Here is a 144,179-nt window from a genome sequence, read left to right as displayed (position 1 = left end):
CCCCTCCCACCCTTGTTTAAAACATTAGGATCAAAATCAATGCTTACATAAATCCATTAACTTAATCAAAGTCATGAAAGTGGAGAAATGGAAAAAGTTAAAAATTACTTTTAGTAACTCCTTATGGGTTTTAGAGCGCAAGACTTTCAGCACCATTTAAGGCTATGCTTGCAAAATTCAGATGTGTGTGTTTGCCTGTATGTATGTGTGCATTATAGAAAATGCTAGCAGATCCAGGGAAAGAAGTAACAGAACTGTGTTTACGTGGGCAGCCTTTCATATTGAAATCAAGTTTGATGTGAAAAATCTTTAACAAAACTGGATTTTTAACAGGGTTGTTGGCTAGGTGGCTTTATTCACAGAAAATGGATTGGGAGAGCAAATGAAAACTGCAGAGTCCTTACAGTGCCTTCTAGCATGGTTCATCGAAAGGAAAAACAGTGTATTTTTTTTATCATTTGCATATGTCACCACTGAGAAAAAAAAATTAAACTGAAACCACAATAACAATGGCAATTTTTTAAGAAACAAAACTGTCCTGATTATTTTTTTAAAAATTTAGATATGCAGGAACATATCCTATATTATAACATTGTAGCACCGGGAGTGGAAGCATTTCTTGTTCTAATAACAATAACAGATGTTGCTGTAAACAAAATTTTGCTCAAAGACTCCACCAAGAACATTTTGTTGTGACAGAATGGAAATATACAGTAGGAGCTGTAAACATTTCTTAACAGCTCATTGCATTCAGATTTCTTCAGAAAAGATGCAGACATGATGAGAAACAAACTGGAAATCTGTGCCCTTCATCATTCTTGACAGAATGACCAATAAAACCAGGAAAATGTGATTCTTAAGGGAAGAACTGGTGCAAACTGGAGCACCATTTCTAGAAACACTTGGAATTTTTTCACTCAACTTCTGAAAGATGTTTCATAGCTCCTAGTCTTCCAAAATATTGGGAATTTCTATGTCCTTTTATCTTGTCAGAGACACCCTCTCTGTGTCTTTTTGACAGAAAGTTACTCATTGGAAGGTACTTCTTTAATTTTCTTTAATTTTTTGATGAGCTGTGGCTCAAATTTTTACATTATATATCTGTGTTTGCTGAGATGGGAATAGGGTCAGTACCTGGTGATTATTCTGCACTGGATGGACAAAATAGCATGTAGATTTAGTTAGAGCTATACAACAGCACAGAAAGCATTTCTATCATGCTGCAGAAATACAGATTTGTTTAAAAGTTGTCCCTATTCAATGCATGCAGGAACCCTTGAGTAGCAACAATAGCAACAAATCAAGTAAAGCTACCAAGGGAATTTTTTCATATGGAAAGAGTCATCTATGATTTTTTTTAATCTTCTAGACACCGCTGAATTGCTGTTTCCCAGTACAGAGAGCAAGGGTATGTTTTAAGCCACAACACTTTTTCTCTGCTAATCCATATAAGAATGCACTTACATTTTCTTCACCTGATAACTAGCTACAAAGAAACAAGGTGGCACATTGGGACAATGGATAGAAATGTGGAACAAAGAAAACTAGCCCACCATGAAAGTGGAAATAAGAAAACTGCACATTCCTATGCCTGGGGCTTCTTCGCACCTCAGTATCCTTAATTATGTTCCAGGGTATTTTGGCGTCCCTTCTATTTGCATTTAGATCTTTCATCAGGAAGTTAATGTTCTCAGAGCAAGTAAGATCTCAAACCCCATAAATCCTAATGTTTAATACGTTAACGATATAGAGATAAGTATTTAATTTTACTTTATGCATGACAGAGAAGCCAATGACAAATAGCACTGAGTAATATTTATGAGTTCCACGCCTGGAGGAATAATAAGCACCTTAAATTATTGTAAATTCTGACAAGGCACATACATTGAAGACTTTATAAAACTTTATACTTCATGCATGTAACTACAACACTGTTGTTCTCCCTGCCACAGTTCAGCTCCTGATACTTCCAGCTGCTGTGATCACAAAGCAGTATCTTCCCAAGCTGAAACAATCTGTGGGAATGTCTCTAACTGTCCTGCTTCATATTGCTCTGGCCTGCAGATTCCAGCTGTATTTTGAAATGTGCCATGAGAAGGGCAATAAGGAAATCTGTCAGAGTGCTTTGGAAATAGCATAAGGTGGTTATATGTCCATCATGGCTAGAAACAAAATAGCGTTCTTTCCTTCTTTTCTTTCATTATTTGCATATTGTTACATGTTCTGCATCTCCCCCTCTGGAATAGAGTTTGCAATCCCTTCCCATCTACAACATCAAGACAGGTTCCTTTATGTGAGCCGAGTGTGTCTTCTAGGAGTGTCCAGGAAGCATCTAGCACCTAGTTCTAGGAAACTCCAAATTCCTACATATTTCCTATAAAGATAATAAAACAAAGACCTGGTAGAGCATTTGTACGCGTTGCTAACTATTCAACTTCACAAGCTTCTCAAGGTTTAGCTGCAGTCGACGGTGGTACTTGAAATGGGACAACTGTGCTGGTGAACGTCTCATAGGCATAGTGTTTGCTTGCTGAATGACAGCTGGAGGAAGAAACCTTACACATCCATGAGCACAGCAGCAATTTCTGTGAGCACCTTAAAACAGTTCAGCAACAAAGAATGAAGAGCTACAGGAACAGAAGACAGACTATAGCAAAGGAAATCTATAGGAAGCCACTTAATTTCTTAGATTTTTCAAGTGCATCTTAGAACTGGATTCGAAAGAACAGTCACAAATGTACATGAAGGTACCAATTCCTCTGGCTGTATTTGGCTCTGATAGTGGTGGCAAACTGAAGCTGCCTTGGTAGGCAAGGAAATATTTACAGATACTAATGAGAGAGGATGACAACCTTGTGCAAAGTGACACAGTTGCCAATTGTTATCATTAACACTAGCTATACACTGCAAGACTTAAAAGATGTTTTCCAATGTACTATTTTAAGAGCATTGTAGTAAGGAGTAGCTGCCAGAATGAATGGAAAGTAACCTGCTGCATGAATAAAAATGTTTTTCTTCCTCTGGTCTAAAAAAAAAGGGAACAACAGAGAATTGGCTACTTCAACTCAAATAGTTTTTCTTTGAAATACATGTGTAGAGCAGAGGCAGAGGTTGGCACATAAATGGGCACAATTGTGTAACTGCGTTTCATGACATCATTTAACCATGCATAATGAAATGAAAGGGGGTAGGAGGTGGGAATTTTCCTGTCTGGAATCATGTTTAGACTGGTAAAGAGGTAGTTCCCCCATCTCTAAATACCACATCTTACCACCCATCCTTTGTACCACTGCGCCACATCAGTGCGAACCCTGTGCAGTCCATGGACTCTGCACAGAAGGATGTACAAGACATATGCACTAGGATATTCACTTCTGCTTGCAGAATAGTTGTGCTGGCAGGAAATGTAGTAGCAGAACCAGTGTCCCAGTCCTGCTTGGCAGGACTCCCTCCTCTCCTCCCTCATAGTAAAATCAAACTGTTTGTTGAAAAAAAAAAACAAACCGAACCTTGAAAAACCCCCACAACAATTCTCCAAAGCAAGCGTCCTTTTTCCTCTTTTCCTTAAGGGCAATTTACACAACCTATACCTTGGATGGGACCTCTTCCAACAGAAGCTGAGTTTTGTTTTTACTCCGTTAATCAGGCGTGGCAGGAAACTGTTACCAGTTGTGCACAATGCATCTAGTTTCTTCTCTTTTCTGTTCCAAATGTGCTTGGATTTATTAAGGTACAGAAGACTTTGAGAAATGTGATGTTGTGGGCTTGCCAAAATAAACCACAAGCGATGATGAAGCAATAATGTATTTAACAAAGTGTCATGGAAAAGACAAGCTGCAAAATCTATTTGCTGGGCTGCTATCTACACTTTACTGTCTGCAGCTGCATAAAACAGAATCCTGTGTATTTACTGAGTACTCTACACACACAGGACTGCCGCATGAATTTACCCAAGTTCATGTGCTTCACCCAGATCATGATCTTGGTTACAGTTCTTTAAATTCTGATACCAACTGTTAAAAATATGTTGGGTAGAGAAATCTTTCGGCATGTCCATCCTTTGATAACAGCAACAAATTATTCTTGCCAATACCTTTAGAAGAGACCTTGTGAGCAAGACGTAGCCACAGAAGGAAGAAAACCCCTTGAATTCTTCAAATGCCAATTCAGACACTAGGACATGACTGGACTGTCAGAAGCAGCATCTCTAGGAGATGACTCCTTGTAATAGCTATGTTCACTTACTACGGGTATAACATTCAGGCCTGTCACAGTGACAGACGCTCTAACGTTTACATTTGAATGGGCAATGGAATCCACAACTGTTATTTTTAGAGCGTTCTTCTGGACTCGGTCAAAATTCTAGTTTTGTCTTATCACAGCACAAGGCTTAGAGAGAAGCAAGCATTAGTGCTGAAAGTAGAAAGATACAAAATGTTTGACTCCTGCAGGAGAACAGACAGCAACCATTTTCTACTCCTCTTGTCGTGTAACAGCTGTCTGTGTGTGTTGGTTTGCCCCTGCCTTGCTTCGGAGAAAATGAATAAAACATCTATGATACTTGGTTAAAAACGTGATTTCACTTATGCCAGGCCTCAAGGCTGTAAACTGCACTTGCAATAGAATCCTAGGTTATGTCATTTAATTCTCCTTTTGATTTCCTATATGATTTTTTTGGCTATCTATTCCAAAGGAATATACTGAACTTTGCTGAGGGGAGACCTCATCGCTCTCTGCAGCTTCCTGAAGGAGGGGACATGGAGAGGGAGGTGCTGGTCTCTTCTCCCTGGGATCCAGTGACAGGATGCCTGGGAATGGCTCAAAGCTGCAACAGGGGACATTTAGACTGGATATTAGGAAGCATTTTACTCAGAGGGTGGTCAAACACTGGAACATGTTTCCTAGAGAGGTGGTCGATGCCCCAAGCCTGCCAGTGTTTAAGAGGCATTTGGACAATGCCCTTAATAACATGCTTTAACTTTTGGTCATCCCTGAATTGGTCAGGCAGTTGGACTAGATGATCGGTGTAGGTCCTTTCCAACTGAAACATTCTATTCTATTCCATTCCATTCCATTCCATTCCATTCTATTCTATTCTATTCTATTCTATTCTATTCTATTCTATTCTATTCTATTCCATTCCATTCCATTCCATTCCATTCTCTTCTAAGAAGAGGACCTCCCCTCTGCTCGCAGTGCACTGGACTATGCTGCTGTGTGTAACGTGGGCTGCACGTGGTGCCAGGGCTTTTGTGGGGGCTGTGGCCTCCAGACTCTGTTATGCACAATGTTGTTGGTGATGTCTAGAAATTATCACCATGCCTAATCAGCAAAAGGCAACTGTGCCTCCTATCTGATTCCTGGGGGAAATCCTTCATCTCCCGCAGTCATGTCACTGCATCCACATACCTGAGTGCCCTGCTGCTAGTGCTGGTAATGCCATGCCACTGCTGGAACCCAGGAACCAAGTTACCAGGGGAAGGTGAGGATATCCAGGTCATGGTGGCACAGGTCTTCGTAGTGCTGATGCACAGAGGCACAATGAGACATGATTCACCACTCCCTTTGGACATCTCTCCGAGATGCATGGTGCAGCAGGGATTTGAGGGGTTGGGCTAAGGAAAGCAAGAAGCATACGTTACTGAGACAGACTGTTTAATGTTGCAGTGTGTGCTGGCTGCTCAGCTGGCAGCAAACCCAGCCTCTCCTCTCTGCTTGTTGATTTGTTTCTGTAGTTGGCATCTTCCCTTTCAAGACTGGTTTTCTAAAAATCAGATATAAATACATGTATCTAATTCTATTAATGTATTTTTAATTCTATTTTTTAATTGAGCAGTGGAGACTGGCTGTCTCTTGCCAGCTCTTGCTATGTTTTGCATTTTGAGTGAGAGACATACATAAAGGATCTTGAACAAATAGTAGCATTCTGTTGCACTCAGTGTCCATCTGTAACTCATTTTCAGCTCATTCTAAGGCTTGAACTAATGAGTGTGCTGAGGACACTCAGCAAAAATAAAACACAATTCAGAAAGTTGGTGAAACGCTGTTTTTCTTGGCAACAGGAAGGAGCATGGACTGCCACGGGGAGGTGCCTAGCGAGTGAGGGAACCATCCTCCCATCACCAGTGGATGGGCATCAGCGGGTGAGCGCCTGGGAAAAAAAAGACCCACCCCTGGGAGTGGGACCAGTACATGAGCAAAGCCCACCTCAGCTCGGTGCCAGAAGAGTGTGCTGCCAGCTACGTGTCACACGTTGCATGGGGACGTGCTGCCCCTGGGCTCCGTTTCCCTCTCTGTTCAGCTGATAACAAATGTTTTCTAATGCATTATTTCAATTAATGTGTAACTAATACAGACAGTAACATTGATTTCTTAAATTTAGTAATGCTACCTGGTGAACGAGTCTTAACGTAGATGGGAATCTGTACTGCAGAAACAATGGCAAATATGGAATGTAATAATCCAATTAACAATAACAACTCCTGTGTGAGGACAGCATAACCTCTAATCATGATGCTGATTTGAAGCGCATCTATGAGGTGAAGTAGAGGTAAATAAATTACCAAAAGTCACACAGCATCAGGAGCCCTGAATCTGAGTTACTATTCACTCAGTCACCTCTTTCAAAGCCCATTTTAATTTTTTTCTCCTTTGCTGTCACCCTCAAAAAGTGTCTTACTAAAATCAGGGGCTGTCCAGGGCATGCAGGTGTTGAAAGGAGGTCTGGCTGCCTTGAGCTTGCAAGGTCAGAATAGAGACTGTAATCAGCCGAATTGTTCTAAAAATAAACTTTGCTCCTTGCTTCCCCCCTCCCACCTCCCCGTTCCTACTTTTCTGTCTCTAGTGTCAGTGCTGCTTCCACTCTATACAAGAGAGTAAGTTCAACAGGCAATGAGGAATGGAACTAGGAATACAGAGAGAAATCCTGGAGTATCTCACAGGGAACTTTGGGCTAAGATGATGTTTCATTATCAAAAAGAAAAGCTGCCCAAGGGTAATGAGGGGAAGGGCGAGAAGCCAGGAAAGAAATTCTGAAAAATAAACTCAAATTCAGGAGCCCTGGGAATTAAACTGAGCTGCAAATAACTTTTTTTTTTCCCCCAGAATAAAAGGTGATAAGCAGGTTTTTGTAGTAGAAGCTTTCCCAGACTCATGTTGCTTGCTTTTCTGCCATGATTGTTGTGTCCTTATTTTATACTGTTCTTTGGTCAGTGCTGTTTCAAGTCATTCCTCTACTGTCAGGCTGGGCTGAGGTCCCAGGATGCCCCCACCAAGACAACAAAGACAAGGGAGCCCTTTTATAGGGACAGACTTCCAGAAGCTCTACTCCTAACTCCTTGGTTCCAACTTCTTTTTAGTGTCCTCACTGTTTTCAGTGCTCCCAACTTAATTTAACCTGACTGGAACTAGCTTGCTCTTTATCTTTTCTAGATCATTACCAGAAATAGGGAGAAGCAGCCAGAGCCTTAGTAAAGAGTGTGTGGCAGTAACAAGCTCTTTTCAGCAGGACAGGCAATAGTGGCTTCCAGACTGTGGGCTGTCTTAGTGTCAATGTGCAAAATGGGTACTTTAAGTCATAACGGCCATTTGGAGATGACACTCTTTTCTAATAAATTATTGTTTATATTATTAGGTCTTATAACTTTTGCCCTCTTCTTCTTTAGCAAAATTAATTCACAGCCCTGTGCTGTTTCTGAGTTATTGGCATCACTGAAGAGTGCAAGAGCGGTGGAAATGTCAGCATATCTTTTTTCTTTTTTAGTATCAGGGCAGTATTTTTCTTTTTTCATGATGAGTTTTGCTTCAGTACAGTATTTTCAAACTATGAGCTACTAAATAGGAGGTTATGGATCAAAGAGCTATTGAAAAATGAAAAATTTTCATGAAAAAATTCAAAGCAGAATTGTGGAGAAAATGGATGATGGAACAAACAATATTTTCAAGGATAAGCAATGGTGATTGCACTTCTCAGCAGTGGTTCAATCAAACTGATAATGATCAGACAGTCTGATCAGACGCAGGTCGTTGTGGGAGCTTGCAATGAGTTGGAGCCACTCAGATTCCCTGCCCCTGCACAGTGCCAGTCCGCATTGCTGGAACATCCCCTTCCACTCGGAACAGCTGTGGTGGAAGCTGCTGGGCTGTGCTGGTCAAGGTCAAGCACCTCAGAAATTGCCAACTCCTATGTTGCTGTCTGAGGCTGAGCATGGGGACTCACTGGTGGGTGGTGGTAGCTGAGGGGTTGATATCAGGGCAATAAATCCACATTTGGGGCTGTTGTCTACTGCTATGGAAGGTCAGGTCCAGGCCATGGGTCAGACAGTTTTTACTAGCCTCCACTTAATTTAAGAAAAATGAATAAAAAAACCATAAAACATTTGGTTTGTTGGAAGTGTTGCAAAAAGATTTTTAAAAGCATATTTCAAAGCTTTGCTTAATAAGGATGCGTGGCGCTCTTGCCTTTCTTCACTGGTTTAACAGGATGAAATGAGGATGCTGTCCCTCTCCAGCCTCTGTTAGAATGATTGAGTTACCTGAATGTGGAGGAGTGTTTTTTAAGTGTTCAGAGTAAGGGCAGGCTGGTAACCAAGCAAGGTTTAAATCTTACAAGGCTGTATTTCTCTACTCTCCAAACTAATGAAAGTATCTCTTTGGGAAGAGAATTTTCCTGCACTCCCAAACAAGTGTTGCAAGAGAATATTTAAACCATTGCTGTCGGTGCCTTCTAGCATGAAACCTAATTAAGTTTCTTTCATGTCTCGGAGGACTGCACATGCTTGCTTTCAGGATGGCAAAGCACCGGCACTGCCAGGAGATCTGTCTCAATGTGTGAGGTACCTCTGCAGTAAAAAGTAAATGACAGTCAGAAATTGGTAGCTGGTGCTTATAATATAGGCCCAAGAAGCTAAGATTGACATTTGCTGGCAGCAGGTTTGTTGTGGTTAAATATCTTTTTTCTTTAGCCAAGGAAAAATACTCACACAAAAATTACTTGATCTGCAGCAGAAGAATAGGATTAGCATCAGGAAGGGGTGTCTGGTGGCAGGCCTCCATGGTACAAGCCTCCGTCCCTGAATGGGATTCATTCTTCCCCAGCTGAGCTGGTGGGAAGTTCTTGCTCTTACAGGAAAGTGCTCAGTCCATTGCAGTGGTGTTGGTTTTGCTCTCATGTTATTGCCCTTTTGCAGGGGTCAAGAGTTCTTCCATAAAACTAACTCCAGGCTATAGGTCCTATCATAAGTAGCCTATGTTGCCTGTCCTCCCAGAAGCGATTTTATAGATGGGGTGCCGGAGCCCTTGTGAAACGCTTGTCAACCCAGCACTGTTTGTTTATTCCATGTTCACTGGAAGGAGACCTCACTTCACTCTTCAGCCTGTCGTGACAATTTTTTTCACACATTTTCTCTATCTTTTTCCATAGCCATCTCTCAGTGAGATCTCTCCACCACTGCCAACCAGCTCTTCCAGGCTGTGCAGTCTGGCACAGAAAGAGACAAAGTCAGACTGAGTCATCTACAAAAACAAGGCGCCGCCCATTATTTGAGCACGCTGGAGTGGACTACTGCTGGGAGATCTCGAGTGCCAAACAATAAATGAATCCTCTCCGGTTAATCGTCACCCCTGCCAATGAGACGGAGGTTGGTCGCTCTTGCAATAAAGGACAAAAAGTCTTTTCTTCTGCTCTTTGTTGCCTGTAACAAAGCTGGTTGGATGCAGCTGGGATCAGGCCCACAGCTGATGCTCCTCTCCCCCGCCCCTGGGCCATTCCTTTCAGCTCAGCTGGGGTAGCCCGGACAATAGGGAAGCTGTGTTTGCTGCATCTCGGGATGTTAGGTCTATAGTTTGGACAGCCCAAGAATATGTGTGTATTCTCCCTATTGATGTTCAGGGGCTTGATACCTCTTTGTTTGGTTTGCTTTATTGAAAGATAAAACGGAAGAAGGGATAATGCCCCTGCTTAGAAATATAGGTGCATGGTGACATAAAAGGGACGAGAAAGGAACATTTCAGACATGAGACCTGAATCCACACTCTTTCGGGGGGTGGGGGTGGGGGGGTGGTACGGGAGGGGAGCTGTAAAACCAGCTGTGCTGCCCCACTGCAAGATTTCCTCAGGCAGGATCCTTTCCACAAAGCAAAGCCCTGGTCCATGTTCAGATAGCAGGCTGCCCGGTGTAAGATGTCAAGATAATCTGCCAGTTCCTCCTGGCCTCTGGCAGGTAGCTCTCCATGCAAGAGTGAACAGGCAGGTCTGACTCAGCTGCAAGCAGACAAGACATCAGAAAATAGTGCTCTCCATTTTCCAGTGTTGGAACTTTGCTTCCCCAATGTTTTTGATGTAGGTGCATTAAAAGTACAGGATAATTTTTTCCACTCTCTGTTTCTGTATTTTTGTGGTTACCTTTCTCCCAGCTTGGGAGCCAGCAGGCAGATCCTAGCACATCCATTTTCTAGCCATTTGTGCCTCAGCAAGAGATAGAGCTAGCTGCGCAAGCTATGTCTGTCTCATTAGGAAGTAACCTTGTTACCTGCTTCCCCACATTTTGACCTGCTGGGCCTTATAGGAAATGACCGCACAGTAGTCTCATTTCCATAAAGCATACTGCTACCAAGAGCATCCCAGCATCTAGCTACCTCTCCCACAGTTTATCATATGTGGTGGCTAAATTTCATTTATTCTGCATACCAGTCTAAGAAGCTGTCTGTGTTCACATCTGCACTGAACACCTAAAGGACAATGCCCAGTGCTGTGGGTTAAATAAAAATATGCCCTTTTCCAGATCATACCCAAGGAGCTGGAGAAAGGTCAAAACTGCAGTGGTCTCCTTCCCCCTTCTCCCTGCTGCTGAATAACTGTTTTCATGCCTTCAGTGCAAAGAGTAGCGGAGGCTGATAAGCATCTTTAAAGAGATCATTTACGTTGTATTTACCTATGCACACAAATAAAACTTGAGACAACACAGGCAACATCACATTCTCTGGCATCTAATGTTAAAGATATGAATGGCTCTTAGTCCATTTACTATTTTGGAATAATGTATTTCCTGATTTTTCAGGTGTCATTGGATTATTGATAGTTACTGTGTTCTATCTGCATAGCAATGCTTGTACTCCCTCACCAAAAGATGCTCACCTAGAAGCCTGTGGAAATCAAATACATATTCAGGACTCAAAACAATTCTTGCCTGATGTATTCAAACACAACAGCAGAATTTCATCACCTACCTCACCACCAAATTCTTTTCAGATCGTATCTTTTCCAGTCATAAGCTAAAAAAGATGCATGATACAATATCCTACCAGTGCTGCAGGGGATGTGACTCCATAGGTAATTTGTGAGATAGATGTTGGGAGTGTCCCTAACTAAAATTGTTTGAGGATAAAATTACTGAGCACAGTGCTGAAATGGTGGATCACCCACTGGCCTGGTCTAGGATTTCCAGAGGGCTTCTAGGATCTAAGTGCCAAAATACTACTGAATATCAATTAAAATTGTGTTTCTAATTCAATTCCCTGAAACTCAACTAATCCTTCCCAAAATGTTTCTTTCAGCTTTTGGATGGTGATTACATTAAAAATCCTATAGGCTTTGATCATAACAGACAACATTGCTATAGCAACCAAAGTATGAAACACTAATAACTGGGCTGACTGGACAGACTGAAAAATTCAATGGCATCCTTGATGTACAGAGGGCAACTAGATCCAGAGGAAAGTCTTGTGCTTCTGTGCCTAACCAGCTCACACTGCATGGATGCTCAGGTTGAGAGCAGAAAAAGGAACATGTCAGGCCACAGGCAATTTTTTTCCCATAAGGGGTTTCTTTTATGGTTCTGCTCTGAGGGTTCTGAGAATGGCAAGAGAGGAGGGGGGGGGGTTGGAGATGGGGTTTGTGGCTGTAATCTCAGTTTTCATTGAAGCACTGAACATGCAATTATTTTAAGAACCAACCTCTTCTTAGTGTGCCGTCTCTCATTTTGTGAATAGTGTTAGTTCTCCCCTAGCCTTGCACTGACTTTACAAATAACTAGGACTGAAAACTGACTTAAAACCATACAAAGTTTCACCAGAATCCAGGGAAGAAAGAGTTAGTCCATGGAAGTATTAGAAGAAAGGAAAATATTTTCTGTATGGGAGAAAAAGTTTGTATTGGGTTTCACGGCGAGTTCTATCAAGTGCCACATTTAAAACATTCATTTTTTCAGGTTCAGTGGAACATTGTATTTTTTCAGATTCAAGGTGTTCCCGTGGCTCAGCTCCTTACCTATGTGTTGTCCCCTGTTTGTTTGCCAGCTACATGGCAAGTGTTTTTTGAGCTCTTTATCCTGTTTAGCTTCCAAGTGAGATCACACACAAGAGCAGGATGTAATTAATACAATGGTATCATTCTTTATTAGAATTCCATGCATGCATAAAAAATTCACTGTGATTTATTATAACATAGTACTTTATAGTTTTTTATTGCAACTTAAAACTTTATTCAAAAGACACTTTACAAAGGGAGAAAGATTACAACTACTGTCTATGGCATCATCTGGTAACACTTTATTACTAGTGGATTATATACAATTCTTCATAGAAAGTTATTAAAGAATAAATTGCTCTTTAATAGGAAGTTATTAAACTACCCAGAATAGAATCTTAATGGGAGATTTTTGCAAATTAATATTTCAAATAAATATTTTAACTATATACTCCATACATGCTACTGCACCTTTTTATTTTGGAGTCAACATTTTTGAAGTTTAGACTCTATTAAACCATTGAATTGCTTGTTTACTATCTCAGTGGCATATGAAATAACATGATCTTTCTCAAGTGCAGTAATACATCAACAGTGATCAAAGCCCACATATGCTGATACTATCTCAGCATCAATTTTTTTGTGTTCATGCTGAAATGGCAGGAGAACATCTTCACACTGCCTTCCCAGCTCATTTGTCTTACACAAAATTTCACTCTTGAATAGCAGCTGTTCACAGGTTTGGCCCTGTTAAGCTCCATGTGAAACATGTTGCAGGATAGGGACCATTGCTGTTACTTCCTCAGGGATGCTCCACTGTCTCTACCATTTCCCTTCAGCTTTGTAAGTCTTTGGAGAAGCCACCTGGCTCAACTTCATGGGCTCAGGTACTGCTGGAAGCAGAGCCACTGCTGAGTGGAATAAGGCACAGTCCAACTACCCATTTAATACCCAGCTTCATAAAGGGCATTGCAGTCCACACAGAGCCACAGGCACTGCTGACACGCATATCCACAGGTGACCTAGGCAGGCAAACAACTGATAACAAATCAGAGGCAGAATAAAAAAGTGTAGTATTTGCAGATGCAAGTGATGGGGGAGAATATCCACATGGCAGTTTAGATGCTAGCCCGATGCTTCTTGAAAAATCAGGTACTTCACATGGTACGTCATTTTTAATGCGAATTGTTCATCTAGGAGCAGTCATCATAGATTAGATCACTAATGATATAATGTGAGTCTTTCTATCGTATCCTTAGAGTGCTAAGAGACTCCTACATGCTATTACAACACACACACATGCACAAAAGTATTCTTGATGTCGCAGTACGACACTATGGTAACACGCAGAACTCGGAGTCAAAGCTCCCAGATGGCAACAGAGATATCACGTAGGGGTCGGGTATATCCCCGGAAAGGGCAATAGGTTCAAGCGAGGTATCTCCTCAGCCAGCTCCTTAGAACAACCTGTTCTTGCGTGTGACATGCCCGGTCTCCTTCTGGCCTGGAGGATGCAAGTCCTGAATGCTTTCCAAAGCACGTGGGACTCCTGAGCATCAGCACAGCCTGGTGAGTCAGCCCATGGGCACAGCTGCAGGCACTCCACAGGCACCATCCAAGAACAAAAACGATGCCATTAGCAGGTATAGCAGTTTACCTTACTGCTACACATTCTGTAATCCATAAAGACTTTGGCAAGAAACGCATTAAGAGTTATGATAGTGGAGAGAACTGGAGATTAACAAATATCTCACTTGTTTTCAAAAAGGGCTCACTGCACTAATTGCAGCTGAGGGTATTCCTGACATCCACACAAATACCCAGGCTCTTCTCAGATTTTTATATGCTCAGGCCTCAGCTGCATCATATTTTAATGATCCAAAGTTTGAAGGAAACAAAAAATAACCTACTTTGATAGTAGAGAGAGTTATCTTGTTCTTAGCACATGTGAAGAGGGTGGGCAGGTAGTGTGTGTTTAGTCTCTACGCCAGTTTCTTTCTGTATCTGTTTAGAGAGAATAAATCTAAAATTTCTAGACTTGGTTACACCAAAAAATAAACCACAAACACTGCAGCACAGCAGAAAATACAAATATTTAGGTGGGAACTTTGTACAGAGTATGGACACTTAGAAATGGGCGGGGTTTTTCCCCTCAATTTTACTCATGGAAACTGAGTACATGGAAACATGGAAATTTTATTCATGGCTCTGAGTGACACAGGATGTTTGAAGTGAGTGTGATGTGCTTGATATTGCTGAGTAACAATCTTTTTCATCAGAACTGCATTTCTAGAGACATCACAGGCAGCAGCTTCTAAGGCAAGATGCATATTGACTGACTCATAGTGAATACAACGGATCCTGGAACAGCAACAATCAACCATCTTACATGGTACATGCACTTGCATTTCTGACCCGAGATCAAAAACTAATGCAGTAGTGGATGCGTTGTGTGAAGAACATATAGCTCAAATATGGGTTGATGAGGGGTGGGATTTTGGAAGCCACCCTTTGTCAGAGGTACTCCATCCAGCAGGGCAGAGAAGCCCAAGGCTGCTTTTTTACCAACAACATTGCAATACTAATATGCGCAACTTCGTCAGATGTTGCTAAGTATGTTGAGAACTTAATGGCCAGATCATACAGCAAGTCAGAACATCCATTTTGAGGCACGAGTCTGGTGCCCCCAAGATGAGTTGTCCTGGAGACATGCTGTTTTCTGATGTTTGAACAAGAGCCAGGCTTAACCTGTATTTGCTTTGATGTATTAGAGCTTTGATACCCACATCAACATGGAATCAAATTACAAGAAAATTTAGAGATTCATATCGGCTTATTATGGCAGCTATTCATAAAAATCTCTGATAGAAAGGAGTGCATATGTGATGTTGATGTACATTCTTAGAAGCACAAGCCGGGGACAAAGGTCTGATGCAAAATCAAGGTGTTAATGACAAAAACCCAAGCACTACCATACTCGGAAGTAAGAAGGATAGAAATTATGACACTTGTGAATCCCTGTTCCAGACCAGACTGCTGGCCTGGGAGTTGCCATCTCCTTTACTTGCCTCCACAGATGACAATGTGAATCTTTTTAACAGAGGCAAGAAACGTCAGTTGGTTTCCTGACAGAGCATCACCAACATGGGTTGTGAGCCCGGGACCTGTTCAGTTATGGCTGCTGGTTCCTTAGAGAAGGACAAGATCTCTGGTACAGATTTACTTCCCAAGTGTAGGTATGCTGAGGGAGCACCCAAGTCCAAACCCTTTGATTTTTTTCATGATACTGAGAAGAGGCAAGACTTACTGTCTGAAATTACCTGCAAAAAGCATTTGTCTGAATTTGCGTTTTCCAGCATCAGTAAGGATGACAGAGCTGTTAGGCCAAGAACTGCTGAACTGCAGGCTGCAAGCAAGTAGAAGAGCAGGTCAGCAATACCCCCTTCTCCCAGGAGACACATGAAAGGAAAGCTAAAGAACAGTGTGAGAGGGAAGGGGAAGGAGCCATTGAAGAAAGGCAAAAGATGTTTGCAGGCTGAAAAGAGTGATACCAGAAGTCACCATATGAAAGTGAGCTAATTCAGTCCAGCAGTGGTGTCTCTAGTACCAGCTTGGGTCTCCAAATTTTGTTTTCCATGTTGAACAAAACCTTTCCTACAAATTCACCCATTGTTGCTCCTCCTGTGGTTACTTCGGTTAAGTGTATCTTGACTGGAGGGACCATGCTTGCTAAAGACGGAGCCTGCTTGCTGCCATGTAGAATCTGTACCACAGGGTCATTGAAGGCATTTTGCATAACTGGAAAGCAAGATTTTCCTTTTGCTGGCCACAGTGTTTGTGCAAGAAAGACCTGCATGTCTGATTGGGAAGAAAAGAATATTTGTACCTCATATATTGGAGAAATTGTTCAAGAACAGTTAATCCTTGTGAAAATCTTGCTCTGAAATGCTGCCAAGAGCAGTGGCTGTGTTGTTATCTGCCATGTCAATGCCAGTCTGTGAGCAACAGCTTCTTGTCATATAGCATGTAACTTGGGCATCTGACAAAAAGCAGTAGGAAGGTTTTCCTCCAGAGGGACACAGCGGATTCTGTTGTTAGTGCTGCCAGCCTTTCCTCTACCACAGGCATTTTCTCGTATATGCTGCATAACTGTGGAAATGCTGGTTTCGTGATGTCCTACAGGTGGAGCACATGGGGCACTTTTTTTAAGTATGCCTTACCTGGAAAATCGTTCCGCACTGTATGAACATATGCATACACTGTGCATCTATTTTATCTCACTCATCTTTTCATTGATCGCAGTGTGTATCCTAGATTCATAATCAACTGTATTCTGCGTCGTTCAAAGCCAGGTTCTTCTCAGCATGCTGCTGTCAGACGGGATGTGCTAGTAAGCTCTGCACACCTCAGTGATGATGCTCATCACTTAACATAACCTCGTGCTTTCCTTCATGTTTCATTTTTCATGCTCTTAGCAGCCATAACAAGTCTGAAAGGTAAATGATGCGAAAACGCAAGTATAGAGAGGAAGATTGTTTGATTCTCCTGCAAAATTGGAAAAGAAACACCACAAACGCCTTTTGATTTTCACATATATAAGACATTGTTCACGTCACAGCCATGCCAGGCTCAGAAAGATAAAACATGCTGCTTTCTTTTTAAACTGGTGCTTCCATTTTTTTCCCCCTAGCCACCCATACAGTCCGTACATATAAACTTCTTTTCAACAAAAGAATATTTTTAATTCATTAAACATTTCCCTGCCCTTTCTATCTGATTGGAATAACCATCTATGCTCTTTGGCAGCCTTTCTGAAAATAAATGCTATTCCTTGAATCGTAGTGCCTGTAAATGCCTTCTCTGATGGGAGCCCGTCATGCGGTGAGCAGACATGACTTCTCTGAAAGTTGCTGCAGGACTTAACTCCTTACAGAGTCTTAAGGAGAATGTACTAAAGATGTTTTTCTCTAATTCTTTCTATACCTAATATACAATTGCACTCTAAATATTTGCATGTTATTCTCAGATCGCTGTGTAGTGTATTAGATGGGTTGTTCATAGCTCCTATTTTTAGGGCCCATTTTAGGGTGCTGTCCTGTTTGCCGGGGGCTCTGTGACTCCACTCTGCTCCTCTCCTGGTCCTGAGCTGGCTTTGACTCCTGGGAGCAGAAGCCTGGGCAGGGCACAGGGAGGGCAGCCCCCACCCCGCGCTCAGCTCCTACCGCACGTGGGTGCCACTGTCTAAACCACCCGGAACCGCGCACCTGGTGCCAAAGGAAAGCCCGGGTACAAATGCCACTGGTGCATCGCGTTAGAGACCATCATTGCAGTATCAGTGTGTCACTAACAGGGCCTGAATAGCCAAATGGATAAGGAAAAGCTGCCTCTTACTATTTAGTGGGAAGCTATATACTAGCTCCAGCCTCCATTCTGCCCCAGATAAGGATCTAGATCAGACTTTGATTTGGCAAAATGAGATGGATATCTTTTATTTTGGAGGAAATAAGGTGTAAGAAATCCTCAGAGTGAAGCAAGAAGGCTGCTTTTTATATGGCTGCGAGGCAGAAAAGAGTCAGGAAAATCCGGACAGGTATCTGGAACACACCATAGTTTTGCAAGAGCAGTTTTGGGGGGAAATTGGTCTTATTCAGATATTCTTTATTTCAGAAATAATAAAATAATGATTACATAGAAATATCATGTCAGGTAAACTTTTTATTTACTTTTCAATTATATTAAAATATTAATGTTACATAATACATAAAATTGCATTTTCATTAGTAAAAGCTTTAATCATTCACATATGCATTTGGTACAAAACTAACCATGTAAGACTTTTTTCCTAACCTTGGGAAAGTTAGCTTTTCATTCCAGTCTGTCAGATTTTTCACTAGAATAAAAAATCCATTTTCCTCCAGTGTTATAAGGTAAAGTTTGGCAAAGCAAAATAATGATGATTGATAAAATATTATTCCATTGCTTTGATTAAACCTGTTCGTTTTTATCTACTTAGTCTGCGGAGGTTTGTTTTTCTTCCTGTGGTGTAATTGTTGCTTTTGGTACAGAAACACAAATATTCCAGACTTGCAGATACCAGCTCCAGCTTTCAGAAACTCCTATCTGACAGCTAATTGAGGCGTTGCTTCATTAGCAGTACTAGCAGGAGCAGCAGAGTCTTCCTTACCCTTGTGGAATAGTTCCTCTTAGAGCAGGTAAATAGAATAACGTAAGGAAAAGCAGTATCCAGTAAAAGCAAGGACTGGTGAATCTGGATGGGTTTGTCACAGGGCGTAACAGTTCTGAACTGCTAAGTTCTAGCCGTCTGGAGGTGGGTTTTGGTGGCCTGGCTCTTCAGTGTGCCCCTTCAAACGTGTGAATGCTGCTGCATGTTTTGACCAGATTAGAAAAGAAAAAGGTACAGCATTCTTTAATGGAAGCTGAAAAGTGCTGAAAGCGGTAATAGGTTTGGTGCGCAAGTTTGAATAGTAGTTTGAACATGTGAACTAAGGTCCAGAAATTTACTGTGATGCCCTCAGGGGCATGTCTTTGCAGTAGCTCTATGTAAAGATAAGCAAGGTACCATGAGAATGAATTCGTGCTTTTTGTAGGAATGGTAATTTGGGCTAATTAGGGCAGGCTCAGCACCACCCTGGTGCAGAACAGAAAGCTGTACAGAAATTCAAAGGAACTAAGCTGTCAACTTCAGTAAGTTCCTCATCCAAAAGACCTCACTTGCAATCGCCCATGGAAAAAAGCTACTTGCACAGGCAGGCCATCCTGAAAGCATCCAGATCCACGAAAAAATATTTCAGTTCTGAAGAAGGTGAGATGTTTAGAGCTTCAGGCCAAAACTCCCTAGTGATGCTTGCAGGGTACATAGACTGCTGACAAGCCCTACCGTTAGGAGAACTGCTGCCCAGTGGACAACCAAGAGCCTTGCGAACCCTGGGATGGCTGTCTTGTCGCAATGGAGGCAGAGAGAAACCGAGTTCACTTCTCATCTGTTCTGCCCAGCACCCAAGCCCAGCAGTGCTTGGCCACGCTTCCAGCAGTACCTGAAAGATGAAAGGCTAAGATCTGCCCTTGGTTACGACACTTTCCTCCAACCCAGCCCAGCATAGACATCAGTGATGCCCCCTGGGGCTGCCTGAATCATCACTGCAGTACCACTATCTGACACTTTGCTTTGCAAAGCATTCGCTGTTTAATGCCTTTCTCTGCTCCAGTTCCCACTTTGTTGAAATGACGAAACCCTGCACAACATCAGCCTGACACGGCTCCTTTCTCCTGGAGAGGATTCATTTGCTGTATTGACAAAGTTGCCAGGTATGTGGAAGGGGAAGGGCTAGGGCTGTGCTCACATGCTCTGAAAGCAGTTGAGAAACCTGAAAACACAGCACAATCTGATGTAAACAAACAAGTTCTGCATATTCTCCTTCCCCAAATATTCAGAAGTCTTAAAAGAATTGGGCGTGTAATTGAAAGTAGCCAAAGGCAGCTTTATCCTGTGCTACCAGCACTTACGCAGCCGATCACCCAAAGTTTCACTTGGCAGGTTGACAGGGTTATGCATTTTCACATGGGTGAACAGTTCTCTAACAAAGCATTGCAGCCTGAACAACACAAAAAACCACATCATCTAGTTCCACTGATTCTTATTTCAACAGGCTGGAAGAGAAATTTTCACTCTTTCTTTGCCCCAGTCTTACTGTCAAGCCCCTTGCTTGATATAACAGCTTTCCAGCACCAGAAGCCTATTTTCTTTTACCTCTTGAACCTCACACATTTTCTTCGAGAGGCAATAGGAATGATCTTTCCTCTGTAAAGTCCCTTGTGCTCTTTCTTGTGTTCTTGGTAGGCACTTTTGAAGACGTCGTTCTTGATGTCACGGGATCCCACTGTCAGGAAGGATCTTGAACCAGCAGCACCTTGGAGTTTGGAAGGCACTTTATCAGGAAATTTGGCACTTGAAGGGGATGCAATGGTTCTGAGAAACAAGGAGTATTTCCCTGTAAACCAAAGCGCTCTCAGAGCTACTGCTCCAGGGAATGGTGCTGGCGCTGGTGCCAGAATACCAGGTTGGTTTCCTTGCATGCTAAGACCTGCACTTTTTTCTCTTATGGGCCAGAGAAGACAATCATTCCATGAAAGGAAAACTCAGTAGGCAACACATTACTGAACAAACCAATGAAGAAGGGGGTAGGATGAGCCTCTTATAGTTCTGCATTTGAGGCAACAGAGAAACTTGTCCCTTCTACCATGGAAATTCAATAGCCCTCTTTTTTAAATAATAGTGAATTTCCCACCTTTTGAGAAAAATTCTCACTTCTGATGACTTTGTTCCAGGCTAAAAATAATATTTTTTTTACTGAAATATGACAAGATAAACAGAAAACCCCATGATATGGGCAGAAACTACACAATACTAAAATCTGACACTTTTTTCCATCAGTATCACCATTTTAATTCATGTAGCTGCTATTTCCTTCCTACCCTGCATAACTTAGTGTCGTGGTTTAATCTCAGTTGGCAACTGAGCACCACGCAGCCGCTCGCTCACTCACCCCCGGTGGGATGGAGGAGAGAATCAGAAGGGTAAAAGTGAGAAAAACTCGTGGGTTGAGATAAAGACAGTTTAATAGGTAAAGCAAAAGCCGCGCACGCAAGCAAAGCAAAACAAGGAATTCGTTCACTACTTCCCATCGGCAGGCAGGTGTTCAGCCATCTCCAGGAAAGCAGGGCTCCATCACGCGTAACGGTTACTTGGGAAGACAAACGCCATCACTCCAAACGTCCCCCACTTCCTTCTTCTTCCCCCAGCTTTATATACTGAGCATGACGTCACATGGTATGGAATATCCCTTTGGCCAGTTTGGGTCAGCTGTCCTGGCTGTGCCCCCTCCCAGCTTCTTGTGCACCTCCAGCCTGTTCAGTCAGTAGAGCATGGGAAGCTGAAAAGTCCTTGACTAGTGTAAGCATTACCTAGCAACAACTAAAACATCGGTGTGTTATCAACATTGTTCTCACCCTAAATCCAAAACACAGCACTGTACCAGCTACTAGGAAGGAAATTAACTCTATCCCTGCTGAAACCAGGACACTTAGAAATACATGAAAGTAGAAGAGTGAGTGAACATCCTGAGAGCTCCATCCTAGAGAAACCATGTGAGGTGCTGAGCTCAGACAGAAAGAGTAATTCTCCTGACTAAATTCATAATGAGCAGTCATTAAAAAAAAAAAAAAGAGGGGAAAAAAAGCAAAAAGAAAAAAGGCGCTTCACACAGTTGATTTCTGTAATTTAGGCACATGGTTGATTTCTGTTATTTAGGGAAAAAAAAAGTTTTTCTCAATCGTCGCTCTTGTGAGAGACAGAAAAGTCCACCTACAATACAAATCGTATCGTTTACCAAAACCACAAATGAGTGCATTTCTGGTTCCTTCTGCGGCAAGCTTTGACGTCGAGTGGCATTCCCAGCATGGAGACAAATTTATTTATTCATTAATTTAATATATTCAATAAGTCCACCAGCACACAGACTTATTCTTTACAAGTAATTAGAATGTATTACAAGCATACAAATGTGCCTAAGATTGAGAACTTGGGTTATAATCTAATGAAAATATTGTCGCTGAATTAATTTCCTATGTGGTGCCAGAGCCATGGAATAAAAAGTATATTGAAAGTCTTCAGAGACCTACTGTCAACAGCCTAGCACTACCTCTATTTTAAGCTGGAGAAGATTAGATTTCAAAAGCCTGTTCTTTTTCATGCGTGTTCTAGTTGTCCTACAGGAATCTTCCATGCTTGAAAGGCCTCTCAAAAGTTTCAGAGATTAAGAAAGTGAAGAAACAGGCAATTTCTGCTACAAATGTCATTAAAATGCATGTCTCACAGAAATGCAGTTCAAATGCAGATTTACCAGGAACTTGAGGCAGTTGGTCCTCTCTGTGCCAAGTTGCAGTCTTATGAGCTGCAAATTGCATCATTGCAGCAATTGAAAATTACAGTGTCTGGCTGTTCTTGACTGCAGATGCAGTCTCTTTCTGTCAGAACTGCAGCAGCAGAGTCTACCAGCAGCATACGGAAGGTCACTGCTGCTTCAGTCCTTCTAAAAACGATCAGATTTCATACTTGCCTAGCATTTTCATTTTCCAAGCATTTTGCAAACTAACTAATGATGTATCAGTGAGAAAAGGAATATTTTTAAGAATGGGACATGTAATTGCAACAACTCAACACATACAAAAACGTCTGGAGTGAACTGGGACACAGACACAGGCTATGCTTGCTGGTGTTCTCAGGAGAATAGCTGCAAACTGAAGGAAGAAGTGTTCATGAAGTACAGCTGTTGAGACTCATTCTTTGACTTGCCTTTGGAAGTTAGGCAGGCAGATGAACTACAACTGGGATATTGGTTCCAGCTTTCTGTTTCAATCAGCTGATACAGAGGGCCAAGAGAACCAAGCAGAAATGGCCCTGTTTGGGTGCACGGTTTCAGATACAGGCTGCATCATAGTGTGAAGCTGCATCCCTGGTGCATCCCTGGAGCTGCCAGCCTATTATCAACCTGCCTTCAAACACACTTTTGTTTCTTTCTAGTGTACAGATCTCAGGGCTTCTCCCTCTTTATAGTAAAGAAAAAAAAGAGATTAGGTTATCCAGATCTTCATGATTAATTTTTTTTAGTCACATATTTTGCCTGCTTCAGTAAGCAGCAGGTTTCCATTGCTGTGTCCTGCATGAAAGACTATTGCCATCGGGAGTATAATTACCTGGTTCCTCCTCTCAGTCCTAAAGCAAAAGCTTTTCACATAGCGCTAAGGTGTAAAGAAAGATCAAGGGAATGCACGCGTTTCACTGGGAGCACTTCTGTGCAATGCTTATCAGCAGCTCCTTATCAACGTTAATCTGACAACACAGGTGTGAGGGAATGCCCCAGCTGGGACAGATCACTGGTAATCTGATCAGGAGTAACTCATTGTGTTCTGCTGGACACCAGTTTACTTGTTACCAGTTGAACAAAGGAACAAATTAAGCGAGCCTGATTAAGCAGTGTTGGTAACAAGGGAGGTGTGGTGGCAAGAGCTGCATGTCTTGGCTGTCTGTGGGTGTGCAGCTAATAACCATTACACAACACCCACAGACACGCTCCCTCGGGGGGAGAGGGCATGGTAATTATAGAATGGGTGTTTGGAAGGAAAAGGCATTTCATATCCCATGTTCCTCATTTTAATAATACAGACTGCTGTGTTGTGAAACACCTTCCTTAGAAAAGCATTAAGTGCTGTGACCCATGTCCTCACTGAGCCAGTGCAGCAGCGTGCACTTTCACACTGTACTTGGGGAAAGGTCCCCATTCCACCTGGTGAGCAAGGCTTGTCCCCAGGGCTGGGTTAGGGAAGTTCATGGCTAAAAGGGTCAGTATATGACTGCAGCCAGGGTAACAAAGCAGAGGGGTGTTCTTCCCAAGGCACTCCCTGAAATGCTTCGTACAGAGGCGGACATCAATGCAATGCAGAGTCTGCTCCTCTGCAGGCCCTGTCTCCATCACCCTCCTTGTCCTCATCCCAACTCCCACAGGGGTCCTGGACGTGCCCCCGGGCCCCACCACCTGACGGGAGGAGGCAGCACACTGGGCCTGCAAGAGGTGCAAGCTCCGTCCTCCTCCTGCCCTGGTCCTGCCTTCTGCAGGCAGCTGCCCAGGCTCTCCTCCACCCCCTGCTTCTGTCCAGAGCAGCCACTGCCACTGAGTCTGGGCCCCTGCCGGGAGCCTGAAGGAATGCTGCTGCTCCACTGAGACCCGGATGGATGGAGAAAGGGGTGAATGGACTATGTGCATGGTCTCTTCAGCAATTGCACAAAGCTAATGTCCATTTCTGACTGTGGGGAGGAGGCAACACAAGATCCCTGAAGCCACTCTCTCCTCAGTCCTGTCTCAGAGGACCAGAAGGCATCCTCATGGCGTGAGGAAAATAACTTCAGCTCTCCATTGTCCTGGTCACTGTCATCTTCCTTGTGACTCCATGTCTTTCAGCCACTACCATTACCTAGCTTCCCAACTTCATTTTGTCACCTCTGTCTCTTCACAGTTCCCAAAACAATGTCTCAAACACTGAACTGAAGCAGCAGAAGAGCTAAAAGTATTTTTTGGGAAGAACTGTGTTGAGGCAGTCATAGTCCTGATGCTCCAAAAGGAGGTTGATCGTTTCTTCAGGAAATAATATCTCAGGTAGAAAGCTGTAAGAAATCCTTCAGTGACTTACCCTTTTCTACAGTGATTTGTATGGAAAAATGGCTCAACTCTGACAAAACCACTTGAATTCTGAATAAGGCTTTTTAGAAGTAAAATATCGCAGCATACGGAAAGATTTTTTTGGAAGGGGAGGGACACACAAGCACAAGACAATGAGAAAAATCTGTGTGTCGCTGACAGACGATGTGAGTAGTTTGAGCACTGGAGCCAGGCTTCTGGGCTCTGCTCACAGCTCCAGCCTGTCACTCTTGGTGTCAGCTATTAAATGCTTATCATAAAAGCATTGCTTTTATCTGCCTGTCTTCCAAAATCCTTTTTCCTTCAGACATCATCTGACTATGCCAGGGTCTAATCAAACCCTCATTATCTGCTGCTGCTAGGAATGGATCTCGTATTCACTACCAGTTAATTGGTGACTAGCTGGCACAAGTGGTGAGCAGGAAGATTTCTTGAACAAACAGATGTCGTGTTAGTCCCCTGCGTAGTTCCTTGTGGACGCACCATCCCAAAGGCATACAAAAATATCACTCCATTTCCTCTTTTTGGCTAAAGAAGAGACAATGTGATGCCCTCTTATTAACTAAAGGTCAAAAGATTATCAGTTATTGTAAATCCAGAGGGTAGAGAAGAGCAAAAGGGTAAATCCAGAGGGTAGAGAAGAGCAAATACTCCATCAAGAGCCACTAAAATGTGCATTGCTCTAATTCATGTTGGTTTACATAATTCTCCACGCAGTATGTTTTTCTTTCCTCTGCAGTTTGGGGCGCAGCTCTGGTCATGTCTAATATCATGTCTTGCTCACTGTGTGATACTCAAAGAGCCTGTGATCTGCAGAAGCAATGATGCCAAAACCCTGGGGCTCAGCGCAGTGCACTGATGAGCTGGCAATGACGAGTGAGTCCAACCCCAGCCACCATCGGTGGGAACTGTCAGACCCAAGTGAGGACCTGCGGGCCAAGGAGATGGATATGTGCAGATCATTTCTGAATTTAAGGTCGTCCACAGGTACAATGGACAGTGTGCTTTCACTGCATCCGAGTAATTCATATTTAGTTCTCAAAGTATGAGAAAAAACAGTATGAGAATGCAAACGGTGGCTGTTGCTTTGATAAATACTACAAGCCAAATTCATTAGTGGGCTTTCAAAGAGAATTGTTTTGTTTTCCCATCATAAGTAAACAAAGAAATAGCATTCTCTATCATCTCTCTCATTTCAGAATGTACCTGCTGGTTCTAGTGCTAATTACCATGTTCCTTCTGTGATGGAGAATAGCCCCACAGCATCTTAACTGCAAAATTTGGTTTTCAGGAAAGAACAGTTTTCTGAGAATGTAAAAATGTGTTTCATTCTTACTGAGTAATTGGTTTATATTTGAATTCAAATAAATGAGAAGCAAGTATGCTATTTATTTAATAGCATTTAATGTACAATCATTTTATACAGTGGGGCCATATTCGTAATGTTCCTTTTATGTTATTGAAAATATTGATAAAACACTAGATATTCATTAGTTACACCATTTCCAAACGCACAGAAGGATGAACAAATGTGTTTTCATTATAAGAGGTAATAATAATTAAGAGTGACAGCACCTTATCCTCAGGATCTGCCTCCCAGCAGCAGTTTGGCTGATAAAAAACCAGAAGTTAAGATAAGGCAGCAATTATTAAGACAAATCTTTTGAAGGGCTGTTTGAACTCCTGTGTCCAGCAGATAATCTGATTTTACAAGGTGCTCCAAGGGGGGTAGACTGCATGGGAAGCAGTACCCAGGTGCAGGCCTTTAGCCCTTTGCACCGGCATTTTTACCTCTAGCCATTTCCCTGGTCGCTTCTTCTTTTGTTTGCTACAGCTGTGGCATATAAATCAGTCTTCATTCTGTCTCACTGACACCAAAGAGAAACACAGTACAAACAATGCAGAACACCAAGCCCCAAATGTATTAATCATCTTTTTTTTTTCTTTTCTTTTTTTGCTGATCCCTTTCACCTATCTTTTTGGGGAGATTCAGAAATGGCTATGGGCAACTCAGTAATTCTTCCTTCATAAATATTAGATGCACGCAGAGCATGAATATTTGAGTAGCTAAATCTGACTTAGGTGAAACCAATTGCTAATGGCAATTCATTTTTCCTTAGTGACATTCCACCAATAACAAGCATGACGGGGGACAGGATGATGCAATTTGGAGCTGGACAGCAAAAGGGAAAGAAGGTGCCAACTGGGAACAAAGATGCTTTATTGATCAGGCCTTCAGGTTGAACTCAGGGCTATGTATCCTACTTTACCTCGGAGAGAGTTTTAGCAGAGAGATTCGTGCTCAGCAGTAATGTATATGCGCATCCTTAGGAACTAAATATTGGAAAAAAGTTTTAAATACTTACAACCGATATTTATTATGTCATTGAGCTACCACCTCTTGACATACTGTGCCCTGCGTGATGTTGCATGCATGATGTGCAAACTGCAGTGGGAAAGACCAGGCAGTTCTCTGACATCCTCCACCTGCGGTGCACCACATCCCCACCGGTAAAACTGTGGCTTGCCATGGGAAAGGGCAGTTGGGGTTCCTTCAGCCCAGCCCCAGTTCCGCAGTGCATTCCCTTTCTCTCATTGACTCTTGCAGCCCTGTGCTTATAGCACAAGTCAGATTAAGCAGCTGTTCCAGGGGAAAACGCTGTCATTTTGGTCCTTAATGGACTGTTTTTCAAGCCGGATGAACTCACCCTGCTGCACAAGGGCTACAAAGGACGTGCTGAAATGGTGTGACCTGCAGTGGGGGGTGGAAACGGGGCTGCCCTCTTTGGTCATATCAGGTTAGCTGTAAAGCTGTATGTTTTGATTTTTAATAAAAAATAGAAATTGTGACTTTATGCCTGAGGCATGAAAAGAAATGTAGTGTCTCTGGACCTGGGGAATGGCAATGAGTAATCAGATGTGACCAGATCAAACCTCAGCTGAAGTTCATGTTCATGTTTACATGGCCCGAGAGACACCGTCATGTAGCTATCATTTTATATTGGTCTCAAATTTGCCATTACTAGATAAATACTTTATAATGCATTGGTAATATTTATACACATTAGTCTATTTTAGCATGCAACTCCCCTTGCATGCATTTTGCTGCAGGAAAAGATCCTTTTAGATCTCTCTGAAATCACCACAGCTGCCACATGCCATTTTGCCAGGGCTTTTGCCACGTCAGCCTGCGCCGGGGCAGTGCTGGTGGCAGTTCAGGCACAGCGGACGCTCTGGGCTTGCACCAGGGCCTGGCAGCTGTCTGTGCTGGTTTGTGCCCTACAGACGGTGCCTGGCAAGCGCCTGGGCTGGCCTGCCTGCCTGCGGCACGTGTCTGCCGACCACAACCCTCGCCTGGCCAGACAGGCAGACCAGCCATCTCAGCTCCAGCGTAGGGCCCCACTTCTCACTCCAGACAGATGTGCTGTGGTTAGGTTGCTGGAAATACCAAGTGCAGCTTCAGCAGGAGCCTGTACAGCAGCATGTGAGGAGAGGATAATTTCTGAGGCTTGCAAACACAACATGTGCCTCTTTGGACAACGGAGCTGACTTTCTGGGGCTGCTGGCTGCACTCCTGCCATCAGTCCTGGTGAGCCCCCCTGACTGCACAGACCTGCTGACCATGCAGGGCAACCCAGGATGCTCGGGGACCCGCAGGGATGTGGTCCTTGGACAGGGCTGTAACACTAGCTTGGTCCCTGTGTGCTGCCTGTACAGAAACAACTGGCAGCAGAGAGGACTTTCTGAGCCCAAACACCGAGGATACTAGCACTCTGTTTTCCAGTATGAACCCTCTGTGGCAGGGACCAGCAGAGCAGCACAGTTCCTCTGCCAAGGCAGGCTGTTTAGGTTGGCTCCCTGTCCCCATGCACAGCCAGCCTGAGGAGCAGGCCCTGCTCAGGAGAGGCCCAGAATGCCGGGCAGAAGCGAGATGGACAGCCGGGCTTTCCTCATTCCCCTGCAGCTCTGCACCTCTCTTCTTGTGCTGCTCCTCCGAGTCAGCAATACCGCTGGCTTTTCACTTAAGGATAAATGGCATTGGTTAAGATAATAAAATAATAACCACATGGCCACTTCTTTGTCACTTAAGCAGAGAAAAAGTGGTTAAAAACCTTGGCCCAGCTTATCTGGCTGCCTAGTTCTGGAGCTGGTTCACTTTCCACACCTGCATTTGCTCTGCTTTGCTTCCCTTTAAAGAATATCTCTTTCAGAAAATGTTCTTTTCTCACAGTGTCTGTTGAAAACCTAGCAGGTTTTGGTCAGAAATTTTCCATTTGAGACATTTTATTTCTATAAAAAAATAAAAATTTTCTCTGGAAAACTAAGCATATGCTTTCTGTAGGTGAAAAACAGCTTTTAGCTGGAAATCATAATTCTCAGCTTAAAAATAGTTTTAATAGCAAACTTTCAAGGGAGCCTATTAACAGTTTCTAACTTGCCTTCCAACAAAACTGGACCGACAGGACCAGACCATGTCTCACTGGGTGAGGATCCCATCTCTGGCTGTGGCCAGCGGGGGCTGCTCAGGGCATGGGCCCAGCAGGTTCGCCGAGTCAGCCTTTCCTTGCCAGACCGCTGAGCCCTGGCAAACAGCAGGAACGTTAGAGGCTGCACCCAGAGCGCTGCTAACAGCAGCAAATAGCCCTTACCTCCGCAAGCTTATCTGGCTCTTGGACACCTCCACAGCAGATGGTAGCAATGAGTACTGAAGTCTTCCCCTGAAGCAGTTCATGCACCATCCGAAACACTGCTCATCCTCCAGACGTCTGCTACATAATGGATGAAGCAGAGGGCCAGTGAGTTGCTGTGTTCATGGTGTAAGCTGTTTGCTGTAATGAACAGGTATTTCTTTGGTTTCTCCTATAGCTGTGCCTGTGGCCAGTGGCAGAGGAGTGGTGCACCCAGGCTTGTCGTGACCCCAGGTATGCCCAAAATGCTACTGGGCTTATTGCAGTTGACTAGTCATATCCATGTGCTTCAGAGTAAGCCTTCCTGGCACTGCCAGGAACAAGAAGCGCCTGCCCCCCCCCATCTTGGGCCTGACAGAGCTCCGTCTGAGTGGCTGGTCTGGTTGCACCATTTTTAATTCCTACAGACTTCTCCTATCCTCAACTAGTTCATGCAAAAATGGCTGAGGGCCGTGATGATGTGTAAAAGACTGTCCCCATCCCTACAGAGGAACTCTCAACCTGCAGAGGCCAAAGAACAGTGTGAAAGGAGACCCTGCCATTGCCTTTGCTGTGTCTCCCCTTGGAAGAAAGAAGGGCACCCACTGAGCAGCCTGGGCTACTGTTCCACACCACTAAAAATATTAATGCAGTGCTCAGCTGTCACAGCCCTCTGGTTTTCCTGCTTGAGACAACAGTGGTGCCATCCCCGGTATACAGAGAACACGCTTTCAGTCTGCAAAAGCAAAGAAAGAACTGCACACTGAAAGAAAATCCTGCTTTGTTTACAGGTTGCTTTTATTTACAAATATACTGAAGTGTAATCTCTCTCTTTTTTTTTCTTTTTCTGTTTTTGTTTAGTGTGTGTGTGTATGTGTGTGCACATGCATGTGCACGTGGAAAGGAGCATAATGTATGAGAAACTCATGTATCTTAGCTGCCAGGCAATGGTGGCAGGAAAAAAATGCAGTGAAATGAAATTTAAAAACACTAATAAATAATTTAACAATGACAAGTAATTAAATTAAAAAAAAAAAAATCCGATCTACATACATTATGGTGGTTTGTTACCAACACAGAGGGAAAGGAGCAGAGAATCTACAGTGAGAGGCAGCTGGTTAAGTATGAGAGAGCATAGTCATATTTTTTACAAGTTAAACAAATTGTAACAGACAGCTACAAAATACTACATTTCGATAACATAAATACAGAATATATAAATATACAAGTAATACAGCCATACACAGCTAAAAAATAGGGTGTTCACTTAAAAACAGAGTTCCCAATGCAAAGTATCTGGCAGTCCCTTCACAGTCACTGCTGAGCAGAAACAGGGTGTGCAGAACCAAGGGGACCCGGGCTGCATCCTTGAGGAGGGCAAATGGTTGTCAGTTTATTCAGATAGGCCTCAAATGAGCAAGACCGCGCTTAAATCTCACCAAAGCCAAAAGACTTCAGGTACCTGTCAAGAGGTAAGCCAACACCCCAGTACCCCCCTAACCAGAGAGAACAGACGCCCGACGCCCTGGCCACGCTGCTGTGGGTGCAGCAGTCGGCTGTCCCATACCACTGGGGTGAGGAGGGCAGGCTGGAGACGGACCCGCACACACAGGGAGCATCTGCTGTTCAGAAATGCATGACATGGTTTGGGCATGGGATTGTGTAAAGCACTATCCTGAGCACTTGAGACTTTGGGTACTGTGGCTCCAGCTCCCATGGCTTTGATGTGCTTCAGTAGCCTCTCTGCCCTTTCACTGTTGTGACCAAGCTCCAGGCTTGTAAGAACCCTTCCCTTCCTCCTGGATTCTGCTGTTAATTTCTAGTGACTTTTGGGAACAACCAGAATTATTATGACACGATTCAAAGAGGTGCTCTCACAGACCCCAGCTTGCAGCATCCCTAGCAGCATCACAGAGCCGGGTTCTCTGGGGCACCTGGGGCGGTGGCTTGGGACATACTTCTGATCCTTAAGGAAACTGGAAGGGAGTCCTGAGCACAGTAGGAAGAGGTAAGTGGGTTCACATCATCCCTGGAAGGTTTGCCAGCATGAAGGACCTTCCCCATGCAATGACGGCGCAGTGAGGTGGCCAAGTTGCTGCTGACAGAGCGGCAATGACCCCTTCAAAGGACCTGATAATACTCATCCAAATTGTGCAGGGTGGGTCTGAAAAATCCACTCAGGAGCCATCGTGAGACTCACGTGAGTCACACCTCAGGCACGGTTAGCAGCAACTGAGCCAAGTGATCTGGATGTTTTTGATCACAGAGTTTAAAGAAGAAAAGGAGATCAAAATGCCTAGGATGGTGGTCTTAGTGATCGCCACCACCACACTTTACTTACAGCAATATAATTGTCTTCCATGTCGTGACCATGAAACACATTTACCACCAGCCCCTAGCTGCTTATGATACAGGGTTTAATCCATGGTGCTGTGGTAAACAGGGGGCTTGAGAACAGCAGTGCATGGTAGGAATCGTCCCCTCGACAGTCAGCCGTGCAATGGAAACGTGCTGCTGCCCAGCCAAGAGCTGGGCAGTGGGATCGAGGGCCACACTGCTCCATAACCATTTCTGAATGCTGGGAAATCTCTATGTGCCACTGTTACAGATCTGGCAACTGCACAATAAAGACCTCTGAGGAAGCTAGTACCTAGCATATTCATTCTGATCTCACAATCATCTTTTTAAACATCATTGAGCAAACACTGAAACCTAATCAATCATCTTTTACTTAATTGCATCTTGTCACCACTTTAGCTTAACATGTATTCCTTGCTTAGCCAAAACAACATGATTGAAACACCTTGAAGAGCTCACTTGATGCATTTATATTAGAGAGGGGTTAATTTCCTAGGGAAAATGATCACTGTAAGGTGCATGTAATAAACTGCTGTCATGACCTCTAGCCTTCAAGCTCCCATATGTGCAATCATTGTTTGTGGTTTCCGTGGAAGTGCCAGATGCTAAGAATTTTTGGCAAGAGTTTATCAATTTGACTCAGTGTAAGATATTACTGTGATATGGCCCATTAAACATTTTACTTCCACCTGATCGGTGACATTCCCTTGACAATAGAAGAGTAAAGCAGAAATCAGAAAGGTCAGAGGTTGCTATATAATCTTTTACTGCAGGTCCCAGGTTAAAACCACAATGATCACACTCCAGTAGGGTAATTCATTCCACAAAAAAAAGTGACATTTATTTTGCTTTAATGAACTTTGGCCTTTGCCAGATATAACGGGTCCGCTGGAAATCATTGGCTATGCATTCCTTCCCTTGACCAGCAGCAACCCACAGTGGCATGGGAAACGTTACACATGCCAGAGGGCTTGACTGTGCCGTGCACGTGGCACCAGAGATGGTAGAATATGGGGGGGGGGGGAAAGCTAAGGCATCATCATACAATACACCAAGGGAAGAGGAGATGGTATGTACAAGCAATGAAAAGAAAAAAAAAAAAGGTGGCAAACAGTCATCCAAAAAATCAGCAAAAGATTATGGTTACTTCAGCTATAAAATGGGATATCTGATTCTTTCCTTGGAAATGGATTGTTTTTTCAACATCCAGCCCAGAAGCAGAGGTAGAGTTGGGACAAGGCAGTTCTCCAAACTGTAGGTCACATTATAGTTCTCATATAAGTCCCTGTAAACACTAAAAATGCCATTTTGATCCTGCCAGTAATGAGGGATGAAGCAAGGTTGTGCCTATGTGTAGAGTCTATAAACCCGGTATGTTTGAGATGGTGAAGATGCTTTTCTATGACTCTAAAGTAGCACAGCAGAAGGGTGGGGAGGAAAACTTGATGAATCCATTGAGATCGGTGATGACAAATGTTTATAATGTGCCATATGAAATCTGCTTGCCTTCTGCCTTGCAAGCAGTGAGGATCACCTGAGTTCTTTATAGATGTTTGCTATCATGCAGAGAGAAAGGAAATTGTTATTTTGATACACAAGGAAAGGGAAAAATAATTGAAGGGGATGGGTGAGAAAAGAAAATTCTTCCAATTCCAAAACATATCCAAGGGCTCACAGCCTTTAACTGAAAATCCACATCCCTGTCAGAAAGCGAGAGAACGGTTGCTAGCAAAAGCATATGGGTGCGATGGACCCATCTCCCTGGCCATGGCAGCCAGCAGTTCGGGCTGCTGCCACAGAGGGAGGAGATGGTAACCTGCAGGGAGGGGAACATCACCCCAGCATCCTTGCAGAGACATGGGTCCCTTCGCTCGCGAAGGGCTGTGTGTGCGGCAGACGGCGGGTCTGCCACCACGCAGCAGTGGGAAGGGTTTGCGTTTGCTCTCCTGCACTGCACACACACAGTCTTCTCCCCCAGTGCCTTCCTCGCCTCCACAGAGTGAAAATACACACACTTATCTTGCAGATAAAACTTTGCTTTCTCAAGAAACCTCTAACATGCTTGGTCCACATTCCCACACTGGGGAGGAATGTGACCTTATTTTTTCCCTCAGACCTATCATCTGATCCTTGCCATCCACCCCTCCAGGACACAAGGAGGACCTTTCTCCGTCAGCGAAGGGGCGGGTAGCTGTCTGCGGGACTCCTCAGCAGGACCCCCTTCTGCTGCGGCCGTGGTGCCCCTGGCACTCGGCGGGGCTGCTCTCTCCCCGGGTGCTGAGGCTGCGGGGTCCCCGCTCTGGCCTCCCCCATGACAGGAGTCCCAGAGAGTCCCGTGATCCTGCAGAAGGTGCTGAGCCCCACGGGAGACTCTGCAGCACTGGCCTGGTACCAGTCCTCAGCCTGGAGGAGTCGGATTAACCGATGCTTTGGACTTGTTTTCGGCTATTATGGTCAATATATTAAAGGTATTTATTTAAGAAAGTGCCTATCCTGCCAATCTTTCCCCATAAGCTCTATTTTGAACACACCCTATAATTACTGATATTACTCTGGCAAATTTTCCCCATGAAGTTTTCTCCACTAAGAGCCATGACCGTACTTGTCTGCCTCTCCACATTATAATTATCACCAGGCAATATTTATAACTATACTATTATTATTTATGATATTTTATGCCCTACGAAAACCTATATGACATACGCTCAAACTTCAGCATCTGAGACATTCAGACTTCAGCTGGGACATTCCCTTCAATTTGTGCACATGTTCTTCTTACATTTGCACTAATAGGTTAGTTGGAGTATTTAATGTAAATACAGGATTCCCATCAGTGTGAAACCTGCAGGACTTGGGTTGGACTCCAGCTCAACATATCTAAACCTCCCATTGTGATCTCTTTCATACGTTTTTTTCCCCAGTTGGTGCACATTTCAGGACTTCTGATGGTTCAGGCTAGAACTGTATATCATATATTCTTGCTGAGGCGAGATAATTAACTAAAGGAGTGCTTAATTATTCCAGATGCACAATGGAGCATAGCACATTTATGCCTCATGCAAAACATAAATAAACAGAACAGAATGAACAACACGTTTGCCAATCATGGTCTAGACTTGAAATTTGGCACTGCAATACTTACAAACAATTGTAAATGTTTTATTCTCACACTTAAAAAAAAAATTTAAAAAACTCTGTCTTGTAAGCACCTTTAGTTTTCATTATTTAAGATCAATACTAACCTAAATGCCTCTGTCCCTAACATGCATCTCCTCTCCAGGGTCATAGACCTTTCTTATTATGAAATCACTGGCTTTCTCCACAAATATTACTGTTAACCAGTTTCTCAGTATCATATGCATAAGGGCTATAAACTAATGAGCAGATCTAGGTTATGTAGAAAAAGTGTAGAAAGGAAACAAATGTTGAACGTCACATTTACATTAACTTCTCACAGTTCAAATGGCAATTTATCCACAACATAGTATGAATCATGCAGTAAGAAAAGGGAGGAATCTCCAGTTTCTTTGATTTATTTGTCATATGGTCGACTGATGTCAGTATCAGTGGCTTTAAAAAAAAAAAAACTTTAAACATCCAAAAGAAAGGAAGAGAGAAAGGAGGAAAAGGTCTAGCTTTCCGCAAAATCCATTTCCTTTACAACGATGAGCTCAAACCAAACCAAACCAAAGGCTGCTGACGAGCAGGGTCTTCTGTTCCTTCCGTGCTTGTCTCGTGGTCTGGTGCAAGCTGGGAATCAAGGGTATGGGACTGGTGGATGCGTTTTGTTTATATATATATGTATGTATATAGGTAGGTATTAATATATATATACATACATACACATATATGCACACAGATATAGTCTTCCTAAAAATGCTCTTTGCAGTCCAGAGGCAGCAGGAGTCACTGTGAAGGAAGAGCTGGGCAACATATGGCTGTAGAGTCTGCACTGGAAAAAGTCACTGGCTAAATATACGCCGGCTGTTTGTTTTCTTTTATTTTCATGAGGCGAAATATGAGCTCTGCATAGAGTACAGCCTGTCAATGGGGTTTCCTACTCTAGCCTGCATGGAGTTAACTTCGGAAGAGGCAAGAAAACAGTCGCTCAAGCTAGTTAAAGAGGTATCACTGTCGATATCATGAAAAATGGAGTCGTTTCCTGCAAATGAAACGTATATGTTAAGCTGGATTCTGTGCAGCCAGGGGAGGACACAGTACACACAGATGCTCGTATGTTGCACACTGCAGCAAAAGGGAATGCTCCTGATTTTGTTTTTACACATTAACATAATTTCGCTCTAAGGGTCTGACCTACAAAGAGGAAGGCTAGCAACCAATTTGCAGAGTTCAACTGGCAGCAGTGCCACTCAAATCTGCCAGGATTTAATTTATACTTCAGTCAGCAGCACAAAAGAGAGTCTTGGCTGATGACAGGAGCAAATTGTGCCAGGGAAGAGCATGTCCCCAGCTCTCCGTGAGCTGGGATCCGGCATTCACGGGGGCACCGGGGCCACTGAGGAAGGTGGGACCAGACACTGAGTGTCCGCGACAGGGAGAAGCGGTCTGAGAGCCATAACCAGTAATGGTCTTCATTTACATACAAGGTAAAAGACAGATCTACGAATGCAATGGGACCCAGGAGGAGACCCCACTTCCCTAGCCTCAAGTGAGCTACAGTTGTAAACATGCTTTCATTTCAGAAAATTCCACTCTTTTGGGGCTGGTTTGGAACAGCACCTTTTATTTCCCTTAGCAACTAAGATTTCAGCTTACTTCAACTCTTAAGGTACCAGAAAGAGCTCTAGCTCAAGTCCTGTGAGCACTAAGAAAGTGTTAGTCAGGCTCTTTTTCCTCATGCACTCATTTGAAACGGCTTTGCGCTATCTCCTGCACTGGGTTTGGAGCACAGAACCTGCCTCTCAAGGAGTTTTGCTTAGAAAGCCAAGCAAATTGTTAGCAACAAAATCACAAGCCGTCTAATGCTCATTAGCATTTCAGATGTCTTCAGCTTCTTACAGGATTTAACAAATTGCCTGGTGTGTACCATGGACTTGTCTCAGTGGGAAAAGTAATAACACAGACCCAAAGCAGGTTTCTTGTTGGCGTGTGCATGCCGTGCTCGTGAAAGTGATATGCACGTGGACCTCTACAATGAAGTGCTCCTGGTCAGCAGAAACGAGCCTAACGTAACAGGCCCTTGTGGGCTACAGCAAGGCCAATAATCACAGTCTGAGAAATCCTCTTAAATTTTATTTAAATGCCACACTGCAATTGTCCAGAATCAATTATTAGGCATTTAATGCTTGTGATGCGTTTGGTGTACCTATCCACTTGATGGTGTGTGGTCAGGAAATCGTGAAAGCAAACCATCATCTTGATTTTGGGCAGAGAATAAAATTATGCAGGAGAAACGTCCTGTGGTGACACATCTCTTAGTAGCTCAAGAACTGTTCTTTAACAAATCCATGCATCCAGTCTGAGGGATCTTAGAGGGGTGCTTATTCATTTTGGAATGAATAGATTACTTCTCTTTATTAGACCACTTTTCAAGGCACTTTTTCCCCAAAGCTTCTAAGAAAAAGGAAAAACTTGTGAGGGAGCTAGAATTTGGTAGTTTATTTTTCAATGTCTTGGATAGTAGTTTAAAAAAGTGGAGCTGGAGCGGTGATGTTGCTTGGTTTATCATTTATCAGAATTACAGTGTGAAATAGTTCTGAAGGGTGTCCAGAGCCTCGGATGAGCTCTCTTCTACCCCCTTATGTGTACATGAAAATATACACACAAAATGGACTAGTACAAATTCCCTGGTACAAATCCCAGAAAAGATATTATAAAAGCAAGTAACTCTACTGCACCTTTGGTGTGTGAACTAGCATACAAACCCTGCTATTTCTGATGTGGCAGAATGATGCATGCCTTACCATAAGGGTTCATGTGGTCGCCTGGCATTTGTGGAGGGGTAAGACCCTGCTGAAATGGGTCTGTGCCATAACTGCTTTGATCCATTGCTACAATCTGCTGCTGTGGTGGTGCAAGTGGTGTGTAAGATGTCATCATCCCTTCCATTCGGTTGGACATTACTTCTGCAAAGCAAACAGGAGGGTACAGTCACTGCTTAGGAACAAAGAAGCAGCAGACAGTAGCATCAGTGGCAATACTGAACCCAAGCGCAGAGTGAACGCAGCTAGGTGTGTCCTGTCATTCAGACAAGCCTTCCAAATTTTGACTGAGAGTACAACCCTGAGCAGTAAGTTGAAAGACTTGTAGTTTGGACATGAGTTTGGACATGAGGAAAAATTTCTTTACTGAAAGAGTGGTTAAACATTGGAACAGGCTGCCCAGGGAAGTGGTTGAGTCACCATCCCTGGAGGTATTTAAAAGACGTGTAGATGAGGTGCTTAGGGACATGGTTTAGTGGACATGGTGGTGTTGGGTTGACGGTTAGACTTGATGGTCTTAGAGTCTTTTCCAACCTTAATGATTCTGTGATTCTATGATTCTAGTTTCTGACTATATCATTTCTGGAGCTCCTGGGTGCTGGACCATATCTTCCCAAAGTCTGTCCTGTCCGTGACATAGCCCTATTATTCTCTAACTTCTGTTGGTACCAGTTTTTCTGGCTCTGCGTAAAGAGGAGGATTTGAGGCTGCAAGGCCTTGGGAGTTGGAGAACCTCAAGAGCATCCACAGAGCAGCAGGGCAAGCCCTGGTGCCTCTGTGCACCTCCTGCCCCAGCTGCTGGGGCACAGGAGGGGCTCCCTGTGCCTTGGCTGTGGCAGCGATGCTGACGCCCTTGCAAGCAGCCTGCAGATGCCGAGCTAAGCATGGTCCCCCTTTCTTCAGGAGAAAAAAAACTGGAGGATCTACCTGGCGTGAGATTTCCTCCAGTGAAAGCACCTCTGTACTGCACACAGAAAGGAGGTAACAGCTTCTGTGTAAACACCTCCAGGGTCTGGCCCCATGGGAGAACTCTGGGATAACCTGGGGTGGGCACTCAGATACAGCACCTCTGTGTGTTTCCACTGAGGATGGCACACATTATCCACAGACTTGTGCATGCCCTGTGTGGCTGTACCTAAGACATTATGTGGGAATGGCACTTCAAGAAACCTTGCAGATTCTTTTCCCCTTGCTTTGCCTTCATCACAAATCCCCTACCTTGCCCTAGTCGTTGCGAGTTTTGTTGCTCCTGCTGCTGCTGATGCCTTCGTGCTAGTTTTTTCATCTGAATAAAAGAAGAACAGAACAATCTCAGGGCTCTGAATGAAATAATTTTATTTCCTTACAAAACTCTCTGCAAACATTGAATCAATTGGTACAGACCATTTATATTCATGCACACACCACTATGGGTTCAGTTTCACTTCTAAGCTTAAACATTTTAGTTTCCAGTTCATATTTGCATGCATATTTGCATGCAAAATTTACTCCCAACCTCATGTTGCTTTGAGTACATGAACTTAATGTCTGTGTTTGAAAGTTGCCTCTCTTGTATGGATGTAAACAGCAGTGCATGCAAAATATGTACAGTTCAGTCCCTGGGATCTCTGTGGTACGCACTACATCTAGGGGGAGGGGGGAAAATCTGTGTTGGAGGACAATTTGCGTTTTACTTTTGAGAACTTGACAAACAACCTACCTTTGCTCTTTGGTTTTGAAACCAGACCTGGACAACTCGCACGCTGAGTCCTGTTTCAGCTGCTAGTGTTTCTCTGACCTATAGGAGGAAATGTTTAATGATGTAATTTTTTGTATTTTTTTAAAAAACTAATCACTTATGTTAGGAGGAATATGCCTGTACTAAAAAAAACCTGCATGTACATAATTACTTTTAAAAATTCCTGATATTTTTGCATAGTTTGTTCAAGTTCTGCCCTTCACATCACTACCAGTTTCATAAATACTGAACAAATAGTCTGAGCTGTGTAAAATGACACTAAGTCATTTCATGATTTTTATTTTACCCATAAAATAGTTCTGTACAAAAAGATACAAATTTGGCTATGAACATTTTTTATATTGTTGAGGTAAAACTTCATACTTTAAAATGGCAAAAAGGCACATTGCACTGTCCCAAAAGACATACTTTGTACATCAGCAGGAGAATGTCACTTTTTGCAAAAATGACAGCTTTCAGGATGCAACTCCATTTTTTTCCAATCAAACTTAGGAGGAAACAGTTACCTGGGTTGCTTTTCGCAAAGATTTGATTTTCACCAGCTTCATCAGTGAAGCAATGTTATACCTTTCCCTAGCTGCTATAAACAAGATCAACAGCAGGGTTAAGTTTCCTAAAAAAGCAAGACTGGAGGGACAAGTAGTGGGGCCAAAGCTGAGCAGCCTAGTGACTCCCTCTGTGGTGGGAAGGAGAAGGGCAAAAGCCACTTGTTTACCTGGGCTCTGATAGTCAAAGACTACTTCATGGTTTATAAGAACCAAATATTGCTGTTCAGCGGGAATCAGTCATGGAGCTGCTCTACATACTGTGGGTGAATATCCAGAAATAACAATGAGCTGGTCCTAAGCTGCTGATTGCTCCAGGCTGAGACGGTATTTGGGTGAGCATCGCCATACGCTGGCCTGGTTTCTATATTCACTCCAAGGCACCTGCTGCTGTTCCAGGAAGGGGCAGGAAGGGGCAGGGGGCTATCTGGAGCTGTGGCCTGACCCTGTCACCCCCGTGGCCTGGCGTCAGAGCTGACTTCAGGTCCCTGATGAAGCACCTACCTTCCTACAGGGCTTGGAAGACACTTCAAAGGATGCTTTGAATGCTCGTCTCTGCTGCGTAGTAAGTATTGTCCTTGGTCGTTTAGGTCTTCTTGGGTCCTTCCCATCATCACTTCCTTTTCCTTGGGTTACTTGTCCTTTGGTGGGCTTAACATCTCCATCTTCATCATCACTTTTAACTGGTGAAAAATAAACAGGATATAAAATTGTACTTGTTCCACCAAGATAACAGGGTGTTTGAGAACTACTCTTCAGGTGCCAAACTATTCAACAGGTTCAACTATTATCCCATATTTATTTGAATACCTAAAGTAACTATGGGCAGGAAGAGACTATCTTAGATTTGTGTGCACTGCCTAAATCAAATGTGACAAAAGCATAAAAATGTGTTTAAATTTTAATTGAGGGCATGGGACTGATCAGGGGATCGAAATTCAGAATATGCTTCAATAGTTCCAGGACTTGGGACAGGGAGACTTTGTGCCCTTCCAGCATCGCTTGGTCCCCTGTGTGCTCACCTGCTGCAACCACACCAGCTGACACACACTTTTCCCTTCACAGCAGAGTGGCATCTTCTCCCAAAGCATTAGTTGCAGACAGGTACCACTGCCCGCACCGCTATGGCAGCAAAACAGTGTAAATGCAAATATCACAAAAATATCTCAAAGTCTGTTTAGCTAAATATAGTGCAGATTCCAGGTATTGTTCTGAATATTTTGAAGCTCTAGACATAATATTAAATATAATCTTTGCCATCTCATTTCTGCATCCCACAGAAAACATCAGTATTCTTTCTCTGTGTATTTCAATGTGTCTATATGTGCATGTACAAATTTCTCTTTCTTGCTAGATACATACAAGTATATACGTGCTTGTGTAGACCAAATAGACTACTTGCATTTTCTATAGTTAAATTCTGAATACTTGTACAGTCTGGAGATATTACATGTGTTAGTATATTGTACTGGGAAGTCTCAATCGCAGTGGCAAAGGTTGAAGAGTAAGTACAAATTTTGTTGTGAAAAACAACTTTTCAACTCAGCACGTTTTATTTCACCAGACTACTGATTTTTCTTCCAGAAAACATTAATATCCTATTATAGGGACTTCAACATGAAGAAACACACTGCAATTTTTATATACTCAAAGATTACGTTTGGGGAATTAACAAATTAGACTTTAATTCATTTTAGGGTCTGATTATTATGCACCTAGCAATCTAATCACCTTTTACTTTAATAAGCATCTTTTACCTAATGATTAAAGAGAAGTTCAGTCATTTTAATAACCATGACATTATTAACTTTCCAGCATGCCATTTCTAAGGAAAGGTTTGTGAGGATTAATATTGCTCATTGGAGAGTTACTTTTGTGTCCAGTGGATAAATATTTGATTGGAGAAGGACACACTCTCAGCCAGGGCTATGTGAAATCATTTGCTCTCACACAGGCATCTGGGAGATGCATGTTTTCAATGTATTAGACAATGGGAGAGAAAACATCCCATTTAATTTGTCAACTTGTTTTTCAGGTTTGGGTTTGGCTAACAGAGAATAGTGAGGAAAAAAAAGCATCTCCAGGAGTAAGAAAGTACCCATTGTGCCAAGGGGAAATGAAACTGAAACCAAGGTTGTTTTGTGCCGCTCTGGTAGCTTACTGCTGATCACAAAATACAAAATCTGGTCCTGAAGGAGAGCCCACCCGTGCCCAAAGCAGATCTCAAACGCAGCTGGCTGGCAAACAGCAGCCACCACACCAGTGCCCACGCTGTGAGTGAGGAAGGCAGGGGAGGAGGATCCCCATGCCCATCGTTGCAGCGCGGGGACAGCCCCGCACACGCAGCTTTTCAAAGGGGGTTTGTCTGGACACAGACAGGCGGACAGCAGGATGCTGAAGTTGGCGATGAGAGAATGACATGCTGAAGGGCAAGTAGGAAACTCACAGGCCTCAGGCAAATTCACAAAGAGCCCAAACCCTGCGACATGAGATTTACAGAGCAGAGCACTCAAGGTCCTGCAAATACAGTATGGCAATAAATAACATGTTGCTCCAAGAAAGGCCCCGGTCCCGCATGTCCTGCTGAGTCAGCAGTGACCTTTGTCTTGCAGCATTCCTGACAAGAAAATATAAATTTCAGCAATGTGGAGAATATGGCTCTCAGATTAGAGATTAAGGATAATTACTGCTCCCAGCTAAAGTGGAATAATGCATTTTCCCATAAACCAGAGACAAACATTCATGTCATTTGTACGCTTAATGGAATGGTAATTGTTGATTTTCTTAGACATTTTCTTGGGAAACAAGTGCACAATTATGATGGTTGGCAGCAGCTTGTGTACATGCTGTCTCTAGTCTTGGGATCAGCCAGGGCACACCGGCAGCAGGAGGTTTTCAGTCTCCCTGAGTGCATATGGCACAGGAAGGAGGCATCCCATCTCTCCTGGAACTGCCTGTGAGCCTGAAAGCCAGTCCTCACTGTAACCACTGCTAGATCCCCTGGGTTTTGGACTGGAGAACCCAAATCCAGTGTGTGAACTATTTGTCCTGTGCAGTACTGTGTTTCCAGCCCTGGACAGATAGCAAGTGGCTTTTGCTCACTCTCTTTTAAAACCTTCCCTAGGAAATGGGTGGAGGAAAGGAAGTATCTGTCTTTCCATCACTGTGAAGAACTCGGGGAAGACACCCATCAGCTGCTATCAGGTGTAAGGGCTCCACTGTCTTCTTCAGGAGAAGGCAAAAGCTCTGGTCACAGTATGGCGATTCTCTGCCTTAACTCCCAGGCCAAGTGGTGCAGACTCTTGCAATCACACTGTTCAAACCCCAGGTCCCTCTGAAGAGAGAGGTCACACTGCAGATTAGTAGTAGTGCATCTTAGTAAGATATCGAACCTGTCGTCCCTTGATCCCAAACAGTTTGCATTCACCAGGAACAGCGCAGGACTCTTGGAGATCTGTAACAGGCAAACTTTGCATGTCTCACTTCTGTACTATATGTAGCATACAAACCATAGTGGAGCTATCCTTGGGTCAACACATAGATGATCTCCTAGGTTGACAGCAGAATGGGGCTCAGACACAAAATAGCAGGTAGGCAACAGAGATGATCAGAAACTAGAGCCTTAGTAGCACAGAAGAGACATACTGCCAGGGAGAAGTCTGGGTGGAAGTCAGGAGAGCCAAGCACTGTACCTGGCCTGAAAGCATCCAGAGACAGACTCCACTAAACTCCTCATTCAAGTTACTGCTTTTTATTTTTCTTTTTGTGTGAGCCCACTTGCCTGCCTTAACGGGAGTGGATACGCAGGCAGCCTTGCCAAGCTGGCAGCTGCCCTGGCTTCCTGCACTGCACATGCTATTGCTGCAGCACAAACACAACCACTTCTTGGTTTCTTTCAGATTCTCCTCTACTTCTGTGTTGTACTTGTCGGTTTTTTTAAAGTTACCATTTGTGACTGGCAGAGAGAATACTCTTGAAAATCGTATTACTACTTTGTCCATTTTCCTAGCTCCGTGCTGACAGTGTGTGTGCAGAAGATCCCCTGAAAAATACGTTAAGTGGATGGAAGAATGCCTATGGAAAACAGCACACTTTGAATGAAGCCGCAGGTAACTGAAGTCAGCCTGATGCACATTTTGTGATCTTACAGAAAAATATCTTGATGAAAACAAGAAGTTTTTGTCCTTTACTAAGCAGCAAGTTAAGGAAGGGAGTCAAGTTAGGGAGAACAGACTGCAAGCAGGGATTTTTTTTTAGCTGTGCCTGCTAATTTGCACAGGTGGCATGTGCATATAAATAAAGTGGATGTGTAAATGGATACACTTTTCTACAAGAAAGCTCTACAAATGCTTGTGGCTTTTCCAGTCAGAGCAGGTGTGGGAAAAGCTCACCTGAGTCTGAGTCGTCTGGGCTGACCGAGCTCAACAAGTCTTTCTCTTTTTCATAGTCACTTTTGCAGAGCAACTGCCCTTCCTTAAGAACAAACTCGTCCCCTTTCCTCAGCTGTCGTTCGCAAACACAGCAGCAGAAGCAGCTTAAGTGGTAAACACACTCCAGGGCTCTCATCACGAATTCTGTTGGGGCGATCTTTTCCATGCAGCCACTGCACTTAGCAGCAAACAGCCTGTAAGAAAGAGAAGCAGTAAAGTCAAAGGGAATGTCAGATCATACACTGCATGAATTTAAATAGAGCAAATTCTTTAATTTAACTACAGATCAGCTTGGCTCATGCTTTTGCACACTGGGCGACTTGCATCCTTATTCTTGGAAACATCACAGGCATGCAATTTATTCAAATCTCACTCCCTTTGGTCTAGAGATTCCCAAATCACCTTTGCTGGATAGAAAACACTAAGATTTGTCCTTATCTCACTGTTTTGTTCCTCTTCAAAAAGAGAAACAAAAAGGAGCTCTCAGAGTTTGGATAACTTGTTCAAAACCAAATTTATTTTAATTCACCTTTTAGAGGAAGGGCCAATTCATGCTTTTTTTTATGCAGGCTCTCTGGTTTCAGCACTTAAACCCTATTCTGAATAGATTTCATGACTTTCCATTTTTGGTATTGTCTGTCTCTGAGGAGGCTGATAAATGAACACAGGAACAAGCATGAAAACTTAGTGCTGTTGCTGAGGACAAGATGACACACACACATGCAATCGCACACATGCAATTGATAAAGAGAGGAGTGAAATAACACGGCTTTTCTTTGGATGTTGGGTTATTCCAGAACAACCTGTCTTTGAAGGGAGTACTGTGCATTTTAAATGGTGTGAAACATCCTTTGGCAGAGATAGGCAGTGATACAATCTGCTAAATTACCACTATAATCACAGGCTCTAGAATATACACTGTATTCCAGACTAGTTCTTATTAAACTTTTATAAACCCCCTCTTTCATCCATCATTAATTTTCTAAGATAAAGTTAGAATGATTTAGATTAATTTTATTTTGCTTTTCTAATGGCAACTGGGAATGTCCCTAAGTGAGCTTTTAGGAAAAGGGATGCTTCAAATAAAGACGAATAGCTAAGTTACGTCCCTGTATCACACAATGGGCTTGGTGATTTGAAATTCAGTGTCTTTTATGGCAATACATCAAAGTGCAAGGTGCATTAATATTTACATTTTGGCAATGAAATTAACACAACTGCACCCATGTGTTCACAGGAAAAAAGGAGATTCTGCCTCTTAGGATGGGGTATGCTGATTTTTTTTTTCATCCTCAAAATTATCCCCTTTTTTATAAAAGGTGATTATCTTCGATTTTAGAAGGCACAGGCTGTGGTAGTTACTGATTCCTCCAAAGCCTCCATTTTGTCTGAGCTGAGAAGTACAGCAAAATGGCAGTCACTAGCTCCTCAGCAAAATGATGGAGTCACAGAATGGGCAGGAGGGAAAAGAAAATGTAAATACATCTGCATACGGCATCCAAAGAAAGGCTGAGTGCCCAAGAACTTGTGGGTTTTCCCCATCTGTATCTTTCGATCTAATACAAGATATCTACACTATTAACCTTGCTGGCTCGGTGCGTACCTTTGCACGACCACAGCCAGAAGGTAACAGCTGTGCATTGTACAAGCCAGGCGAGGTGGACTGAGTGGCTCTTTTTTGGGTACATAATGAATTAAATCTATTAAAAGGAAACTGATGCCATGCAGGACCCACAGCCACTGCTAGTAAATAGGCCATCTTATTTCATACAGTCTATTGGGTTTGTCTGCAAGGTTTTTCTTCTGTTAGATGCAAACTTTAACACAAAGAGAGGAATATGATTTTTATGTTCTGACCAGTAAACATCACAAAAATATGACAATGCTTTAGCTAGCAAATTCCTAGGCAGGAAGTATTTTTATCTATACACAATAACATATCTGAAAGGATTAAAACACAAAAGGAAAAAAAGAGCAAACAAACAGATTTTAAGCACTTTAAAAAGTTGTTTCTATTTAACTGCTTAAACCTATTTGACTCAGTTTAATTAAGCTTGTATCTTTTGTCTGAAGACTGTTGTGACGACGGAGCACACTTAAAGACTCCGAAGATTAGCAAATCTGGTGTGAAGGCATCCAGCTCCCCTAACTGGCACCAGTTCATTTATACCACTGTGACAGTTAACCTGTGTACGCTTCAGTAAAATTCAATCGATAGCTATCAGGAGGGATGGGACAGACCCTACGCGTGGTACCAGCTCTGACGGCTGCAGATGTAACAGCCAGACCGGGAAATGCGGCTGCCGTTGCTGTTTCTGCAGCCTCCAGGTTCCTGGCTTCGTTTGCAATTCAAATCAGTGCTGCTGGTCTGAGAAATATTAAAAAAGAAACTCCAGAAAGTGACCACGATCCTGCCACTACAGGCACTGCGATCTGTCTGAAAACCTTTGCAATGCCGCTGTGATAACGATGATAAAACCCCAGCACTGTGGTCGTCCTGTTAATAAAAATAACGCTGAGTGATCAGCGTACTTCGCATTGAGGTTTTCCTCAGAAAGAGTTAATGTAGGATGCCTGCTCCACCAGCCCCCTTTGTAGGCAGACCACAGAAGCCAGGCTCTGACAGACACCGAGAGCATAAGGACTTCTTTCTCTTTGAAAGAAGAAACCGGCGGAGATGCTGGCTCCCGCGGACCGCGCGTTAGGTCCTGCTGAGCCGAACCATCCCCGCTGCCAGCCGGCCGAACCTGCGCGCAGCTCCGCGCACGCAGCGCGGAGCGGGAACGACCAGGCAGAAGGCAGCGGCGGGCGGGCGCGCAGCTTCCCCCCTCCCCACCCCAGCGAGGAGAGAACGGGGAGCCTTCCCTGGGAGGGGGCTGGCGCCGGAGGGGGGCGGGGGGCAGCTGCAGCGGGGGGCCGATGCGCGGTCCGGGGCCCGAAACTAGCGGGACTGGGGCTGCGGCGGCCGGCGCACGGCCGGAGGTACGGCCGTGCTGCCTCCGGTTTTCTTCCAGGCAAACCGCAAAATACGCCACCGTCCAGCGAAAGCGAAAACACAAATGCAATACGGTGTACGAATAATTTTAAGTAGGAAAGCATATACCCCCCCCTTCACGTTTCTTCTAACTGGGACATAAAAATAATCCACCTTCTTCTCCTTGTGCTATGGAGTGTATTGTTTACCTGAGTAGCACCTTCGCTGTCATACTGCTTTACTGTTTGGGGTTTTTTTCCCTCAAAATAAAAGATGTCTAGCACACAAACTGAAAATGTTTTGTGTTATTTATTGGCAATTGATTATTGCCAGAAAGATGGTGCTTTCACAGCAATGTTTCCAAAGGCAGTCTTTTAGTTATAACGAATTACATTGTCATCAATGTAGTATTAAGTCATTCAAATTAACATTAAATTGGCCTGACAATACTGCATGGACTTCATATCTTTAATTTATCCATTGTCAACATAAGAAAATTCCATACTCCGTACTGGGGTACTCTGCATTATAACACACACTCACACAAATACACACACACACATACTGCACCGTGTTAGATTTAGTTCTGAGATTATAAAATCTTCATTAAATCTATCTTATAAAGTGTTTATAGGTATTTTTTCAGCTTCCAGAGAGTAACCCAAGGTTATGCACTTTTTTTTGCACAAGGCAATCTCACAACAGGAAACTAATCTTGACAAATGACCAGACTTTGATATCTGTGATCTAAAACACTGCTCATTAGACTGTTCATTTTATAAACGAATGGTAATAAACCTGTTGAGAAGTGTAGGATAGCAGGAATACTTTACAGATCACCCCTTTACAGGTTTCAATCAAAGCCATAAATTTGAAGGGGAGCATGCAGATATTCTGTGCTAAGACAAAGACTCTGTCCCACACCAACCACATTTAAAGAAATATTTCTTTTGCTTTCTATACATTTTACAAATAATTTGCATAACTCTGACTTTTTACCCCCATGGCTGATTATCTCCAGCTCTCTTAAGTTAATGTCAAACCTCAAAATCCTTGGACTTGTTAAAGTATGTGGAGAGTGGAAATCAAATGCCTTTATTAGAAGCCCCAGGAAATCTCCGACTCCTAAGCACAACGAAAACATTCCAAAGAAAATTGTTCAAAGAGGACAAAGGAGAAAAGCAGAACAAGAAAACCTTGTTTTGAATCAACGATTGCAAGAGTTTTATAAATAAATTCTGTTGCCTGGACAATTTTGAAAGACAACTCAATAGGTTTAGGAGTTTTTAAGTGTGTTTGCCTCTATGCCTGAAACACTTGGGGGATTCAGCTGAACTAAAGCTTGGAACAATGGCCTGTCTGTCCATCTGAGTATTTGTAATAATAGCTGTGAAGCAACTTTACAGTACTAGATAGTCAAAAAATCTTCACCAGCTAAAACTGTGTGAACTTAACAAATTAATTTTGCATATATATTAGGGGCAATGAAAACGCTAAGACATGTGGTCCTGTCTTTAAACAGTAGATGAAAATGTTCACCAGCGGAAGAGGCCATAAAGATTTTATTTGTTAGGATATCCCTGTGAAGCCAGGCTGAATCAGTAATCCTTAGAAACAACCACAGTTACATGATCCATTGTGCCTTCCTGCATGGGCACAACCATCTGGTGTTTAATACATACTACTGATTTATTATCTCTCGCGTAGTTATCTTGCAGTAAGTTTGACCCTGCTATGCTCCTGAGAATCATGGTTCTGCTGTTTACTCTTCTGATGTCCTGACAACCCACCCTTTACCTTTCCATTGCTCACCCAGGTCCTTCATTTCCTCCTGTCTGTGGGCAAATAGATTTTAATTGTTTTATTATAACTAATTTAATCTGTGCTGAGAGATCTCCATGTGCAGTGTGAAATTTGCTGTTCATATTAAGTGTGGTTCAAGAGGTTTGTTATACAGGACAGAGGTATAAAAATAGACTAATTCAGTCAGGTTGTTTATTTACTGGACCTCTGCCGTGAAGCAGTAAATAGGAAGTTATTAAGCCATGTTTGATATATGCAAGAGGACAGATGCTGCTGTCTACGTATCAGAAACGTTAAATCATTTTCCTTTCTGTGTTATTCTGACATTATGTGTTGCAAGAAACCACAGCAGATACCTGGCTTTTCTTTAGTTAATAAATATGCAAAGATGGTGGTCACAAGCTTTTGTAAATATTGTAGGTATAGTCTCTAGCTCTGACGCTTTTCTTTCTGATAATAGCCTGTATACGACATCCCTATCGTGCCTATATAGCCAGCTGGGAGTTCGCTTGGCACTCGTATGGTACAAAATATGTTAGAGCTGAAGTAAAATATATTATGCTTTTCACACAACTGAGTTTTATTAAGAGAAGAAATTAAATTACTAATGAATGACATCTGTTACTTGTTCTTTGGGAGAAATTTTGATACTTCTGTCTTCTTTAGATGACATAGAATGGGGAAAACACTATGCATGGGGTTTTTTTCCAGCATAGGACTTGAACATTTCTGTAGCGTCTTACAGCTCATGGGTCCTTATAAAAAAGAAGAACTGTTGCTTGGTTACACTGAATTCTGAGCATTCAAAACATCTCAAATGCACTAAAGCAAAACAGAAATATTATAATTTTATTATTTGGGGGAAAAAAAAAAGAAACCCTATAAAAAGAAACAATCCATTTTAAATATTTTCCCTGCAGAAAAAATAATTACATAGTTTATTAAAGCAAATTTCATAGTTGAAACTTCAGTAAAAGAAAGCTAATTCCCTTTCACTGAGTTGTAATAAAACATGCGCAAAAATTAAAAGTTTCTAGAAAAAAAAAGTAATATTTAGAGAGAAACTAAAACAAAAACCTTTTTCTCCTTCAGGGAGAACTGAAGAAAATATTTATTAACCCTCTATCCACAGGTGCTGTAGTAAGAACACCAACTACTGGTGAAAGCTTGCATTTAAAACTGTGTTTCACAATGTGGATTTGGATTCACAGATTAAAATGTAGCATATCTTGGTACTGAGTTCCTTTTTCTTCCCATGAACATTTTACCTGTATTTTCATGAGAAGTGCTGTACTGCCATGCAAAGGCAAGATAAAATAATGATAGAGACCACATGTTTTCCCATGCTAAGTGAAATCTTGCCCTGAAGCTGGTGGGAGTTTGACCATGGACACTGTCAGAGCCACAAGCTCACGTAACCGCTCTGTCCACCAAATACGGACCCAGCAAACAAGCTCACATAACCGCTTTGTCCGCCACACACGGGCCCCAGGCAGCATCACAGGATGCCCATACCCAGATGATGGCTTGTGTCACAACCATATCCACAAAAATATTACCCTTCGTTTGATTTCCTTCCCACTGGAATAAGAGGAAGAAGTCCCATTTGCCTTGATAGGAGCGGGATTTTGTTCATTTTTAGACTTTGCTTCCCATTAGCGGCAGGGACAGCGGTGCTGCATGTACCTCTGTGCCACGTGGCAGTCCCGGCCGGACCACCATCACTGGCCTCTACCGCAACAGAAATGACAACTGCCAAGAAGTCTCCTGCCCTGTGTTAATTTTCTCTCTTTACATACTTTCAACAATGGAAAAAAAGTCATCTGTGGACAGCGAGCAGATGCCCCCTCTTGAGCAGAGCTCAGGACCCTGCAGGATCCCCGCAGCCGCTCTACCAGCAAGGGCCGGTTCAGAGGGACCTTCGTGCAGACCAGCCATTCCCAGATCCCTCCCAACGTGCCAGGACAGGTCTTGGCTGCTGTCTGCTCTGATGGGGTGGGCATTTGGTAACGGAATGGACTGGGACAGCCGCTCCCGTCTTGTCACCTTCTCGAGAGGTCCTCAGGCCACTGGGCACAGGACTCCCCAGCCACGCGGTACCCAACCCCAGCTCCTGCAGCTGAGGCATCTCAAAATCCCTTCCACGGGCAGGCCCACCACGCCAAAGCTCTGTGCACTGGGGGTTCCACGGTCAGAACCATGATGCTGAGACAGATGGAAAAGACCCAACAAATGGATTCACTAAAATGCATGAAGACACACAGAATTCAAAGCAGCCGTCCTAATGTAACTTGCTCAAGCGGGGTCAGAATGACCTAAAAAGTTACAACTTCCTTAACTATAAAGTAAAACATAAAATGTAAAGTGCAGAGGAGTTTCTTGCTCCAAGCAGAATGTGACAGAATGGATTCTTCTCTTTGCTTAATTTTCATCTCCTAATTGACCACTTTGTTCAACTGTCTTCCATCACTGCCATGCAGTTCTATTTTATAGCATTTTTCCTTACAACACTTTGATGGAAAAATTTATGAAGAATCAAATTATTGCTGTTAGAAGGGAATTAAAACAATTTTTCATTTACAAAGTCACTGATATTGCTCTACTGTGCTCCACCTTTGGGAATCCAATTGCTCTTCTCAGCTACTCCCATTCCTCTTTATAGCACGGCAATTGCACTGTACAGATTATGGCTGCAATTTTCTTCTAATCTGTTCTGCAGAATAGAAACTGTTATAAAAGTTAAGGGCGCCAATTCAATTGATAAAGCCAGGGCTGCAATTAAGAAGCCTAATGGATTAACAAAATATGATGATATTGTTAGAATTATATTTTTAGGCAGTGCAAACATTTGGGAAATAATGTTATTTTCGTCTATGAGTTTAAAAAAGGCTAAATGGGCTTCTGCTGTTGTGCTTTTTGTATTGCTTCAAATTATACTGAAGTGCTATAAAAGCATAGTATGTGTTGGGGAGTTTGTACTTCTGCTGCAACTCTGCTGAGCTAGGTCATTACTGAAAACCAACTTTTTCATTTTTCCTCCTTTGGATTTTTATTCAGTTATTTACACATATTGAACTAAATCCATCTTTATTTCCTACCTGTACAACCTCACTGATTTCCAGTGGGCGAAATGGCTCATGCTCTGCGTGGAGAGGGGGCCTTATTTCATAGCCCAGCTCTGTGCGAGGACCGCCTGTCTCCAGCGTGCTGAATATTCACTAGTCTGATGAGACGTCTTATCCTTCTTGTTCACTAAGTGGCATACTGAATTTACAGTTGCCTTTGAATTTACATCGCCAACAACACAGGGAAATTCTTCTAATATAATTTTTATATGAAAATTCACCCTAAAGGCCCTATAAGCAGGGAAATTGTACTGTTGGTGATTCACTGGCCCGGCCTTCATTTTTACAGAAAAAAATAATCGTGTGTCAAAGCAATTCAAATGTAATTTCTAAGTTATTTCTTGGCTGGCAAGAATGACTTAGGGAAAGAATTTACACAGGGCCTTTCCTCTCAACTAAGAACATTAAGAGGAAGAAACGTTATTTGCCAGTATAAAACAAAATAACTTCCTGTGCCTGCTGCACTGATGCTGTACAAGAGCTTGTGCCCAAACCCATCAGCACAGCCAATTTAGCAACTGATTTGCAAGGGAAAGATACCTTAGTCCTGTGGTGTTAATGTCTTTACAGTGGGGGGTCTATTGCCAGCTTCTCCAAACTCATCAACACAATCTATTATTAATACCCAGAAAGGCTTTATAGTATCTTTATAGCACAAGGCAATGAAAGCTCTGTGGTGTAATCTGTTATCTATATTGCAAAAACATGTGAAATAAAACAAAACATAGACACTTCATAAACAAAATGTTTCATCTGTTACATCTCTCTGCCTCCCCTATATATAAAGCAGTAGGGTGCAGGAAAGGCATTCAGAGAGATTTGCTGTTAGATGTGGGACTGGCTTCTTTTTAAATTTTATTTGTAACGTGACAAACTTTAAACTGAATGAAAATTTCTGCTTCTTTCACTGAGATGAAAATGTTTGGATGTTTGCAAAATTAGGCTGCATTTGATTTGTAGAGCAAAGGTTTTTAGGAGTAAAATACAGCATCTAAAAATCCTAAACGTAAGCTCTTTATGATATAGCGATGAGCTGGTCAACACAACGTAAGGACTCAACTGTGGTGGGGTGAGGAGGGAGGTGCAAGTCTCTGCTCCCGCGGTGGCTGAGCACAGTACCCAGGCAGAGGCAGGACCAGGTACTTACATCAGGGGCATTGCCATGGTAAGAGCTGAAGAATTTGTCTCCAGTAAGCAGCAGCAAAACCAAGTGCCCATTGGCATTTTCCTGGAGGCAGTTATTTCTTTGGAAAGCATTCAAGAACAGAATTTGAGCAGAGTTGGATCTTTTCTTCTGTTATTGATCTACATGTCAATATTTTATATGAAAAGCCCAGAATTACACTACACTTACTCCTTAGGAACAGACACAATTAGAAATATCATTTAACAGCAAATAAGTAAACACACAGTTTAAAACCCAAGAAGATTTTGTTTTGAATAAACAGATTGTGGCAAAGGTAGAACTGAGAAGGAGGTATGCAGAAAGTTTTGTATACTTGGTGCATATATGTTTGCAAGACAGTAAGAAGCAAAAAAACCCTCAACACAAGCCTGTATCTTATTTCCCAGATGCCCTTTTATTTTCTTTGCCTGTTGAAAATAAATTGTGCTTTTGTAGTGTTTCTCTTTTCAGTCCGACTGTCAGCTATTATTTTTCTATTTCCTCTTTTTGTCACTTTGCATTATTTTTGGTGCTGTAATTCCCATTTGTTCCCACTCCTATCTTCCTGTCTCCCATTGTTCCATTTTTTAATCCCCAGTTTTACTCTTCTTCGGCTCTTTTTTGGCCCATTCTCAGTAGGGTTTGAGAGAATACCCAGGCGTGACTCCCTGCTATAGCAACCACACCTCCCCAGGAAAGCCACAACAATCTCTTCGGGAGGAGGAAAGTCTTTCACAAGCTGGCAGCAAAAGTAAATCCTTCTTCAAGGAACAAGAAGGATTAGCAGAGAGCAGTGGGCTGCAGACTTAACCCTACCCCTCATTTCTTTAGAGCACCAGTCACTCAGAACCCTGCTGTGATGTACAATTAAACAGAACCCAAAAAAATCCTGACTGACACAAGAGCCGGATTGTGTAAAGGTTTAATTCCACTTTAATACCTTTCCAAGTTCAGAACTCAAAGATAGCAATTTAACCCAAGAATCCCCATCTGAGCATGAAAAGTTGCTGTTTGTCTTACAAAAGTCCCCACTATACTCTGCTCTAAATCATGCTCTATTAGCCTGACCTTTAATGGATGAAATTTTTTTCCCCCAATCATCTCACATAGTTTCTCTTTACTGTCCTTCTTTCACAAACTTTGTTCTTCTGATAAGACAGAAGAGTCTTATCAGAGGCACAGAGCTGTGGGAGAAACTCTGTAAAAAGGACCACTGAAAAAGGAAAAGGAACACTAGTAAAAACCAAACCAAAACCCAAAAACTCAGGCAACTAGAGGTGTGTCCCGCAATGTCTAGGAATGATAATTTATTCTTGTAATGTGGAGTCATTCTTATTAACATCATGTCAATTACTTATTATTAACATTATGATGGAAAATAAATAGCTCTCTTAATACAGGCTTTTTTGAAGACTCCAAACATCTGATTCATCTTCTTTACGTTAATGAACAGACATCTGATTCATCTTTTTTAAGTTAATGAACAGACTAGCCTAGTTATTCTAGTATGGACGATTACTGTAGTTGCTCTATAAACTGAATTTTTAGATTAACACGGAACTACCAAAATCTCCTAGTTTCTGTAAGGCCAAATATGGTTGATAGAGTCCTAAAGACTTAGCTATCAGCATCTGTGTGTGTATTCAGGCTTTGGTAAGCTAGACTCTCTAAACCCATACAAAAAGATTTATCAATAAGCAAGGCCCTATAGCGTGCCCAGACCCTCCTTTTGCCTGGAACATTAGCACAGGTTTTAAGTTATTCCAGCAGTTAAACATATATCACACATATAGGACACTTCCACATGTGTGAAAATGAAATCCCATTAGACACCAACAACATTATTAGCCATGCAAAGAGGATTATTCCCTTAAGCTCACAAGACTGAAAGGTTTGTCTAAACATTTTATTAACTTTTTCAGAATTTTTTTTTTAATTAAATGAAAACTTGTAAGTAGGTCAAAGCTGGAAAATACTACTTAACTTTTGGTTATGTGTATGTGTATATATTGTACACACACATGCACACACACACGCATACACAGAGAAAAAAAGAGATGCCTGTTAGAGAGAAAGTGTACAAAATCCCCACCACATCATATCAGTACAGCATTCCTTTCTTTTGGCGAGAAAATTTGTATGGCTTGGAATTGTTCTACAAAAGCACAGAAATATCCCATGGTATTCCTGAGGAATACATAAATGTTTCCAAAAATTAGGTGCTTTGTTGAATATCTGGCTGAAAAAAAATCCTGCTCTGACTGTACTGTCCTTTCCACAAAGCTGACAAAGCACAGCACTTTTTTTTTTTTTTAAACAGAATATTTGCTGAAATAGAATGAAGTTTGCTCACCAGTAATTCTGAGGTTCTTAAGATCATCTGCTAAAGATAAATAAAGGAGGGGAAGCTGTGTCAGTCTTTGCTTCAAGTAAGTGAAATGAAGAACTCCTCTGACACCATCAGGATTGGGTCCTCATTCACAGGTAAGAAGACTTTAAAAACGCTTAGCTCCATTGAGAGTTCAGTCCTAAATCTATTTTCTACTACTCCCTCACAGAATCCCCAGCTTTGACATTAAAGTGTTGTTAGTAGTGTCTCAATTTGCTGTTGGAAGGAAAACGATTCCTTTTTTGGATCTCACATCAACACATGTCACAATTCACAAAACAGCTTGCACTGGAAATTTTGCGAACGCCATAGGCAACACTCCAGCACACGCTTGTACGTGCTACCTGCTGGTCACGATGGACATGTCAGATGGTCACGTAAGGGGCACGGCTGATCTGCACATTTCTCTTGTTCTCATTTCACTGACAATAGGCATTAAAATATTCAAGATTTGCTTCTAGCACTGCAGCAAGCAGGCAGGAAATGTAGAAGCTTGGGTGTACAAGTTAATGAAATATGGTTGGGTGAACATAAGCTCTTCATTTAGACAATAACAGTTACCGCTGCAGTTTCTTTGTACCCACTTTATGAAAGTCATAAACTCTCCAAAGAAAAGCATGAGCTATTTTACCCTGATGGTCTTTGACTCTCTCTCACTACCTGCTGGCGCAGTTAGAAAGTATGAACTGCCTTTGAACAGATTAGGACCAAGTTAAAGTGTGACAACATCTTAAGCTTTCTCCACATGTTGCCAACGATTTCCAACTAAAGATGTTACTCTCATCACTTCTGCCACAATGATAAGAATCTATAGCCCACTCACTTGAGTAGATAAAAGCGGTTTAGCTGGAAGTATAAAGTACTCCGACTTGCTAAGCTGAGTGGCTGGCTGTCCCAACCTAGCTGAATTTTTCCTCTACAAAGCACAAAATCCTTATCATTAGGGACTTAAGCTGCTTTTTATTTTGAGACAAAAAGAATACTGTTTATTGGCATCCAACTCAAACCAGCTGTAAACAGTTGCTTTGATGAAGAAGCAGCTACAACTTCAGTATGCCCGAAGGCACATACCCGCTGAGTGTCAATCATTAAAGGAAGAATGTAAGGTGTATACAGGGTCAAAAGAAGGCCAAGGGACATTTAAGACCTCAGGGATCCTGGATAGCCCGGTTTGCTTTAGAACCAAAAGAGGATTTTAAGCTATTCTGCTGTATGACCTTTATCTCAAGAGGCAGCTCTGTGGCTAGGCTCAGCCCTGAGTTTACCCACAGGAACAGTAGACTTGCAGCGTTAAGCTTTTCTCCCCAACGTGACTATGGAAGCAACATGGTGAGCTTTGATTTGACAGAGCCTAAATGGCTCCAGAATGCTGCACCTCGTGACAAACTCAGAATCCACACAGAAGACTTTGACAGCAGAAGTCCTGCTGGTTTCTATAGATATTTGAGTCACAGATGTGCAGGGCACTCCAAGTAATTTTAATTCTTGTATTCACCCTTCTCATAACTTATTTCTTTCATCAAGAATCACTCTACTGGCTGCAACAACTATTTAAGTTAGAGATGCCCCACCAACCATTTTGGTGTGACAAGTATAAAGTTGTTATAGAATTAAAGATGAAATGGCAGGAAGATAAAAAATTTAATTAAAAGTAAGTTTGAGAATCAACAGCAATAGCTCTGTCATAAAACATGTCTCTACGGTTATAAATCCTCTTGTAATCAGATACATACCAGCAAAAAGCCCAAACTTCAGAACAAGAGTCCCGAGAGTGCCTAGGCAATTCACAGATTCTGTCTGGAAAATAGTTGCTCTTGGATGTGGACTTGGAAGGGGTTCATAGTCATCACAAGAAAGCAAAATAGCCCCATTTTTGTCATACAGTTCACTCGGAAAGTGCCAGCTCTTTTCTGATTCCTGGAGTGGGCTAGTCCAGTTACTACTGTCATCAGAGTCAGATTAGGTCTCAAGCAAATAAATGCACAAATGGTGTGGGTTTCTTACATATCCCTGCTTGTTCGCATTACATTTTAATGTCTTTATTTGGACAGTACTACCTACTAAACACTTTCTAAACGCAGAGAAAATATACAAATCTTGGCCTCAGAAATGTAAATTTAAGAGAGAAATGGTCGTGGTCTGAAAGGTGAAATAGATTAGTTGTTGATGGGCCCCTGATTTCTCAGTTGCAAAGTTCAACACAAGTGGGGAAAAAAAGCCCACTTCTTACAGATTCTCCATAATGAAGTTCACACTGCCTCCGTTCACACCATTCCCTAATACGGACAAATAAAAAAGGCTAATTGAGGGGGCAGTAAAGAGGTATCGTGCTGCCTGACACTGGGGCTAGCTTTGGGTGCTGGCATGGCCTCCTTCACGCCCCACGCACAGAGCGAGCCGCGGGTTGGAGGCTCCTGCAGGACCCCACCTCGTGGCTGCAGCACCTGAGGTGGCTGCTGCCCCCAGGCATCCTCTCAGCCGTGCCCTGCAGATTGCCAACCACCAGCAGCGACAGCAATACCCATCTGATGCACAGCCACCTTCCTGGTCCCACATATTAACACAACCTCACAGCAGTAGCATTTACCCAAAAAATGCTGGTCTGAAACACGCAGCAACGCAGAGTGGAAATGCATTCACTGCTCCCCAGGACTCAGGGAACTGGCACTCCCCAGTGACAGCCAGCGTGCGGAGAGGTGACACAGCACCTGCAGCCCCACCACTGGCTTCAGGGTAGCCTGGGGTGAGTCTCACACACCTTGTGTCGCTGTCTGGGAGTCAGCTGGGTAATTCCAATGTACGTGGAATTCAATACTGAGACCAACCTGAGGCCCCCTTCATGGAAAACTCCCTCTTACACTCCCAAAGGACCCTTTTGTAACATTTAAGTAGAAAGAGACAGTTCTCTGCCACCCCATCCCCAGTCCGATGCTGAAACTATCTGTAAACCTGTGTCACGTTTCAGGCTCAACCTCCCCAGCCAGGCACCATGTACAAGCAGCACCTCACCTCCCATTCCAGCAGGGAATAAAAGACTGAAGAAATGTGCAGGTGAGGCTGAGGAAGGGCATAAGAGAGCATCACTGACAGAGGTGACACCTGGGGAGGGATCTGCAGAGTAAGGACAGCCCTGGGGGTTGGTCTCCTGCAGGACTCCAAACCTGGGGGAACTCTGGAGCATGGACAAATCCAGCACACCCAGCGCAGGGCTGCTGCTCAGCTCAGCGCTCTTGGCATCGTGGCGGGGCACAGCTGGGACAGACAGCGCTTCAGACAGTTGGTGTCTCACTTCTGCATCCCTGCAACACTCTCCAAGTCCCCTGATGTGGCTCCATTTGCAACCCTGCTTGCCTTGTGTGGCTGCCTGCAGCCTCCCAGTGCTCATGCAACTCCTCCCTGCAGGAGCAACGTAAACATTTGCAGCCTGCACAGTTGTAAGAGACCCAGCCCATGGCCCACACCTGCACACATGCCAGTCTCACGGCCAAGACTTGGCTCCCATAGCCAAGACATGCAGAGGCCCCAGGCCAGTCCTAAGCTCCACCACCGGTCTGCTGTGGGTGGAAGGAAAGCAGAGCGCCTGTTCTGTGGCGTGCTGGAGAGAACAGGCTTTCTAAAGAGCAGATGCATGGATGCAGATGTTTGCTCATCATGGGAACAAAGACACTCTGGGGAAACTTGGCCACCCATGCCTAGAGCTTTGTGCTGCAGCCAGACTAACACGGACCTTTACAAAGGTTAAATGCCAGCTGCTCTGGGCAGCCCATGAAGGTGGGCTGGCATCAACTGCCGGCCCTCTGGCCACCTTTCCTCCTCATTGGACCCTCTGCCTGGTGGATGCTGACGTCTGACAGTTGGTCCAGGCTTCCTCCCACTCCCCATCCCCGGCACAGCAAGAGAGCTTTCCCAAAATGAGCAGCAGTACAAAGGGTTTCAGCACTGAACAGCAGCGCCGGTCATTGGGTCTCGGAGTTTATGCACCTCTAGAAGACCGGAGCAACTGTTTCAGCGTGAATTCAAATGCTAAGTTAACTTAGCTACTAGGTGGGCCAGGCTAACCAGATCTCATGCATGCCACATGATCTGGAATAGCTACATATTTTATAGGAAAGTGTTATTTCTGTAGAAGGCCCTGGTGCCACCAGAGATGTGGCTTCTCTAGGCATGGGCTCAGCACCTCCTCCTCCTCCCATGGCTGGGAAGACACACACCAGTTTTACCAGTTCCTCTGGCAGATACAGGGCACATCTCCCTGCCCACATCCTCACAGATACCACAAACAGATACCCTTGTTTTGGGGATTCAGTTCAAAATTGCTGCCCGGGCTTGGAACCCTCTCCTGGGATCTTGCCAACCTCACAGCCTCTCCCTGTCCCTGTCCATATCAGTACCCACAGCACCATCCTCCCACTGCTCGCTCACATGGACAAACCAAGAGCCAGGCTTTCCTGCCGCCGCTGCTGCTCTCCCCCACCCTTTTCCAGACCGCATCCACAGAAACATCTCTAGCCCTTGCTGCGCTGGTAACCTGCCTGGCGTTCAGCTTCTGAACATCCATTCAATGCAGCTGCTCCTCTCGGGTACACCTCACACTGCTGGAATTGCACATATTATTTTGGGCTTGCATGACAGGCAAAAGACAGTGGAAAGTTTGTGGTGCTGTTAGATTATACAACGTTACGTATATAGTATAAAAAAGTAAGTCTTCACAATTTATTCTGTTAAGAAATTTTCCTGCATAAAACCTCATAAAATCTTTTTTAAAAGAGACAGTAGTTCATCTTTATTGTCACGTTGATATCTTTATAAACTTACTCTAGTGATCTATAGGAAAAGCAAACCAGACAGCTCTGTATTTATGGGCATGTTTAAAAAGCCTCTTATATTTAACAACTGCATTTAGCTGCGTTAACTGCAAGTTGCAGTAATAAAGGCTCTGCACTCTTCGACGCTAAATTAAAAAAAGTTCTGCTGTTCAATAATACATAGATGCTGTTTTTTTCATTACTCTTTAATATCATTTCCATTTAGTTTATAAATAATTGTAGCTAGCTAATGAAACGAAATAAAACCTGCCTCCAACCCATTCCCTAGAGCAAACTAAACTCCTCTTTTTAAAGCTTCTTAATCACCGCCCAGTTCTTACAAAATTAGCATAGTAATGGGCTTTAAATTGAGCCTCTTTGTTTTTTAATTAAGCTCCCAGCAGGTAAAAATAAAACAGATTATTGAAGAATATGCCAACACTAATAGCCTGAAACTCTTTTGACAATTAAAAAGATCCCATGTTAACCCTTTTGAGGACTCCTGCATGCTAATTAGTCACTCCGAGGCCCAAATCCATCAATATTCCATCTAGACACCTTGTAAAGTTGAGATGGTGAAACCAATCTCTGTCAATACCCACTATCATTTCCAACAGAAAGGTGAGGCACAAACTCTCTGTGGTGGCAGGACTGTGTGAGACGGCAGTTACGGACCCGTAAGCCATCGCCTTGTAGGTGCTAAGACAGCAGTTTGTGCTGGACACATGTGGGGCAGCATCCACCGAGCCTGGGCTCGGGAAGCCATCAGATGATGCATGCTTTGATGCCATCCGCCGGATTCCCATTGCTGGCTGGGCTTGCTGACTTGCAGTGGTAGGATGGAGCCGGGAAGAGCCCCGTGGCAGCCGCGGGCCAGGGGAGGACGGCACAGGTATCGCTGGAGCTGCTCCTCACGGCGGAGGCCACCCTGCGCTGGCCGGTGCCCGCTGAGCCCGCAGCCTAGGCAAGGCCGCAGCTCCGGGGTCTGCTTTGTCTCCCAGCCCCACACCAGCAGCGTCCCAGCCCCGGGGCCTCTGCCTCAAGCTCCTGGCTCCCTTACAGCTCGCTCCAGCGCTCAGACAAAGAGCCCCTCTCTCACGCTTTTAACTCCAGTGCTCACTGTTTGGCGATGCCTCCTTGGAGCCTCTGCCGCATTTTGTACAAAAAAATTAACTGGATGCCAGAGGTAGCAGAGCCCTGGTCGGCATTTCAGCCCCTGAGGCTTATTTGAAGTGTCTGCCTAGCAGCGGGAGTGCCCCAAACATGCCGGAGACACAACTACTCTTTTTTGCTTAGCAACATGAAACTGCCCTAGAGGCAAAGGTAAATCTTAAGCAGAACAAGGGGGTTAAGAAAGAGCAATGTCGAAGCCATGTCATGGACAGCAGCAATTCTCTGGGAAAATTTACTAGATATTGCTGGCAGCCTAGAAATAGGAATAGCACTGAGTTTCACTGGTAGTTCTCTGTCAAATATTTGGAAACCCCTTTCCGAGTCCCACACTTTATTTTCAGTGTCTGATTCAAGCGTCAGTGTGAAGTGCTGGCTGCGCTCTGCTCACATCCAGCCAGGACTATTAATCCTTTGCTTTCAGGAGTGCTGTGTCCATCCCCAGAAATGAAATCAACAACATGAAAAGACCATTCATTTCCAAGAACACTGATCACTCTGCATCCTTCAGAGACTTGCAATAAATGGTACCGAATGCTCCTGTGTACTCAGTAAAACCCTGTCAGGTCTTAGGCAGCTGCAGTAACTACTGTCAGTTACTGCTTTATATTACACCTTATACCGTGAGGGTCACAGTGATGGAATTAGGGGCCGACAGAGAATGTGATCACATTTAAGGGCAGACTCTAGCCATGAATATATGCTGCCTTCTTTCACTGAAGCATTTGGGAGCCTGTGACACGTGTCCTAACGTTTCATTTTCAAAGATAAATGGCATTTCTTGTATCTCTTAACTGATACCAGGTAATTTGGAGAAAGAAGGTGCACTTTGCTTATAACGGAATATAAATTAATTAGGCAAAGACCTTCATTTACCCTCTGCACAGGGACAAGCATTACAAACTTCACTGGGCATCTGTGGACCGTGCCCCGTCACAAATAAATATCACCAGCAGAATAATTCAAAACAATGTAAATCCATCACAACTGAATTAACTTCCCCTGAACTACCCTGGAGTAGATCACATATAATTTATATAAGAACTAGAGAGGCTGGACTGCAAGATGGTGAGGATGACTTACCGAGTTTCTTACATGGGATCCTCGGTCCCACAACCCCTCTCCTCACTGCCTCTGCTGGGCCTGACGGAGAGAGAGCTTATGTGTACAGAAATGCTAATTCCCCCTGGGACTATTTCAATTATGGGGACCTCTCCAGGAATATATTTTCTTCAAAGCAAAAAGCTGCAATATTGAGAATAAGCTTTCAACATTTTCAGCACATCTGGTTGAGAACAGCTGGAGAGGCAGTATTCAGTACAAACTTCTTTATCCTTGTGCTTGAGGTTTGTCAGATATTGGTGGGGCTCCAGAGGGGGTGGAGAAGAGAGCAGCAACTTGTGAGTGAGGCGTTCCTCAAATTCCCGCAGAACTGACTTTAGAGAATGTGGAATCCACTGCAGCAAACAACTGAACTCCAATCATTTCATACTGAAAACTTCCCACCAGACTGAGGATAACAATTCCCTATGCCTACAAGATTTATATTACAGATGTCAAGCTGGAAAGCATGCATACATACATTTTGCATTACATACCTTGTGCCATGTCACATTAAACAAGCTATTCTATGAAACTGTGCTAGCATAACCATTTTGGAGACATGCATTCATCCCAATGCATCTCAAGAACATAGAAATACAAGAGGAGCTCAGCACAATGGTGCATTTAAAAATACTTCTGCCTTATTCTGACAGTTTTTACCAGGCCCAGAGACATTCCTTACTATATGAATAATCCCTCTCCCACCACAGAATCAGTCAACATGGGAGAAACTTTTTTCCATGTCTAATCTTGATTGGTTTTCAGCTGCGGCTGCAGATGGAACTACAACGAACCTACCAACTTTTGCTCTGTGTGCACAGGCTGTTATCTCCACCAGCGTCTGACCTTTTGCAAATGTGATCCAAGGTGACCTTTTACTATTATTGCAGCAGTAAATGCAGTTTTTCAAGGAATTCTCACTGGAGCATGTTTTACATTAGTAGTTGGTATGCATCAGAAAATCCAACTTCTCTGCTGTGTAAGGTTTATTAACACAGCTATCTCTATAGAGATGTACAATTTTATATGAACCTTATATGAAACTAGCATTATTATCACCAAGCCACTATCAAGCAGCACCTTTCAATGAGCAATGCAGCTGTCCAAACAGTGCCTGTTGTACCTGGGCAGCATATAGGTACTTGTTTACTCTTTTCCAGCAGAATACACAGAAGTAATTCTTCTGGATTTCATCACTGTCCCTTGTTTTATGCTTTATATTCAACCTCTCAGGAAATCAGAGAAAGGTATTATTTCCTAACAAAAATATCTGTCATCTGATCGCGGCTGGCAGCTTCAACCTCCTCCCTGCCCCCCCTCCCCGCCCAAACGAGTGCTTTTGTTTAATGTCTCCTTGGCAGGAGTGTGTTTTATACTTGCAAAGTGTAATATGGTTTCTTTTGGATAAAGAATATCCAACCATAGCTTGTTGAAAGCTCACACCATCCTTTGTCTCATAATGAAGCTGGACTTATTGGTTGCTCAATAGAAGAAAAAAAAAAAAGACTACACATGAATTTTTTGTTTGAAAATTAGACTCTCAACAGATCAAAATGTCAGTCCAGAACCAACTCTGCTGACCCAGGCAAGGGGCTCTCTAATAACTTGGAAGCACATTCAGAAGTTACCAAACCCAAACAATAACAATAACTTGAAAAGAACAGTGTTTGGATCCCAATGGTCTTTTAAAAGTTCAGGTATCGGGAAAAACATATCTGCAAAAGACCAAGATCAGAAATCGGACAGCAGTGCCACAGACTTCAATTTTTCACCACACCCTCCTTCCTGCACCCATCTGGTTCACTAGAAAAATTGCACAGCCTTGTCCATGCTAATCCACATATTCAAAAATGGGCATTGAATTTATTTCTTCATGGCACACTTCTTTAATCACTTCCAGACAGCACCTGTGAAGCCTTGTGGGACCCCAGAAATGCTTGCACAGTTTCGCTTCACTCCTGCTCCACCAACCGCTGTGGGCTGCCAGTGACAAAAAGTGTTTCACCCACCACTTGGGGACGATTGTATTTCCCAGGGGTCTGGAGGGGCTTTGAAGAGCAGCTTCCAGGCATGTGCCTGCTGCAGCTGTCAGGCACTGCTACATACAGCTAACAGGTGAGAGAGATCCTACACCTTCGGCAACTCTAGCTCATGTTTTCTTACCAAGAAATAAATGAAACTTGACAGCAGTAAGGAAACAGATAGGTCAGGGCTGGCTTTGAGCTGGCTACGTTTGTTCCTGCTAGTCTTCTTCAGTGAGATCTCAGTGTACTGCCACTGGTTCCCCCCTCATCTGGAGAGTGGCACCTTTACTGCCTCTGAGCGGGTGGTGATCTAGTACATCTGCTGTTCTGGCCTGTGCACCATCTGTGCTCAACAGGGGAGGGAGATAAAACTCAGAGAAAGGCTTATAAATTTCTGGTGGGGATGACCCCAGCATTCCTGGTATAAGAGCCACCTCTGCATAGATAGACACAAAAAGCAGTGAAGATCAGATAGGGACCAGGGAGGAGACAGCTGTCACCTTGTGAGGGACTGAGGTTGGGCTATGCAAGAAAACAATTATCGGCAACTTGGAGATTATCTGTGGGAGGACAAGTGAGGCTGATGATTTAAATATCCTTGAGCATTTACTTTGCTTGAAGACAGAGCAGCTACTAATGGCATTGCTTCCCGCTTTGAACGCCTGAACATGTTGAGGGAACCTCCTTCCAGCTCCTCATCTTGAGGACATTTCACAGTAAAACACAGGCATTTCCAAGGAACACTTGCATTTTCTGAAAAGGTGCAAACTCTTTTGGCCAGGAAGACATTGTCATATGGTTGTATGCTATGAAAACCTATGTTTGCTAACGCAAACGACTAAATTTTACCATTGAATAAATTTATGAGCTTTAATGAAATACGTAGCTTTCATATGACTAAATTGATACCATCAAAATAATTTGGCATGAAAATGCTAAGAACAAACCCAATCAGCCACTCTTCCACACTCTTTGAGACTCATATCTAAGGGAAATGACAGACCTGTTGAACCACTAGAGTTGCAATCTCATTTGGAAAATATACATGCATTTTTATTTCCAAATTCTGTCAGAACTGGGAGAAAGACTGTGCAGGTTTGGTAGTTAATAGCACAGCAGAAATCAGCATTTTCCCAACACAAGGCTCTGGAAAGAAGTTGAAATACCACGATTGTGTGCAATAGTCACCTGTACAGGAACTCCTGGGTTGGTTAAGAAAAGTTCATGTCCCTTCGTGAATAAGTACAGGATGAACAGATTACCAGGGCGCCTTACCAAATGAGCCCTTATTGACAAACATTACTGAATTTAGGAGAAGAATATCATGAAAGCTACCAACGATCCCATCAGCAACCATACATACAGAGAAGTCTTGGGATGACACTGGCAAAAAGGAGCACCTGATTCAGATATCATGAAGATGCAAGCAGCTCAGTGCAAGTCTGTGCATTTGCACTCTAAAGCTGGTGCACACTGGATAACAATCTGCCTTAAGTTTTTATCACTTATCCGTTCATGAAAAATTAGTAAAAGCTCATCAGTAACTTTCAACAAAAGCCCTAGCCTTTCTTGATAAGGCTCTGCTCCTTATTTTATTAAATCATCTTATAGTAAAAACTAGGATTAACCTATAAATGCAAAAAAATGCAAAGCAATTTGAGTAACACAGGGATGCAGAAGTGAATCTCGCACAGCTGATGGTGTTCTGCATCCTGGCATTAAATACGTGCTTTGGAGCAGGAAGATGGCCCCAGTGCTGAATTGCGCAGCCTCTATGTACATGAAAACTGGAACATTTCTGCCATGCTATGTTTACATTGCACCGAGAAAGGGGACATCACAAAGCAGAGGAAAAAAGCGTGTGGGTTGGTTTTGGGGTTTTTCTTGTTTGTTTGGCAGTGTGTGTGCGTGCGTGTGTGTTTTTCTTCTGTTTTGCCCCTTTGGGAGACTGCAGAGACTTGATGTGCTGCTGTTCTGTTCGTTTGTAAAGAAATGATGCCCTTACTGTCGGTATTTGTTGAAGGGAGGTAGATAGAAAGAGGAAGGGGATCAGTTCTGTTTTTCTGTGTCAGAGAACACCAACACAGATGAGATACAGCAGGAGAACCCTTCAGAGCGCCCTGCCAAGGGTGATGATAGCTGACATTAAAGTCAAACTGCATGGGGAGAGAGAGAGCACCTATACAGCAGTGACATACACTCCCACATTAGGAAGGGGCAGGGTCTCAGGCTAGAAATATTAAGAGGGAATAAATAGGGAAGTGAAATTTTGGTCAGTTCAGGAAGAGAAACGAGACAGACCTTTGTATTGTATCAAATATTATGTTACCTATATAGATTTCAGAGATACACATCCATAGTGTGTTTAATTGTGCACTTTTGCAGACTGCACAGATCTATAAACTTTGAGTATGGGAAAACCAAGGCTGAGGAAGCAGGACTGCTGCCCTTGTGTTTTAGAGCAGCGCTCAGAGCTGGGCAAGGGCTGGAGGAGCGGCTGCGCAGGAGCCTGCCCCGCTGGCTTCCTGGTGCACAGGGGCCAGCTTTGCATCTCCACTGATCCGCAGTTGTGCCCCGCTGACAGTTGAGGGTTATCGCTCCTTTATTTTTCCTGCTTATTGTATAAACTGACTTTGGTCATCAGCTGCCAACTGGCAGAAACAGAATAGGATAAATGTACAGGGAGCTGAACACCAAGCCCAGAAGTGTCATTTATCCCTGTGGTTTCTTTTGCTCCCACGCACACTTCAGTATTTGACATTTCACAGAATGTACCAGTCAAAACTATCACCTAATTGCAGTAACGATCTCTTGGTTAAGAGCGAACTCTTGGCAAAGCTTCAAGCCCTAATAATTTCAACTGAATCTAACTGCAAGAAAACAACTACCTTTAAATCTGTCATTTCTTATAGCATGACCGTTACTGCCACCCCATGAAGCATACATGCCACATCCTCTAAGTCCATCCTCTAGCTGACCCACATCAGCCCTTGAAATTCCAGTGGTTTTGTGATTCCCATTAAAAAGACCAAACTCTGGACAGTTTTGCGCATAAGGCGGACTTTTACCTGGCAGTAACTTAGCAAACAATTTTGTAAATCTGAAAAAGATAATTAAATAAAAAGTAGCAAAATATGTCTCCTGTGCTTAAGACATTGTCTTCAATTTTTCTCTCATATTTTTGAAGCAATATTTTCCAATTTAATTTTCGTCTATCTTAAATTATCTGAAAGTGAGATAAGCTAGCCATGAATATTTTATTAGACTTGGCATTATGCAAATTAGAGAAGTTTGGACTTAACCATAAATTAGCTCTCAGCCCCCCCAAAGGACCGCTCACATGAATTCCCACCTACTAAACACTGACCCTAGCATTCTTCTGCTCTGGAGAAGCTGAATGCAATTCCTGACTTGACCCTGTACAGATAGAGAGAGTAAGACAGGTTAGGGCTTTAAAAGCCAGCCCGGAAAGCAGACCTCCTTTGGCTGTTGATGGAAGTGTAATTATTTTTAAAAACCTTTCAAAGTAAGTGACATACAGAAAAGAGGTATGAACACTATTTATATGATTTCCACACTCTGAAACAGTGATTTTGATTGGGCTTACAGCACTGTAGCGGTTTACTTCAGCAATTCTGCCCACTCATCTCACAAAATAATAGGGAATCCATAATTAAAGGCAGATTGAAATGCTGAACTCAAAGTCTTCTGACTTGCCTGTTCCTCCCCTGCAATGCATGAACATGAATTAGAGTACCTAAGTGCAAGTACAGCCCTGCAATAACTATCTAAATATGCCTCTTGATCCAAAAGTGAATGAAACAAAAAGGTATTTCTTAGGGAACTCTTAAAATGATTATTACTTACACCACACAGTTTATTTGCAACTACCAAACACTACAGGCTGGATGAATCTCCAAGCTCTTCTTTTTGTTACCCACCAGAATTAGAAGTATGATATGCTTAATTTAAACCATATTTCTCAAACCCCTAAGTGGTTTAACAGAGCTGAAAAGCTTGTCACCCTGTAGAAAACAATTTTATGTCATTTTTCTATCAAAAATTCACAAGCCCTAATAAGCAAACTGAAAAAATAAATTACAAATGTGTTCCTCCCAACACATACATTCTTCTTTAACACACGTTTTCTTGAGCCCATGGCAGACTTTCTATACAGCACGTTACAGCACAGCAAGATGCATTTGCTACAGGTACGTAACTTAAAACTGTTTGTAAGAAACATCCTAAACATGTCCCTTGCTGTAAATGTGACATCTTTACAGCATATGCTTAGTAAATGAAAGCCCTGGGAAAAGGAGGAAAGTCAGGATACCTCCCATATAACTGATTGTAAATTCTTGGGCACCAGGTTTATATTCTTAATAACCTACTAGTTAGACTTAGTGTGTCTGTTCCATCTAAGTCAATTTAAATGAGGTGTACCAGATACAGTACATAAAGTGTTTCATACTTGTGGAGATATGTTTAACTATTGTTTCTTTAGGAAAATCTAATAGCTAGCTCCATTTAATCACTGTCAGATGTTCTACATGTTGCAAGTGGTAACTTCCTTGACACAAACTGCTTTTAATCAGGAATCTCCAACATATCTTGCATACATCTCAGGCTGACTTTTGTGATACATTAAAAAGTTTTATAGTATTTATTTTTTTGGTCATGTTACCCTGGTTTACTTTTTGCTTTACTGGGTACTTAGGAAAAACCCTACAAGGCAACTTTTTCTTTCTCTGGAAAAGGCCATGAATTCCATAGGGTTTCATAAAAATTAAAACACAAATGCAACACCCCCCACCTCCCCCTCCCACGAGCTCTCACCACACTTACTTGGAGTCTGGGTTCATACAATCAATTCTGTCAAACTGGTGCAAAACCCAGCCTTGGGCCCAATGCAGTGTTACTGTTCTCCCTGATCTCAATAGATGTTTGTAAACACATCTTGGCTGAGAGCACGCGGATGGAGCACTGATAGTAAGAGCCTTCAAACTATGTTCTTTAACTTCTCTGACTCTAAAAAGGCAATCAAAGCCACCCCCCAATGTGTGATTAAATATACGCAGGGGATAATCTCACCTCCGAAAAGCTGGAGAAAAGGTGGTGTCGAGACTGGTTTGAAGTGGCCTCCTTAATAGAAAAGGACGGTCCCTTTCTGTGTACATCATGATTTGCTTTGGGATTTCTGTTGTGCCCCGTAAGCCTACAGGATATTACAGCAGCTTTTGTGTCGCTGGTGACCCAGCTGTTCATTATTGAAAAATTCCACTGCTTGATGCTGAGGGCAGGAAGGCTGACCCCTCATCTTATGGACGTTACTATCTTTCAAAAGATACAGGATTAAAGGGCCGAGCAAAATCTGGAGGAAAGCTATGTCTGGTTTTCTGTGTTTTCGTTGTCTTTCGCTATATTGGCCCAGAGAGGGATGTTTGTACAGGATTTAATTAGTTGGAATCAGGCTGAGATTATTGTTGAGACTATTTACTCAGCAAATCTCCAGTCTGAGCCGGAGCTCGAAATGAGTCTGAATAAGAAAATCTAGGAGCGCTCAGTCTTACTGCTCATATTCTGTAACGAGCAGTGAGACACGGATGTGAAGGGTCTGATCATGTGAGGTGCTGAATGCCCTTCGTTCCCACTGGGATCAATATAGCATGGGGGAACTATCATTATATCACATGATTGAGCCTTAATCAGCTATAAATAGCAAGTGAGAAGATCACAAAAGCCCCTGAGGTTTAAGAAGAACTTTTACTGCATGCTCTTGGGGAGCACGGCTATAACACTAGTGCATGATACAGCACAAGAAGCAATGAAAGGCATGTTGTTATCACCACTACGGTTGTGGGGATCCAGTCATTCCATATAGATCAACTTTTTATTATAAAAAAGGTTAGGAATAGAATTTTTTTTTTTTTTTTACAATTTATTTTTTAAATTCAAGCATCAAGATTTGGACATGAGACTCTAGACCCACCAGCTTCAGTGGAAAAGAATACATTGCATCTTCTAGATACAAGCAAGGTAGCTGGAAGTAGAAGCTGGAGGGGCAATCAATATGGGAGAAAGCAAGGAATACAGTTCTGCAGTAGGACATGAGCATCTCTGAGAACACAGCGCATTTGCTGTTGGGCCTCCCCTGGCTTAGGGAGGGAGGAGATTCTGGCAGGAGATTCCCTAGGATTCACATCTTAAACTCCCCAATAGTTCAAGGCTCTGAGCTCTCTGCATTTCAAGGGGAAGGTAGTCACTATTAGGAAAGGTTTGTAAAGGTCAATAAGCTGCTGTTCATACTTTGTACAATAACACAGGTGCTTCAGTCACCATGTGCAGATGCAGAGATACTGATGTACTTTCCGGAGCTCTGGAGGGAGCAGCAGCAGTCCCTCCATCTACCCTTCCAACGGTGCTCTTCTGTGCAAGCATTCAGGTGGAAAGCCACCGCAATACACATAGTTATCGGACTACATTTCCTTGCAGGAGGACCTCTACCAAAATTATGAATAGCTGCTTGCAGACGCAGGTGGTCATTTTCCAGTGCATTAGAGGAGGCACTAGGATTGCTAGGGAGGAGAAAAAACGGGTGGGGACAGCTCCCCTTAGCCAGCACAGTCCTCATCAAAAAATTACTCCCTGTGATTTATTAGGCTTGAAAACTTGATGATGACCCAGAGCTAGCCGCCAGGACCTCATGTCTTGAACACTAAACAAGCCCAACAGTATTACAGCAACAACATCCCATCATTAGATGAGAGTGCACAGAAACCATAAGATTTCTGCCATGTAGAAGGATGTTTAAGGTGAGGCGGCCGTTGCTTTGGTTGCACTGGTTACTATGGCATGAACCTGGCCCTGCCTGCAAAGGGACAGGGAGCTTTGCAGACACATTGGTCTGCAGATGTTACCATTCATGAAGCTGCTCACTGCGGAGGGGAAAAGCCCTTCCCAGAGGCACAAGGCCCCTTGTTGCCTGGCTGCACTATTTCAGTCCAAATAATATTGTTTTAAAGTCACACTCGCCAGACTGAAGAGTAACGGATACAGAGAAAGCAAATACACAAACTCCAGCGGATCCTCACCAGACACCAGTGACCGCCCGTTTCAAAAGACAAAAGCACGCTCTGACCCACGCCTCAAAGCAAAAGGCAGCAGGCATACTGAACATCTCCTCAACTACTGGAAAATTAAAATAAAGAAAGGAAGTAGAAGAAAATTCTGTGCCACTCTCAGATCCAAGCTCTGACTTTTTACCAGTTTTGAGCAAACTCTTGGCATTGGCTCAAAAGGCTTTTTGTGAGCAAGCATGTTGTCAGCATTTTTTCTTTAAAGACATATAACCTAAAGTAAAAGAATAAAGCCAGATTGAGATTTATGCTGCAGCTTCCTTTCACTCCCCCCCCGCCTTTTGGTAAATTACTGATGTTGATGTATTAGTCAGCTCTGCAAGCTGTGGGCATATGACTTCAAAGGCAGAGGTTTACCCTGCCGAGAAAGACGACAGGATGGACCTCTCCAGTGCCGGGGGTGTGGATCCTGCAGCTGAGCAAGGCAGAAAGGCATCTTATCTGTAGCTGCTGTGTAGCACTGGGAACTTCCCCAGACCTTTGCCAACTGTTCTCAACATGCCTGACGGATCACAGGGCCTAAGGAAATTATTGCCATGCTTATATTACATGGTTAAATTATCTGCTTGCAGAAACCATAGCCCCCTTGTGCACTCAGACTGTTCTCCCTAAAGAAAGGAAGAGAATTTGAATACAATAGAGTCTGAATAGCAGTGAGATGCAGCAGACAACGAACAGAATAACCTCTTTCAAATATTTTGCTAGTGATCCTGTATGAAACGGCAAATATGCATTCCTCCCTGAAATGCACTATGAGCTTTCGTAAATAAAGATTTTTCTGAAAGTTAAGATTTTATAAAATTCAGAGTATGGAGGAAGAGCTGCATGTCTCAGCTCACAGACAGAAATCCCCAGGCACTGGGCACTGCACAGAGCGATCCCGGGGTGCTTGATCCAGCTCTGCAGTTGGAGGGGGTCAGTCTGCAGCTCCAGCAGGCTGCAGCTCAGGCTTCAGGAGAGAGATGGCTTGACTGAATGGCTTCCTGCACTACTCAGCAAGTACTGAACATGTAACATGTCTTGTAAAAGTGGGTAAACTGTTTATCTCCTCCAAGAGGAAAATTGGATATGTTCACTGAATTATTAGTTAAGAAATTAACCATGAAGGTTTCTTTTTTCTTTAAGTAGTGGGGGAAAAAAAAAAAAGATAATTTTAAACAAGGTAAAGCTCCGTGAGGACCAGCTCATTTAAAATAACCATGCCACAGAGGTTTACCTATGTCCAAGCTGCAGTGAAACCCAAACCCTTCTGTTTTAAAACTCTGAAGCACAAAGGAGCGCCGCAGTAACACAGCACAGTCTGTGAGCACGTCCACAGCTGATGCTGGACTGCCTGCACAGACACTCACTGGACACAGTGCCACCGGAAAGTGAACTGAGAGCAGGTTTGGGGCTGGAATACACATGGGACATGGGGTTTCGTGTGCTTTGACAAGACACAGATAGATCATGGACACACAGCAGTATCCCAAGGGCGGACCATTTGAATCCTTTACTATTGATGTAAACAAAGATACCACTGAGTATCCATGAAGTACTACACCTACATCTCCAGCTACAGGCCAACATGGCATCAGACCTTCACACTCCCTCTGACAGGCAAATTACCCCACGGCATGGGCAGCATCAGGACCCTTGGCAGTTTTGGGACTCCCTGCCCCAGCTGGGTGGGTTCCCTGTGAATGCTCCAGTGCTGAGGAAAGGGGCTCTGCAGGAGGGAGGAAGGGCAGTGCGGGCAGCCGCGTCTCACGCACCGGCACCTGACAGGCAGGGGGGACCCTGCACCGTACCAACACCCACGTTTGGTGCAGCGTCCATGCAGGACCACAGTGCTGCAGCAGTGTGGATGCAGCACCTTCACCTGCGGAGGAAAGTGCAGGCGGTGAATTCAGCGCTGTGGCTGCGTGGTTATTCATCAGATGACCAGACAAGCACTGCAGCAAACGCTTATTTGTTTGGCTTTGCAGCCACACTTGCTCCTTTGTTGAGCCGACACGCACAGGAGCAGGGCGTAAAATGACAGCTGAAGGTACCCAGGCTGCAAGCGCCACGCTCTGCCCCTCGTGAGCCCTGTCACACTGCACAGCCGGGCAGCCACACACGGCGTGCTGTGTTCACCAGGAGCTAGTGAAAGCCCTTCCCCCTCTTTTTTCCTCTCTCTCTCTCTCCTTTCTCCTCCTTTTCACAAAGGGCGGATGGATGGTTAAAAAGCCCTGATCTGATAGCTTCGTCCAAGCTGTGTTGCACCTTGAGAGAATTGACATCCAAGCTGTCGACAGCGTGATTTTCCTATCAGCTCATCCTCCCATGGAGAGCGACCAGGGCTAACATTTTTGGTGATTTATGAAGAAAACTGTTTTCACAGACAGAACATGAAAGACACAAGCTCTAGATTACCACTAAGATTAGCATGCAAAAATGTATTTGAATTTCTGATCAGCAGGAGGCTTCAAAGGGACCAAGTGCAGATTAGCAGGTGTTACGTGAAAAAAGAGAGAGAGCTTTTGTGCTACAAAGTTGCACGAGCAAAACAAATATGTCTTTCACTTTGAAGAGCTGGGGAGGAATTTGTGGCCATTGCCATGGAAACTCAACAGGCCTTACGCTGTAAAGCCAGATTTTGGAGACAGAACTGCTGTTATGTCTGTATGCTGCTGAATACGTGTCTTTATCAGAAGACTGGTGGGGAAAGTTAAATGAAAATGTGGCACCATTACGACACCTTTGTTTGTTTCAGCTGAATTTCCATTATCTGAGAAAGGAAAGAGCACAGCAGGCACTTTCTTTCAGTAATGGACCCCCAGAAATTACATTAATTTGGAGAAAAATTTCAAGGTTCCAAAGGACCTTGATTATCATTAACATCTAGCTAAATTTTCTGGGCTAATATGGTCCCACCCAAAAATTCTGTAGGGTCGGTCTTTGGCTATATGTTTTTAAATTCTTTTTCCACTTCTTTTTTCAGTCATCTCATCTCTGCATCATAACTGAACGGCACTCACGTGAATCACTGGGCCCTGATTAGTTAGCAATGATCCTCAGCCAAGCCAAAGCAGCCATCTGGAGAGCACGCTTGGTGACCACGCTCGAGCCGTTACAACTCCACATCCTCAGGCCCTCCAAACGGTGCTTTGCTCTGCTGGTAGCAGCGGACACAAGCGTCCGCTGCAGCCTCTCGGGGGTATCCCCATGCACCCACCCCCAGGTGCCACGAGCAGCTGAAACGTCTCCAGAAGGGAGACGAGTCCTCCTCCGGGGCAGGAGGGAACAGAAAAGAAAGGCAGCACAGCAAAGACAAGGGGTGGTGAGAAAGACCCTCTCCGAGGGACAGCAATAGCAGGACAACAGGCTCAGGCTACAGAGCTTCTCCTGCCAATGTGTGTCTGCCTTTGGCTGCCCAGTGTACCCAGCCCTGGTTACAGGTATTGTTTTATAAACAGAACACATCCACAATTAACCAGTTAGTCCACCACTAACTCATCACCATCAGCACACTTAAAATACACAATTAATTAACTGATGCCAAGATATTACGCTTAAAGGTCACAGTATCTCACAGCTTTCTCTACACCGTTTAGCCTTTGCTTACGGAGCAGCCCGGCAGGACTGATGGCAGGTTTTACGACTGGGGAGCCTGCTTGCAAACTGCTGCTGTTGGGAACAAGACAAATTCTGAGACCACAGACTGGCACCGGCACGATCCTCCACGCGAAGACCCACCCCAGACAAAGGCCGTGGCTAGGCAAAGTCTCCCGCTCGCTCCAGCGGAGGCCTGACAGGACACTGCTTCCCCAGAGGGAGCAACCAGCGGGGCACACCGGCTGCGGGGCATTTGGGGCACCTCTCTGGTGAGGACTGGGGTCAGCTGGTGCTGCTGTGCACGGGGCCGTGCAGGCAGCGGGAGGGAGACGTGGACAGGGCACGACGGCTGGTGTCAGGCCAGCGCCCAGGAGAAAGGTGCTGTGTCTCCTGCCAGCCACCCCCCAGCCCCAGCAAGCGGCACTGTGCCAAGGAGGCCGGCGCTCTGCCGTGGATTATTAAAAAAAAAAAAAAAAAAGACTATTTTCCCTGTGAAAACGTATCCCCCTCAGTGTGGCTGAGGTCTGTAGTGGCCGGTGGCAGAGCCACTGGCGCTGGGGCCGTAGGGCTTCTTTCCCCAGAGGGCACGCAGCTAAGGCCCTGCAATCACAGAGGAGGTCACTTCATGCACGTTGGAAAATGAGGAGGCAGCAAAGTAAAGGCAGAGGCTGTTGATTTTCCACTGGTTTGGATTCCTCCACAGGAAGGGCATGGCTGCTGACGCTGCTACCTATGACTGCCCTTATGGCCGGAGGGGAGCGAGTGCTCAGGGCACGCCGGAGTGCCTCACATGGGGTGCAACATCTAAAGGAAACAAAAATTATGGAAGACTTGAAAAGGTGGGATTCAGAAACTCCTCCAGGGCCGGGGGTCAGCAGGGGACCAACGCAGCGCTCTGTCTGTTACGCTTGTCTTTTACTTCACAGGATCCCTGGGGACCTTCTGGTTTTAGGGGGCTTGGGGGGGTGAGTTGAGGGCAACAGTTACTAGTTTTGCTCCACTTACAACTGGCCTTCCTCAAAAACCCTGGACAGAGGGATCCTGGCACCATGTTAGACACAAGGCCAGTTCAGAGCGCCCTGGTAACACTGAGCGAAGCTGGTTTCCTAGTTCTCAGATAGTGTCAGAAGATACTTCCTAGACACACCAGGTTTTAGTTAGTTTTCTTCCTGTTGAAAATCTGAATTGTTATTTAAAAAAAAAAAACCATCCACCGGTGCTTGAGTGAGAGTGAGCCTATAGAACACCTTAAAACACCCTACTGCATTAAATTAAGAACATATTCTGTACAAGGTAGAAGCAGCAGCACTGTCCAGACATTAGATATCAACTACCTGCGAAAAGAAATGAGTGTAACAATAGTCACTGGGAGTGCTTGAAACCTAGTATACTTGCTAGAACATGTATTCCCTGCCTTAGATCTCATTTTTAACTTCCACAATTACTTGCATAAGAATACCGACTTCCTTTCCAGCTTGACTTACCTTAGCCTAATTCATTCATATTTGCAAGTATGCATTTTGCCCCCAAGAAATCTGGCAGAAAACGAAAGTGCTGTCCTTTTCTAGTTGTTGGCTACTTATGAAAAGACTTACAGTATTAAAAGCTAAAGAACTGGTTCCACAGAATTCCACAGAGATAAAGCATACAATTTGTTGCAGATACCGACTGAATTTCAGTATCATTTGCATTCAGCTAAGAGGGAGCAAAGACTTTTGTTTTTAATCAAGAACTAGTCACATGCCTGTATACAGTATACACAAAGTAAAAGGCAAATAACACTTGCATGTGAAAAAAGAAGCATGCTTTAAAACAATAATCCTTGAAGCATATTTCATATGGGCCAAGCACTTTTAAATTAATTAGTTACATCCAGATATTTTTTGAAAGCTAGGAAGGGAATATTTAGATCTTTCTCCATGCCATGGGTTTCTGAAAAACTACTCCTTCAAGCATAAGCATAAAAGAAATATGCAAACACATCATTTATCTAAGTGAAATAAAAAATGTAGTCCTTACAATTATAGCCTGTTTACATTTCTAGTTAAAAAATATTTAAATTCATATTTAATTCTAAGATAGATATGACACAATAATCAATTCAAAACAAATGAATATCATTTTAAAGTATGTGTTGGAAACGCCCAAAGATTATTCTGAACAAATGAAGAAAGAAAGAAATTTTATGATACAGATCTAGAAGTCGAGGGAATAACTTACAGTCAAATGTCAAGGTTTTACACTGTCAGTTATGTAAAACAGCATAAGACAAGGCAGCTGAATTTGTAACTCACAAAACCCTGACAAGTGTGGTCAACCTCCTGAAAGCAATAATTTATTATCAGAAATGTCACGCCTACACAATAGCCTTATTGTTGATTCATTAGGTAATTTCCCTTGAAGACCAGCTGTTTCTAGTGTGGTAGGATGAATAATGAGGAAGATATTCAATGTTCAGGGTACAAATGACAGACATAAGGAGGTTCTAACACCACCAGCGTCCCACCGCCTACGGCACCAGCTCTGTGCTAGAGGGTAAAGGTCCTACACCTCCCACTTGCACAGAAAACCTCCCAGGTGTCAGATTTGCTCAGAGGGCAGGTTGCTGTGCAATACCTTCAATAGAATCAAGAGACCCATGTGATATGGCCAAGCAGGCCTTGGGCTCATTGTCACCTTCTATTTCCATTGACGTGCCCCGAGGGTAGTTACTTTCTCCTCCCAGCAGACTCAATTTATTCCCAGGTGCTCTAGTGAATGTCTCATCACCAGTATAGCTTGCAAAAGACAGTCCCGATGGCTGTGCTCCAGGCAAGCTTTTATCCTATTTTCCAGAAGTGCCTCTTCTTTAACCTTAAGCCAAGTACTATCTAGATAATAATTATTAAACTATAATTTACTACAGCTAGTAGTACTATCTGCTAGTTGTTTTTTTTTTTTTTTTAATTTTACACAAATACATTATTCGTCCCTCAAATGATCCCTCTGAGGGCTACATCTCCATCACGTAAGTAACACTGCAATTAAAGTGAGTTAAATTCACCAATAAGCAGACAAGCACCATGTGTTGTATGGTTGGTGTTCATTATGCTCAGTACATTAATGCTAACAGTTTGTCAAGTCTTTTCATGCTACAGCCACCTAAACTGCATTAACCAGAAAAAAAAGGAAAACTTGTCTAAAGCCTGCCATTTGATCAGCCCTTTAAAGTGAACCTGGAATGCAAAAATCAGGTGGAACTATTTCTTTGCCTTTCAGAATGTATATATTTGGAAACACAAACGTATGCTGAGCAGCATTACAGGCAGAAGCACAAACACAACGCTGCACAGAGCAGGATCTGATTAGAATCGCCACTGCTTTTGTTGTGTTCCTAAAGGCTACAGCAGGATGGAAGTCTGGATGTTGACAGTTACCTCTATAGCAGATTCAATCAACATAACCAGTGTGCTGATACTCACGGGCTGACAGAAGGCACAAAATTTCCATTGAAATTAAAAAAAAAAAAAAAGGAAAAAAGAAAATAAACCCTCTCTACCTTGCCTAGTGATAGCTTAAGCTTTGAGATGATGGAAGAATAATTCAAGTTCTAAAGGCTTGTCATTTGCAAGTGTCCCTATTCCTGCTACATTTTCCTTTAAGTTGCAATTATATTATCACTTTCAATTAGACATGGCTTTATGAAAACCAAAAGGAAACACAGACAGTAAATATTCCTTAAGTATTTTTTTCCTGTAGTAAGATGCACCTACATGACACTCTGCTAATGGTACATAAAACACGTAATTGTTTTTCAGTGAAAGCACTGTATAAGAGAAATAATTTAGTAAATATCTTCTGCTGAAATCTTACTTGAGCTGCAGCTGAGATCAAAATTAAGCTATTGTCCTTACCTACCTGGGGGGAGCGGGGGGGGAAAAGGAGTGTAATAAAAACCTGGATTTACAGTTAATCAGATCTGCCAACTTTGTGACTCCTGTGTGCATTGTAGTACTGCACCACAGTTGAGTAACTCCGCATCCTTAGACACCAGAATAGGTGTTCTCCCTCACCACAACCACTGTAGTTATTCTGTTGCTTTTAAAACTGTACCCTTTTACACTTCAATTGAATACAAAACCAAATATTCTTATTATCAGAAGAAAAGATGTGTGAAGGCTTATTTCCCCTAACAAGGGGGAACACTAGTCCTTACTGCAAGCTCCCCACTCCCGAGCTCTCTGTCTCACCCCATGGAAAGACAGCCCATTGCTTTGGGTGTTCTGGCCCCACTTGGCAAGATTGAAGAAACCTTCCTCCACATTTGAAGTCTCCAAATTTTAAGAGTGGTTTCCAATGATTGTTAAAACATTTGCATAATTCACGGCCTTATCCTGTTCTCCATAGCAGGAATTTAAATTTGAAGTCACTCCTTGTCTAAATGTAAGTAGAACTGAGAGAGTTGTTTGGGATTTATATTGCTAGAACCTCGCCCTTATATTCCCTTCAGTCAGCCTCTTTAAAACATGAATTTAAATCCTGGTTTACTGAAGTCATAGGTAAAATCACAGCTAGTCAGGAGAGGGTGGCATCGCAGCTCCCGGTGCGCTCCCTGGGCTTGCACCCTCCACCACTTCCACTCCAGGGAGGATGGGAACATGGTCCTGCAGAAACGCACTGCAGCGAGAGCTGCGGACATTGGTCACTCTCTGAAGCTGTTGTCACAATAAGATCTCACTGCAATTAGGATTTAATCACGTGCTTCTTTCTGTCAGAGAAAGCACAGCACTGACATCTGTGATTACCAAAAATCCAACCTTAGGATCCTGTTTGCACTTCTGAGAAGTCTCCCACAGCAGAAGCATCTCTTCCATCCTGTTGCAAGACTCCTTTCCATGAATTACGAAGTATATTGCATTAAGATCAGTACACTTTAAGAACAACCAAGAGTTGAAGAACTCCTCCCTGGTCACTTGGCTCAGCAGTCCTACTGGGACACGAGCAGTGCCACTGACTGCTGTGAGACTTCAGTGTTTCGGAAGGAGGAGACCCCCTTTACTATTTTTTGGCCTATCAGACCTTCAAGTCCAAATGTGGAGATATGCTCAGTACAATTTCTCCATAAGGAAATTTATAAACTGTGCCCCACTACAGAGAGTTCTGTCTGCAGAAGTGGTTTTGCAATTAACAAAATCTTGTCCATGGTTCAGTTTTAGAATCTGATTATTGTTCTACATTTATCTTAAGCAAAGTGGCTGACAAATAACTGCAAAATAATGTGATAAAAACCATTTACAATGCCAGCTTATTCCAGGTCTTTCTCTCTAACTAGTTATGACAAGGTAATAATGCTGGTTATGCATTTGTCTGACTTTAAATTGGTTACTTACAGCCATGATGGATGAGGGGAAAGATCGCCTTATTCTGAAAAGCAGCTCTTGATTTCTGTTCTCATTTTTGCAGGTAATGAATTATATCTAATTAGTAGGTTCCAAATCTAATCAAGAGGTTGAGATGTTGACCCAGAGACAGCAAAAGAGCGTGAGGAGGCCTCCTTTTATGTTTTTTGCTTATCTTAAATAAAGAATGCTTCATAAACACAGTCTTCAGGAGAGCACTGACTACACTGGCTAAAGATGGAATCAATTTTAAAAGTCACTGTTTCAGTTAACAGTTTAATGAAACTCATCTCCACAGATGTATTCTTTCCATTGGGAATGTAAACTCCTTATTCACCATTATGGTCTATTTATTTCATTATTTAGGAAAAGTATGAGAAATTCTTGTTGTTGTTGTAAGCAAATCAGGCTCTGAGTGAAAGAAATTACTTTTGATGAAATTAAAAAAATTCTGTGAGTTAAGAAAAATTTCCATCAGAATTCTTGAGAAATAAACAATTATTAAAAAAATTCAAGGAGCTGGAGTGGAAAAAATAGCACAAGGGATGGATGGATAGATAAAAAATGTTTTTCAGTTTTACATCATAGTAGCTGCAAAACAAACAAAAAAGCTACATTTCTAATCACATTTTGTTCTTGTAAGTGCAATTTTCCCCACCGGAGCCAGCAAAGTAAAGTGAATATATGAGTACAAAATCTACCCCAAAAGTCAGTCAATTAGCTAGTCATGTTTGTTATTCTTTGGCTTTCACACTAGACCCAAACCCACTGTTTTACACCGAAAAAGATTCAAATGTATCTTTGCAACGTTAATACATGTGCTACAGTTAATCATCCCCCTGTAAAATCTGCACGGCCCTGGATCTCCCAGCGATTAGACTGCAGGAGGTTTGATGACCACTGTATTAGGCCCTGAAACGCCAGTGTACCAGCATGTAGAATGACCTTCTTTCACAACTTCTCTCTTACTTTCCCTTTATGTTTACTTCTAAAATCTACATTAGGATCTTTTACGGAGCATTGGTTATTAAAATAAAATGGGCATCTAAAAGACAAATATCTTCTGAATTAATAACGAGGACCTATGTCACATGGTTATGTTCATTAAAAAAGACAATATATTATACAAGTTCTTGAGATGCTGTAGCTAAAGCTAGAATAAATCCCTTTTTTAACTGAAGTCCTAAATAGACCCAAAATTTTCATAATTATTTCTAAAATATTGATCCAGTCTGTCTACCTAAAACTTACACAACTCCTAAGTCTAGCAAAATAGCTTAGTCTAAAAAGGACAAAATGCTAATCCCTTATTTATAACTCATGGATCTATCCCTATCCACAGAAAGCTCTAGTTGTACATAATTACAGAGCACCAACCCCTGCAGACAAGAATTCTGCCCCTCGCAGCCCACCAGGTACACAGGCGAAGGCACGTTTGGCAACGAAGTCTGCAAGGGGGAAAGCTAAGGAAGCCAGGGTGGAAGGTAATTTCCAGAAAGTAAAATGGCATCAGGAAAATCCCACTGAGTGTTCAGCCAAGCCTGATGCTTTAAAACAAGCTGGTGTACCAGCATCCGCAGGCCATGCAGGTTGCCTGTTCTGGAGGGAAGGTGCCTCCATGTGAACCAAGCCACCCGTACAGCAGCCCACCCCATCTGCTGCGCTTGCACTCAGGCTGGTCGATCCTTCGCCCTGCTCGGAGTGCATGCCTTACCAGCATCTCCCGCAGGGCAGGGAGCAAGAGAAGCTGCGTACATACGGGCAGCTTTGGGTGTTTCACTTGGATTCACAGCTTCTGCTATGCATCCCAGAGAAGGCTTGACTTTGCTCAGTCAAGGCTTTCTCGCTTCTCCAAGGGCCTTTTGCTGTGTGGATAAAATGATTCCCCAGAGAAGGATTTTGAGTGCAACAGCCAGGGTTCCCCAAGTCTGAGGCAAGGTGAGGGAGATAAAAGGGCTAAACACAAACTGCAGCTCAAAGACATGACAGGGGTTGTGCTGTGCCTGCAGTGAATGCTTTGGGGTAATAATAAGCCATCAGCTTTCAAAGCTTGCAGGGATCAGAGGATGTGAGACTAGAAAGCTGAGGCAATATACTTCTGATCCATTACAGCAAAACTTTCCTGCAGCAAAACAGAGATGTACTTGGAGGCCTTAAAGCATACCGGAGCTATCTAAATTTCTGCTTTTGTGTGGTGACACTGTGGGCACGTAGAAGCTCAGAGGACACAAACTCCCTGCGTGACCCGTGCAGACTGTGTGCATCAGTCTGAAAACTGCTGACCAATCTTTGCTTTCCCAGAAGCAGGCAGATTTTTATGTGATCTATTAAAAGTGAAATAATCATCAGTCTTCTGGTATTTTTACCTGCCAGAGTCACTACATAACTTATTTCTTGCTTTGATCATAATTTGGGAGTCTCTTCAGTGCTTGGCACACAGCATTCAGATCAATGCCCTTTCCAAGGATGTTCTGCCAAGCCACAAACCAGCTTTGTGTAGTCAAACTCAATGCAACAAGACACTTAAAAACCCTAATGACTGCAGAGGGAGCGCTGGACTGAATAAACTGGAGCGATCCAGTGTCCTGCTTATGCTTTAACATTGCTAAGACGGCACTACCTCTTCATTAGTATGCTACTGGAAGGAACAGTACTTTATTTTTTTTATATTGGAGCACCCTGAAAACTCTTGGTACTTTCCTTGGATTTGCCAAGTGTAAAAAGAGAGAACATCATGCTCTTTTAAAATATATTGGTAAGACAGCTGCATCAGGAGGTCCCTGGGCTACATATTTACTGAAAGGGAGACATTATTCCATGCGGTACTCACTTCATTACACGCCTGCTCTGCTCTTACGCTCTTCCTTATCCTGCTGTCAAGCACTTTAGATCGTACAGTAGAAAATGTGATGAAGGAACATTGTTATAATTTATAAGCACATATTGTACAGCGGTAGCAGCTAAGGTGTTGTTTACTGTAATTCCTTAACTAAAGGAACGGCTCAACAGACCATTGCGGTGTTATGGATAAGGCAATGGCAGCTCTCCTGTTATGAAGCTTAATTTTATATGATTTATAAATGGGCTGCAAAAACTATAATTGGCTTAAATCCGTCTATACAAAGTCTCACCATGGAAACTTTCTCAAGCACCTGAGAAATACAGCAAGACAGCCATAACAAGCTCTGTTAGGTTAAACTGGACATTTTGAAAAGAAAAAAAAAAGCTGTAGTGAAGTCTCTGGCAGATAATGATTGCTTCAGTTCCATTTTTTGCCTTTTACAGTTACTTTGACAATGGCTAGATAAAATGAATATTCCCAAAAAAAAGAGGATTCAGACATCCTTTCAGCTCTGTTTCTAACACCTGTGTTAAACTGTACTTAACGGTCGTATGCAAGAACGGCAGTTTTAGTCTCAAAGCTTCTGCAGGTAGGCAGATTTCATCTCCATGTGCTCTAAGCAGCTGGCTACCCCAGTGCCTAGAGGTGTCCTGCACAGGCTGTGATGTGCACACTCACCTACCCAACAAAAGTCTCCTAATCCTTAGATTTTGTGGCCTGAAGTCAGTTCTAAGAGAAGTATTTGATCTGCTGAAGCGAGTGCATAAGCAAAGGATAATCTCAGGGGATGCACTGCTGACTCACCACCTCACCACAGGCCACCCAGAGCCTACCCGGCTGCTTCGGTAGCAAAGGCACGGCACCTCCCTGGACCGCCTGACCAGCAATGCTCCGGGCCTTCAGTCTAGATACTGCTGCTTCAAAGAAATCTGCTCATCTCTGAGCACATCCACTTAAAGTTAAAAGTCTGCTCTACCTACCACCGGTTTGTGATTGCCAAGGACAGGCTTGTAAACCGTGTGGGTAAGAGTAGTGGAGTCTTTAGGCAGGGACAAGGAGGACTCCAAACTCCTTAACGTCAGGTGGATAAATGAATGTGTGTAAAAGGCATTGAGCACTGTCACTATGAAGGGTTTTAAAGGAATTAAAATGAAGAAGCATCAGGACAAAGGAATTCCAACTACATTGTTGGGAACACTCAGGGTTTTTATTTTAAATGAAAAGAGGCATGCTTTAAAAATCTGTCAAGCTATTAATGCTTATTTTCTGGAAATACTCATAAAACTTCCCAATATTTAACTCCTGGAACCCAACCACCGTGGAAGGGCTGGCCCTGTGCTCCCAGGTGTCAAGTTTGCACAGCTCACCTTGTTACAGGGCACTGCAAACATGTACTGTTGCAATACCTGTTTAGGAAGAGTAGCATTTGCTTGCCAGGCAGACAAGTAAAATGATGGATTCATAGAACTATGTCTTTCATCTAAAGAGGTTAAGTGACCAGTTCCAACTATGCCTGTTTCTCAGGCAATACCAGTTTTAAGAGCTCATTTTTAAAGCCAAACAACTCTATTTTGTGTATTTATCTATTTATTTATGCATTTCCAAAGATCACCACAATATTTACTCTGTTATTAAACTCCATGTGTCAGGCATTAGTGGCCTGTAATTATCTTTGAAACTGGATTTGATGTTGCAAAGTTACATAGTGTAGACAAGTGTCTTAATGATGAATGTCAGTGTCAGGGCTGCTGTTAGAGTTTCATCATGAGAAACACTGTTCTGCTTCTGCAATTTACTCAGAAAACACACCTGCCATGCAGAGCATATGAAAACAGATCAACAACAAGCCTTACTTAAAAACTAAACCAAACCAAACCCCAAATACCCCAAACCTATATGTCAATCAATTTCAAAATGCCCTAGAAGAATAACGTAGAAAAGAAAAACTACAGTTACCAGTACTCATATTCTGCAGCTCGTACTCAACTGCACAGGCCTATGTGGACATATTAGTACTTTTTCTTATTCAACAAAATAGTTCACAACATAATTCCACAAAATTAGCATAAAATCAAATGTTGGTGAGTGGTATTTCCTTTGTTCCCCTCGAGTTTGGCCAAACCAGCATGTTCTATGTCATTCTTTTTGTGAACAAATGGCTGAGAGCTATCGCTGCCAATTCCCCATTATGTCCCTTTGCCCTCACTCATTCTGTCTTCATAGAGAACAGAAACCCCCCAGCAGCAGGAACACACTCCCATTAATTCAGTTACCCAGGGAATTTCACACCTTTGCCAGGCCCTTTACAGTTCTCATTTTAGTGCAACCTAATCTCAAATGGATGCAGAAAGCTGTGAAGAAGGGCAGCTCAAGCTGAAGGCAGCAATTAAATGATAATTAGGGCTTTACTTCATCTTGTGATTGATAGAGGCTTACTGGGCGCAAACTGCATCTTGTCATCTACTAATAGGCTAGGCAAGATACTCCACTCGAGTCTGAAGGATTTTGTCTTATCTCAAGAGAGATAATCTACTCAACAAGTAATCTCCTGCCTGTGGTAAAGTGCCGCTGTATATTTACCAGGCCAGTATTCTTCATGGTTCAGCTCTGAACGAGCCCTAGGACCTCCTTAGAAGCAAGGAAGCTGGGGCTTTTCCTTCCCATTTTCAGGATTTCGGGGGTGTCTCCCAGTTCAACTCCCAAACGGGAATCAGCTGCTTCGCCTCCCCTAAGCACAACTCCTCCCAGCACATACCCTCACAAGAGCCACCACCTTGGAATCTCAGCAATGGAAAACTTTTGAACTGTTTTTAATCTTTACTATTCCTGAGAAAGTTAACTGCATTACAAAGATCAGCCCCAGCATCAGATCCAAGCAAAACACAACCTGGGCAGAGGCATCGCAGCTGGGAAGCAGGAGCTAGCGCACGTAATCCAGGGCTGCAGCTCCTGTGCCTCTAAGCTTGTGTACTCGTCTGTGTCATTTGGGCCTTTGTAGACCCAATTACTTATTATAAACAATTCAGTTTATCTTTATCAGAATCATTATCTAAATTGGCTACATGACACATACTGTTTTCCTAACTGCACTCCTGGGAAAATCTGCTATAAAATCTGTGATTTTGTACTTTGTAATTATCCCTCTATGGGCTATAAAACATTACACTTGTGTTTAAAATAGGTATAGCTAGCATTTTCCACTGCTCAAAATGGAACATTTATTCTACTTCAGAAAATAAAATGCAGCAAAATATTTGGTGCAATCAACGCAAAGAGTTTTTGCAGCAGCCATGTTGTGGCTGCTGATCCAATTCCAAACGCAAAGGAGTTTCTCATGATGTGCTCCATTTTTAATAGAGGGTTTCGATCTCTTGCTTGATGTTTCTTTTTCTCTGGGCAAGGCAGAGATGACCTAAGTTAGTGTAAAGTGAAACATGGCCTTAGCTGGCATTTTAGTCTGGAAATGATGAGGTGTCAACAATAACAGCGAACAGGATCATACTCCCAGTGTCATTAATTTTCTCTTTTCAGTATCCTCCACATTTCCTGTTGTAAAAATGCTGGCCAATTCTTCCCTGTTGCTGACTTTTGTTTTCCTTACTGTTTTGAGAAATTCCTCCTTCCTCAGGATTTCTAAATCTATTTCACACAGTGCCAAGCCAGCAGCTCTCCCCATGATTAAAACAAAACACTTTAGTTCTAAAGAGCAAAGACCTAACCTCCCATCTCGCACAACATGAGGTGTCCCTGGCCTCCCTTTTTAGCTGATTCTGCTTGCTTGACGCACTTTCAGAAGTTCAGTAACTAGCAGTGGAGGGGTCATGTTTGCCCTCAAGTTGCTGCTTTTCATGCTTGACATGTTTTTCTACTGTCCGGTCCCTTAGCTGCAGCAGGGTCATGAGGATGGAGAAAAGGGTGGGGGTTACAGAAAGGGTATTGTATTACACAAACCCCAAAAGGTTTCGGTTACAGAATGTATATTGTCCATGCCTATTGGGCTTGTGGAGAAGTATCAAGTTCACCACATTCTCATTTGGGGACTTTGATCCTTTCAGTTAAAAAGAAGCTGCTTAGAATTACTCTGCAGAGCGAAGAAATGAATCAGTTGTACTCACTCACCCAGCACTGAGGAATGCCAATATTTCTGTTAGCCAGCCCAATCCTAGGGAGATTTACCCAGCTGCAGAGAGGCTGGAAGGGGCTTAAGTCTATCAACACAACCACAGGCTCCCCCCCTCCTTTCAGAAAGGCCCAAGCACCTTTTATGTTGCCTGACTTGCAATGATGTGAAGCCCCTTTACACTTCTCTAGAAATGCATGTAATGTCACGCTGGGTTTGAGTATTTTTATGCTCCTTTCAAGCTTGAGTATTTTTATGCTCCTTCTGTAGCTAAAGCAGCAACAGGAACTGCAGCCATGCATCTTATCTCCTCTCCCTCATCTCTGTTTCTCTAGGTTATCCATGATCACCCAGGTATTCCTGCTTAGGTAGTTTATCTGACAGATAAAAATACATATGGAATCACCACAGCAGTTATTTCTGCTGCTCTAACTTTCCTGTCCCCCTGAGAAAGGCTGACATGTCTCAAGTGAATTTTTATTCTCCCAAAAAGTATGAAATTCTGTAATTGTCTTTTCCTATAGGAGTCCCTATTTTTTTTGCCTGGAACATATTTATGCACATATCGACTATGCTTTTTTTTTTGCATTTACATATATAGTTCCTTTACTCAGTAATCTTTGTTAACCTAATTTTTATGGCCTGATGAGCTATGTGATGTGCATACTATCACATTCTTTCTCATTGCTAAATCAGGGAGACCTTATATATGGGTTTTTTTGTATTTACTAGAAGTAGAGAGACTCAGAGCCATCAGGTGTTTAAGGGTCCATGCCTAAGCTTTTATCATCAGGACAGCACCTAACCACGATCTAGACAGGGTCCTCAGAAACTGCCATAATACAAACAATAGGAGTGATAGAAACTGGCTTTCCTTTTGCTACGTAACATGCACTTCACCGCTTAATGACTGGGAGCCTGGCTCCCAGTTAGCGTAATACTGCAGGTCGGCACCCAATCCAAAAGTTGGACAGTGTTTTTGCCAACCCAACATAAAACTACATCATCTACCATAAGATGAAATGTATTACTGCTTCAGCTACAGATCCTTCTCTTACTGCTGTAGGTCAGGTGACTCCCCTCCCTTAGCACCGACTCAATGGCCAAATAACACCTGCACAGAGAACATGCTGATGCCCGCATCTGTTGATGACCCTCTCTCAACCCCCATGCATTCCTCCTTCAGTAGCAGCAGCCCCTGCAGAAGAGCAGGCAAGGGGAACAAAAGGAACACTGAAGATCCCTCGGTCTTTTTCCTCCCATGATCAGGACACTAGACTAAGCTTTGCTGGAGAGTAGCAATACCCGATGCAGCATTTTGTTGAGTGACTGTAAAAGCAGCTTTTTAGCATTCCTTCCTGCTGCAAAAGCACACAACACCAGGAAGGGTCCGGGGAGGCAGCCACAGCAGACATCCAAGCAGCGCCTCTGAGCTGCAACTGTTCTGTGGGAAGTGATGTTCTTGTGAACGGGGTCAAAAGGGACCCAGGAAGGCATAATGAAGCGTTAGCTGATTTTTCAAGGGGCTCTGTTTTGTTGCATTAGCAATTTTCTACAGCATTAAGCAGTTTCATGGTACATTGTACTGTGTTGCCTGAAATGGCGTACAGACTATTTTCAGCCCAGAAAGCTGAAGAGGTTGAGACTTTAAACATCATGCTAGGCAGGGAGACTAGTAACAGAACAGCAGCAACCCACCATAAGCTTTCAAGTGCAACAAAACTGATCTGGGATGGGACTGCAGCCTCATCAGGAGTCCTGCTCCAGCCTTTCAGCGAGCTGTTGCACCAGTGCCTGAGAAAGAGTCTACATCTTTATTAATCACTACCTATGCCTATCTAACCTGTACTCTCCTTGCTCCAACCCTCCACCCTTTCCCTTCTTTCTTCCTTCTTACCTTTAAACAGTCTTCCTGCCTATTCTTTTTCTCAGTGAAATTGTCCAGAGATTATAATAATAAATAGAACAGCTTAAATAACTATGGGGTCAAGAACTCTCTTTTTATTTAACAAATGCAATATATGTATTTCAATCACTATTTTCAGCTAAATTTAGATCTCTACTTGTCCATTCCAGTTACACAAAGAAAACAGCAAGTTATTGGCATGTCCACAGTGAGAGGGGCTGTACAACAGGTGTCTTAAGATGGTCACACTAGTTTTCAGAAAAAAGTTAGGACACAGGGAAAAACAAAATGTTACAAAAGGGCTAGACGATATATCACCTGTACGCCATGAACAGCACTCGGCTTTAAAGAAACAAACTGGACTACATCAGTCATGGCATTTTAAAAACACAACACTCGAGTAGCAAGTGACATGATACAATATGCACAACACATCTAGACTCCACCAAATGGTATATCACAAAGGGTGACGTTAATGCAAAGGAACTGCACTGCACCTGGCTGAGCCTCTTCATATAGGACACGGAGGAGAATTTGGGAGTATGTGCAGCTTGAAGGGAGAAGAGGAATACTGCGTGGCTATTGGGGTCTTTATTCTTTAAGATCTTGCCTTTTAGAATCACATAACATTTCTGATAGTAACAACAGTAATAATAATTTTTATCGCTGCTTGATTTCCAGTATTTGAATCAGGTTGGAATCAATGTCTTTGGCAAGGAAGAATTCCATAAAATGTTCTGCAATCTCTCCTTTTTATTTACGACTATAATCCTAAAATCACAGTCAGCTCACATTGGGAGAGTAAAGGAGCAAAATGCTGTAAAGACAGCTTGAAAAAAGGAGAGCTTTCATCTATTACAGGGAGTTCTGGCCCAGTTAAAGTTTCATGAATATTATTAGAAATTATGGTTATATATTTGTCACTGGAGCATTTCTCAACTATTCTATCAAACTTCATAGATCAAACGACATGTAGTTTTTCAAAACAAATCCCCAAAATAAAGCCCAAGCAAGGTGCTCAGCACCCTTTGCACACGCTACTGAGGGATCTGTACTGTGCCCTCCGTGGTGACTGAACTCAGACTGACTTCAGCTACAGGGGGACCTGCCTAGTAACTGCAAGATACGTCCCTTTGGATTTACAGCAAGAGAGAGAAGGACCCCTTTACTGGGCACGCAACGGTCACAGACAATGTGGCTGCTGTGTGAGCAGTCACTTCGTGAACCTCACAAACATGCAGACACCGCTGGGGTCTCCAGGACCCCGCCCTGCCTGACACCCATGCTGAGATGCTCCTTAGCACAAAAGTATCTCTAATTTTGTGGATAACGCGTATTCTGATGCTACCCCTGCCACTGATGGGGAGCCATGGAAACAGGAATGACCTGGAGGTCTGGATCTGTTTCCAGGACTCCTCACTGACCTTGTGCCAGCCATTCGCTACCTCCTCCCGGAGCCATGCCTCCTTGCTCCCAGAGGCTTCCAGCGCTCATGTGGAGCAACGTTTGTGGGAGAAAGTCAAAGCTTGGGTCCAACAGCACAGAACACAGACCGAGGGGAGGCTGGGAGGGAGGCAGAGCAGGACTTGTGACTCCTGCCTGTTTTCCCCAGACATACGCTCTAAAAAAAAGAAAGTACCCATTTGAAGAATGAGATTGTGCATCCCAGAGAACCAGACTAACATCCATGCTCCAGGGCAGTGGAGGAAAGGGAGGAACCATGTCACAGTGTCAGTGAACTGCTGATCTGTGTAAAATGCCAGGCATAGTATCCAGCGCCGTGCCGAGAGCACAAAGGAGAGCACTGCTCATGGAAGCTGTGCCTACACAGTGGGATGGTGAGCTCCACTGGGCCTCTATGGGGCTGTGCCTTGACTGTCTCCCTGCTGCCTTCTGGGATAAGACCTGGAAATAAAGCATCCTTCTCCGCACCTTCTCTCCTTTGGAAAGGAGCCCAGACACAAAAGAGGAGATGCAGCCTGGTTGCTCCAGGTGGGGCACCACCAATCCTAGCCATGCAGTGAGGGTGCAGCAGTACTCTGCACCCAGGGACATGCTCCTGCACATGTAGAGGGCTTCCCCTCCGCAGTATCCCATAAAGTCTGCACGGGAGTAACCAAGCATGGAAGCTGGCCTGCCGCCATCAAGACATCAAGGGTATGTTCTGGTCAGGACTGAGCTGTATGAACATTTCTACTTCAGAGTGTTTTCTGCTGAAGCACTGAGTTAATCCTCTAGGTGCACCTTCTCCAGCCTCAACATCCATCCTGCAAACCTCTATTATAATGCTGAGGAAGTCAAGGTGCTTACACAGCTGATTGCCTTCTCACAGCAAACTGCTGTGCATTCAGTTGCATCTGCTAATATCCTCTGTAATTCAAACTATGTGGGTGAAAGCAATCAGGAAGGCTCAGATTAAACAGCAACAAAGCTTGATGTTGTTTCTGGGCTGTCCTGTCCTACATATTTACTCAAAACCGCACTTCACTTAACATTCATATTGTTGTTTTTCTCCCTAAGAGGTAGAACTTTTCTGCACCTAAAGATAGCAAATTCTCCATTTCTTGTCACCTTCTAGAAAACAACTTGACTAAATGGAAATAACCAAAATTGAACTTCCATTGCAGAGAACTAGAAGGCTGCCTTTTTTGCTAATCTATGTCAATTCTTACTGATGGGACATTTTTAACAGGCAGCCTACCCTTCTCAGCAAGATAAAGTTTGAATAAAAGAACACATTAAAAGGAATATAAAAGTACACGTATGAATGAAAAGCTGTTCGCTGGAAACAGCCACAGATAAAAATCCCTGGAAATGTCATCATGCACTGTTTGTAGATACAGCTGTACTCATATCTCTAAATTACAAATGATAATGAGGTGTAAAGATTTTATCAGATACCTAGCCTGCTTGAAAGGCCTTTGTGTGTTGACTGGTGTAGTCTCATATTAGGTGGTAGGAATTTTGTTTTCTTTTCTAAGTGGAACATCAGATTACACAGGTCTTATTTCACTGCTGATTGCAGTCGTCCACTTAACATCTTGACAGATATTCAAGAATGGAGCAAGGCTGGTGGCACTGCCGAGTGAGGTGCACATTCATCCATCATCTGCTAACAGATCACTTGGAGGGCCAGGCCTTATGTCATTAGCCTGCTGCACTCCACAACTTGGTGGCGCTTTTTTTTTTTAATTTCTGCTAACTAGGTTTCTCAACAATTTTGTGACAGCCTGTTAGCTTTCGTTCCGACAAACAAAAACATCAACTGAAAACACCATAGGCCAGAGCTTGAATAATATGGTAGGTTTTTTGATATATTTGCTGGAGGTAACACAGTTGTGTGATGTTTTGGCCTATTTCCAGCAAGCATTGCCACTGCACAGTCTGTGTATTGCGAGTATGCTTCAAATGCTTTGTTTATCTTTTCACAGCAGCGGGACTGTGATCGCCCGTTGCACCATCTGTGCTCCCATCCCAGTCCACTCCGGCCCTTCCTGTGGAAGAAGGTGGGCTCCCAGTTGAGCCCATGATTCTGCTGTCTGAGGGTCAAGCTGGCAGATCTTAAAGTAAGAAGGGTCACTTTGGGGCCCAAACGGACGATGAGCACAGGCTCAGAGAGAGGAATAACTAACCAGGACCCAAACGCACCACCGAGCCCCAGGCACTGCATCATGGGGTGTTGCAGCAGAGCAAGCCCCGGGCAGGACAGTGTGCTCAGCAGTCCCAATCCTCAACACCCCGCTGAGGTCCTGCAGCTGCTCTCACCTGCGCTTCAGCTCAGCTGAAGGCTAAGATGCCCAGAGAATAATCGCTGCCTGTGATCCAATTCTGTCCAATCCCTGACCGGTCTTCCTGAAAAGCGGTTTTCCAGAAGGGTCTGGCAGAGGATTTCCCTGTCTCCAGGTGACCTCCACACCACCTCTAGTGGCACTGGCAAACCAAGTGCCCAACCTTGCTGTGACCCAACAGCGCTGCGTATCAGTATGGGACAAAATGAGGACCCTGAGAAGGACTTTTGCCCCATGGAAGGAAATGTGGCAGTTAACAGTTTCTGCTCTACGTGATTGCTATTGCTCTTGCCATCTAGTAACTTCAGAGAAAAATCTTTTTTTTAAGGAAAATTTATTTGGGGGAAAGAATTGAGATGAGTTACAAGTGTAATCGATGTTTGTTGCTGTTGCCAGGTACAGTGCAAGTGGCAGGAGCATCCATACCACCACGCTGTGGAGAGGCACTGAGAATCTGTGGGTCAGTACGAATCTCGTCCAAAAAGCAAACTGGTCCATCAGTCTAACACGACTGATGAAACGTTTTGTGAAACACAAAGCTGATTGTTCTATATCCATTCATTAGTGCTTCTGACACCTCATTCAGCCTCCTTTATGACTTCTTACTTTTGTCGGTTTTTCTACTTGGTTACATTAAAAGAGGAACTCTCTTGAACCTCTTTAATGTTCTTAAACTCATGAACCACAAAGCATGTTCTATTTCTGGCAGCCTGTAAGATTTATTACACTGACTGGCCTTGTGTTCACACCTCTGCTGAAAGACAGAAACAAACTCTTCAGCATTCAAGAAAGAGAATCGTTCCTTGTCAACATGCCACTGCATAGTTTGACTTCACTGGATGTACAAGGAGAGTAAGGTTTCTCTAACAGTGCTGTCCATGAAATAGTCCTTAACAAGAAGCAATGAATACAGAAACTTGAAGCTACCTGTATATGTGAAATAGTTATCATCCTGCCTGCTTTCATGTAACACTCAGTGGAAAAATGCATTTGCTTCTATTTGGGAAACACTCAGTAAAATCATTAAAAGCCATGGATGAAACCATATAAAATAGATTTCTGTTTCCTTGTTCCCGTATACTCAACATAACAAAGGGCATATACTTCTAAATGTAAATAGATCACGCTTGCACAACACTATTCTAAATAAATCTGGGGCTAATGTAGTTTATGAGATACACTGAGGAGGTTAAATTGTTTCTGACTAGGTGGTTAATTAAAGGATTTATTTTGCAATTGCAGAGGACCCATAACTCATGAGTTACTGCACAATAAAAGTGTTGTAGATGTGTAAAATAACACCACGATTAACTCCCCCAAGCCACCTAGCCCCATGCAGTTCTGTGTGCCCCTTCTTTGTGCCAACAGCCCCAGTCCAAAACTCAAGAACTTCTACTAAATTGTGGCTTGGGGTTGGGGTTTTTGTTGTTGGTTTTGGGTTTGGGGTTTTGGTTTGGTTTGGGTTTTTTTTGTGAAATAGATGCATCTGATGAAGTGGTTGGCTCAGGGCTTCTGCCAGCTACATCAGAGGAAAAAAAAAATATATGGAGGATTAATTATCAAGCAAAAGTGGTCTGGAACAGAAGAGAGAAACAGCCTGATAAGACTTTTTAATAGATGGTTCTCATTCTGTTTCTCTCTCAAAAGACTCCGGAGGATCTTTGAGCCCTACAGTGAAGACTCCATCAGAAGACATATTGCATTTGTGTTTCATTTGCCAAGGTCTAGCATTTGTTTTACCATTTCCTCAAAGTAATCTTAATGTTTAATGAAAAGTGACAAAGAGGAAGTGTGAAAAAAATAGAACATGGTTTTCCTTTTAGTTAAAACTCTGATTGTTTTGGTCCATATTAAAAAAATGATTTTCCTATATATTTAGCCCTCTAAAATCCATGCCATTCGGCTACCAGCATTAATGATGTTAGGGTGAATTATAAAGAGAAATCAAATTTTCCATAGCATTTGAACGCCATTAAAATGCCAAACAATAAACTACCAGACTGCAAATTAGATCAGTGGAAATATCAAACACATTGCAGTATAAAATCCATAATTGCATTTAGCGCTTTGGCTCCCAGGGGACAGGCTGCTAAAGATCATCACCGTGCCACATATGAGAAGCTATTGACAGAACGATAAAAATCGACAGGCTAACCAAATAAACACTGCAGGCTTCATTAAATATTCAGCAACTGAAATTTGACTATCATGCGCCTTTTTTCCCCACTAGATGTGTCCTGCTGCAGCGCTCAGAATTTTTACTGTGACAGCAATATGGGATGCTGTGCCCTGCAGGCCTGTGCAGCACCGAGCGGCGGCAGGACACGGTCAGTGCCGTCAGGTACCGGCACCATCAATAAACATGCTGCAGCTCAGACAGGGTTATTATTCTTCTGAATACATTATTAGCCTTGGCCCCAGGAATATCTGGCTCCAAAGACTTTAATTAGAGGAAGTGTAATATCTACAAAAGTTCAACACTTCTATGAGGACAGGGACATCTCGTCCCTAACAAGGCGCTCTTTTAAGGAGCTGAGCACTAAATTACCTCCTCTCTCTCCCTCCTTCTACCGGGTGGGGTGATGCAGTGACTGCGTGATCCTGCACACCCTGAGAAAGGAGAGGGTCAAGCTGTTCCAGGCTAGCCAATGCTCTAATGGCCACCTGTGTTTAAAGAGCTGCAGAGCATGCTGTTCACTTAAACAGCTCTACACCAAGGCCAGAAAGTGCCTGCTGGCTCAGGCTCTGGGATGCTCATCTCTGCATGGCTCTGACCTGGGGGAAGGGTAGTTTGCTCTATGTTGCTCTGGCTTGTACACTGTAAAAGGGACACAAAGGGAATGAGTGTCCCTGGCGGAAGGCAGGATGGTGCTAATTTCAAATTTTATTAACCACTTATTTCTTGTTACTCTCTTGGATTACCTGCTGCCAGGAAGAGCGCGTCTGTGGCTTACGCAGCCATTCTTTCTGGTCACGATGAGCTGGATGGAGCTACAGGAGAGCCTGGTACAGGCAGAGGGCACAGAGCCATGCCATGTGCTGTGAAAGAAAAAGAAATCTAAGAAAAGCCAGTATGTCCCAAGGAGTTCTGCAAGCAGAACAATACTTGCTGCTCGCAGACCTGGCCTGACCGAAAGGGTGAGAGACTGAGACTTGGGACAGAGTTTGGGTACCAAACTGTTCAAAATATTTAAAATATACTGGCATATTTCTTAAAATTACATTGAACATTTCAAATCCTGGAAATGGTTCCCAGTATCCTGTCAAGTTACATTTTAGCCTGCTTGCACAATCATGTGTGCAGAGTGGCACGCTTACTGCTGCAATAGGAAAAACAACAACAACAAAAAGACTGCACGTTTCCTGTCTCTGTTCCTACAGGCCTTGAGTCTGAAATTAGAACAAATAAAATGTATAATGCATGCTCTGGAAGCACCCAATAGGGTTATAAGCAGCCATTCCCTCTTCATGGAGAAAAAGTTTATGTAAATGACTGATGACAGTGTTATTGTGTGAGGAATATCAATGGAGTAATTACAGTTACATAGCTTGCTGCTGCACTGCTGCTCTCAGCCTGTGTTAATTTTTCACACCACTCCCTTGGGAAAGATCGCAGTGTGCTCCTAAGAGCAGAGCTAATAATCGGAGCTCTGAGCCACTGCCGCTGAAACTAGCCCCAAGGTCTTTCTGAGCAGACTGCTAAACACTGACTGTCTCCCCAGAGAGAAGAGAACAGAGATAAAATGATTAAAAACTGCCAAATTGGACTGGCAATCACTTGGCTATACTGTCAGCCCAAGACAAGACAAATCTCAGTTATTTTTTCTTTTGTGAGCTGGAGAACTAGGATAGCACAAAGCAGCATGGCTGCAAACAGAGCAGCAGACTACCCACATTTCAGGTCTTCACAAGTACTGTGTCAACATCTGCAGACACAAATGATGTGTCAGTGATTGTATTTAACACCAACACAAATCAAGAATCTGAGAAAACCAATTTCTATTTAGGCCCACTGGGACCCTTATTATTATGAGTCAATTCCACTTGTTTGATCCCAGGAATAATTTCAGGACTGAGCAGATCACAGACTCAGTAACTACATCTTACTCTATATGAGCAGCTCCCTGAGGTTAGATACTGCTGATTCTGTTTGTCCTAAAATTTTAGACAAATGACATACTCTGGTCAGTTCTGTATAGTGAAAGGCAGCGCAAGGATTAAGTGACAGAACACATCTTAAACTTTGTCGAATAAATGTGCTTTTAAAAAGTCAGCCGAGGTATCTCTGCACCTCAGCTGTGTGAACACTGTGAGAGGATCCCAAGCCATGTCTGATGATCAGTAAAACAAGGTACCGCTTCCCACTGGGTTGGAAGAAACACTCCATATCAAAAGAGAAAAGTATGCCACAATTAGCCTACCAGCTAGAGAACAACAGCCCACAGCAAAGCAAGCGTGCAGTACTGCCATAAACCACTTCAAAAAGGTACATCAATCAAAAAGGTACATCAACCTTTCCTGGTGAGGGGACGCAGAAGAACAACAGCCTGAAATGGCTGTGGACAATCCCACTGACCTAACGTGTTGCTGGTCTGCAACCCCTGTGTGAGTTGCATCTCCTGTGCGTATTCTGCCAAAATCGGTCAACATAGCTCCATCCCTGTAAAGGGGCAAAAGGGTGACAGCCATAGACCTCTTCTACCTTCCAATCAGGGTATGTTTATCTTGAATTGATTGCATAAAATCATAAGTGCAGGTGTCAGCACTCATGTAACCACCTATCCAGGCCTTTTACTGGAGTCTAACTGTCAAGTGGCTCATGCATAATAATGGGAAAAAAGTTATCCCAGTCTGGAACTGGGTCTCACTGACTCCCTCCTATCTATCCACAGAAAGAGAGATGACACAGGGGCTTTTCTCCCCCACCCTGTAAATTTCTCAAACATTTGTTTGTGATTAAAAATACTTCTAGCCCATTCCCATTTGAAGCAAGAGGAAGAAAACTGGCAAGATTGAACACTGGCAGCTGGCTGGGATAAAGTTGGGCTACAGGAGGCAACTTGCTTTAATAAATCCTCCAGTGTTCCAGCTTTCACCAAAACATCCATTGCCACGTCTACTCCCAAATATCTCATTTACAAGACAACTACTGGAAGCCTCTGATAGAGTTTCACAGGGATTAAGATGATATCTCAGCTCTGACTTTTTCTTTATAGGACTGTGCCAGTCTTCCCTGCATAGGGCTGCCTGGGCACTGATGTCTGCCTGAGGACTGCAGTCTCCTGCACCTACGCAGCGCCCATGTCTTCTGCAATAACGGACCATGCCCTCCACGTGGTACTCTGCCAGCCCTGAAAACCCTGCCCGGAACCGTGCACAAAACCAGCTTCTTGTACTAGCAATGGGCGAGAGAGAACAGGTTTGGTCCTCCTGTCCTAACAGAGATCTGCTTTTTGGAAACAGGATACTTTTGAAAATCTGCACATGAAGGAGGGAGGGAAGCAAAGCAACCCCAACACAGAAATTATTTTACTTTGTTTCCGTCTCAGAACAGCCCTGTTTTAATGTTTTTGCTCTCAGCTTTGCATCACATATGGGGTGGGTAGAAGGGGGATTCACAACAAGCCAAGGGATTCGCAAGGGGAAGGTCTGCAGTAAGTTCTCTCCATCCCGGAGAGGGAAGTGGAAAGAAGGCCAGTGAGAGCTGTGCCCCAAGGACTGCCCCAAGGTGAGGGGCATGCAGGGACACTTAGGGGCCTCAGGTTGAAACGCCTCCCCACGGGACATCAGCAGGCACTGCTGAACTCCCGAGTGTAGTGTCTTCTACAGGAGAGCTGTGTGCTGGGGCGGGACTCTGGATTGCTGAACTAAAACCGCATCTAACACAGAGTATACTGCGGTTACTAAATAAGTTTTAGTTTATTTCATTGATAACTCCTTTTTAGCTGATTCTGTTTTATCTGTCTCAGTGCCTTGTCTGACATGTCCTGCAGGTCCACCCTGGCTCGCTCAGGCTGTGTTGAAAAGCACCATCCCTCCCTTTAAACCCTATGGCTCACTCATCAGAGTGAGACAAGCAGAATCCTTTCCACCTATTCCAAAACTGATCTCGCAGAGAGAAACAGCAGAACCGTGACACAGAGCTCTGCAAAGTCCCATTTATTACCTCCCAATTATCTATCAGTTAAAGCTAATGTCTCCTGCCCGTAAAAGAAGCTGTTAGGTGAGTCTCTAAAGAAAATTCAGGAATGATATGGCCGTATCTACAACCCCTTTCCACTCAACTACACACACTGATATATTCACACACAAACTACTCAATTAAGAGAGTCTAAATAGGCATATAGTTGCAGCCTGGGAAATGGAGCCCTCTCTGTAGTGCATTTGTGGAGTGGAAACACTTTAGGCTGCTGCAGCCTGGATTCAGAAAGTCTGGTCCACATGGATGTGACACAGCCCTGCCAGACAGCCCTCATCTCTGTCTTCAACATAACACAGACAGTTGTCTTGCCAGCTGACGGACCTTTTCCAGTAGAAACAATATGGGTTTGCTTACTGTGTTTGTTTTCTCATTTCCAATCAAAAAAAATCCACTAGAATCTTAACTTTTATATACAAAAATATACCTTTTTCACACACTAAATATATAGTCTATGCACATGCAAGACACGCACTTACCACACACTTAAAGAACAATTATTATGAGCAGAGGGTCATATTGTAAACAGAAAAACAACTTTCTACTTCAGCTGCTATAGATCCAGATGCTTTCTCTGTTCTGCAACACTCCAGACACATATTATTAAAAAGAACATACCAGGTATTACAACTATTAAACTGTTAGATACAATTTACAATGGCAATAACCCACTTGTCGTTGGTCTTTGCTAAAGTTAACCAGAAGTTTGTCAGATATTTAACAGCCCGTGGAGTGAACTGAGTTTGTGACTTGTTTCACAGAAGTTTGTTCAGTTATTTCTTACAATCACTAGCTTTTGTTTTAACTCAGTTTGCTCAAGTTAAGAAAAATGTGAGGCTGATATGGGGCTTTTTATTTTTGGTCCATTTTCATTTCATTCATATTCAGAGAAGCTCAGACCCGATTCCTGCTCTGTACTTGCAGAGGGCTAAGGACTGAACACCTCCCAGTGCAGGCTGACAAACTGCACTAGAACAGTGCCAGAGCCAGGCAATTGCCTCGAGGACTCGGCTCTCGGCAAAACGACCCCCGAGCCTTGAGGGCAGAGGCTGCCGACACACGTCTGGGCACTGGGGTGCCCGCAGCAGGGCCACTAGCCTGGCCCCTCTGGGCCACCCAGCCCTGCACACGCATGGGGTACAGCCTGGCCACGTGTCCCACAGTGCAAATACGTCTGGGGAAGGTCAGCTTGGTGGCCCTCCTGGGAGTGCTTTGGAAGTGTCCCAAGGGATCAGTTCAGAGGCAGAGGGATGTCTGGTGGACCGTTCTCTGGAGTGAAGGCAGGAGAAGGCACCAGGCTGGCTTGTCTGATGCACTTCCCTGGCCCTCCAACAGCACCGGGAGGTGCAGCACACCAGCTCTGGCATGGACTTCAGTGGACAAGGGTGGTAGGACTGGCCAAAAGACAGGAGGGGAATGAGCATCTGACAGTGTCCTCGTTTTATGGGAAACATCATTAACTTGGCAGAGATGCACGAACCAGGAAAGCTGCCGGTGCTCATTCACTGAGAGTAATGAGGTTTGATGGGTTTTTCTCAAGGATTAAGAGATATAGGCTCCCCTACTTATCAGAAGCAAGATGTTGTCTGGGTGGATGTCTATCTTTCCCACAAAACCTGAACACTTTAAACATGTGAGAGCATGTACAAGTCACCATAAAGATACTCTGTTATTTGTGTCCCCACCGGGGCGAGCACTGCAAAAGCAAACCAGCCCAGCCTCAGAGCAGCAAGATGCAGCGTTGGAAAGCATCAGTAAGAGCTGAAGATGAGACAATGCCCAAATGAACATTTTCGCACAAGTCCCCAGGCTCATCTTGTTGCCCGCCACCTCCAGCTAAATTCACAGAGAATTTAGCCCCAAACTTCCCTGGATTTTTAGCTTAACAAAGGATCCCTGGGCTTAGCAATTCCACCAGATGATGAGAAGACCAGTTTACAAAATGTCTTAGCTTTCTAAATTTATTTCCGGAGAGCTGATAATTTAGGGCCTGACACCACGTGCAAGTCTTGCCTGAGCAGGAACCCTGCATGGTGTAATCGTTTCCTGCTGCGAGGGCATGGTGTCTGGATCAAGGCTTGCAGCCGACACACTTCTGCCTGACATCAGGCTCGATCAGCTGCTTCTCCATGCCATCAGCACAATCCTTCAACCATTCCTCATCAGGCAACTTTCTCTTTCAGTGGCACAAGTGTTGTCAGTGTATGAGCAGCTTTTTTTTTTTCCTTTTGCTTCAGTTCTCAGGGGAATGAACTGGGAGGTGCAGATTTTATTATGCTAATGAAATAAGAACACAACAGCCCTCTGAAGCATGCAAGCCAGAGTCCAGGGGCAGTGCTAAAAACTTCTCCCACAGGAAAAGCAGATACAAGGCTGGCTTTGAAAGTGGGCGTCTTCTACACTAACCACCACATTGTCAGAAAACCACAGCTGTCCACCACATGAGCAAGCTCAAATGTAATAGCGCTGGGGCGTGCTGACAGTACAGTGCCCACAATGCAGCGCGCCCAGGGTGCTCCCCTGCAACAAGAAGCAGTTCCTCGGGCTTCTTGTTGCTCCGTGCCGACAGCCTCGCAGACCAGCACTCATCAGGCACGTACCGGGCACCAACTCGAGCTGTGCCAGTGAGCTTTCCTGTTTGTCTTCCTAAAGGTGGGGTGCAGAAGGGCCTCCCTGGGTGTTTCTAACACAGGAACTTCTTCCCACCCATGCCACCCCCCTTCTTTTTGACACTTCTATATGCGACGGTTTTTATTGGTGCCTATCTTGCAGCACAGCATCATTAGCCTGCAGTGTAAATCTTCAGCTGAGAACCTGCACGATTCCTGCTGGATGTCTGATCTTTTGAGATGCTGTGCATAGCCCCTCTCTAGATCAGCTGTTTGCCCTGTCATGCTCTTACAGGATACGCAGAACAGCTTGGGTCTTCCAGAAGAAAAAAAAAAACAGGCCATTATTAAAATGAGTTTAGTAAACAATAATCATAGCAATAGTTAATAAGCACAGCCTTTCTGTGTTAAGTAGGAAATTAGATCCACTGCCCCATTACTATTTTGAGTGAGAAAGCAATGATGCCTTTAATTATGCATAGTCTGCTTTATTTGAACTGTGTTGGCTGTTGTGAGGGAAATAATCAATGTAAACGCCTCCTGAGGTCGCTCCTGAGGCAGACGTGAAATGAACTAAGTGAGCAGAGCAGTGCGTATAATCATATCAAGCAAATCCCCAGGTACTAGCCCGAGAATCACACATACATATGATTTATACACTCTCAACAACTCAACACTGACACCCCGAGCCATTTTAACAGCAGAGCTTGCATATGGCTTTGAATTCTTATCTACACATGACAAGTCAAATTTTTTAAGTTAGAATTAATTCTGTGCGTTTTAAAATGAATATAGCCTACACTGAATTCAGTGGAAATCCTGCTTGATTACAGATCATGGAACTCAACTCCTTTCTAAAAACAGTTTGTATCCTAGGATTTTTAAGCAGAACTCCCCAAAGAATTTCTTCAGACTAAGGATAATCTTCAGTAGAAGTTCAACATGAAAAACATTTAGAACCAAACCCTACTTTAGTGAGAGATGCAAGAATCAGTCTGGAGGTATTATCTTTTAATTTCTATATTGATATAGTATTTATCCCATAACAAACTTTTACCTGAATTTGTTTACAAAGCTACCCAGCTTTTTTGAGTTCAAGGAAATATTTTAAATATGAGTATCTATTTTTAGTGCGAATTGGCAGCATGTGCGTAAACTGTGGAGGAGAGAATACAACACCTGAAACAAGACTTTCTGGGTCAGATTCTTTTACCAATCATCTTTTAGTAACTCAGATATTGTGGCAGTGCCACAGCTCACCTTTGTATGCATATTCTACTGCTGTAGGAAGCCTTCACCAAGAAGCTTACTTAAAAAAAAGAGGAACTGTGTTGTGATTCAAAGAATCTATTTGGCTGCTACAGCTCGTAGGAAAAATTTCAGTGTGCTAAACCCAGTCCTGGAATAACCACTGAAGGTTCTTCCAGCTCTGCTGGGAAGGAATTTGCTCCAGAACTCCTCAAAAACTGACATACCCTCTCCAGCGGCTCAGTCACCGTCAGCGTGAGGGGCGGCTCAGCCAGGCCGCCCCAGCCGACCCCCGCGGCGGGGTGCGGGGCGGCAGCGGGACCTCCCGCGGCTCGGCTGGGGCTGCCGCGGGCCGGCGCCGGGACGGGCCGCGGGTCCCAGCCCGTCTCGGAGCTCCGGGCCCGGCCGAGCGCAAACCCAGACCGCCACTCGCGGCTGCCGGGGCCGGTGCCTCCGGCCGCACACCCCCTGCGGCCACTCCCGGCGCTCCCGCCTCAGCCGGGCCGGGGGGCGCCGGGGGCCCGGGGCCAGCAGCAGCCGCTGCCCAGCGTCTCCGCAGCTATCGCACAGCCTCCAGCACAAATTCTCTCGCTACCAGCCGTACCCGCTGAGGAAAGTCAGTGATGGATCAGAGAAGGACAAATCCTGACTGATTTACATCCATGTGAACCTAATTGCTTCAGTTTGCACCCTGTAAATCATACCTGCCAGTGAAATAATCCTGCCACTCCCTTGCACGCAGCCCACGTCTGTGATGGATTTGGCAACAAGACTCAGGTATCACAAGTCCCAGGTCAACACATCCATCATTTATTGGGGATGGCACAGAAGTCCTACACTAGACCATTTTTTACAGCTGCTTGCTGCAAGAACTCTTTTCAGTTAACCCTGATAAGCTTGTTTGCTCCCAACCCATCTGCTGCAGCCTTGAAAACATGATGTTGCACCTGTGACATCACCTTCATTGCCATGGAGACAGACCATGTCCTCAGCTACTCAGAGGGCCTCCTTGAAATGCAAATTTCTGTGAAGCAGAAAGTACACACGATGCTGCTCTGCACGCACAGAGGCTGGACATGTCTGACCGGGAACAGAGCTGGGTCCCGTGGCTGTGGACATGTTCTCCTGAACAGGAAAAGGCCATTTTTGAAAAAGTCGGGCCAGTCCAACCTGCTATGGGATACCAGACTGTGGCATACCTGAGAGGTCTGTACCATATCACCTGTGAATGGCACCAGATGCGCGCTGTCACTGTAGGTTATCCGCTGCTTGCACTGCCTGTCTCAGAGAAGCCTATGCTCAACTGACCAGCAGGTGTGCAAAACAAGAAGTTTTCTGCCCTGTTAAATGTTTTCCTTCTGCGACAACTGCATTCTCTCAGAGACTGTGCTGAACTGTGAAATTTGTGTAATTTTTTCTCCCCCCAGAATAAAGTTTCTAAGCTGTCTCATGCAAGGCCTGCTGCTCTGAAAAGCACAGTGGAAAGGTTGGTTTTTTTTTTGCTCACAGCTGAACTACCATAGCATTTGCTCAGCACGGTTTTCTAAAATCTCGTCACTGCTGGTGAAGGAACCGTATCATAGCTGTAAAGAAGTTGCTCAGTGCACGTTTGGATGTTTGTGTATAGACATCTGCTCTCCACTCCAAATGCAAGATTTCTGCGGGTCCCTCATCCATGTGTTTAAAGGGAGTTTGATCTTTCACAGAGACATGCACTGGCGTGAACTTCACCCTAAGGAGTTAAATCAGCTTTTGCTATGGAAACTCTCATGATAAAAATAGATCCTCCTGCTCTACAGGATTTGTACTGTACATGATTTAAGGGGGCTTATTGAACTACCCTGTGCAGTTTGTTTTGTTGCACAGAAATCGTATTTGTCAAAAATGTCTTTCTTTCACCAAGATTCATTTGAATAGGTTCTGCCGTACTGACCGTATTATGGCATCTCCTTTTCAAATGGAAAAGGCAAGCTTATGCTTCTTAGCATTTTGGCTAGAAATAAAAGTATTACGGAGGAAAAGCATATGGCGGTCTATAATTATTATACATAATCCTCCAACCTATCCCTATGCATGTTACCATAAATCTTTAACAGTAAATAAGTCTGAATAGAGGTATCCAGGATCATGAAGAAGTAGTATTTCGTGTGACTTCAGACTTTTCAACTCTACAAGCAAAACAGCTATCTCTAAAACATGCTAAAAAAATCCAACAAGAGACTACGGGCTATTATTTGTGTTCTTTGCTGGATTTGACTATTTAATGCTCTTAAAATTGAAATGCTGTAATGGTGATTCTAGAAAAATATGTTCAGCCCCATGCTTACTGAGAGTTGGGTAGACACAGAGCTGGGTATCAGGAGCTTATTTTAAGATGATCTGAATGCAGAAATATTGTTGATGATTGATTTTAGTTTTATTTTTTAAGAAGGCTGTTCGGATCACCTGAAAATAAATTGCAAGTGCAAAGGCACATCCAGTCACCATAGGCTTGGCAGGCCTGGAAAAAAGCAACTGGCGTGAGTTCTGAGTGAGGCTCAAGGCAATGATCAGATGAACTATCACCTTAATACCTGCCTAGGTAGCACCGTGCACTGAGGCTATGATCTTTTTGAATAAGAGGTGTAGTATTTCTAATCCCAGCTTCTCACTTTACCCCTATGTAACATGTACAAGATGTAAAAGTATTTTCTCAACAGTGTACGAACTGTGAGCACCAGTGAAACGATGCATCTCAGCACTGCAATGCTTTAGCACGTCTGCCAGAAGAACTGTAACAATGGGCTTTGTCAGTGGGCGCAACCACAAAACGTGGAGATGCTCCAGGAGTGTTGAATAGGCTCCTATGCCACACACACAGCTGGAATGACCTGAAATTCCTGTCCCCTCTCTTGAAATAATATGGGCAGAAGCAAATAAGTTTTCCAGACCGGGGTATGATCAAGAGGCCAGCCCATCTGCGGGACAGTGTGTCACAGGCAGCGGCAGACCCTCCTCCACCTGTGGGTCTGCGCTGCCCAACTGCGCAGCAGGCATTCCCATGGGCTTATCCTTCAGGCAGAACTTGGGGGATCACGCAGCCGTACACACATGTGCACACAAACACATCTGCACACACTCACATTTTCCAGCCCCTTAAAGAAAATAAATTGCATGAACGTCATGCATATTTTAAGCTGATACCCTGGGGGATTTTCAGACCAAAAATGCCTTAACCAGAAAACTTTTTATTTTCCTTGCTCTCAAAAACTCAGAAGAATTCATATACAAATGATGACAAATACTTCATTCAAAGAGACAGTTACTCCCCGAGCAGAGGGAATAGGGCCAGCTCAAGTAGTTAGAATGGCTGCATGCAGCTAGCCCCTTTGCTTCAAGACCACAGGAATTGTTTATCACTGAGACTCTCCCAGGCTAATTGAAACCAGCCCTGACTTTTGAACCTGCCAGCACTAAAGAAACTTTAAGTGTTTTCTCCTACTGAGATTTGGCCTATGGGGACTGCTCATTGCTCACCCCTCAGTCATTTTCAGTTCATTTTATTTCCACCTTGAAAGAATCCTTAGTCTAAAAGATGCTTAAGCAATTCTCCGGTAAAACACTTCATTTATAGGACAATGAAATTTTGAGACTGTGTTGCTCGTGTTGCATCCTTCTAAGGACACTGATACTAAGTAAGTTTGAATCCATACATTAAGGACCCCTATGATGAGACAGTTTCAATAGGATCTTTGTGGTTTACATTTTACAAATGTAACTTACTGACATTTGCAGTGTACAGCATGCTCTCACTTAGGATTTTCACAAGCTCTTGGAAACAGAAATTTGCACAGGGAATTGGAAAGGGAGTCCAGTCAACCTCAAGCTGGTTTAACATTTGCTAAAACTAACCTGAAAAACACTACCACCTAAATGCAGGCTTCCCTAGTGGTATGTGCTGTACTAGACAGGTATGCTGGCCTGCCCTACACATGAATGGGGAATGATTTTTTTCCAGAACATATCTTCATTTGGATGCTGCGATAACAGGACACCAATGTATAATGCCTCCTTACAAAAAAACACGTTGGAAAACATTGCAACCATAACGCTCTACTGCTAACATGCAATCCACAGCCTTATCATTGATGGAGAAACCGATACAGATCACATCACCAGGTCCTGGCAGCCTGACACCCCAAGCTCTCTTCTAGCTCTCCTAATCCCCCCAGGACACTGCTCAGTGCATCACAGATTAAGTCAGGACAAGCAGCCAGGCAGGCAGCAGCACATTTATCTTCTCTGCAAACATCAATTCCAAGAGAGATTCCACAGATAAGACAAGTTCATTCAAAATCATTCATCTGAGAATAGAAACCTGAGCCAAAACTAACATGCATTTTATGCTTATTTACAGACCACCAGAGACTAAAGGATCCACCAAGAAATTCACAGGTACCTTCTCTGCAACCATAGTGAAATGCCACAGTCTCATTCTCCTGGGAGGTTTCACTGCACGCCAGCCCAAAGTTCAGCTCCTTCCCATAGCTCTTCTCCTTCGATGGTCCTGTGCACATCCTCAGTCGTGCTGTAGAACTGACCTTTGCCCACACAGCGGTAAGGAGGACACTGTATGCCTGTTGCTGTCTGGACAGATGATCCACCTTGTTACCACAGTAGCCGAACAACTACTAGCCCACAGGCCCTAAGAAATGCTTGCAACTCGATCACAAAAATAACTTCTCTGCACTCTTAGAGTTGAGCACATTCGTCTGCCCAGAAGCTTGGGGCACCCTGAAGAGCAGCTCTACTCTTGTGCCTGCAGCCACTCTAGTCCTGCAGCCCAGTGCATCAACCAGGGAAGACCCCAGAGGGCAAGTCAGCATTTTCAAACTTCTGGAGAGCTTGGCAGCATGTGAAGCTAATAACGAGGAGCTACAGACCTCACCTGTGCCTCTTGGGAGAAAATGAGCAGGGGCTCAGGGAGGAGTAATAAAATGGTTTAGATCTTTGTCTCCAGGACGATTCCAAGATGCAGTGATGATACGCTGCTGGATCCCTTGCTTAAAGTCCCTGCAAAGATCAGCTCCTTCTCTGACATCTTCTGTACGTGGTACATGCAGCTATTAGTTGCCTCTGTGTATGGAATACAATTGATGGCTTGAAAAAAAGAGGCCAGTTAAGTTAAAAACTTTGTGCGTGTTGTGTCCAGAGGAACCCAGTGCTCAGATGTTGTCAGTTCATAGACAGTCAGTAGCCAGATCATGTCATACATGAATAAGATAGTGGTGATGTCAATGAACAAGAGAGAGGGAAGAAGAAAGAACTTTCTCAGTGAACCTATGTCATGATCTAGAAAAAAAGACCAACCAAATGCTCTTTTTCTTCTTATACACCTTTTCCCAACCTCGCCTCTTTTGAACGTGTAGCTGGTAGTCCAAGAACCTCATCACAAGAGGACACAGAGCGGCCATGCCTCTCCTTGGGGGAAGGACATTGGAGAGCAAACAGCATGTGACAGATGTTAGTCATAGTGCTCACACATAGCTAGATGATGTTTGGGTCTGGAGATTCTAAATGCTGAGACATTTAACTATGAAAATCAGGAGGGTGAGAGGAATATGTACCTTAGAGCTCCATGTGCCCTGAGCCTCAGCCACTGCAGCGGTGAGTGCTGGAGCAGGAGCTGGAGAGAGCAGACTGTCCAGGGATGTAACGGGGCGCACCAGCTGGACTGCACGGATGCACAGATGTGGCTGAACTGATGGCTGAACTGGTGCAACTCCTGTGTCCACAGCCAGGGTCCTGCTTGCTGCTCTCACAGACACCAGAACACATGTTCAAACAATGAGGCTAATGGCTGTCCCCTGGTCACCTCACCAGGACCTCTCCTAACAGGCTGCCGGCGATGCTGGCACGCATCAGCAGGAGTAACAACTTCCAGGAGCTCTGCAGGCCACAGCACCAATATTTTCCACACTTGCCAATACTTTCAAACTGTGGGCGCTCCCTCTTGACAGGATGCAGGAATGCTTGGGGGCTTTGGATTAGCTCCTGGAGCTGGAACAGCCATGTCAGCACGGCATTGTGCCCAGGCTGAGAAAAGTGGGGGCGTAAAAGTCAAGTTCACCTGGAAGTGGGACGGGGGTAAAACAGCTTGGGAAATGCTGACAGAGGCTGGTTGACACTCAACCTGTCCCGAGGAAGCCTCAGGAATGCTTTCGTGCTCAGTATCATGCAGGGATCAGCCTGGCAGGCTCACACGTGCACACCAGTTGTTTCCCCTGGGACCAAAGCACCAGCAGCAACATCCCATCACCCCACATGTGGGAGCAGTCCCAGTGCAAGTGTTGATGCAAGTGGAGAGTCACACCCAGCTTGCACAAGGCCAGCCTGCCTAATCACCTCCTCACAGCCTCATGCCCTCAGCCCTCACGAAGGGAAGAGCTTTACACCATGCTACTATTCCTTCTCCGCTGTGGGCATCCGTGCCCAAGCACGTGGGCGTGTGCATATGCCATCTCACAATATGCAGCAAATTAACACTTCCTCCACCAAGATGATGTTGCCTTTGTACCAAGCACTGATAGTTACACCACAGACCTGAGAAGAGAATGGTGAAAACGGACCACTTGTGCTCTCTCTGTGCTCTCAGTTGCCGCAGGCAGCCGAGATGCCCAGAATAAAACACGCAGAGCAACTTTGCTGGTGGATCGTGAAGATGTCCTTGCAGGTGCTGAGGCTGTACAGGACATCGCCACTTCCTTTGTGGGACACACATTAACATACGTTATCCTACAACAATGCAAAAAGTAACTAGGACTCAACTGTATGGTACTATGGAGAGGCCTTCACCTGAAGGCTGCAAAAATGAGATTGTGGGCTGCAAGTTCGTGGGTTAAGGACGTGGGAGATGTCAGTTCAACTCTCTCCTCCCCTTGAGGGGGTTCACATCTTTTGCCACCCTGGAGAACACCCTCACCTGCGAGCTACAAGGTATCTGGGGCAGGTCCCATCTCCACCCTCCTGCAGATCCGCTCCGCCACGCAGAGGAGTCACTGGTTGAGCGTCTGGGGGGCTGGTGTGACCTGGGCAGACAAGCAGTGAGGGCACTTGCCCGGCCAAGGCCAGCAGGTGCCAGTCCCCACCCAGGGCTGCCCACCGCTGCTTCCAGGGTGCTGTCAAGAGCAGCAGGGTGCAGGGCTCCCTGTGAGCACTTCAGGCTGTTGCAGGAAGGGGGAGAGGGAGAAGCACCACCAGCTCCTCCTCTGGCAGTGCTTTAAGAGAAGGTTTTGGCTGCTGCTGCATTTTGTGCGAAACCTGATCTTGTCAGCATGCGCGGTGTGCTCTCAGCATGCCTACCGCATCGAGCCCCGTAGGGCCCGGGTGGAGGAGCACCTCCTTTCTGGAGCACAGTCAGCTGGGTGTGAGCCAGAGCCTCTGGAGAGGACAGGCAGCCCCAGCGCCTGCGCAGCGCTACCCCAGCGGGCAGCGGGTCCGGGCGCGAGGGGAGGCAGACCCTCACTTCGCACGCATATGCCGCAGAACACGCTGCCTCTGAGACCTACTTACACCTTTGGCTTGGCATTGAATTCAGCCAAACTATCCACCTCCACCAGAGGCTCTGCTGTAGCTGCTCTGCTGGATTCTTCCCTGCCATAAGCAGCAGACAGGATGACAAGCCTTATTGCCCTGACCTCCCTGCCTCCTCCAGAATGAACTGCGTTCTAGGTGTCTGCAGAAAAAGGACCAGGGACCGCGGTCTACCCCAGGGCTGGTAAGTGCAGTACCACGCAGCATAGCTCACACTGCCCCGTGGCATCGCCACCACTGAAACCATCCTGTCCCCTCAGTCCTGTGCTAGAGCAACAAAATAACACCCAGGGATGCAAGCTCAGTGCATTGGGACTGGCTGAGAAGGAGTTAATTTTCCCTGTAGCAGCCCTCATAGTGCTGTGCTTTGTATTGGTAGCTAGAAAGGTGCTGGTAACACACCAGTGTTTTGGCTACTGCTGAGCAGTGCTCGCACAGCATCAAGGCTGTCTCTCCAACGTTCCCCCCTCACCAGTAGGCTGGGGGTGAGCAAGATCTTGGGAGGGGACATAGCCAGGACAGCTGTCCCAAACTGACCAAAGGGATATTCCATACCATATGACATCTGCTCAGCAATAAAAGCTAAGAGAAAGGAGGAGAAAAGGGGGCATTCGTTATTATGACGTTTGTCTTCTGGAGCAACCGCTATGCATACTGAAGCCCTACTTCCTGGGAAGTGGCTGAACATCGCCTGCTGATGGGAAGCAGAGAATAAATCTTTTGTTTTCCTTTGCTTCTGCGCGCAGCCTTTGCTTTTGCTTTATTAAACTGCCTTTATCTTGACCCATGAGTTTTTTTCCATCTTATTTTCTCCCCGCCGTCCTGCTGAGGAGGGGAGTGATAGAGCAGCTTGGTGGGTGCCTGGTGTCCAGCCAGGGTCAACCCACCACACTCAGTTTCTTTACATTATTTATATCAGCAATAGACATACCCTGACTATTGCCTGCATGCACATTCTTCACGAGAATGAGGTAGAAAAAGGGATTTGAATCCAACCTTTAGAATAAATATTTAAATATTGAAACTGTACAGGCCAAAGTTTCTAAAGACTCGCTCCCCCGCCCTGGAAGTCCCTGAGTCACAAATCCCCTAAGGCTGGGAGAGGTTGTGGGGCGGCATCCCCCCACAAGCCCTGTTTCACTGTCTTCTCCTGAGCACCGTGCCTCGCCGCTGTCAGAGCACCTGCCCTGCTCCGACCCTCACAGCCACTCACACTTTTTATATTCTTCAACTTAATCAAGTAAATCCTCTGCCTTCAAAATGGAAACACAAAACCAGTTTCTATTCATTTAAAACAACCACACACGTTAATTATAGCTATTAAAAGCTACTCTGTATTTATACTTAATAACAGCATCTTTATTGGGGACTTGAAAGTTCACACTCATCTGACAGCCCTTTTCTGGAAGGTCTGAGCTAGGTAAAGTTGCATAAACTTCACACTGGCTTTGCCCTGCTTCAGTGAAAGTATTGTAGTTTTACACTGCTGTGAGACAAAAATTTGGCTGTAAAAATGTGACATTACAAATCTAACTTCTACAAAATCCCAGCATAAGACAAACTGAACTCAAACACCAGGCACAAATATTTTCTTTTAAAAATTCTTGCGTTTTTAAGCACAAATTCATTCCAGCCCATGTGACTCTAGCTGGCAGCCAGCTTAGTACTGCTCCCTACTGTCAGTACTAAAACAAACAGAAATTTACAGCCTTTCCTCCATTCAAAATTGTCACAGAGCAAATTACTAAAAACAAGTAGCATATCTGTTGATTACACCCTTTCTGCAGGTCAGAGGGTTCTCTATTTATTCATTATGGGTAGAGTAAACATCCCTCTTTGTAACCTCTTTTCCTTATCAGAATTACTCTATATCTTTTTTTGCACATTTTCCGTATTCTAACCTCAGCATTTGTACTCTATTATCCACCATAAGTCACAGCATGCTGCATCCACGCATTGCTTTGGACAACTTCTGTTCCTAACCATCATGGCATTTCTAAATGCACATTGTGAGATTCATTTTGAAGAATAAACAAGAGTTTATTTGTTTTGGTTTTCACAACCACGTGTACAAGTAAAGCTTAATTGCCAGGCTGTTTCAGAAAGGATATGCAAAAGCATATTGAAAACAACAGCTTTAAAATAAAAGGTCAAAGGAAATGTTTCTCACCCTTCCCTGCTCAGAAGACACGGTGAGTGCTGCCCTAACGTCCCTCGGGGAGGGAGCCAGGATAATGTCCCTGCCTCTGGTTGCTTGCTTTCTTAAGCTGCAAGTCTTTGACTTGTCTGGAAGAGCGGAGACAGTGAGGAGAAAGAGAGAGAGGGAGAAAACTGCAGCAAAGGTGATGCACTGCAGCAGAATGGCCAAAGAAGTATGCTCACATCTGCCTGCCGAGTCTCAATAATACGGAAGATGCACACAGATTCACTCCGAGAGGAAGATTCAGTTATTTCCCACTTCTTAGTACAGCAACTGGCTAAATGTGGCATTGTCCTGTACCTACATAACTTCTGCATATCAGCTAATAGGAATGATGCACCCTTTAGGCAGGAAATGTAGGATCAAGATTTTGGGGGTTTTTGTTTCCTCCACAACACCGCAATTGGCGTGTTTTAGCAGCATCGCAGCCCCTGTTCCCCTACCCGTTCATCTTGGCAGGAATGCTAGCGTGGCTAAAACACAAGACGGCACTGATCCTGGGCTGTGACTGACCCCCACTTGATAGTCCCATTTTTTTCATGGGGTATTAGTTCATAAAAGATTCCGCAGATCCACCTAAAACTCCTTCCTCTCTGAATTTCCTCATGATGCAATCCATTGAAGTTTCAGGATGGCCTTTATTACAGCATATGCTGAGGCTTCAAATGTAAAGCAACATTTTGAAAAGGCAGCATCTGTCTCTGCAGGCAGGAAAACCCTTTTGTTACCATCTTGAACTGTTACACATAGCAAGAGATGCAGTTCAAGCAGTAAACTCTTGATCTTCACTCGAATGTCTCTACTTTCACTTATCAGCCTGACATCTCACAGTGGGGCCACCTGACCAGACTATGGGGCTGGCTCCAGGGCTCGCAGACTGGAACCAGACCTCTGAGGGAACAGGGGCGGACGGAGGTGGCCAGCTCCCTGGGACCCTCCAACACAGTTCAAAGTGACATGTTTCAAACAGTCCTTTCCTCCGTACCCCATTGCCTTCAAAGCACAAACAGCTTTATAGCCTGGAGCATCTAAAGTATTCATTCAGGGATACACGGCAGTTGCTCTTAGCAGAGGAAGGAGTGCGGCTCTGCAGACGTTCGCATCCTGAGAAAAATCCAGGATTTTTTCTAAAGGAGTTTAAAGCCAATTCCCTTGCTCTAGTCCATTCTTTGATTTCTGCCATCCCATTTCTGCCAGATCCTTGCAGTTCTCTATCAGAGCTCACATACAGAGAATTTTAAGCAGAAATACAGTAACCCAAAAAAAACAAAAAAAGAAATAAAAGCTCCCCAGCAATTGGGCTCCAAAGTTCAAGACAAAACTTCTCTGAAGTAGAAAATGCGTTAACACATAATTAGGGGTTTTCCCAGAGACTGAATAATTTATGGAAAGTTACTGACATGTTCCTGACATGTTTAGTCCAGTTACGCCTTTGTACAATATTAGGCTGTGACATCACAGCACTAAAAGACAATGTTTTCAAAAGAAAAATCAGTTATTGTGAAGCCAACAGAGTAGAAGCTCCAGAAACTGCTAAACTTAGACCATTTTCCTAAATCGCTATTTTATAAAAGGAAAAGGAAAACATTCCTGGCTGTGTGCAATGTGTGCTGAAGTCACAGGATCCCACTTGTAACAACTTTCCTTCCCCTTGTCACAGCTTAAATTAACTGCACTCACAAGGAGGCAAATGAACAGAACCAGAGCGCTCTGCCTAAGTCATTTAGCAATTTGTTACCAAAATTGTTCTCGGAGCAAAGACCTACTCACCACTGGTCAAAGAGTCACTCTAAATCTGAATGGACAAGTTTTCCATATTGATAAATGGATTAATGGAGTACATATTTTGCAGAGAGCTGCAGGAAAACAACTGTCCTTAAACAAAGAGAGGGTGCTTCTTTCGATGTGAAGATACAGACACTGTTTATCTAATGGTTGGAAAGTTTACAAGAAAACAGCAAACTTCGTGCTGTGGTTGTTGAACTGAAGTAGTACTTTACTAGAACCAGGTTTTTTCGGTAATTTTGCGGTTGTAACAACTATTTTCTTTACATACTGCTATAGAAAAGGGACTCTTTTTAACTTAATTGAAGACACTATCAAGAGTAAATATACTGGGGCTTTTAATAAAAACAGTATGAGGAGAACATTCAAAGCTAAATAATCAGAAGCAATTTGTGTTCATGAGCAGAATGATGTGTCATTTTTTTCCCTTGCAACGCTCTGTACTGGATCAGTTTTGAGACTGTGGCAAACTTTAAACCTATCTTAAAATAATGAACAGCAGTGAGGGTTGAAGATAGTTTGAAAAATACACTGGAAAGAGAAAACATATGCCACAGAGTGTGGTGCAAAAGTCATATTTCATGCATGACTTTAGAGAATGTTAATAAGGATTAGAACCATACTTCAGCAGAATAACAATCAGTCAAAGAAGTGTAATTAATTTTTCTTTAGATCTCTGTTAGACAAAAATACAGGAGAGATAGCATTGTTGCCTATAGATTTCACTCCAGCTAAGAAATATAGCCCTTAAATACATGTCATAATTGTACACTATAACTGGAGTGTAGTACATGACTCATTTGCTTTATAGTTGTTGGTTTCATAATAATATGAATCCAAAAATACTTTAAACTTCAATTTTTTTTGCTTTGGCCAATAAATATGATTAAGATAATACATCCAAAAACACATGTAAGCTGTGTATGTGGGACATATGGAAAGCAGATGTGGTCTTAATTTACATACGACCTAAAAAAATCAGCTGATTACCAGAGATGGTACTTTGTGAAGCTGTTTTGGACTCAGAAGCATTGTTGCTAGCTCAGCACCATTTTAAAGTAGACAGTTTGCTTCTCTTGTGTCTGAAACCCCAAACTCAATGCTGCAGAAAGACAGTATCCCTGGAACAGCCATCATTTCGCTTCACACAGAACAGCCCAGAAATGGAAAACCAAGATCATTTGTTTCTAAACACAATTGTTATTGAAAACTTCTCTTTAATATTTTAAATGCATGTTCCAGCATATGCTTACAAAACTTCAGTTGTGCCCTTAAATAATGCTCTTTCAACCATAATGATAATAAAGGCCATGCTCAGTTTCCATTATAAGCCCAACTCTGAATGCCAAAATCAAAAGGCAAAGCTGTATCCGTCTCACTGGTGAGAAATCATGCCAAGGTGGGAGTCACTTTTTTCAAAATCACAACAGATCAGGGAAGCGGTTTCTTAATTATAACCTCTCGTGATAGAGGTTCTCTGGGGACCGTGTTCTGGTTTTCATTTTTTTAGCTATACCCGATAAGAAAACAATAACTTACCATCAGATATAAAAGGCAATAAAAAGTTTTGCTTAAGAGGCTCTCTCGGTAGCATATACAGCCAAGAAGGAAAGGTCCCGTGTCAGTTAGCATCAGAAAAAGTCAAAGCTGGGCTGTAAAGTGGGGCACCAGAAATATGGGGTTCCTAAATCTTTTTAAGGCAAAACGTTTTCTAGCCTTTTTCTGAGAAGAGGTGGTTCAAATCACAAGAGAAACTGTCAGAGGGACGAGATAGCTTTTCCAAAACACAGGCTAATTGAACGTACCACTGGTAAATAAAGACACATTTTTTCAGGCAGGCATTTGTCACAGTTAGGAAATTCTCACTCTTCTGCCAGGCTCCAGCTTGGCAGCGTCCACAGGAATCGCTCCAGCCAGAGTCCCCCTCGCAGAGGTGCCAAGATGCAAACCCGCTGCTGCTGCCTCTTCCTGGCACTTGCAGCGCTCTGCAGCCAGCGCCCGGAGCTGCGGTGAGGGGCTGGGCAGGATTGGGCGTTCGGGCCTCGCACTGATGGCAGCAGCAGGAGGCAGCTTCGGCCAGCTCTGCTGCAGCCCCTTCTTCACCCCCTCCTGCAGCATGCAGCAGACGTGGGGAGCCATCCTCCTCCCAGCGAGACAGATGCTGGGAAGACCTTGCACGGCCTCTGCACTCCCTCAAGCCAACAGACAATATTTTTTTTTTAAGCAAACAATATTTAAAAATCTGTCTCCTCTCTCCTCCCTGCCAACACGTAATTCAGGATTTGCTGGTGCAGCAGTGGCTGCAGCGGACCTGGTGAAGTGAGCCCACGCCCAGCCGCACTGCTCACCCTGCTCCGGCAGCAGTGCGGGCCGGAGCTTTCCTCCATGACTTCGGGGAGTCCCCCCTAGGCAAGGGTGCCCACCACTGCTTCCAGTCGCGGTGGGGACTGCCCGGTGAGGGCATGAGGTGCTGGCTCAGCCTGCGCCCGCCTCGGTGCCGCAGGGCAGTCTCCTGCGCATCTTCCTGCTGCGCTTCCCACCTGGGGCTGAGGCCATGGCCCCCGTGGGATGATGGCCGGGAGCCATCCTTGAGCCCCGCATGGCCCTGGGGCGCCGAGGACCAGAGCCCTGCACTGGGGCCTGGGCACAGACAGGATCTCCCTCCGGCAGAGACCCCAGCACACACACAAGCACAGCAGGACTGCTGTCTGCTGTTTCTTGTGTATTAAGCTTCAAACCAGATACAATCGGGGGTTGTTTCCCCAGCTTGGGCTCTGCAGCCTACGCTGTTCTCCTGTTGCTCGTATATATGTTATGTATATAATGCTGGTACACTTTTTCACAGCAGAGCCAAGGTGTAAAATTCATATGACTCTCTGGCCTGGCAGCTGTGATGCTGAGAAGATGCTTTGCCCTGGCTGTAACGTGGATTCAAATCCACACGCTGGGGCTGGGTCTCGGAGCTCCCATCCACATGGTTTGGCGCTGCCCCACTGTTTCTCTCCACTCCTCCCAAGTGTAGGGACACCGAGATCAACAGGCAGGCACCAGGCAGAGAGAGACGCTGGGGTGAGCGGTCCAGTGTCACAGGCACTCAGCAGACCTACTGCTGCATTAGGATCCTGAACGATTTCTCCTTCTTCTCCCCTCCACCAGTATTTTTCTTTCCTTGTCCCAGAATCTGTCCTCTTTCCAGGAAATCTCTGTTTATATCAGACAAGGCAATGGGACATGCAGTTATTGTTGGACTCTCGTCCAAAAACTATTGCTCCTCTGGCTCGGCTCCTCTGCAGATAACCCTCCTCCATGGGCCACTGCCAGGGCTTGCAGCACACACAGCCCGGCTGGGTACCCCCTGCCACCACCAACACACACGGGGCAGACCTTGTAACAGATGCCCCAGGGAGAAATTAAAATCCCACCCTACTTTTCAGAGTTATCTAATATAATAAGCACAGAGATTCTTCCACAATAAATCCTAAAAACTTAATCCTGTGAGATGCAGCATCACTACACCAAGGAAAAGAAAAAAGGGCTGTAGAGAAGAAACCAGCCCGTAGGCTGTTGGGGGCATTTTCTCGTCATCATCAGAGACCTCATGATCTGAAACATCTGCATTGTCTTACACTGGTCATCAAGACCCACTGTCCCTCTGAACTCCAAATGTTTCCCTTCTCCGCTGTTCGATGCCTCCCTGGGTCACAGGCCCTCGCACACAAATCATTTTAGCCTTCGGAGGGGGCTGAGAGGAAGGCAGGGAGGCTCTGAAATTCAATCCCCAAAGGTTTTTTCTTTTCTTTTGGTCCAAACAAAAGTTATTTTTCTTTCAATGAGAACGCTTTTAGCATCAAGTGCTGCTGACACAGAAACAGCACCCCGGACTCGCTGTGGGTGGATGGCTGTTTCCCCCGTTCACTGACCCTCTTGCTCAGAGGAGGGCAGGATGTGTCAAGAGGAGCTGAGGAGCTGTCGTGTAAAGCTTCAGGGCATACTGTGAGGACAGGGTTTGGTTGCCTCTGGAAGATGCCAAGCGTGCTGCATTGCCTACATCCTTCTGAAACAGACCTGTTCGTTGTTACTGCAGGATACCCTACACAGGCACCACTGCTAACGGAGCTACCGCCTCGTATGCACCAACTGCAGCGGTGAAGAGCCCGGAAGCTTCACAACGCTAAACCTGTGAGATTAATGGGATCCCAGATTGCTTTCTGAAGTCACCTTTTCTGAAATACACACAGCCTCGTACCGCATCGCTTTGGTTTGCATTTATCATTTCCGATGTGTTAAAATACTCCTGTTCTTGCATTTCAGTGAGGCTTTCTTTGAGAAGTCTGATGTTTTGACGGCCTTTTACAGTTTTACTGAACCTTATCCCCAAGCACAACCTGACGTCACACTGTCTGCCGCAATTCACCTATTAGTTAACTGACCTTAAAAGTTTACAGACATTTTATAGACTCCTTCACCAGCCTCACCGATAAGCTGGATATTTAGAACTGTTTTCAGCTCACTACATTCAGTCCTGTCCTTGCTGCAGAGACTGCTGCCAAACTGATACCTGATAACTGATGCTGAGATTCGTGCAGAGCTGTGTTTAAAGCAAACATGCTCTGCTAAAGGAAAGCTGCTACCTTGTAGATTCTTTCGCTTGCTGTTTTTTTTTAAAATAAGGCAGTGTGTATGTTCCCTTGTTTGCACTGTATCATGGCAGCCACTGGTGCTTAAGGTGGAAAAACAAATCCAGGCGAAGCAGCAGCGAACTGCTCTGCACACCCTAGACATGAGAATTTTCCCATCCCTACTCCTGGTGCAGCCCGGTCCTCAGAAGACATGGGAAGAAACAGTGTGTCCCAGGGATAAGCGCGCCCGGGACAGGCCCTAGCCTGCAGGAACCCTGGGCAGGTCGCTTTGCAAAGGACTTTGATATCTGCTGGAGGAAAGTGCCACGAGAGATGCAAACATCTCCCGAAGATGAGATGTGTGCTCAAACTGGAGAGCACGAGGTCGCCAGGAGACTGGGCGGGGGGACGGGGAGGAGAAAGGGGAATTCCTGAAAGATAATTTCTTAAAACATTTAATTAGCACTGACTTTTAACATCTAAAATTACTTTAAAAATGTGCATAGAGATGAAAAATACAGAAGAGCTGGACACGCCTTCTAAAACTAGGACTGGTGAGCAGTGCCGACTGAACCAGCTTGTAGCAGATTAGTTGAAGGAAGTTTTATGCAGTTTCTCTACCAGTAGTGCCAGGCTGGATGAAAGGAAAAAAATCTTAAAACTTTCCCATTCCCTTGCTTTTGATTACAGCTTGAAAAAATACTTAACATGAGAAAAAAATAATTAGTCTATCCCCCAGAATGCAGCATTCTTTTAAAATTTCCCAGACTTCTGTTTCAAAAATTACAGCAACCAGTATAAACTTCACAAATCCACCGAGGAGGCAACTCTTCAAATACCTGTGGTTTCCCACATTTTCCAAGGAAAACAAAAAGATTTATAGTTTCTCATGTTAAATCTGAGAGGCTAAACTTTGAGAGACATACTTGCCCACCTGCTGCATGTGTATTAGTTCTAGCTGAAGAGAAGTCAATAAAAATGGAGAAAGAAGAATTTGCAGAGCTGGTTAAAGTAATAAGATTTGTTTCAGAGCATCTGATCTTTAGACTAACAGACTTCCAAACAGTTGGACAAGTAAATAAAGCACCACAGGGAACCGCTAGTTGAAATAGGTTACCGCAGGGATACGCACAAAGGAATTCCTACAACTAAGAAAGGGCCGGAGCTATGAAACTTATAATACCAGTGATTGGGATGAATTGCTGACTTCTACGACACTTAGGAGCGAATTCTATAGGTACTCACGCTTTGAGGAGGACATAAAACTCTGTTCTGAGCTTCGGGAAGTATTACACCCAATAACAATTACCACTGAGCAACAAAAATATTTTGCACTTCGTGTTGATCGGATGCTTCTGAAAAGATAGGTTTCTTTAGTTCCACTTACTCCTTTTTCTGGATGGAAGGTCTGAAGAAGCTTAGTGATACATTTCACTACATGGTCTTACATACACAACACAAAAGGAAATATTTCCTTTAAAGGCCTTACTTCCTTTAGAGAAATAAAAAGAAAATCCAAACAAAAAAAGTTAGCCTGTGAATCCTCCTACCATCTCCCTGGGATTTTTCTGCACATACACAGCTTCCTCTGGATGGAAGCAGGACAACAAACGCACGTCACGCAGGGCAGTGCAAGATAGGATACATGAAACCGATGCAACAGTCCCAGCTCCCAGGAACCGGGAGCGGGGCTATGTAATACAGCAGGCAGCAGCTCTGCTCTGACAGAGCAAAGCGCAGACAGCGAACAAAGCAGGAGATGTCCCATGTCCATCCAGTGATGAGGGGGTGGAGGTGACACTGTTGTAAGGTGCCATCTGATCAGGACTTCTTTTCTGTGCTTGACATGAATAAGGGGATTAGGATGGCAAGTTTCCGTGAGCTCACTCTATCGGACAAAAGGCCCTGAGGTTTAGTGTCACACTGCCTGATAAAAGTACAGGAGGCTGTCAATCAAGGGTTCCTAGGTACTTGTGTCGGTGACATAATCTTATTAGAAGATAAACCAGTGAAATCCTTTTCATGATGAAAAGTTACATTTAATTGCTCCTTTGCTTTTCTTCTCTTTCTCTTGTTCATTTGTCCATTTAACTTTGTTAATGTTAGCTATTACAAGAATATAACGGCGCAAAGATGCAAGCCATCTACCCTATAGCCACGCTCATAATAAATGAACGGCTAAGAATCCTGAAGGATGGCAGTGTCTGTGCAGAAGCAGCATCAGTTGAGATCTTTTAAAGGAAGGTCAAAAGAGTTACTGAATTAATTAGCAGGAGTGCTCATGCACAAGGATAAAGTTAAATGTTATGTCAGTTGCTTTAATACCAAAGTAAGCTGACAAAAAGACTAAAAAATGGCAAAGCTCAGTCTCTGTGCAACAAAGGGAGACTTTTAATATCCTCTTACAGGAGCAAATCCATATTAGCCTTAGTAATGTGACTATTTCAGCCAATTTCAGGTCGTTTCTTTTCGGTTTCACAAATAGGCAGCTGATGCTGACAGCATGAATCACTGCACGCTGCCGGGAATGAATCAGGAGAAACTTCACCGGAGCCTGGAGCAGCGAGTCAGGGAGCGTCAGCATCTGCATCCCCCGCATGCCCACCGCGGCGCCCGGGACCTGCGCGCTAAGCTGTGGGCTTGGCCAGGAGCAGGTCAAGATCCAGCCTGTGTAACACAGGCCAGGGTGACCGGAGGAGCCCTGGCAGCACGGAAGCGCTCTCGTGCCCGAGAGGAAGGCTTGAGAGGACACATGCAAGGTCTGCACAGTACTCTCTTCTGGGGAGAGAGGAGAAAGACAGGATGCTCTGCCTGATCAGAAGACCCCGAACCCTGGTGCAGAGGAGGTGGCTCCGACGCCACTGTCCCTGGACACCCTGCAGCTGGACACCTGCATGGCTGTGCAGCTGCAGCGTGAGCAGCCCACACGTATGCACCTGCCCCGGCCACACCAAGCACAGCCCCCGGGGAAACACAGGACTCACGTCCTCATCCGTGGTCCCCCAACCTTCCCAAGACAGCCCAGCCATCACTCTGAGCCAAAGGAGCCCATCGTGCTGCCCGCTGTCAAGTTATACGTGTTCACCGTACGGCACGGACACTCCCTTGCATGTGCACGTCTGTGCACCGCGCTGCTCTGTGTGCACGTCTGCAGTCTGGCACTCAAAAACGTCAAGGCCAGGAACGAGAGGATGAGCTGCCCTCGCTGCCGTTACCGCTGGGCAGTCACTCTCTCTGCATGCCTGGGTGGCTGCAGGCAGCTCTGCCCACAGCCAGGGGCCCGGGGGGGGGGGGTCAGCCGCCGCTGAGCGGCAGCGGGACTATTTGGTCTGGCTCAAACTCCCCAGCAGTGCCAGAAGCAGCCGAATAGCAGGAAGCCATGCAAAGTTTTAAAGCTATTTTCCAAATATTTTCAGTTTGGGAAAGAGAGCTTGAATGTGATCTTGCTTTAACAGGACTGATCCAACAAAGGCTAAATTGAAGGTCAAGAAGTTTGTCCTGCAAAAACCAAAATGGACACAAAGATTAGCCAAGTCTTTGCCAGTACAGAAGAGGAGAGTTGCTCAGGTTACTATGGCCCAGATTGCCCAAGAAAATGCCTCTGGGAAGTAAATGAGCGTTCGCCATGCAGTTTAGTTACCCTAAGGCCCCCAGTTCTTCACCCAGTTGTGCATGTAACTTTACCTTGTAAACAGCTACTGAAGAGACTGAGTAAAATTAACCACCTTATTCATGTGCAGGATCACAGCCCAAGCTAGAAGCTATGCTTCTCAAAATACATATTTTAAAGCATCATATAATTGTCACAATTAATAAACTAGAAACATATTCTCAGTAAACAACTAGTGCCATTTAGTGCCAGAGTCCCACTAAAGTAAGTTTCACACAAAGTACCTGAGTGTGCATATTATCAAAATAATTTAGCTCCACAAATGTGAAATGTTTAAAGAAAAAATGAATTCCATTCATTTTACACATACTGTTCCTTATTTTATCCAAGTGCCTGTCTGACTGAGAACAAACGAGCACTCTAAGCTGAAATGCTTCAAGAAATTACATGTGTAATTCTCTCCCATAACTCAGATGATCTTAAAGAAAATAAGTCCTCTACGAGTTCTTCAAGAAAACCACGTTTTCATTTAAGGACTAACAAAAAAATTCTGACAGATGTCTTAATACTTTGCTTTTTTAGTAAAAGTACACATGAAAAATCATGAGAGAGAAGGATCAGTGGGGTTGATGGCAGAACAAAAGCAGCTGAAAAATGTGATTTAACATTGGTTAAATCAGCGGTAGTTGGTGGTTTAGTGAAAATACAATTGTTACATTACCAGGCTGCTGATCACGTCACTGGCATTCCACAAACGCTTTGCCAGTGGAAATCTAACTCCAGCTTTTGGGAAGGCAATTTCAAAACAGTGCAACATATTATAAATTAACTACCTGACTTACTATTTTCTCTCAAAACAACAGTTTCTATATTATGCATATTTACAAAATACTTCATTACGTTTTCAAATATTTAATCACACATATTTCATACCTGCCAGTTCTGTGTTAGACTCTAGAAACTCCAATTACTAAATTGAGAAAGCCTGTCAAAAATATTGGCATACATGTTATTTGCTATGCACCCAAATTTCTCTTACATTTTTTCTGAAATCAACATGAGATGTGGAACAAGATCAGCCCCCCGCTCCACTCTGTCAGGTAGTTGTCCTGGTCACCTCCATGTGAAATGTTGCACCGCATAGGCTAATCAATGAAACCGAACTCCTACAAATGAATGTTTAAAAGCTTTCAAAACAGCAATGAGGAAAGAACAATGGGTGAGCTAAACGCAGAAATTTATTTTTACTGACCAAACTTAAGCAAATCCAAGAAACCATTAGGAAGTACTGTCAGCTAAAGCTTGAAATCTAAGAAAGTAGCCATTCAAAGCACAGTAGGCCCTTATAAACAGTTAATCCACGCAGCTGCAGTAGTTAAAGCAAACACACTACCCTTCACTGCGCCATCAATTACACCTTCCCAGAAAAAATTACACAAACTTTGTAGGATTTTTCAGAGAGAAGATGGATTCTTTTGGAGACTTGAGGTCAAGACTGGGCTGTTTAAAGTATATTATTAACAAATAAACATTTATTGCAAAAAAACCCTATAGGCCTTTGGGGAGGAAAATTGTGTTATTTTTGGCATCAAATGACACAAGCCATTTATGACATGAATGGCTATCACCAACAGACTGATGAAATGGCAAATGTCTCCCACTTAACTTCCCCTGGCTTCCTGAATAAACTTTTTCAAACACTTTTTTCCTTCTGAAATGGCAATAAACTCCATGTAATTTTGGTTTTCTCTCTGTTCTAGCTATTTCAAGATCCGTAGCTGGAAAGGGTTGAAGGTACTTCCAGATGGAAGCTGAAGACTCCCCAAAGACTGGTAAGGTGATGAAAATCACATTGTTAGGATCCGGGGCTATGTACTGCCCTTGTTTGTATGTATTTTTGCTTGAGTGACAACTCGCAATTGGCTTTCAGATGGCTGGGTGAAAAAGCTGAGGTTTAATTGTGGCATCCAACAAATTGAATGTTATAGCTCCTGTCATTGAATGTATCCGCTACGCTCTCAGACAGTCCCCTGCCAAAATATGAGCTGAATTTTTAAGTAAGAAAAAAGCCACAAATGGAACAGGCTTCAATTATGCTAGACAACCAATATTCATAGGACATGTATGAAATGGAGACAGCTTGCTTGCCTTGTTTTCCAACCTTTTCTGTAAGACACGGATCAGCACACCGAGCTCTGCTACCGCCTGGCACTCAGTCCCATCACCTTGGGCCGACCGTGGAGCTCGGTTGCTCGCAGGACCATGGACCACCCTGCTCTGGCCTCCGCCGCAAGGGATGCTGCAGGTGGGCGGCCGCAGGGAGCGGGCACTGCCGGAGTGCCAGCACTGCTTCACTGAGTCCTCCCATCTCCTCCGTGGGGATCAGCGGCTGGACGGGGAGGACGCCACACTGGGCAAGGCTGCTCTCCCTGTTAATTGCCCTGGAATCTCTGGGGATTCTCCCACATAAAATTAATGCAGGCGCCACCAAGGCTAATTTATTCCACACCCACAAAACCATGCTGGGGAACTGGCCTGGGCATGGGTAGTGAGGCCGAGGCAGCACAACTCTTAAGGGCCGAGCTAGCAGAAGCTACACACCCCCAGAGCACCGCCTGCTCCCTCCGGCTCAGGACACCCACTCAGGAGTTCAGGGACCCTGCAAAGGCCGCACGTGCCCCCACAGCCCCTGGCACAGGACACGATGGAAAGCTGCCGCTGAAATACAAACTCTGCCTCCTCCGTGCAACACTCTCCCACAGCAGCTCCTGCCAGGGCTGCGACAGCCAGGAGCAACCAGGGTGCAGTGGCTGCAGCGGGGGATCCCCCCAGCAGTGGGATTCCGCCTGTTCCTACATTAACAAAGCAGCTGTCAGTTGTAACGCTTTCTACTCCCATCAGCTGAATCACTTGTTTGTTGCAGCTCCAACCACCAAGCCTGGCAGGTTCAAACCAACGATACCAAGTAGAGATAGTATCGCTGCAACTTTTCACATGCCATTTATTCCCTCAGATAGCTTTACTCCATTTGTACTTTTGCAACATTTCATAAATTGCTCTTAACAATAACCTGGTTTTTGTACTACAAGTACTCCCATCACTGTGTCCCATCTGTAAAAAAACAGAGCGTTGCTTTTCTTTTTACACACACACAAGCCAAAAGGCACACGCAGGACATTGTAATATCTGCTGCGAGCATCAGCGCTCATACAAATGCTGCAATAAACACAAACAGCACATGGCTACAACATTGTTACTGTCACCCATTCACGACTTGCAAAGGCAGAATGTGTGGACAGCTTCCTTGCAGCTTGGGAAAATGTTGGTAAATGAAGTAATGAAGTAAATAATTTCTCACTTGTGTGTGTAAATAAATAAAAGTGAGAAAGTATCCAGATATTGCAACGCTTCGGCATGTTTGGCTGACAAGGGAATCCTTAGAAGAGCAGCATCGCCCCTGGGGCAAAGCGATGCCCAGAACAGGGGAGCTCGTCCTCCCTAGACCTCAGGGAGAACCAGGCTATGAAAATCCAGGCGGCTGAGGCTGTCAGTACTTCCTCTCCCAGCCCCGCGCGGGCAGAGGCACTGACACTACAGCAAGGCTTCCCAGCCAGCTCTCGGCACCAGTGGGCGACGGTACCAGAGCCCATGCTTGCCAGCTGCACAACTCCAACCGCAGGGCAGACCCTTGCCCAGCCGGAGCCTGCGGGCGCCGGGCAGGATCCGCCCGACACCGGCCAGCACAACATGAGCCTCCAGCAGATGCACACACCTGCCCGCAGCGATGGCAGGGTGGGTGCTGCCACCCATGCTCCCACCCTCTCCTTTCCGCAAGGGGAGAGCTGGAAAAGGGCACTACGGCAGCAGCAGAGCTTAGAGCCGCCGCCTTGCCACACGGGGCTGGGACAGTGTCAGGTGGACGGGTTGCACAGGACATTGAACCTGAGCTCCACAGGCGCACACAGGGTCTCTCCAGTCCTCTCACCGCAGCGTGTGCCAGGGACGTCTGACAGCAGCTGCCGCTGAGCCCCAGCAATGCGAGATGGTACCAGGTTCCCTGCTGCCCACCACAGCAGGGTCTGCACCCTCACCTGCAGGGATGAGAGCAATCCTCTGCACTTCTCCCTTCCCAGGTGCAAACACAAATCCTACCAGCAGGATAGCTTGGGGGGCTTTCTCTGTATGGCTTCGGCCCCCTGAATTTCACTGAGTCTTCCTTCATCACCTCTGCCACTGTTACAAAGTAGGGATGCTGAGTCTGTGTGATTGTTCGCATGTAACAAAAACCAGACTGACGCGTAATAAAATTAGTATCAATTGAATAACTTCAGAAAAAAGTTTTCTCTAAAGATTTCAAGAGAACTGCACACAATATGCAAAACTCATTCACTGGGGCTTAGGGCAGACTGGCTTTGCGTTGACCTCTACAGAGAGGTAGGTCTTGCTCACTGTTCCTTTCCTTCTCTCTCGTCCCTCTTCCTTTCTCACTCTGGACCCTAATTATTAATGATCAGAAGGTAAATGGGAAGCACTCGAAATACCGTATTTGCATTTCTCCAGTGCAGTCATAAGCCAAGTGGCTTGCAGAGGACCACAGAGCCACCAGCAGAGTGAGGAGCACATGCTTGGTTTTGTCAGAATGCTTACTGAAGGAAAGGGATTTCTAAAGCCTCACTGCTGGTACTAACGTTCATATAGGGCCCCACCAGACTTTCCTCATCAACTCTAGTGTGAGTGGGAGCTGACCCATAGGGTTACGCTCCACACATGAAACTTTTCTTGTCATCAGATGAAGCCCATGCCAAGATCCAACTGAGAAGACAACTCACAATGTTAAACTGCGACTTCTATTTAGGGTGGGTTTCACCTATGAAGAGCCCCATCCCCAAAAACTTCAGCGAGCGGCTCCCCTGAGTTCTCTCTAGACACTTGCTGTCAGGTAAGTAAACTGACCTTGCATGACACTGCAAGCCACTGCACGCCAGGGCAATTGGCTTCAGTGGCATTACTCATGGGAGCCCTGGGAGCGAGGATTTGCCAGCTCAGGCCCCTGATGGGGCCCAAGAACTAGCAGCGTCAGCCCCTCCGTGCAGGGAGTGTTCCCAGCACTGGTGACTGCTGCAAGAGGAACGTGCTGCCAACCTCTGCGAGCACTCGCAGCCCGCTGCACGCACTGATAATCTGAAGATTACTCTCTAAAATTAACAGATAGGTACTGACTCAAGCCTGCATGTACATACAAACCCTCACGGAGTGGATACTCGGTCTGCAAACCATGATTATTAATAGCAGGGGGAAGGTGGAGGCAGGATCAGCTCTTTCTTTCCTGAAAGTCAGAAATGCAAACCTCTTGATGCCCGGGCAGACCCACCTGAACAGGTAACCTGCGTGATCCCATCCCACACACGCAGGGAACCCCAGCTCACCTGCCACACGCTAGCTCCCGCTCACCCACCACAGCCAGGAAGAGCCAGCCCGTGGCTTTTGATCCATGCGAGCTCACGAGCAGCGCCAGCACAGCTCCAATATCCTGAACACGTCACTCACCTGGTAGGGAGGACGGACCAGGTAACCTGGATTCCCAGCTGCTGGAAGAAGTAACCGAGGTGGAAACGGGGCTGTGTGCCTGGCCAGCTCCAGCCCGTGCGGCCACAGTGGGACCCTGGGAGCTGGGTCATCCCTTGCTCCCCCCTGCTCACCACCTTCCCACAGCTCCCTGCAGCACCCAGTACCTCTCCTGTGGCTCCTGACCATCTGAAAAGCTCATGATGAGGCTCACGAGCTGGGCAGGCTGGCTTGCTCCCAGCCAAGATCTACCACAGAACCAAGGGCACAGCACCACTAGAGTAAATAGCTGAAGAGCTGCTGCACTAGAGATGGCTTGGCACAGATCATCAACTACAAAGAAATGTCTGCAGAAGATCCTGAATGTTTATGAATAGTGCTGGGGCTACCAGACTGTCACGTACAGCTGGACTTTATTGTACCAAAGCTTCCCCCTAACCGAAGGTAGCTTGCCTCTTCTGCGGTCATTTCAGTGTTTTGGTTTGCATTTTTCATCTTAGTTTCATGATTTCCTACAGTGCTTTATTGTGATTTGCTAATAAACCTCTTTGTACGATACAGAACTAAATACTTGTCTCATTCCACATGCATTATCAAAAGAAACTTCACCAAGCGCACCCGCATCGCCCCCCCATAAAACTGGACTAAAGTTGTGACGTAAGAGAGAAAATGAGAAACCAGAGAAGCCGTTTCCATTGGGAAGTTGCAGGAATAGCTCTATCAGGTGGCAGAAATATGCTAGCTGTAGGCGAGCTGATTATGTCAAAGGATAGGATCCCACAGGTTGAAAACAACTGTTCTGTGGAGTGGATATTAAAGAGAACTGTAACCTTTCTCACTAATGAGTTTTGGCAGATATCATGCTGCAGCCCAAGGGTCCAGTCCCGCGGAGCTCCCAGTGACCCCAGCTCCAGCTGTGGCAGGCAGCGGTGCCCAGTGCTCTGCCGAGCCCCACCTCCGGAGAGCAAATGCTATCCCCAGTCATACCATCCACATCCACATTCTGTAACAAATGTGCTTTCTCACTAATACACAAGGAATGCACCAGTGCTCAATTTGTAAGGAGAAACTACTGTAAGAAGCAATGGTGTTTCCATCAGTCTGAGAGAACAACAAGTAACCAGTGGCTGTAATTAGAAATGCTTTAAAACAGTATTAGCAATTTTTTCTGCAAATTCAAATTTGCTTGCTTCCTATCATAATAAAAACCTATAATAAAAGTAACAACTGCAAAAAAATGTTATTGATGTAGACTACTATTCTTTGTTTTGTTTTGTTTTTGTAATCAGTGAATGGCGATTCAGGTTACAAGAAGGAACAAACACATGAAAGTAAACTTCCTAACAGCTACCAGGAGGATTTGGTCCTCAGCATGTGCACATAAATTCCATTAGCTCTTACTGGGAGAGTGCACGTGCGCTCTTGTACATTATAAATAATACACTGATTGCAGTAAAATCAAGAGCCAAATTCTATCCTTTGATGAGCGAGGATGGCTCTCATTGAAGTCAATAGGAATTGCATGTTCACAAGTTCATGTCAACATTTGCAAAGGAAAATTTTGTGCATATTAAAAAAAATACTATGTTTTGGAAGCAAAGCAAATGACCTCCACGACAAGTGCTCTCTGCAAATGTACTGGCTTGTTACAGGAGCATCAGAGTATAAACCCTTGTAAAGTTCCCAAGAAATACGTTATTCCTTGTTTATATTGATATTAAGGGCATTTAATCAATTTGTGCCTTGGCAGTTCTGCTGTATCTATAAAGAAGATGACTGCAAAATTTCAAAACCAACAAAATAACAAACTGGAATTAATCATATTAACGATTCCTTTACTGTAATACAATCTCGCAAATGTCTGCTTGTTCAGTTGCCCACGGGCAAATAGTTTTTGAAAGGTGAGTAAAATACCCCGGTTCTGTATGAGCATCGCGATGAGAAGCACGCAGGTAGGTTTAGCTGGGCTGCTAGATTTCCATCTCATCGCAAAAGTTGGTGTAACAGATCCTGGGTTCCTCTGATAATACTGATCTGAATGTTTTACCTTATCGAGACAGTGGATACTTAATGTTGCAGACAAGATACTTCATTTTAAGGGTTTTGCTTCTACATAATCTGCATTAAAATTGCATAATATGCCACACATGGTGCTTTCTACTTATAAGGTATATTTAGCATCCAATAAAGGGCAATGGCAACACATACATTCTGTGTATGTGTCAGTCATATAAAAGGAGAAAATATGTGTTATCAGTAACTTGTTTGGCAACAACCAGAGCCTATTTTGCAAAATGGCCGTTTTGAGAACAGTCTGTTCAGGTCCAGAAAACAGAAGTCCCCATCCAGTCCTCACATCCCTCTCACAGCAGTAACTCGCCCTTACTTCTCATAGCACCCGCTGGTGCCAGGGGCTGGCTCTGGTCTCGGTGACTGCGTTAGTCATAGCGATTGGACAAGTTTGTCAAGATATGTTCAAAGCAATTGCAGACATACCAAAAAGTAAAACAAGAGTAAGACAGTATTTCATTTGAGGAATACCAGTTTAGCCAAAGCAAGTCCAGGAACATAAAGTAAATGTAAGGTTAGTATTTAAAAAAAAAAAAAAAAAAAAAAAAAAAGGTCAAAGCTCCGCCTGGATTTTATGTTGAATTTAAAGAGGCATCTAGAAACAGTGAATAATTTGCCTGAACGAGGCATGCAAGATTTAGATCTATATTAGCATACATGTTATAAACACCAAAAAGCATTACATGTAAAAGCTCATTTTACCTTACAAGCATTGTCATATTTTTCTCTCTTATGGTCTCCATTCTCAAACTCAGAAGTCTAGCTTTACTTTCAACATTTATTTTAAATTAGATATGAAGTTGTTCACGTATTTTTTTTACTTAGTTACTAATGGAGAAAAGTGGTGTCTCCTTCCCTAAATGCTACCAGCGCTGTTAAAGCTCCCACTGTAGCAAAATAATCTTATCTCCCTGTTACATTTTAAAAAATACCTTAACTCAGAAAACACCTCTGCTTTCTAAAAAAATTCTAATACTTTTTTATCAAACAAAAATCAGTTTTAATTCATAGCTTTAGATAATAGCATACCACAATTACATAGTCCACAAGGTGTATATTCGATAATCATTCCCTGCCCGCTTGATACATTTATTCCAATTCACTTGAAGAACAGAAATTTCTATTCTTAATTGCACCCATCTAAATCCAAAGTAACTCCTCTAATTTCATTATTTGGCTGCTAGAGACTCAGCTGTCAAGGTTCACGTCACATACTTATAACTAACCTTATTCTTTGTTTCAGAACAAATGTGGAGTTTTATATTTTGTAATGAACAAGAAACTGTCATTTCATTATGAGTCAATCTTTGCCTCGTGAGTAACGCAATCATCCCCAAATCATGCCAAAAAAACCTTTCTACCACACTAAACCATCCAAGAGCAATACCCGGTTTGTTTACCTTTACTGGAGATTACTGTACAATTCACTTCACAGTTTTATTTATTTACCAGCTTGCTTTCTTACTTCACTCGAGCAATAACACGACATATCATGCGGGCAAAAAAATGTAGGCAAAGAGAAGCATTTATCCCTGTTTTTTCTGCAAGTACGTCGTTTGACCTAGTACACCCTTTCTAGAGGATACTGTAACAGTCTTTTTCCATCTCGCTGGGGTTTAAAATTCACAGCCTTTTTGTGAATCTGCATTTTATGCAACTCGTGACATGGTCCAAGCCAGCCCAAGCAGTAGAAAATCCCTTTCTAATATTATCACGAAATCTTACTCTTATATTTACACACCACATTCTTCCAAAACTGCCACAAGAACTGAACAGCGCAAGGAGTACTGTGCAAACCAAACAGCCATAAAATGTTCTTGCCTGCTCTTAGCCTAGCAACGATAAGAAAAATGAAGTATTTTACTAATCCCTCTCTCTCCCCCCAGATTACCCCACTGAGCACGTCAGCAGACAGACGTCCGTGGGCTTCTCTGCGTATGTGTGCCAGGTTGGGAGGTGTACGCGCGTGTGTCTGTGTGCCCAAATGCACACACCCCTCGCTCCCCAGCGCAGGGCAGCCAGCGCGGTGGCTTTCAGCGTGTGTTTCATTACATCCAGGGAGGGCCCCGTCCGCTTTTCTCGTGCACAGAAACCTCCCACTGACTTGCACACTGAGCATGGAGGGAACTCAAGCCCTCGCCCAATAGTTTACTATATCTGCTGTACTGTTCATTCCAGGAGAAGGAGATACTAAATAAAATGAAATCAATTCCTGTTACAACAAGGAGTAGCAGATTTAGTATAAATTTAAATTTTGTCTGGAATGAAAAATAAAAATCACCGCTGCATTACAAAAAGCATACTCCTTTTTCTCCTGAATGTTTCTTCCCAACTATCTGACTAAATTAAGCAGCCTCTCGTTGTTACTAAAAATGCGCCCACCTTTCAAGTTCACCAGCGTAGCAAGCATTTTAAGATGTACCATGCTTTATGGGTTGTTCCACAACGGGGGCAAGCAAGAGAGGTATACATTTACAACCGAAATACACTAATAACATAATTAGTCTAAGAAGAGACATTATAATCCAGCTATTTTATCATGATATATTATTGATAGTTGAAAAGGTGTGATGTATGTCTTCGAACTAGTTCAAAAGTTTAGGCCAAAAAATAATAGACGTGATTTCTAAACAGAATACAAAATGTTCCCGTTTGTTACCTATTTTGGTGAAGAAATGTTTGCGGTGTATTTCATATCTATTGGTTATTTTTTCTCAGGTTAGTAGTTAAGCATTATAAATTATCCTCTTATTAATCTAATTGCATATTGCCTACACTGCAAAAAGATCCTCCCTATCATTTTCTACCATGGATTAGTGCAAATTACGTATTACCATTGCAATTATTTTGTCCAATAAGGTTACAATGATTGTAGCAGAAAACCAAAATGTCTCCCCAAATTCTCTAAACACGTTCCATTCCAGATGCCCGCTAGTATTTACTCAGCCTAACTCCTAACCAGCTCTAGGCTCACGGCTGGCCCTGCCCGGCCGGTGCCGTCCCAATGCCCGTGCCGTTATCTGCCCCGCAGCCCCCCTACGCGCTGCAGAGATGAATTCCTGCTGACACAGGGGGGACCTGCGGGGGCTCTGCCCGATCGCGGCTACTCTGCTGACGTCATCGGCAGAAATAACAGCTACATTTCCTCAACGCTCCCACTTTTGGAATTGTTTCGAGGTGCTACGAAAGCCTGATCGTACAGAGAATTTTTAATCGCGCTGATGTGTCTGATAGTGCAGGGCTGGTTGGATTTTCAGCAAAAATGCCAGAGTATTTCAGTGACTTTTAAAAGCATTTTTAGTGGATGACATAACTTTAATCATTACTCCATGTCCTGGGCATGTGCTTAGGCTACTCCTCATCTCTAAGTTTCAATCAGTTTTTACGCTATTTCCTAATGACACACGCACAAGGACTAGTGCCAGTCTGACACGACAGGCAAACGAAACGGAGGGGGATACCACTGCCCTACACAATTTTGCCGAGTTCACATGACGAACGATTGCACTGATGAGCATAATGACACGTCTGGTGCTCCTCAGTTAAAAAAAAAAAAAAGTAAAACTGAAAACAAATAAAATCTTCCTGTTAGCGAACAGTTATTACCCATTCTGCATGTAGCAGAATCTGGGAGCTCAAGTCACCTCTTGTACCATGGATCCTGCCTACATTCCACAGCCTGCGCTCAGAACAGACATGCGCTCGCTCCCTCTGGAAGAAAAATAACATTCACAAAAATAAGAGACATTTACTAATAGGAAGCTTTTGTCTCATTTTGAATACAAAACACAACTGAACTGGGAAACATCAGCCTCAGTATTACACTCATGTGGAAGAATTTCCAAAATCTGGAGAGGGTAACATTTCCCTACAGCAACGAAGCTTCGCAGCATTTTCTTTCCTTTCTGCGAGGTACATGCTGCTCCGTGCTGATTGTACATAAAAAATAAGCCCAGTCACTGACAAGAAAGGACTCAAAGATGAAGAGCAGCATAAAAACATACCAGAAGTATACAGTAAGTCTTTTTTAATAGCATCCAATAATGATGCTAGAACAATGCCTGACATATATTGAAGAATATAACAAAATCCTAAATATTTCTCTTTCCCACCCTAAGGAAAACTTAGAATGCATTAATGAAAAATTATGAAATAGCAACTGTGATTGCTGGCTATCCTATCCCTTGAATAAATGACCTCTTTTACAGCCTTTATTTCCAAAGCTAGAACAGGAATATGGATCTTTCTAGAAATTATACGCATTTCTTACATATGAAATATGTAACCTGAAACGGTTATTTTTCATAGCATCTTTTTTTAATATCAGCAATAACTAGGGCAAATCGTTATGTAACACTAAGTAGTGAGATAAAAACAAACCAGAAAAGCACAATCACAAAAAAATTTAAATCTACAAATGGGAAAGAAATGTAATATTTATAATTATTAATGTTTTATAGCAGGAAGCACTGTTATGAGTGGTACAATAAATAAATTCATTTAAGCAAAGAACCGGAATATAACTACTGCAACCCCCCCCCCTCGTTGATAAACATTCATTCTGAAGGCTTCAGTTCGTCAGAAAGAAAACTTCTTTTAAAGAAAAAAAGTGTAAGTGCAAGGTTCCGAATGTGCAACAATCCTGCAATTTGGCAAAGCTCTCATTAAAATCAAAGAGATTCTGTTTGACTTGGGCTTGTGAGAGTCAGCCTCCCTGGTGCCATTGTACTACTTTTTTTTTTCCCCCCCTTAAAAACCTTGCAATCAAATGTATCTGTGACCCCCAAAATCTTAAATTTTAGCAAAATAAGTACTTTGCATTAAATCAAAAGATCAGGATGCACTCGTACAAACGTTTGTTGAATCTCTTGTATTAAAAGAGTCTAAAATACATACATAGCTTGTCCCACTAGTCCCACTGATGTACTGATGATATTTTTGTGACAAATTACACTTATCAGGCACCTCTGACTACTTCAAACTGTGCTTGGGCCACTAATCCATCTCCCCCAGGATTTATTCTAACATTCCAAGCATAGGGGTAGCTTCAAACAGCCAACACTTTTATTTAAAAAAAAGTTTTCACCCTTCCCCCTAACGTGAAATGCCCTCATCCAAGGATGGGCAGTGATCATTCCTGACCCAGTGAAAGGTTTAAGGTCTGATATCTGACCCATCAGAAGCTTGCTTTCATTAGAAAGACGAGACACCAGTTTTCCAAAGATATACACACAGCACTTGATTATAGTCCTGGGAGTTCTGGAGAAATCTGACCTTTAAATTACATTACTATGTACAGAAAAATCTATTTAAAGCAAATTTCAGTAACTAAGGTATTTAAGTAATCTTTATTCTCCCTCCCCCCCCCCCCCCCCCAAGATCTGTAAATAGGACTCAGGATAACAAAAAGCATCTGATTTTACTGATACCGGTCTTCCTCTGTACTGATACCGTTCCATCTCACTACTCCAAAGCACGCTTACTTAGCATATGGGCATTTTACGTCCCGGTATGTTACAGCACAGGATGATGGCTGTAGCAACACGCTGGAGATGACTTGCACAACTTGCTCATGGCTCCACTCCTCCCTCCACACTTACTGATAAAACTGATCATCTGCATTGCACAGCCCATGAGAACTGCTTGCATGTATGAATAGCTATTTTTATCCTTTAGCTATCATAAAAGAATATTTCTCTGAGTCTAAAAGGCAGCAGACAGGGAAAGCACACAAACAATGTCAGCGCAGTTTCACATGTTTGCTCTTTCAGGCTAATAAAATTTCAGACAAACCAAATTTTGATTTACCGTGTCTCCCCTCCCCTTTCCATGAGCTGCTGCGGCTGTCAGTCCTTAGGGGCACACACAGCAGGTTACCATGTAATGTCACACTAGGTGCTGGGATTCAACAAAGGCTAACATGTTGATATCTTTTTATTGCTCGTCAGCCTGGTTACCCCATTTCCCCCCTATACAGTTGGACACTTTTGATAATACGGAAAGTTCTGAAGCGGTGACATTTCTATTTTCAGTCAGAAAAGTATTTTTGTTTTTACAAAGCAATAGTCTACGATCTTGCTTTTTAAGTCACGAAGCATGAGCCTTTATTTTACAGAAACTAAAGATGGGACTTGGAGGGTACATTTGTTTGTAATTAATGTAAATATTTACATTGCCAAATAATGCTTTTTTAGGTAGCCTAAAGACTATTCTAAATTCTTTCCTAATTTAACAAAAATATCTAAGGTAGTACTACCCACAGAGGCAGAAGTTTCACTCATCTACAACTATAGCTACGACGAGGTGTTTTATTTTGTGTAGAAGTAATAGACAAAGTCCGTGGATGTGCTCCCTACACAGGGGTATGAGAAAATACAGATGCTGCTGAAGCCCCGGCCCCTGCGAGGGCAGGATCGCGGCGGCGCAGCGGAGGCAAGCTCCGGGTTATTTTCATGTGAAGCGCCCAGGCCCGTGGAAGACGCTCTGGTAGCATGCTGGCGAGGGCTGCAGTATGAAATAACACGTTTTGTTGTAATTCCTAAACAGGGGGACATTTATCTGGGCCATTTATACAAGAGTTATAACCCTAACAATATTTATACTCAGCATGTCATGTTAGCATTTACTACCAGTTTCCATGGAGATGGATTTTCATGCTGTAGCTATGAAATGCACATTGTTGCCACTAAGCCACTTCAGGCCTTTCTGGAAGCCTGCTGAATGCCTGACAAAAGTTGATGCAAACCAATAGTTGTTGTTCTTTGTTTGTTGCCAGACTTCTAGCAGAGCCATATTATGTCCTAGTGATTGAAGTGCCCATGTTCGCCCCCCTCCCGGCACAAAAAGGATCCTCAATTTCGGTGACAAGCATGAAGTGGGCTTCTGCAGGGGAGGACAAACACGGCGCGGGGCAGGGGCTCCATCTCCGCGCAGGGACGTGGCGCGGCGGGGGGCCGCCTCCCGACAAAGCCTGACATTTGGGGATAAAGCCTAAATAAAATAAAGCGCGGGCAGCGCCCGGGCCGGGAGGGACGGAGCCAGCGCTGGGCTCCTCCTGCCGCGGCCGGCCGCGGAAGCGCGGCCGGCGCCAGACCCTGCGGCTGGGCCCCGCGGGCATCGCCGCGGCCGCCCGCGCACCCTCCGCGCCCGACGGCGGCTCGGCGGGACGGCGGCGGCCCCGCGCCCGGGCTGGCTTCACCGGGCTGGCCCGCGGGAGCGCACCGACGGCCCCGCCGAGCTCCGCTCGGGCGCCCCGGCCCCGCCGCCGGGCAGCCTGCATCGGCCGCCCCGATCCGCGGGCAGGTCAGCGACCAGGCGCGGCCGGGGCTGGCCGCGGGCCGCTGCCCGGGGCTCCCGGCGCGGCTCCGGCGCTGCCGGCGGCGGCGGGACCGTGCTCGCCCCGGGCAGAAGGGCCCCGCGGGGCGGCTCCGAGCGCGGCGCTGCCCGCGCCGCCCGGGCGGCGACAGCCGCGGCGGGCCGGGCCGAGCGGGGCAGAGCCGGGCCGAGCCGGGCAGAGCCGAAACGGGCCGCCCCGCCGCCGCCCCCCTCCGACGGCGCCGCATGGTCCCGCACCCCGGCGGGTCCGAGCGCCGCGGAGCGCGGGGGCGGGGGGCAGCTCCCCGCTTGGGACGGGCGCTGTGGCTCAAAGTTTCTCCAGTCCCGCCCGCTGCCGCCCGCCCCCAGCCCGCCGCGCCGCCCGGCGCCGGAGTCCCCGCTCGCCGGGGCCGCCACCCGCACAGCCGCGGGCCCCGGCGCGGCGTCTCCCCGCTCCGCCAGGCTCTGGGCGGCGGCCCGCTCGGAAACACGCTCCGAGCCCGCAGCGCGCCGCCGGGCCGGGCCGCCCCGCCAGTGCTCCCCCGCCGGCGGCGGCACCGCGCCGGGGCCCGCCGAGCCCCGCCGGCCGCGGCGCGCCCTTACTGTTGGTAGTCCTGCTTGCAGTAGAGCTTTCGGTCCCGGAAGTAGCAGCTGGTGGTGAGGGCTTGCTGACACGCCGCGCACTGCAGGCACTCCTCATGCCAGGAGGACTCGTTCACCCGCATCAGAAACCGGTCCGAGATGGGCCGCTGGCAGCCCTCGCAGACGGCCTGGTGCTGGCAGTCCGAACCTGCGAACGGCAGACGGCGGCGTGAAGAGCCTGCCCCGGCCCCGCTCCCGGCCCCGCTCCCCCGACCCGACCCCGGCCCCGCTCCCCCGGCCCCGGGGCAGCCGGCGGGCGGCGCAGCCCGGCCCGCCCCGCAGCTCGGCGACATCGAGCTTGACGGCCGCCGCCGAGCCCGCGCCCCACAAACGTCGGTGAGAAAGCTCCGCGCCCGCCGGCAGCCCGGGGCGAGGCGGCCGCAGCCCGCAGCAGCCCGGCCGGGCCCCGCCGGAGCGCAGCCCCGGGCACCGAGCAGAGCACGGGGGTCGCTTTTGGCGCGGCCGAGAAGCGAGCGGCAACTCACCCAGCAGCACTCCTAACGTGGCCGGACCCGAGCGCAGAGGGTGGTCTTCCATTTTAATACCGTCCAGCATCTTTGAGCAGTCCGACTGGCCCCGCGTAAAGCACCTTTCCAAGGACTCGGGACCTGTTGCGATATCCATGGGGCGGGCGGCGGCGCTGCCCGGCGCTCCGGGGCGGCGGGGGAGAGGCGCTGCCGGGCGGCGGGGCCGGCTCAGCCCCGCGTCTGGCCGAGCTCGGGGACACTCTGCGGCCGGGAGGAGGGAGTCGCTTTTATTTTTATCTGGGAGACATGAGGAGCGTTTCCTGCCCGGACTTCCAGAGACGGGGGGCAGAGGGAAGAGCCAGCGCCGCTGCCCATGGGGGCAGCCCGCGCTACACGGGCGCGCACATGCCGCGCACACGGCGCAGGGCAGCCCGCGGTGTCACCTGCTCGCCGGCAGCGCCAGAGCCCCACGCCCTCCGCGGAGGGCCCTCCCGGGGCCGGGCCGGGCGGAGCGGCGCGGCGGGGCCGGGCGGGGCGGCGGGGCTTCCCCGGCGCTCCGCAGCCCATGTGCCATGCGGCGTCCCGAGGAGCCGCGCCGTTTAGAGCAGGGGCCGCGGCGGAGGAACACACCCCCCGGCGCCTCACCCCTCCTCAAACTTGCTGACATTTGAACTCCATTGGTGCGCGCCGTATCGCTGCGCCGCGGTGATCCGTCTCCTCGACGTCAAATAGTGCCCTGGCCCCGCCGGGCCCCCGCGGCCCCCGAAGCGCGGCGGCGCCCGGGGCGCGGGGCGGGCGGGCTCCGCGCACCCCGGGGCGGCCGGCGCGGCCGAGCGGCAAAGCGGGAGCGGGCGGCGCGGGCCTGGGGCGCGCCCCCGCGGGCCGGGGCCGGGGGCCGAGGGGGAGAGCGAGCGCGGCCGCCGAGGATTGCGGCGGAGCGGGGCCCCAGCCGCTCCGCTCGCCGCTCCGCTCCCGGCCCGACGGCGGCTCCTGGCTCCTGCCCTGCCCGGGGTAGGTAGCAGCGCGCGTCCCCCGCCGGGCCGCGGGCAGGTGGCGGCGGGACCGTCCCTCGGCGCAGCCGACGCCGGCGGGGACGCGGGTCCGTCCCGCGGGCGGTGGCGGCGCGACCGGCCCCGGCAGGGACGCGGGACGGGGCGCGGGGGGTCGCACCGCGCCCGCCCTTCGCTGCCGGGCGGCTCCCCACCGTCGCGGCGGGGCTGCCCGCGGGAGGGCCCCGCCGCGGGGCCGGCGGGCGGCGGCGGGTGCGGCCCCGGGGGAGCGTCCGGCGGCCCCGCGCCCTCCCGTCCGCCGCCGCCCGGGCTGAGCAGCACCCGAGGGCTGCGGGACCCTCCCGCGGCGGCGGCCCGGGAGCGATCGGCGGCGGCCCCGCGCCCGCTCCCGCTCCCTAAATAGCGCTTACCGAGAGTGCCGCGGAGCTCTGGGTGTGCAGCGCTTTAGCGCGCTTAATCGCCAAAGCGTTTGAACGCGTAGAGGCTCCGTTTGTGTGTGCAGTGCGTGTATTTGCACACAGTGTGCCTGTGCAGAAGTAGCCGTATTTGAACACACTGCGCTCTTTTATTCCGTCTTAGGAAACAAAACAAATGAGAAAAGCGATACCCACCGATCTCCCCGGGCTAGAGGGAGAGCGCCTGAAATCCCGCGTTTCGGGCTTTCCTTTCGTTTTTGTTTTTTGCCGATACCGTTAAAAATATAAATCTGAGGAAATAAAAATCCGGAAAGGATTCCGTGCAGAGTTTCTTAATGTGACCCATGATATGCTGTGACCCTGCCGAAGGAAGGGAGTTTATTTTGTAATGCTCCCAAAATATTGATATTTAATAAGCAGGACAAGTGTTAACTTGAATTACTTAATGCTTCTTTTTCTGGGTCTTAAGATAAAGCCTTCTTTTTATGCCGTTTTCGTACAGAAGCATCTCTGAAAGAAATTCGTGATTATGTTTTAGTTAAATATTTTGGAAAGGGTTTTCAATAATAGAGCTTATTTGGTTTTTGTTCTGGACAGTACAAATCTGAAAACCTTTGTAGCTAATGCTGAAAAAATAATATACGATTATTTAATTCTGAGATCAAGATAAAAGCTGCTTAGATTTCAGAGTTCAATCAGTGGAGAAAAAGCTTCTCGTTTACATTAAGTTTTTATCTTCCCTTCCTATTTTCGTGTAAGGATTCAGTGTTCTCCATCACACGGGGCTTCCGTCAAATTATCTTCTACAATTGCGAGGAAAATTAGAGCCCCTCTTTCCGCAGTAGTTTTCGTAACTTCTCGTTAAAAAGGAAGAAGAAAAAGAAAGGCAACGCTGTGCGGCGGGACAGTTGAGAGCGGAGCGGGAACCCACCCAAACTCGCACCCGCAGCAATAATTCAATCTTTGTTCGTGGCCTTTTACTCACAAATATCACACCAAAGATTTGTTGCTTCTTGCCCTGTGTGCGTACGAACACTGCACCGGATAATTACTATCCCTGCCTCTTACCCCGAGAACAATTCGATGAGGTGTTATATTCGGTTTATATAGTGCTTTTAACGAAAAACAAAATATAATTAAGACACCCACGCGCAAAACCATCACAGAAATAAAACCAAACCAAGACTAACGCAACCCCACCTCCCCGTGGCTTGGTTCTAATTCTCCATTTATTTGCAAAGCAAATCTTTTTGTTTTGAGGTGTTTTGTTTTAATTTTGAGAGTCGAGCAAGAAATGCAGCCAGTCGCAATTCTGCATTTCCTAAACAAGGCAGGGAAGAATGAAGCACCGGAATAAATAACAGAGGGCTGAGCCCGCCTGAGGAGCCTCCGCGGCCGCTGCAGTTGGGCTGCGTGCTCGCACAAACCCTCCCGCTGCGGGCGGCAGTGCCGCTCCGTCGGGACGAGCCGCCCCGGTCTCTTTTCCTCGTCCGTCTGTCCTGCCGGGTGCACACGCACGCGTGTGCCAGGCGCTCCGGGGAGCGCTGAGGGGGCTCAGCTGAGGGTGCGCGGCGAGACCCCCTCCTCCGTGGGTCTGCAGACGTGTGCGTGACAGAACCGCCTTGCTCGGTGTTCGCGCGTCTGCCTGCTCGGGACAGCGAGGGGCCCCGGGCTGCTCGGCAGCGAGAACAGAGGAACTCCCCGCTTTCTCTGCGTAAGCATGCCGTCCCCGGTCGGGGTGCGTGGGTTTCTGTGCATCCTGGCTGCCTGCATGCGTGTGCAGCCCCGTCCCTGCCCGCGCGTGTGCATTCCCGGCTGCCTGCATGCGGGCAGCCCCGCCGGGCGCAGCGCGGGCTCCCCGCGGTACCGACGTGCACCGCCCGCTCCCCTAGCCGCGGCAGGCGCGTCCCCGCGGGATGCCGGGGGTGCTGCCCCGGGCGCCGTGCCCGCACCCCGCGCGGTGCCGGGGTGCTCCGCAGGGCGCGGTGTTTGCTGCGCCGGTGCGGGAGTGCGGTCCAGCCGCGCAGTGCGTGCAGCCCCACGGGGTGCGCTGCCGGATCCGCGGGTGCGGGGGTGCACCCCGGCCGGGGGAGGCGGTGACCGCGCAGCGCGCACGGCTCGGCCCGGCCCGGCCCGGCCCGGCCCGGCCCGGCCCGGCTGCCCGGTGCGGCGGGGCCTCGGGCGCAGCCTGCCCCCTGCCGGCGCACGGCGGCACGGCCGGGGCTCCTGCGGGCGCGGCGGGGCCGGGCCGGGAGCGGGACAGGGAGCGGGAGCGGGCCGGGGTCAGCCGGGGCGAGCAGCGCCCGCGGGGCCGGGCGGGAGCGGGGCCGGCCGTCCCGGGTGCTGCCCCGCGGGGAACCGGCGGCGCTGCCCGCCCCTAGATGGGGCGGACCGGCCTCCCGCCTCGCCGTGCGCGGCCGCCGGCCCCCGGCTCCGTCTGCGGCGCCCCAGCGGCGGGGCGCGGGGGGAGCCCCGCGGGGCAGCCACGGGGGCACCAGCTCACTTTGTCCTTGTTTTTCTCCGCCCACAGCTGGACTCTGCGCCTCGCTGCCCCGCGGAGCCCCGGCCTTCCCCGCCCGCCAGCGGCCGACGCCGAAGCATCGCTGCCCGGGAACCCGCCCGCGGCAGGCGGCGCTGGGGGAACGCGGGGGCACCGGCCCGGCTGCACGGCGGATGGGGACCGAGCTTGTTGCGGGTGCAGCCACCGGGACGGAGACCGGCGGGGGCCCCTCGGGCGGCCTCGCTGCCGGCGACCCGCGGAGCTCCCCCCGCGTACCGGGCGCTCCCCAGAACGGCTCTGCAGGCCGCGGCTCCGACCAAGCCCCCGGCGGCGGCGCCTGCCGCGCGGTGCTTCCCCGCCGACGGCCCTCTGCCCCGGGCCGCCGCCGCTGCAGCGCCCAGTGGGCCGGGCCGGGCCGTCGTGCGGAGCAGTCATGCCGCCCGGCCCCGCCGGCCCGGGAGCCTCGGCGGAGCGGCGCCCTGCCCGGGAAGAGCCGCCGCCGGGTGCGCTCGGCGATGACTGATTCAGCCCGCTCTCCCTCCCCCGGAAGGATAAATGTAAGCGAGCTGCAAAATGTAGTTACTAATAACAATAACAATAAATTATCGGGCTGTTGCTCAGTAGCGCAGACAAACGCTTGCCGTGAACCACGCGGAGCCTCCCCGCGCCTCGCAGCCGCCCCCCCGGGGACCGGCCTGTCCGCCGGACCGGCTGCGCCCCGGCCCCGGGGAGGGTCCCCGCTCGCCCGGCAGCCTCATGGAGCAGGTGACCGGGCCGCGCCGGGGTCGGACCAGCGCCAGGGGCCGGTGCCGGCCGCACCGCAGCGAGGCCACCGAGGTGCCCGGCTGG

At 45.1% G+C, this 144,179-nt stretch overlaps 1 protein-coding gene across 2 annotated transcripts; it reads right to left on the bottom strand.

Annotated features, from left to right (window-relative positions):
* Positions 1-35,114: 35,114 nt before the first annotated feature.
* Positions 35,115-139,798, bottom strand: LMX1B (LIM homeobox transcription factor 1 beta). 2 transcript variants are annotated; one of them, XM_076355173.1, is made up of 8 exons: positions 139,423-139,798; positions 138,899-139,085; positions 44,158-44,390; positions 40,271-40,449; positions 39,183-39,260; positions 38,702-38,768; positions 37,466-37,627; positions 35,115-35,703 (listed from the first exon to the last, which is right to left on the bottom strand). In XM_076355173.1, the coding sequence occupies exons 1-8, from the start codon at positions 139,559-139,561 to the stop codon at positions 35,546-35,548; spliced, it is 1,203 nt and encodes a 400-aa protein (XP_076211288.1). In that variant the 5' UTR covers positions 139,562-139,798; the 3' UTR covers positions 35,115-35,545. The 2 variants fall into 2 exon arrangements, with proteins under 2 accessions (XP_076211288.1, XP_076211289.1); XM_076355174.1 differs by lacking the exon at positions 35,115-35,703 and adding an exon at positions 37,024-37,115.
* Between the last annotated feature and the right edge of the window lie 4,381 nt (positions 139,799-144,179).

The sequence above is a fragment of the Aptenodytes patagonicus genome, chromosome 18, assembly GCF_965638725.1.
Source record: "Aptenodytes patagonicus chromosome 18, bAptPat1.pri.cur, whole genome shotgun sequence".
Taxonomy (NCBI): Eukaryota; Metazoa; Chordata; class Aves; order Sphenisciformes; family Spheniscidae; genus Aptenodytes; species Aptenodytes patagonicus.
This window is presented reverse-complemented; position numbering and strand designations above follow the sequence as displayed.

What these genes read in the sequence shown, in the direction of transcription:
- LMX1B (XM_076355173.1), bottom strand. Translation starts at nt 139,561, where the DNA reads ATGGATATCGCAACAGGTCCCGAGTCCTTGGAAAGGTGCTTTACGCGG. An exon ending in CACGTTAGGAGTGCTGCTGG is followed by an intron (nt 139,086 to 139,422) that starts GTGAGTTGCCGC and finishes TGCCGTTCGCAG; the next exon opens with GTTCGGACTGCCAGCACCAG. An exon ending in TTCAAAACCAAAGAGCAAAG is followed by an intron (nt 38,769 to 39,182) that starts GTAGGTTGTTTG and finishes TCTTTTATTCAG; the next exon opens with ATGAAAAAACTAGCACGAAG.